General features: G+C 44.5%; 1 protein-coding gene across 2 annotated transcripts; it reads left to right on the top strand.

Annotated features, from left to right (window-relative positions):
• Positions 1–71502: 71502 nt before the first annotated feature.
• Positions 71503–132210, top strand: LAPTM5 (lysosomal protein transmembrane 5). Of its 2 annotated transcripts, none has more exons than XM_033953928.1 (8): positions 71503–71695; positions 109816–109909; positions 111691–111767; positions 116769–116897; positions 117645–117734; positions 119570–119662; positions 127321–127419; positions 130547–132210. In XM_033953928.1, the coding sequence occupies exons 1-8, from the start codon at positions 71606–71608 to the stop codon at positions 130619–130621; spliced, it is 747 nt and encodes a 248-aa protein (XP_033809819.1). In that variant the 5' UTR covers positions 71503–71605; the 3' UTR covers positions 130622–132210. The 2 variants fall into 2 exon arrangements, with proteins under 2 accessions (XP_033809819.1, XP_033809818.1); XM_033953927.1 differs by having other exon boundaries at positions 117609–117734.
• The last annotated feature ends 11969 nt before the right edge of the window (positions 132211–144179 follow it).

Genomic DNA, 144179 nt, shown 5'->3' with positions numbered 1-144179 from the left:
TCTAGTGCGGACGTCTATTGCGGACGTCTAGTGGGGACGTCTATTGCGGACGTCTATTGCGGACGTCTAGTGGGGACGTCTAGTGCGGACGTCTATTGCGGACGTCTAGTGGGGACGTCTATTGCGGACGTCTATTGCGGACGTCTAGTGGGGACGTCTAGTGCGGACGTCTATTGCGGACGTCTAGTGGGGACGTCTAGTGCGGACGTCTAGTGGGGACGTCTAGTGGGGACGTCTAGTGGGGACGTCTAGTGCGGGCGTCTAGTGGGGACGTCTATTGCGGACGTCTAGTGGGGACGTCTATTGCGGACGTCTAGTGGGGACGTCTAGTGCGGGCGTCTAGTGCGGACGTCTATTGCGGACGTCTAGTGCGGACGTCTACGTGGGGACGTCTAGTGCGGGCGTCTAGTGCGGACTCAAGCTGGAGGAGGATGCACAAGGTTCTCACGGAGAAATTCACAACCACTCCCTGCAGCTCATAACCCAAATTCCACTCAGCCTGAGAAGGGTTCCGGCACGCAAACTGTTCAACAGCAGCCGAATCAGACAGCGTGCAGGGTCAGGGGGGCTTTGTTACCCGGTCGCATGACTGCTGAAGGCAGCCAAAGCCAGAAAATGTGAACTTTAGGACTGAAGAAAAGGCGAGGGAAAACCTCACTCCTCCCTTGCAATAGGGACACCCTCCTTCTCCCCCCCCCCCCTCTACAGCTCTAACTATGTACCTCACTCCTGCTGGCCCTAGTGCCCTCCATCACACACAGATCTACTAATATACCCCGTTCCTTCCTCGCAGTGCCTTCTGGTACTCACAAACACCCCCCCCCCCTCCAGATGGCTTCACATGCAGAAAGAAAGTAGGGCGTCTCATTATTTCTCCAGTGCTGGTGCCAAGAAGCAGACAGAGATTCTGATGTACTAAGGAGCACTTTCTCAGAAGCAAAACCTCCCCCTTCCCCAGGAGTGCAGAATTTGGTTTGAGTTGGGTTTGAACTTGCCAGGGCTGGACAAATTTCTTTCAGTTTGGTCCCAGGTATAGACAGAGCGTCTATTGCCTTTTAACTGGATTCCAAGCCTGAAAACATGTTTCCAAGGGTCGGTCCTTGAGGGGGTCGGTCGGCACGGAGACGGAGAGGTATTAGAACTGGGTCAGATCCCCGACCCACCCCGAAGGACCATTCGCCCCCCTGGCCTCCCCGCACTACCTATGAAGCAGCCGCAGCAGGATCGCGACGTCAGCTATATTTGCGCTACTTAGGAGCTGCTTCCTGCGTCGCGGTCCCGCCCCCTCCTCTGACGTCAGAGGAAGCAGCGCCCAAGCAGCTGAGGGATTGCTGACGTCGCGATCCTGCTGCGGGCTGCTTCATAGGTGTGCTGGAAGGTCAGTGGGGCGAGCGGTCCTTCGGGCGTGGGGGGGGACTGAGCGGCAAGGCCGGGAACACCCCCTCAGGGCTGGTACCCGGGGCGGCCCGCCCCCCCGCCCCCCCCCTAGGTACGCCACTGTGTGTATATAACCCTTTTCCACTATTGTAAATACAGCAAGAGGAAGGACTTGTCCTCCATTAGCTCTGGGACACTGATTTACAGTGAGTGAGGTCATCATAATCAGCAATGCATGAACAGCTGCTTGGGGACACCCCCCCCCCTAAAAAGCGAACATAGAATACTGGCTCAGAGCAGAGGTGCCTATTTATTGAATCGATATGTTGGAGGCTGTGAATGTGTGTCTGTGGCACTGTATCGCAAACCGTGGCGAGATTCCAGGTGTGCTGCGAGAGGCATGTCATTTAGGTGAGTCAGCCAGTGCCTCTTCTCCTCGCAGGCGCCTCTCCTGCTCTCCGCACCTCCCTACCGGGTTAATAAGCTCAGGGGACCCAATCTGGAGAGCCTCCGCACGTGGTGTGTGACTTCACCGTGGGCTGACGTCTGCGCACGTGCGGAGACCTTGCAGCCGTGGCCCCGAGTTAAGTGTGCCGCGGCTCGGAAAAGTTTGCGAAACGCTGGTCTAGGGATAGAGGGGGTATATTGGAGGCGAATGGATATGTGTATAGGGAGGAATGGGCATGTTAGTGGTATGAGTGTGCATGTTAGGGGTAGGGTTATCAGACCCGCCCCCCCAAGTTCCACTCATCCCCGCCCTGTTGTGGCCCCAATCTCAAACGCCAGGTCTTGAAAAGACATCCGGATGCCTGGACAGTCTTCTAAAAAGAGGACATGTCTGGGTACATCCGGGCTTCTGGGTGAGGGGGGTTGGAGGGAGGAAGAGAGAAATAAGCACTAAAAGGATACAGAAGATGGGGGGGTGGGGCCGTGGGGAAGGGGTGGTGCTGTGGGTGGAGCGTGGGTAGGGCAGAGGCGGGGTTGCGTGTCCTCTTTTTTTTTTTTGTCTCTGCAAATATGGTGACCCTAAACAAACCCCTCCCTCCCCTCTCACGATTCCCCTCCTTTCACTTCACTCTACTCTTTCACTGCCCTTCATTTATGAGCCACCCCTACTTTCCTCCTCTCGAATCTGCTTCTGTTTTGCTCTACCCCTCACCCTTCCTCTCTCCTTTCCTTCCTACCCTGCCTCCTCAACCTCGCCCTTCTCTCCCCTTTCTCCAAAGCTCAGTCCCCTTGGGGGCTCCAACCAGTGTCTCCACAGTTTTCCCTTCTACCTGATAAGGAACCAGATGACTCCCACTGGCTCTTCTTGCAGCTCTGTCTTTTCTCTGCCTGTAGGATTTGGGTCTCCTACAGCTCTTTAGTGTTTGAAGCTGCTTTTCAGGTGGAGTGAAGCCCTACCCTTCTTTATGTTTGCACAATTGCAAACAGATGTGTACAGACAAATGGACCAACAGACTAATAAACCCTCTTGCTCAGTGTTACCATATTTTGTGCCTTTGGCCCTGCCCTGTTTTGCCACAGCCCCTCCCAGTTCAGCTTCCAGCCCCTCCCAGTTCAGCCTCCAGCCCCGCCTCCACAAACCTCCACTCTTCTTCCCCGAGAAGCTCCGGTTGCGTCTGGAGAGCATGGAGCATGCACGTGCATGCTCAGAGGCCCTCCAGATGCAGTCGGAGCTCAGTGGGGTTATCCAAAGCCCAAACTGCTGGGTTTTGGAAGGCCGTCCAGGCACCTGGACAGCCCCCTAAAAAAAGGCCCTGGCCGGATTTTCCAAGATGTCTGGTAACCCTACTCTTGCTGATGCAAAACATACCTAATAAATAACATCCCATATGGTACATCTACAAATCTCCCCCCTCCCCCCAATCTACTAATCCACAACTCCCTTCCAGACTCACCAATCACTTCTCTCTCTTCTGCAAGACACCATCTGCAAATCCCTTTTATTGTGGGGGAAGGGTTGGGAGAGGGGTGGAGCTACTGCTCATCCCCTCTTCTGCAAGCACGGAATCAGAGAACGTTCTGGTCATGGTTTCTGGAGAGGGGACCATCGGCCTGTCTGGGGGTTTGAAAGTTGCAGCTGTCGGGTGTCTAGGCTGGAAGAGGGCATGATTACCAAGGTCCAAGTTGTTTTCCCATAATACTGAAGCTTTGGGGTTAGACTTGGGTTCAAAGGAGTAGGGAGTCACAGCACTGAGGCTTCCATGGCAAAAGTGGTGTGACTACCAGCACTTTTTTTTTTTTTCCTTTCTTTAAATCTAACATGCTAAATTTCAGCTGGCTAAGTTTTGGAATGGTATTAATATGCTCACAGCCAAGTAAATTTAGACAGCTACCACAGCAGTGGAAACATGCAGGGACTCCGGGAGATATTTCTCTACCGGGCTGAGTGCAGGCGGGGGGATTAGCTGAGCCAGGGCATCCTGGAAGCTCCTTGCCGCTGTAGCTTGTGGATCCCCCGCTGCTGCATTCCGATGAGGATGGCTGCTGGAGGAAGAATCTCGGGCCTCACTTCTCTTCATGAAGTCTCTCGGTGCCCTCTTCCTTAGCTTGCGTGCACGTGGTGACATGTGCGCACAATGCAAGCCACACGGAAACCTCGAGCGCCGGATCCAATCAGTGGGTGCACAATTCATGAGGATCCAGTGTTTTCATCCTCCTCCTGCATCCCAGTTGTTTCTTTAGATGATTCAAGGCATCTTCAAGGTGATGAGTAGAAAAGTTGTAATGGAGAGCTGTAGAAAAATCCGACCGATGAGAACGGGCGGAAACTAAAGACTGGGGATTAGGGGGAAGCAGGGGGAAATGGGTAGGGCTCGGGCATGCCCAGTGGGGCCCGGGCACTGCACGTGCTCAGAGAGAGAGAGAGAAAAAAATCTCTCTGAGCTTTTGGAGAGCTTATCCGCAAATTGGGAGCTGTTGGGACAACACCCATAGGTGGCTGACTCATCCTGCTTGTCCTAGGAGAACAATCATTAGTCAGCTAAGTCATCTCAGTCTCCAACCTTTCCTCTAGGGCTACCATTTTTGGCTACAGATCTACATACAGTTTCCTGATGTAGCTAGAAAAATGCATCCAGGCAATGGGTTAAAATCTGTATTCCTTGGGTCCTTATTTAACTGCCAAGGTTCCTTTGAAAATTCACCCTTATGCCTTTCACCTCTAGGTCACCTTTTAAAATCTGGTTTAGATTGGTAGCGATTGAAATTTGTTACCATCTGGAAGTGATCAAGGGGTCCGTGGGACATGACTTTGTAGTCTTAGTTCAGAGCCCAGTGGACAGGTGGTCACATCACTCAAAATCACAATCAGTCTTTGGCTTTAATTTCCATCATGATTTGGCTGTCTCTGTAGAGAGGTCAGAGTTTACACAGGCATGCTGACTGAATTACCCTCTCTCCTCTGGATGTGGTCCATCCAGGACATGGTAGAGGAACACGAGCATAAGGACATAAGAATTGTCATACCGGGACAGACTGAAGGTCCATCAAGCCCAGTATCCAACAGTGGCCAGCCAGGTCTGGCAGAAACCCAAAGAGTAGCAACATTCCAGAGCTGAGATTGTGATGTCATAATGCCTCATTCCACCAATGCCTAAGAGCCAGCAGTGATGTCACAATGGCTTGATTGTCCTATACTTGGCTCACATAAGAGCTGCCTTACTGAGATAGGCTGAAGGTCCATCAAGCCCACCATCCTGTTTCCAACCCAGGTCCCAAGTACCTAACTAGATCCCAAGCAGTACAACAGATTTGATACTGCTTATCCTAGGAATAAGCAATGGATTTCCCCAAACCATCTCAATAATGGCCTATGGACTTCCCTTCTCTTTTAGGAAATTATTTAAACCTTTTAAAAACCCCGCTAAGCTAACTGATTTCACCACATTCTCCGGCAACAAATTCCAGAGTTTAATTGCACATTGTGTGAAGAAATATTTTCTCCTGTTTGTTTTAAATCTACTACTTAATAGCTTCATCGCATTCCCCCTAGTCCTAGTATTTTCTGAAAGATTGATCAAGTGATTCACATCTTCCCTTTCCACTCCACTCAGTATTTTATAGACCTCTATCATATCACCTCTGAGCTGTCTCTTCCAAGCTGAAGAGCCCTAATCACTTTAGCCTTTCCTCATAGGGAAGTCGTCCCATTCCTTTGATCATTTCTGTCGCCCTTCTATGTACCTTTTTTAATTCTGCTATATCTTTTTTGAGATACGGTGACCAGAGCAGCATGTAAGCTACATTATGTGTGTGGGTACATACATATGTGTCTGTACATGTGGATGTGAAAGCATGTATGCATTTGCATGTATGCATATATGTGTGCATGCATGGATGTATATTTATATGCATATATCCATGTGTTTGTGTGTCTATGTGCATATGTATCTGTGTGTGTATCCATGTGTATGCATTTGTGCATGTATGTGTGTTTCTGTATGTGAGAATGTGTGTACATGTGTGTATGTGCACATGCATGAACATGCGTAAGTGCACAAGTGTGAATGTGTAGATGTGTATGTGCATGTGCATACTTGTATATGTGTACGTATGTGTCTGTGTGTGTCCATGTATGTGTGGAGGTCTGTGTGTGCATATGTGTATGTGTGCATGTGTACATATTTATCTGTGCATGTGTGTGAATGCATTTGTGCATGTATGTGTGTGAGAATGTGTGTACATGTGTGTATGTGCACATGCATGTGTGCATGAACATACGTATGTGTAGATGTGTATGTACATACTTGTATGTGTGTCTGTGTGCATGTGCACACTTGTATACATGTATGTATCCGTGTGTGTCCATATATGTGTGGGAGTCTGTATGCACATGTGTTTATGTGCATGTGTACATATTTATCTGTGCATGTGTGTAAATGCATTTGTGCATGTATGTGTGTGAGAATGTGTGTACATGTGTGTATGTGCACATGCATGTGTGCATGAACATACGTATGTGTAGATGTGTATGTACATACTTGTATGTGTCTGTGTGTCTGTGTGCATGTGCACACTTGTATACATGTATGTATCCGTGTGTGTCCATATATGTGTGGGAGTCTGTATGCACATGTGTTTATGTGCATGTGTACATGTGTGCGCAAGTGTGTATGTGCACATGTATACCTGCATGAACTTGTGTGTGCATAAGTGTATGTCTGTGTACATGTGTGTGCATGTGTATACTTGTATACATATATGTATGTGTCTGTGTGTGTACACATTTGTGTGTGAGTACACGCATGTTCGTGCACTTTTTTACATGTACTCATTAAAAAGGAAGCCATATTAACTGTGTATTAAGCAGTATTTCAACACATTTGAAGCAGCTGGGAACAACCACGATAGCAAATGATAGTTTGTTCATTTATTTTAAAGATTTCTCTTGAAACCCTGCTCATTTAGACGATAATTCACATCCATCTGGATTTGTTATTCTGCAACATCTTTATCAAACAGAGCTTCTTTGCCTCCCACAACACAGAAGCTCACGTTGGTAGAATGTGTTTCGGAAATGATCTCACCTTCCATGATCACATAAGTACAATAGTAAGAACTTGTTTCTTTAAACTTCGTATCATTCGTTCACTTACCTCTATCCTAAATACCGATTCGATCAATACCCTTATTCACTCATTAGTTATCTCCAATTTAGATTACTGCAATTCATTACTAAATGGACTACCCCAAAAAGAACTACGCCGTTTGCAGATAATACAAAACACCGCTATTAAACTCATTTACAAAACAGGTAAATTCGAGCACGTTACTCCACTACTTAAAGAGGCTCATTGGCTCCCAGTCACACACCGTATAATTTATAAAATCCTACTACTCTCCTTCAAAATCAAACTTTCTCATCTGCCCCTATTTTTAGACAAATTGCTAATTCCTCAAAGTTCTCCCCGTATCTTACGATCTACGGACCAAAAACTCCTTTTCATCCCCTCCCTAAAAGAATGCTACTATACAAGAAAGACTAATTTCGCCATAACAGCACCTACGCTATGGAACTCTCTCCCTCAATTTCTTAGGGATGAAATTCATTTAACTAAATTCAAAACCAATCTTAAAACTTTTCTATTCCAAGATGCCTTCAATAAATCCTAATCTTTTCTAACCGCTTATATATTCACTCTAGTCTAAATTTCTCTTATATTCCAGCGCATAACTCTTTTACCAAGCACCCTTTACCCCTTATGTCCTATCCTTCCCCTCTATCTCATTTCCTCTTATATTATGTAACTTTTCCCTACCTTCCCTTTTTTCCCTCACAGTCACGTCCGTCTGTATATGTCTAATATGTTTTCACTAACTTTCCCAACACATCAATAACTAATTCTTATTCTCCTATTTTAAACAAATTGTTTTTAAATTGTTAACCGGTCAGATATTTGTTTTATGATCGGTATATCAAAAAACAATAAACTTGAAACTTGAAACTTGGAACTTCAACAGGCTTCTGGAGGGAAATCTTATAACAGGGTTCTGAGGTTCGGAAGTGGAGAACGAGCCTATTTTTACCTCAGCTCTTCCTCCCGAGCACCTGCCCTAAGTTGCTCACTCGTACCATCCTGTTTGCTTGGCGCATACTTTTAAGCAGGAAATCATAAATAAAAGTCCTTTTAAAGCATGAAAATGGTTCTTAAAATGACGTTGTTAACCCTCATCCGAACAAGTTTTGCATACAGAAGGGACCAGGTGCCGTCCTTGGCGACCCCGCATTCAGTACCTGCCGAAATTATCACACGTGCATGAGAAAGGTACTTCAGTCGTAATTTTCTTCACAATCTACTGAGGGGCAGATTCTCAAAACTAAAATCTGCTTTTAATGTGCTCGCTAAACCGGTTCCAGCCGGTTTAGATTGCACGTATTTTAGAGGAGGATTATCAAAATGGTTTACTGAGGTCTTGTCCAAGTTTCCTAGCAGTCTCAGATGGGAAGGGGTAAAATGCGGACCTCACGGACTGATGGACCTCGCGGATCTAAACCCGTACGGCTTTAAAAATCTCAGGTCCGTGTCGGTCTGGTGTCCGTGGCGCTTGTAGTTTCTGTCGCTGACAGACCTTGATGAGATTTTAGCACTGACGGATCCGTCTCAGCATAGGGAGGGAAAAGTGTTAGGATCCGTCAGCGCTAAAAATCTCTTCGAGGTCTGTCAGAGCCAGAGACTAGTGCTGGAGTTTGGAGACTTCTTTTCCATGACGCACGTCCAAAACCTATGTCCCCGCTCTCTTGGCTTCTGCTCTGCCGCTCCAGCACTAGTCTCTGGTTCTGACAGACCTTGATGAGATTTAACGCTGACGGATCCTAACACTTTTCCCTCCCTCTGCTGAGACGGATTCGTCAGTGCTCAAATCTCATCAAGGTCTGTCAGCGACAGAAACTACAAGCGCCACGGACACGGACCGACACGGACCTCAGATTTTTAAGACTGTACGGGTTTAGATCCGCGAGGTCCGTCAGGTCCGTGAGGTCCGCGTTTTACCCCTTCCAGTCTCAGATACTGCCATGCAAATGTAGTACAACGAGGTCATTAATATTAAAATGATCACTCTGAGCGATTCTCTATAATTGCCAAATGATTCTTTAACCTCCTTGTGCCACATTAGCAGCTAAAATTTGCCGACAGGTCTGAGCTGTTGTTGCCTTACTGTCAGCGCTGATTGGCTCAGGCACTGACAGCAAAGTAAGGTTTGGCAGCTCAGCCCCCCCCCTCTCAAATTAATAATAATAAACAAATTAAAGATTGGTGGGACAGATGTCTACTCCCTCCTGTTGCCCCGCACAATCACCCAACATTGCTAACCCACCCCCACCTCACAGCGGGAGAGATGCTCACTCCATCCCACTGCCAAGCAACACCCCCTGACACCCCCTGCCACCGACGTCAAGAGATCTTCCCACCCCTCACCCCTCCCGACAGCGGGAGAGATGCTCACTCCCTCCCACTGCCAAGCAAAGCACCCCCCGGACTTCCCCCCCATCAGCGGGAGAGACGTGATACTTCCTCCCACCACCACACAACCCCCATTGACACCCCCCGTGCTCCGACGCCCCCCTCCCCCTTACCTCCCCATCTTCTTTTTAAATTTTCTGCTACCTCTCAGTCCCTATCTTCCCATTTCCTTTCTCACTCTTTTCCTTCTATCTACTCCCCATTACCACATTTCTACCACTGTACTCACTGCTCTCTCACTCATCTTGTCATCCACCTTTTGACCTCATCCAAATGGCTCACCACTTTCAGAATCCTTCTCCCTCTCTCCACTGGTCAGGATATAGCTCCCTGTCTCTTTCTCTCCATCCCCTAGCATCTCCTTATCCCAGCTTTCTTTCCTCCTGCTCTTCAATGAGTTCATCTCTCCTCTATCCCCATGGTCCAACATTTTGCTCCCTCTCTTTTCTGTTTCTCTTCTTCCCTCTTCCCTTGATGCTGAACAATGAAATGAAGGGGGGGGGGGGTGGAAGAGAGATGCTGCATCTCTCTCTGCCTTCCATCCACAGGCCTAACATTTCTCTCTCCCTCCCTTCCATCCCTAGATCCAACTTCTCTCCCTTTCTCTTCCCAACTGCCCCCATCTCTCCCCCTGCCCGCCTGCCTCCCTCCCCGGGTCCACCATTTCTCCCTTCAAATATCTCTTTCTCTCTTCCTCCACATTACCCCATGTTCAGCTTCTCTTCCTTTCTCTTTCCAACTCCCTCCCTCCCTATGGTCCACCATTTCTCCCTTTCTCTTATCAACAGTTCTCCCTTCAAGTATCTCTTTCCTTCTTCCTCCACACCACCCCAGGTCCAACTTCTCTCCCTTCAGTCCATTGCCCACCATCTCTCTCTCTTTCTGTCCTCTGTTTCTGGCCCCATAATCTCTCCCCTATACCCAATCTAACACTTCTTTTAATACTCTTCCCTTTTGTACTAAAAAAAACAACTCCAGTTAGTCCAGGAGGCTTCCTTGAAAGGTGTAATAAGACTGAGGGCTCCTTTTACATAGGTGCGCTAGTATTTTTAGCGCACGCACCGGATTAGTGTGCGCTACCCAAAAAACTACCACCTGCTTCAAGAGGAGGCGGTAGTGGCTAGTGCATGGGGCATTTTAGCGCATGCTATTCCACACGTTAAGGCCCTAACGCACCTTCGTAAAAGGAGCCCCGAGACTGGGAAATTATTATACTTAACCAATTGTTCAATTTGTCTGCCCAAAATGCTAATGTTTTATCAAGAAATCTTTTACAACGGCAATGTTTTAGTGTCGTATAGGCAAAGAAATTGATTCTTCGAGCAGACTTTTTTAAATCCCATATAGTTCAAACCGTACGGTCTTCCAGAATATTGTGATGTATATTTTTTTCTTTAGATTTGTTCATCCTTTGTGTTAAGAATAAGCGATTCAAAATAAAACTAATTAATATACATTGTTTTCCATATGCTACTTCTGATTGGGCACTGCACACTCCTTTGGGACTCTATTTACCATTTATTTATTTCCCTGGACTCTCGTTTTTTCCTTCACTTATTGCGCATATGTATCTCATAGTATTCCTCGCAATCAATTGTACTAGACTTGTGTTTATACTTGTTATCCTTTTGTGCCTCCTTTTGGAAGCACCGTCAATGTTGGTACTGGTTATTAATATAAAATTCAATAAACTATATGAACTAAAAAAGAATTATAAATAAAACTTGAAACTTGAAACTTTCTATAGAGGTGTTGTGTTCTTGTAGTTTTTAATATATCTCAGAGGCTTTTTCATTACTACTTAACAGAAGATGTAGACACAATAAAAGGTGGGTTTTTAAAAATTCAAATAGTGATTATGGGGTTATTTAGAGACTAATACCACAACAGGAAGCAGGAATGTTAACTCAATCGCAATAATATACAAATGTTTCACACCCCTAAATACTACAATCTATCAGGAATCCCTACTAGTCACACAAAAGAAATTTTTTTTTTTTCGTTCTTATACATAATTTTAATATTTTAAATAATTTTTTTTACTTTTAATTATTGTAAACCGACCAGATACTTGTGATGGTTGGTATATCAAAATATTAATAAACCTGAAACTTGAAACTATGGTGGAGAAAAAGGCAAATATTTCTTCTTTTGTATTTAGGGCTGTGAAACATTTGTACAGCATATTATTGTTATTTGGAGACCCCCCAAAGAAATATAATTATACTTAAAATGTTTCTGCATCAACATTTATTCTAAGTGATAACTAGGCTGAAAATTGCTGAAATGCCATCCAGATTATTTGCTTTGGAACAAAATTAACCCAACATAAAAACACATTGGAGTCCCATACGAGTCCCGTCAGTCAGATTAGGGTTATAAATTGCCTAAATTTTATTTTTTTTTCCTAGGCAGAAATTCACGGAACGTGCGTCTTTGTGTGCCTGGCATATTTTGCTAAATCTGGCATATTTCTGTACTAAAAAATCTGCATTCAACACTTTGTATAAGGTCACCAGGCGTAACTAAGGAAACAGCATTCACATATGGTTTGTTCAAAAACATTTGCATAATTTCAACCACATGGTACACCTTGGAAGTTTTGTTTTCCAAACAGTGAAGCAAGATGACAGTTTCTATAAAGGGCATGCATTGCCACTTTGTTGGAGGGGGGGGGGGGGGGTTGGGATGCGGTACATTAAGGACCAGTTGTGCCAAATTCTGTGTGAAGAACACCAGAGGTGGTGGGAACAACTCCGCCCTTAACAATAGCAGGAAGAATGGTGCAAATGCCCCATAATGTTACCCACATAAACATGTATGTTTAATGGAAGGTTATTTTTACCTCCCTTTTATTCAATATGCAGTTTGCAAGACAATAGTCATGCCAGCATTGTACAGATGACACGTAATTTGGAATTTCAAACATTTTCACTTACATTTTGCCATCTGTTAGATCAAGTATTCTCAGCTCAGCCCTAAGGACACACCCAGCCAGTCAGATTTTCAGTATGCATACAATGAATATGCAAGAGATAGATTTGCATAAAGGAGTGGTAGTGCATGCAAATTTATCTCATGTATATTCAATGTGGATATCCTGAAAACCAGACTGGCTGGGTGTGTCCTGAGGAATGGGTCGGAAACTCTTGCTCTAGATCAGCCCACAATGAATATGCATGAGACCTACTGTATATGCATAGAATGGAGGCAAATAGATCTCATGCGTATATGTTGGAGGAAATCCTGAAAACCCGACTGTATCGTGGCCTTTGAGGGTTGAGATGGGACATCCCCTGCTCTAGAGCAGTGGTTCCCAACCCTGTCCTGGAGGACCACCGGGCCAATCGTGTTTTCAGGCTAGCCCTAATGAATATGCATGGGGCAGATTTGCTTGCCTGTCACTTCCATGATATGCAAATCTCTCTCATGCATATTCGTTAGGACTAGCTTGAAAACCCGATTGGCCAGGTGGCCCTCCAGGACAGGGTTGGGAACCACTGCTCTACATAATGGAAAGAGACATTTGTTGGGCAATGGCCAACAAAATCCATTGCACCAGACTCTAACCATCGGTAAACGAAAGCATCTCTGTAACGGTGTCTTGCCCACTTTTTGAAGCCGCGGCACACTAAACTCAGGGCCGCGTCTAGAGGGTGCGGACATTGACGCGATGATGTCACGTACATGTGTGATGTCATCATGCCGACGTCCTCGCAAGCGTGGAGGCCTTCCAGATGGGCCCTGAGCTTGCTATTACTACACCAGTGTGTAGTAAATCATGTTACACCTCTAATGATTGATTCACATTGGCTTCCAATTAGCCATCGAATCACATTCAAAATACTTCTTCTAGTTTTCAAAGCCCTAACTTATAAGGAACCACAGTTTATTACACGGATGCTCATTCCATACACTGCAGCTAGAACTCTTCGATCATCTTCCAATAATTTATTAACAGTTCCAGCTTTGAAAATAATCGGAACCAGAAGACAGGATATGTTTTCGGTCACAGCACCTCTTCTATGGAACTCCATTCCTCAATTTATTAGAAATGATAAAGATCTTGTCTCTTTTAAAAAATCCTTAAAAACTTATCTCTTCAAAGATGCTTTCAATCTATGATTTTCTTAACCAAAATTTCCTTTTAACTTGCTATTTTAAAATCCTATTTCCCTTATGTTATTTTCCTTTATATGTTCCTTAACTCTTGAAAAGAAATTGTAACTTCTCCCTTTTTTCCTTCCCTATTCGTGTATTGTCTTTTTTTTTTTTTAGTTTGTTATTTATTTGTTATTGTATTACTTGTTATATTTTAAATTTGTATTGTACATCGCTTAGGAAATTAAATAGGCGATTTATCAAGAATTAATAAAACTTGAAACTTGTGTGTGTGGGAGGAGGAGGGTTTGCAAAAGGAGGAGAGGCGCCGGCGCCAGCTGATTGCCTACTGGACGTGCCTCTCGCACGTGTCAGCAGTGCCTTGTATGCCAGTCACTTTGCAAACCTGTTCACGCGAATGCTGCTGGTTAAATATAGAGGCCACAATCCTTATTTATTAGCAGTTTAGAGGGGAAAATTCCAAGGAGAATCCCTAACCACAGCCTCTCCAAAGGAAATTACACAATGTGATACATGCCAATGAAGTCAACCAACCAAACAAGAAAAGGGAAGAAGAGTTACCTCAATATATGTGAACCAAGCAAAAAAGGCAGGCGAGATGTCATAAAACAACCAAAGGGTGCATTTATTAGCATAAAAAGTCCTAGTACGTTTACTTGATGGAGCCACAGAATTTAATTCCCAACTAGGATCCCATTTCGGCTATCTGGAATGGCTTTCTCTCTGCCAGGTTCTGCCTACTTCCTGTTTCCATGAAGGCAGGACCTGGCAGAGAGGAAGGCCCGACGCTGGCAGAGCAATGAATTCCGAATGATGCGGCTTCCGGAAGAAGTCGGACCATGATGCCTATGAAGCTGGATACACTAGGGTTCTAGAAAGGAAAGTGGGTGAGGGGGATAAAGAGGTCTACAAAATCCTGAGTGGTGTAGAACGGGTAAACAAAAATCAGTAGTTTATTCCTTTGAAAAGTAAGTCCTCTAAATTTTCTTCACACTTCTACCTCTAACCCTCTGGTGTAGTTCGTTCCTATTTCTCCTACTGTAAACCGCATCGAGCTCTTCGAACGTGGAGATGATGCGGTATACAAACCTAAGGATTAGATTAGATTAGATTATTAAGACTAGGGGACACACAATGGAGGTACATGGTAATACTTTTTACAGTAAATAGGAGGAGATAATTATTTTCACTTGACAAATAGTTAAGCTCTGGAACTCGTTGCCAAAGGATGTGGTTAGCTTATCTGGGTTTTAAAAAAAAAGGTTTGTACAAGTTCCTGGAGGAAATGTCCATAGTCAGCTGATGCTGAATCTTGCTACTCTTTTGGAGTCTGGAGTCCTGATACTTTTTGAGATTTTGCCAGGTACTTGTGACCTGGATTGGAAGAAGGATACTGGGCTAGATGGGGCCACCAGTCTGACCCTGTTTGGGGTCCTATCAGGTGCCGTTTCGGTACCTCATTATAGCTGCACAATTACACAGTGGCGTAGTAAAGAGGGTGGGGGCAGGGGGGGAGACTCGTCCCGGGCGCTGTCTTGGTGGGGGTGCCACTACCTCTCTTCCTGTCTGCCTCCCCACTCTTCCCCCGCCACACGCACGCATCTTCACTTCCCTCTAGCCCTTCGGCGGCGGAAGCAACTAACCTGCTTCTCGTGCCGGCCTCGACGCTACCCCTCTGATGTTACTTCCGGGTCCAGCGACTAGAAAATGACATCGGAGAGAGTGTGGGCAACAAGTAGGGATGGTGAAAAATTTGTCCCCGTTGTCATTCTCTACCATAAATTATTAGAAGGGCACTTGAAGCTGGTGTTTAGTTATACTAATGGACCGGGAGCCTGAAGCCTTGAGTTCAAATACTATTTCTCTTAATCACTGTGTGGCTGTCATCGTGGGTATGTTCTTCAACCACCGGTGCATGGACTGGTGCCGGTCCACCGAAATTTCCTGCCGGTCCACAGGGCCGGCATGTGCATCAGGCCCAAAACTGTGTTCTTCAACTGCCGGTCCGCGGTGCGATCGATGCGTTGTTAATAAGATTATATTGTGGGTATGTATGAAAAACGAATGGAAAATTAGTGTTAACATTAGGACTATGGGGGCAGGGTCTGGGGTGGAGATTGGGTAAAGATGGGCAGGGGCTGGCCCACGACTTAGCCCGATGCCGGTCCACAAAATAATTCTTTTATTTCTGCCGGTCCATAGGTGTAAAAAGGTTGAAGAACACTGCTTTAGAGCACAGAGAGATAAAAAGATTTATCTATCAAAGGGCGTCGAAACGACTGAGTGGAATTCTGGTCTTCTAGTTCCCGGTCCGTTATCGCAGCTACCGGTCTTAGGGCTACTTTTACAAAGACCGCGTTAGCGGCTTCAGCGAGCGCGGCTTTTAATCGTGCGCTAACCCCCGCCCTAGCCCCCAAACCACCGCCTGCTCAAGAGGAGGCGGTAGCGGCTAGTGCGGCCGGCGGTTCAGCGCGCGCTATTACGTGCATTAATCCGCTAATACGGCTTCGTAAAAGGAGCCCTTAATTTACTAGAACACTCAAAAATTCGATATCATATAATCTATTTAAATAGATAAGAACATAAGAAGTTGCCTCCGCTGAGGCAGACCAGAGGTCCATCTCACCCAGCGGTCCGCTCCTGCGGCGGCCCATCAGGCCCATTGCCTGAGCAGTGGTCCCAGACTATCCCTATAACCTACCGCTACTCTTATCTGTACCCCTCAATTCCTTTATCCTCTAGGAACCTATCCAAACCTTCTTTGAAGCCCTGTAGCGTGCTCCTGCCTATCACAGCCTCCGGAAGCGCGTTCCATGTGTCCACCACCCTCTGAGTGAAAAAGAACTTCCTGGCGTTTGTTCTAAACCTTCCCCCTTTCAATTTCTCCGAGTGCCCCCTTGTACTTGTGGTTCCCCATAATCTGAAAAATCTGTCCCTGTCTAGCTTTTCTATACACTTCAGGATCTTGAAGGTTTCTATCATGTCTCCTCTAAGTCTCCGCTTTTCCAGGGAGAACAGCCCCAGCTTTTTCAGTCTGTCAGTATATGAGAGGTTTTCCATACCCCTTATCAGTTTAGTTGCTCTTCTCTGGACTCCCTCAAGTACCGCCATGTCCTTCTTGAGGTACGGCGACCAGTACTGGACACAGTACTCCAGGTGCGGGCGCATCATAGCACGATACAGTGGCAGGATGACTTCCTTCGTCCTGGTCGTGATACCCTTCTTAATGATGCCCCATTTTCAAATTTGCACACTACAACATGTAGATTCTTTTGTAGAACTGCGTTTTCTGAGTTGTGCATGTAACATTTTTTTTTTTTTTTAAATAATTTTTATTAATATTTTGTGAATACATACAACATCACAACAGCAAGTAATAAGACAATAGCAGACCCAGAAAGGTCTTTCGTGTTAATCCTTCATGAAGTCCTAAAGGAGCCAAATCGCTCACCAAAGACACCCCCCACCCACCCACCCCCGGTTTCCCCCTGCATGCATGTAACTTTTAATTAGTGCTAATTAGTATCAATTATGAGGTGCTAATTCCCAATTTTCACCGTTAATTAGGCCAATTCATTAAGCTGTGCACAGAAATTGGCTCTGGGCACTGATCTGCGTGCACAACTTAAGACGCCATATACAGAAATTGGGGGACAGTGCACGCTAATGCTTGCTAGCGTGTGTTAAGCTTGCACTTAGCTTTAGTCAAAGGGCCCCAAAGTTTGGACCTGATGCAAAGGAAGCTTAAGTGACATGACCAAGATTCCAAGGAGCGGCAGCAGGATTTGACCCGGGCTTCTCTGGTTCTCAGATTAGGGTTACTAGACGTCCGGATTTCCCCGGACATTTCCTCCTTTTCAAGCACAAGTCTGGGGGGTCCGGACGGCTTTTCACTCTCTGGAAACTCAGATCCATTAAAGCTTATTTCGACACGTCGGCATTCAGAGCCCTGGTCCAATCCCTCGTACTAAGTCAACTTGACTACTGTAACATCGCCTACTTAGCTATTTCCCCCCAAAATACGCGACGTGTACCACTAATGCAAAATGCAGCGGTCAGATTAATCTTCGGACTAAAGAAATTCGATCATGTATCACCCTACTACCGGCAGTTACATTGGCTACCGATGGTAGCACGCATAAAGTTTAAATTCGCCTGCTTCTGCTTTAAAGCGCTAAACGGACTTGCCCCTAAATACATAATTGACCTTTTCTCCTTCTCTGCCAACAGACACAAGAGAAGCTCTCATCCTACTTCGTTTCCCCCCCAGTTAGAGGTTGTAAACTGAAAAAACACCATGAACACCTTCTTTCACAACAAGCAGCTTTGTGGGGTAAAGACTTAGATCAACTGCTTTCGCCCACGACTTATGAGGAATTCAGAAAACGTCTAAAAACTCAACTGTTCCTAAAGTATCTAGACAACTGACCCACTCATCTTCTTTCTCCTCCATAGTGTTTCCTCTGTCCTATTAATCTCTTTCTCCTCAACAACGCATTTCTGGTCCTATTAACAATAGTGATTTACAATAGTGATACAATAGTAATTTACAATAGTGATACAATAGTGATTTACAATAGTGACACCATGAACACCTTCTTTCACATCAAGCAGCATTGTGGGGTAAATTCCTAGATCAACTGCTTTCGCCCACTACTTATGAGGAATTCAGAAAACGTCTAAAAACTCAACTGTTCCTAACGTATCTAGACAACTGACCCACTCTTCTTCTTTCTCCTCCATAGTGATTCCTCTGTCCTATTAATCTCTTTCTCTTCAACAATGCATTTCCGGTCTTATTAACTCTCCTCTTCTCCCCTCTTAAATTCAATCAATTTGTACCTCGCTTAATCTATTGTAAACCGCATAGAACTTAACGGTATTGCGGTATATCAATTGTTATTATTATTATTTCGCAACCCGGCACTTTGCCCGGGTTTTGAAAAGCTTCCCGCCAGCGGCGACGTCGGGACGGCATCTGCACGGATGCAACGCGGCGATGTCACACGCCTGTGTGTGGCCATGATCACGTCGCACCGGCGTACGCGCAGATGGCGTCATGGCAAGCGAACAGGTTGAGAGGGGTGGGGCTGGGGGGGGCGTGGCCATGGGTCCAGATTTTCATTCCGGAAAATCTGGTAACCCTAGCCCAGACTGTTCTAATCACTAGTCTGCACCTCCTCTCGCTGCACTTCTCAACTGCTTTTAGGGCTCTAGGTAAATCGCAAGATTAACTAAGATAAAAAATATGTCCCATGGCGAACATATGCCAGGGTGAATAATATGCAGAATCCCTAGATATTACTACAACGTTCTCACTACAGAAATATAACTCAGCTACTCGGTGATTCGATTGATATTTCAAGGGCATAAACACTTCTAAAATACCCCTATTAATGTACAACAACGAATCTGAGCTGAATGCTCCTGACAGAGGAGCCCAGTGCTGGAATAAAACCTGTCAGTTAAATGCGCCTTTGAGTCCTCATACATTTCTGGACTTTCCAGCCGACTGATCGTGACGCATGCATTTCACTCACGTATGGTGGCAGCTCATTGTGCCCAGGGTGGAGGCCTTCCACTGTGCTCTCATTCTGTGGTCATTCATTTCTTCCTCCCCTTATTTCCCTCAGCTGCAAGAGACTGCAAATCTCCTTCAAAAAGGTCCGCAGGCCAATTTGAAGAAGCTGTGGAAGATCAGAATTTTTTTTTTTTCCAGATCTGGTGGATGAAATCCTTTCAAAGTGTGAGAAGGAGAGAGAGGGAGAGAGGAACAGGGAAGGACGAAAAAAAGAGAGAAGAAGGAGGAGAGAGGAGAGAGAAAAAGGGAGGGAGAGATAAAGAAGGGAGAAGGGAGAGAGAGAGAGAAAGAAAAAGGGAGGGAGAGAGGATAGAGAGAAAAAGAGAAGGTGAGAGAGAGATAGACCTTAGGAAATTGGAAGACTGGGTATCCAAGTGGCAGATGAAATTTAATGTGGAAAAATGCAAACTGATGCACATTGTGAAGAATAACCTGAATCACAGTTACCGGATGCTAGGGTCCACCTTGGGGATTAGCACCCAAGAAAAGGATCTGGGTATCATTGTAGACAATACAATCAAACCTTCCGCTTAATGTGCAGCGGCAGCCAAAAAAACAAATAGGATGCTAGGAATTATTAAAAAGGGAATGGTAACAAGACTAAGAATGTTATAATGCCCCTGGTGCGACCTCATCTGGAGTATTGCGTCCAATTCTGGTCTCCTTATCTCAAGAAAGATATAGTGGCGCTAGAAAAGGTTCAAAGAAGAGAGACCAAGATGAAGACTAAAAAGGTTAGGGCTCTTCAGCTTGGAAAAGAGAAGGCTGAGGGGAGATATGATTGAAGTCTACAAAATCCTGAGTGAAGTAGAACGGGTACAAGTGGATCGATTTTTCACTCCGTCAAAAATTAAAAAGACTATGGGACACTCAATGAAATTGCAGGGAAATACTTTTAAAGCCAATAGGAGGAATTTTTTTTCACTCAGAGAATAGTTAAAGCTGTGGAATGCATTGACAGAGGATGTGGTAAGAGCAGATAGTGTTGCTGGTTTTAAGAACGGTTTGGACAAGTTCCTGGAGGAAAAGTCCATACTATTTTATTGAGAAAGACATGGGGGAAGCCACTGCTTGCCCTGGATCGGTAGCATGGAATGTTGCTACTCTTTGGGTTATGGCCAGGTACTAGGGACCTGGATTGGCCACCGTGAGAACGGGCTACTGGGCTTGATGAACCATTGGTCTGACCCAGGAAGGCTATTCCTATGTTCTTATGTTGAGATAGCTCTCTTGCTGATAAAATTCAAAATAGATCTACAAAAATCTAGAGGCGAATGTGAACCTAGCCTGGAAATGGATCTCTTCTGCACTTTCTGAGATCTGGGGGGGGGGGGGGGGAATCTAATAGATTTACCCACAGGATCCCTGGGAGATTCATGGATTTGTCAAACTCAAACCAGGCTGAAATTTGCCTAGGTGGGGTTTTACTATGTGAAAAATGGCAAATCCTTATTCAACGAGTGAGTTTCACATTCCGTGCGCTAATATCTAATTTCTAATAGGTTCTATAAAGCATGAAATATCTGTGGCAGGTAATAACAGATCCAGCAAGCTGGCTAGTCTATATCTCTGTGATAGAAAATACAGCAATGAGTTCAGGGAGCCCCAGTAGAGTGGCATGCTTTATGCTTTATTCTAGAAGCATAAGAACATAAGCAATGCCTCTGCTGGGTCAGACCTGAGGTCCATCATGCCCAGCAGTCCGCTCACGCGGCGGCCCAACAGTCCAGGACCTGTGCAGTAATCCTCTATTTATACCCCTCTATCCCCTTTTCCAGCAGGAAATTGTCCAATCCTTTCTTGAACCCCAGTTCCATACTCTGCCCTATTATGCCCTCTGGAAGCGCATTTCAGGTGTCCACCACACGTTGGGTAAAGAAGACCTTCCTGGCATTCGTTTTGAATCTGTCCCCTTTCAACTTTTCCAAGTGTCCTCTTGTTCTTTTATTTTTAGAAAGTTTGAAGAATCTGTCCCTCTCTACTCTCTCTATGCCCTTCATGATCTTATAAGTCTCTATCATATCCCCTCTAAGTCTCCTCTTCTCCAGGGAAAAGAGACTCAGTTTCTCCAATCTTTCTCTCTTTCTCTCTGTCTCCCTTTCTCTCTTTCTGTCCCTCTCTACTCTCTCTATGCCCTTCATGATCTTATAAGTCTCTATCATATCCCCTCTAAGTCTCCTCTTCTCCAGGGAAAAGAGACCCAGTTTCTCCAATCTCTCAGCGTATGAGAGGTTTTCCATCCCTTTTATCAAGCGTGTCGCTCTCCTCTGAACCCTCTCGAGTAACGCCATATCCTTCCTAAGGTACGGAGACCAATATTGGACGCAGTATTCCAGATGCGGGCGCACCATCGCCCGATACAATGGCAGGATAACTTCTTTTGTCCTTGTTGTAATACCCTTCTTGATTATGCCTAGCATGCTATTTGCTTTCTTAGCGGCTGTTGCGCACTGTGCCGTCGGCTTCATTGTCATGTCCACCATTACCCCCAAGTCCCTTTCTTGGTTGCTCTCATTCAATAATATCCCTTCTTGGTTGCTCTCAGTCTTGATAATTTCATTGCAGGCAAGTATTTTATGAAACTGGGTTTTTGCCTATGACACCTTTTTTCAAATTTTATCTTACTCAATAGGAATGCTTTTAACATGCTTCATCTTTGCCAGGAAAAAAGCAGTGACTTTACAGAAAGCTTGCATTTACTTTATGTATCTATTCCTGCAAAATGAGTCATTGTGGAGGTTTAGGACTGGATTCGTTAAGTGGTGCAGAAAATTGGACAAGGGGAAAAACCAGGGCTCAGTGGTGCTCCATAAAAGGTAGTCTGAGCTAAGCGGTCTTTATGAAATAGTGCTTGGCGATGATAAAGGGGATAGAACTCCTCTCCTATGAGGAAAGACTAAAGAGGTTAAAAATCTTCATTTTGGAAAAGAGACATGCTGAGGAGAGATATGATTGAATTCGACAAAATCTTGAGTGGTGTACAACGAGTACAAGTGGATCGATTTTTAATTCCATCAAAAATGAGAAAGACGAGGGGACACTCAATGAAGCTAAAGAGAAATACTTTTAAAACCAAAAGGAGGAATTTTTTTTTCACTCAGAAAATAGTTAAGCTCTGGAACCAGGGGATGTGGTAAAAGTAGTTAGCATAACTGGGTTTAAAAAAGGTTTGGACAAATTCCTGTAGGAAAAGTCCACAGTCTGCTATTGAGATAGACGTGGTGGGGGAGGCCATTGCTTGTCCTGGAATCGGTGGCATGGAATGCTGCTACTATTTGGGTTTTTGCCAGACACTCGTAATCTGGACTGGCCTCTTTAGAAACAGGTTACTGGACTAAATGGACCATCGGTTTGTGGTAAAAGTAGTTAGCATAACTGGGTTTAAAAAAGGATTGGACAAATTCCTGTAGGAAAAGTCCACAGTCTGCTATTGAGATAGACATGGGGGAGGCCATTGCTTGTCCTGGAATCGGTGGCATGGAATGCTGCTACTATTTGGGTTTTTGCCAGACACTCGTAATCTGGACTGGCCACTTTAGAAACAGGTTACTGGGCTAAATGGACCATCGGTTTGACCCAGTATGGCTAATCGTATATTCTCATGCCCAACTTAACATAGAAACATAATGGCAGATAAAGGTCCAAAAGTACATCCAGTTTTCCCATCTGCAGTATCCATCACCTCCTCTCCCTCAGAGATTCCATATGCTTGTCCCACGCTTTCTTGAATTCAGACACATTATTTGTTCTCCGCCATTTCTAATGGGAGACTATTCCAACCATTTACTACCATTTCTGAAAAAAAAAAAAATGTCAATTTCCTTAGATTGCTCCTGAGCCTTTCACCTTTCATCCTTTGCCCTCTCATTCCAGAGCTTCCTTCCAAATGGAAGAGACTCATCTCGTGCGCAGAAACAGGAAGTTGCATCAGAGGGAGGTTTTGGGGCCGATGCAAGCAGTAGGCAGGAGTCGCTGTTCGCTGCGGGTGAAGATCTGACGATTTTAAAAGGTACAAGGGGATGGCGGTGGGTGGAGTGAAGAGACCAGATCGCCCGCAGGGGAGGGGAAAGAGAGAAGCCGGAAATCTTCAGGGGGCGGAGCTTGGGAATCCCTGCAAGCCATATCACAGTTGAGCCCAAAGTGGACGAGCCTGTGCCCCCCCCCTCGGTCCCACCCATGGCTAAACCCCCAGGATAGAGCCTTTGGAGATCAACCTTTTTTGAATGTTAACAGAATGCACGCTTCATTCCTTTTCACAGCAGAAACATGGCACAAGGGGCTGAAAGCTCCTTTGTCGTGGAAGCGCAATTTTTCAGAAGAGAGAGCGTCTGCTTTCAGCTGGATACAAGTACAACAGGTGATAGTAAAGTTAAGGATACGTTAGAAGTAAGAATTCTCTGACATTTTTCTTCTGAAGGCAACTGTCAAAATATTTACTTTTCTCACTGCAGGCTTATCAGGCATATAATAGATAATGGGGGAAAGGGAAAAGATAAAACGAAAGCTGGAAGGTTCTGTCTGGAAAGAGCGCAGTTAAAGCTGCTTTATTATATTTCTAGAAAGTGTTACATCCTATTTTCAGAATTACTATTTAAGAGGGAGAGATTTCAGTTTCTATAGCAACCATACACGATGTGTATAATTTCATAAAAAAATGTCATGACTTTTTGGGTATTAGCATTCACTAGCTCTGGACCACTATTTCTGGTTTAGCCTAGAAAATACCCCTCCCCCCTTTTTTTACCAAACCACAATAGCGGTTATTAGTGCAGGGAGCCGCGCAGAATGCTCTGCGCAGCTCCCGACGCATTCAGCGCAGCTCCCTGCCCTAATAACCGCTATCGTGGTTTAGTTAAAGGGGGGTATAGCTAATAGGAGTTAATTTTTCTGTGATAAAATAGGAAAGAAAGAAAAAAGAAATGGGCATGCTGGGTAAACGACGCCATCTTGGAAATCCAAGACATAGTATGGTTGATAGTTTTATAAGAACACACTCCAGTACTGTTTGAGGAGTGGATCGCTGTTAAAATAACAGATCACAGGAGAGAATTCAGTGCGAGAAAACACACATAAATTATGAAATTGGTCCGACAGAATCCTTGATGCAGCGATGATTGAACTGTGAAACACTGACCGTCATCAGGAGACCCCCCGAATGTAGACGTTATGAGTACTTAGAACCTAACGGATGTAGCGGTATATAAGAAATAAATTACATTACATTACATTACTGCGCTGAAGGGTAAGGCCCCTGTTTGCACACTGTTGAGTTTTGAAGTAGGTTTTTGCAGATAATAAAAGATAAGGTTTTTTTTTTTTTTTCAATATTTAAAACAATTTAACTGGCTATTAATGACTCCTCGAAGTTATATCAACTATTTGGGACTATTTTCAAGGGCACCTAACTGGTTATTGCTGTATAAAATAGGCCCCTACCAGGTGACCTTTACACAACGTCTCCGTGCCTTTGTCCTGCCTCTCATGGACTATTGCAACGCATTATTCAACGGACTGACAGCAAAAAATATTAAGCGTCTCCAGTGTGTATAAAACGCAGCAATCGGGCTACTGAAGAACCTTTGCGCTCTCGATTCAGTGTCCCAAGCACTAGCGTCAGCCTACTGGCTACCCTTAGCGAAACGCTGCCTCTTCAAAAGCTTAGTATAAGCGTGCGAGTCTTCACACAACATATCATCCAGACTCCCACCTTACGTCCCAAATAGACCTCTCTGCTCCCAGGAGAAAATACGTCTACAATTACCCCCCTGGTCAGAGCTTCCAACTAGAAAGTGCCAGATGAAGGTCATACTCTCACTTTTTACCAAAGTACTGGAATCAGCTTTCACCCAACATTAGATCCCTTGATGGACTTTTGAGCTTTAGAAAAGCAATAAAAACCTACCTCTTTGCCTGACTCCTCAGGACAAGCTAGCATTCAGAGGGTTACTCCCCAACCACTGGACTCTTAATCTCCGGACGTATCGAGGTGGAAGAAGATATTTTCCTTCTCCAGGGACCCTCAGCCACAAGAGGGCATCCGCTTAAACTCAGGGGCGGGAAATTTCATGGGGACACCAGAAAGTATTTCTTCACCGAAAGAGTGGTTGATCATTGGAACAAGCTTCCAATACAGGTAGTCGAGGCCAACAGCGTGCCAGATTTTAAGGGTAAATGGGATGCCCATGTGGGATCCTTAAGAGGGTGGAGTTAAGGATGGATCATTAGGAGAGGGATTTCCATGAGAGCAGACTCAGGGGGGTGGGTCTGTGAAGTGGGCAGACTTGATGGGCTATGGCCCTTATCTGCCGTCATTTTTCTATGTTTTTATGTTTCTATTTTCTAATAGATGTTCAGCTGACTCTCTCCCTATGCACACTTCAGGCTCCAAGTGTCTCTTAATCCAGAACAATTGAACTAGATGCATTTCACTATACCCACATTGACTTGGGTTTCAAGAAAGGACTAGATGTTTTCCTGAAGGAAAAGGGGATTGAAGAGTATAGATAGAGGATTACTATGCAGGTCCTGGACCTGATGGGCCTCCGCGTGAGCGGGCTGCTGGGCATGATGGACCTCTGGTCTGACCCAGCAGAGGCACGGCTTATGTTCTTATGACTAAGTCATCTGTGTCTTGTCGTTAATTGTTATGTGCCTTGTTTGCTAACTGTTATGTATGTTACCATGTAACCTCCCTGGGGAGGACAGGATATAGATTGAATTAAATAAATAAATTGACTCAGGGAGGGCCGGGGGGGGCTCATACTTTGTATGATATGATTGATGAGGATACTGGCACCATCTCCACGTTCACTCATTTCAAGGAGCGTTGGGACCTCTCTAATAACCAATTCTTTGCCTATTTGCAAGCCCGGCATTACTTCTCGAATCTCCAACAGCTGCATGGGCTGGAGAGGCAGTGGGGGTCCTTGGACGAATATCTCTTTCGTATCCCGGCTTCGGGGGGGGGGGGGAATTCTCTCTCAGTATAGTATAAGGTAACTAGCGCAGTCAAATCTTCGGGTTTCCTCTCTGGATTGCGGGATGCGTGGAACCGGGATCTTTCTGCCCACTACACGCCTGAGGCTTTTCAGGAGCTTTTTCACACATTGCATGTCTATGTGAAGCCTGCGGCTTGGCAGGAAACTTAGGGCGTATATTACTAAAGCGAGGAGAGCCCACGTGGGACTTTGGGGTGATGCGCTGTGTAGCAAATGTAAAGGGGACCCTGGCATGTTCCTACGCTCCTTCCTGGAATGTCCTAAACTCACCTTGTGGAATACTTCCTTTGCGCAGCTTCAATTGGTCTTGCAGAAAGATCTGGAATGGGATTATAAAACGCTGCTCTTAGGTGATCGGACGTTGCTGGAGGATCAGGGCCTCACAGCGCCCCAGAGGCATTTCATATGCACGACCTTATTGACCGTCAAAAGAACCATATTGCAGCACTGGATACAAGATGGGAACAGGGAATCCCCCCTAACCCACGGGACTCCCACGGGGACCCCCCTCTGGCCCACGGGACTCCCACGGGGATGGACGGCTTTGGAAACAGGGTTCGTCCATATAATATAATGGACACGTCAGCCTTAGTAAAAGAGGGGGTTTATAAGTTAATTACCTGAATAGAAAACAAGAAAAGGGTTCCACCAAAGAGATTCCACAAGGAAAACCGCAAAAGAAACTGTGGAATTGGTGATCCTGTCAGAAGTAATTGCTGCTTTTTATGGGGACGGGCGGGGATGGAGGTAATTCCTGGCGGGGACGGGTGGGGACGGAGAGGATCCTGGCGGGGACGGGTGGGGACGGAGAGGATCCTGGCGGGAACAAGCTGGGATGGTTGGGATTTCTGTCCCCGTGCCACTCTCTACTGGAGAGTTGGTTGGGTCAGGTGTCAGAGTTGGCTAGCTTCGAGCTCTGTTATTACAAATACTCTTTAAACCATGAGGTGCTAGCCTATAAGGCATTGTTGAAGGTGTTTCGACAGTTACCTCTAGTCACCCGTCATAGTGGGGGGAGGGGAGATTGAATGGGGTGTGCATCTGAGATGTGTCTGATAGTGTGGATGGATTGTGCTGTGTGGTGAACATGGAGCATCCCCTACTGGGGAGTTGTTTAGGATAGGATTCCTTTCTTTCTTTACAAAAAAATGAAAATACGAGGGTCGAATGGGTGAATCGGGATGACCTTTTTTGTCCAACCCCCTATATGGGGGTATCTAGGGCATTACTTATTTCTGCACCTTTCAGTACAGGGATCAAGCCCTCTTCTGCCTCTGTGCCATAGCTATTTACTGGCATTAGTTTGCCAGGTGGGGCTGGACTCCCACCTCTCATGCTTGGTTGTAATTGTATCAACTATGTCACCATTGGTGGTGAGTGTATACTTAACCTTTGTACTTGCCTCGGTTCTTTGTATTTGAGTTCTGGGTATTTGTGTTGTTCCTGTTCTCCTGGTGAACCCTTACTAATAAAAATGATTTCAAAAAACAAAAAAATAAATAAAGAGAGGGTTTGAGTTTGAGACCAGTGCCTTAGAATGATTTAGCATGCACTAAAATTTTTAAGATGCACAAACGAACCGAACGCATGCCAATGCATGTCCCGCCCTATCTTGTACGACTCTCCTCCTAGGTAGCTCTCCCTCAAACAGGTGACTCAGAAAACCAAATTTGTTTATCCAGCAAAAAAAAAAAAATAAGTAACCATGCTGACCTTGCTAATGTGCTGCATAATTCAACTGATCACACCATGAGTACTGCAATCCCTCTGGGCTTCAGACATGGAAAAATGACCACCATTTTCAAAAGAAATTGGCTTTCACTCCCCTCTCCCCCTAGTGGCCTGACAGTGCTTGCATCTGAGGAAAAAGATTGGAAGCTAAGACAGATGCTATCTTAATAGCTGTGGAGGGGCATTTTCTTTTTTTAAAAAAAATTCTTTATTGATTTTCAAATTTTGACAGTGCAATACAAAAATATTAAACATGAGCATTATACATAATGCACTTAAAATACACAAAATTAATCCATTACCAATCCTTTTCTGCCTCCCTTCCTCACATAACTATTACACTGCACATGCATATATTATTGCAATATTATAGATAAATACCTTTAGCAAACCCAAATACCTTCCCCTCCCCCCACCCCACCCCCCTGGATGTGTAAGGAATCTGTAAAAAGGGAACATGCCTGACATTCATTGCAATTCAACATATGCAGTCAATGGGCTCCACACCTTATTGAATATCATACTAGACCCCAAACACTCCGCATTCATTCTCTCGTATTTATACGTGGAACAAATATTTGCCCACCAAAATGTGTAATTCAGTCTGTCGTAACTCTTCCAGTTACGTGTAATCATCCGGATGGCTATTCCGGTCATAATCAAGAAGAGCCGGCTTTTATATCTGTCTAAAGAAGGCTTAATATGCAATATTGTACCACACATTATGTGAAGGGGCATTTTCAATATGATGTCTAAGTCCCAAGTTTGGACATTTTGTGAAGTATGTCCAAAAATCAGGTGGAGAAAATGGTCATTTTCAAAACTACAAAATGTCTGTCTAATCTTTTTGAAAATGAACTTTCTAAGCATGTTCGCCCTTAGTGCATCTATCTTTTTTGACCATTTTTGAAAAACAAAGCGCCCAAATGAAAAACACACCAAACAAGCCATTTGGCCATAGGAGGGGCCAGAATTTTTTTTAGTATACTGGCCACACAGACATGCCAGCAGAGCAGTGGAGCCCACTAGGGGGCATCACAGTGAATTTCACATAAGAAGTCCCAGGTACACACATCTCACCATATTTGCGTTACATTGTTTGGGGAGCCTTCCAAAACTCCCCCAAAACCTACTGGACCCATCTGTCTAGCACTCTAATAGCCCTTATGGCTGCAGGTGCCACTTATATGTCAGTACAGTAGCATTTTGGTGGGTTTTGATGGACTCACACTTTCCACCATAAGTGTACTAGTTAGAGTGGGAAATAGGCCTGGGCAGTGGCGTACCTAGGGTATGTGGCACCCGGGGCCCATCATTTTTTGACACACCCCCCCCCCCCCCTCATGTAAAAATTTTTTTTTTTTTTTTTTTGCAATAACCATGAAATGGAATAAATGGTCAGAATAGAAACAGGCAGTGAAAATTTTCTTTTTTTTTTTTTTTTTTCAAAGTATTTTTATTGAGAATGGCAAAAGGTCCAGACAAGCAACCATGGTCTGTACAGAAACTTATACATTATCAAAAAGAACACAGAATGAGAGTAACAGCAACAACAAGCATGAACAAGCCTCTCCCAAGAGAAAATTGCCAATGAGAGGCATAGCAATACACAACAAAAGGCCAAAACTTGGGGCAAGCAAACAAATCCCACCCCAGAACCCACAAGAATAATAAGCCGGACTAGACCCTCAGCCATATTTTATAATGAAAAAAACCCCCACAAGCAACAACACCCAGACCGCTCACCAGACACACCAATCCGCACAACAAGCACCCAAGAAACACCCAGCCACCACCCAGACAAAACTACCAGACACACCTACCCCACCAAGCCCAGACCCAACCCCCCCTCCCCAGAGAGTGCAAGCGCAAAGTGGACCGTGAAAAGGGCAGCTGCAGAAGTGGAAAGCCCCAGATAAGTAGGTTAGCTAAAGAAAGCCCACAGATAGAAGAAATCAGGATAACAGAAGTTCCAACAAATGCTCCCACAGAAAATTTTCTTTTATTGAACCTCATTTATGTAACCATTATTCCAAACATAACATAACATAAATTATGTCTGAATTGTCATGACATCAGAAGTACATATGGAGTAGTTGCAGGTGATGCTTGGGACAGTTCTGATTATGTTAGTTTGGTTTTATGTGTTTTTTTTAATAGAAGGGTTTTTATTTCTTTTTTTAAGGTTTTGTAGTTTGTGGTCGAGGTCAATAGGTTGTAGAGTTGGGGGTCAAGTGTTGCAGCTCGAATGGCTAGGAGGTTGTCGAACAGTTTTTTTCTTTTGACGTTTTTGGTTGGAGGGTGTGTGAATGGTGCGTGAGTTCTCCTATGTCTGTTTGAAGTGGATTGAATTATTTAGCTGAAGAAATTAGTTACCCCCCCCCCCCATTCCACACACATTAATTCTCTTCCATTTTTGTTCCCATTATAAAAAAACACTGATAAGTTCCCAGGAAAAAAATACATTAAAATAAGAAGTGAAAACAAAGGCCCCTACAGATGAGAACATAACATAAGAATAGCCTAACTGGGTCACACCAATGGTCCATCATGCCCAGTAGCCCATTCTCATGGTAGCCAATAGTGCTGCCTGATTCAGAGAAAAATATTTCATTCGATCCGATTCACCCTGTTGAATCGATTTTTCGATTAGATTCACTGTTAATGACACCGCTTTTTAAGTTTAAACAAAGTATAACAATAAATTTCACAACAACAATAAATTTCACAAAGTACTTTAAAAAAAAAAAATCACATTTTTCCATTAAAGCAGTTCTGGAGACATTTGCTTGAACAGTCTTTTTTCCCAGTCCATAAGCAAGCAATATGAAAAAGATTTCCTTAATTATCTACTCAAACATTTTTGCTATTTACTTTCATTGTACCTAGACTATTATTCAGTAGAAAAAATTTAGTTTGTTCAATCAAGCAGAACATTCACTCATAGAAGTCCAATGTCCACACAGGATTTGATTGAACAAACAAATTTTTTCTACTGAATAATAGTTTAGGTATACTGAATAGCAAAAATGTTAAAGCCACACAGAAAAGCAGTAAAAGTCAATAGGTTCTCCAAGTGGGAACAACTGAGTGCACCAATCCAGGGCAAGCAGACGCTTCCCCCATGTCTTAATAACAGACAATGGACTTTTCCTCCAGGAATTTGTCCAAACCTTTCTTAAAACCAGCTACGCTATCTACTTTTAACATAACTTCTGGCCACTTCATTTTTAAGCTTAGATCTTTCCTTCCAAACAGAGACCTTGCTAGATGTCAAATACAGCACAAGGTAACTTCACATGGACTTAACTGTGCAGGAAATGAATCTCCTCATACACCCACCATATAGTGCAAAAATGTGCAAAGGTCTGTTTTTTTTCTTTCGATCACTACATAGCCTAATGCCACACAAGCAGCGCTGTTACAAACATATTCTGAAGGTCAATGCTAAGGTTGACAAAGTTTCCTTCCTTGGACCAGAAGGAGATACTGACAAACCACTGGAAGAGATTCTAAAACAACTACCCAGAAATAACACCCAAAGACCCACTCAGTGTGTGAACCAGTTGAGTGGAGTGGACTAACTGGGGGTGGAAATGGGCCCAGAGTTTGCTCAGCAGAATTTCCCAGACTACCTCTTCCTCTCAACACACTGACATGCTACCACCACCACCAACACTAGGAACACCTCACCGAGTATGCCAGCAATGCTTATAAACTTTATAAAACACATTATTATATTTTCTTATAAAGCATATATTTTAACTGAACTCAGCCTTGCCATTCACAAAAATAGAAAAGTTCCCATTTCAAGCTGTCTCATGTACACTTTTCAAATCTAACATATTGTAATCACAAAACAGAAAATAAAATTATTTTTTCTACCTTTTGTTCTCTGATCAATATTCAAATCTTGTTGGTCCCAGGCTCTTGTTGTCTTGCTTGCCAGGGTCTCCTTTCTCCGTGCTAACCATCCGTCTGCCATCTCTGTTCTCCCCTTCCGTTTCCCTTCCCTCTCCCGGAGATCTGGCATCTTTCCTTTTTTTTGTCTCCATCCACAGATTCACCTTTTCTCAACTCCCCACCACCCCAGGATCCACCATCTCTCCCTTTCTGTTCCCAACTATCCTCCTATCCAGTATCTCTATCCCCCCTCCACACCATCCCCTGTTTCCAAGTTCTCTCCCTTTCTGTTCCTTCCCTCCCTAAATCCCATTATCCACCATCTCTCTCCCACTCCTCTGTTTTTAGACCCATTATTTCTAACCCCCAAAGTCTGGCATATGCACGTATCTTTGAACCCCCCCTTCCCTCTCTCCCTCTGTGTACTTTTACACCAGGACCCCCCTCCCCCGAAGGTCTGTCCCCCCTCCGAAGGGCTACACCCCACCCCTGAAGACCTGCACCCCCCGAAGGACTTTACCTCCCACCCGAAGGTCTGTCCCCCTCTGAAGGCCTAAACCCCACCCCTGAAGGCCTGCACCCTCCCCGAAGGATTGTACCCCCCACCCGAAGGTCTGTCCCTCCCTGAAGGCCTGCACCCATCCCGAAGGCCTGCACCCACCCCGAATGCCTGCACCCCCCCCGAAGGCCTGCACCCACCCCGAAGGCCTGCACCCCCGAAGGCCTGTCCCCCCCCTTGAAGGCCTGACCCCCCCTTGAAGGCCTGCCTGCTTGTCCCCCCTTGAAGGCCTATCCCCCCTTAAAGGTCTGCCTGTCCCACCCCCTTGTAGGCCTGTCCCCCCTTAAAGGTCTGCCTGTCCCACCCCCTTGTAGGCCTGTCCCCCCCTTGAAGGCCTGCCCCCCCCTTGAAGGCCTGCCTGCTTGTCCCCCCTTGAAGGCCTGTCCCCCCCCTTGAAGGTTGGCACCCCCCCAAAGGCCTGCACCCCCTTGTAGGCCTGTCCCCCCTTGAAGGCCTGCCTGCTTGTCCCCCCTTGAAGGCCTGTCCCCCCCCCCTTGAAGGTTGGCACCCCCCCAAAGGCCTGCACCCCCTTGAAGGCCTGCACCCCCTTGAAGGTCGGCACCCCCCCTGAAGGCATGCACCCCCCCTGAAGGCCTGTCCCCCCTTGAAGGCCTGGCCCCCCCCTTGTAGGCCTGCACCCCCTTGTAGGCCTGTCCCCCCCCCTTGTAGGCCTGTCCCCCCCTTGAAGGCCTGCCTGCCTATCCCCCCCTTGAAGGCCTGCACCCCCTTGAAGGTCTGCCCCCCCCCCCGAAGACCTGCCCCCCCCCTTGAAGGCCTGCCTGCCTGCCTGTCACCCCCCTCCCCCTTGAAAGTCTGCCTGCCCGCCCGCCCGCCCCACCCTGAAGGCCTGATGCCCCGACCCACCCCGAAGGACCATTCGCCCCCCTGGCCTCCCCGCACTACCTATGAAGCAGCCGCAGCAGGATCGCGACGTCAGCTATATTTGCGCTACTTAGGAGCTGCTTCCTGCGTCGCGGTCCCGCCCCCTCCTCTGACGTCAGAGGAGGGACGGGACCGCGGCGCAGGAAGCAGCGCCCAAGCAGCTGAGGGATTGCTGACGTCGCGATCCTGCTGCGGGCTGCTTCATAGGTGTGCTGGAAGGTCAGTGGGGCGAGCGGTCCTTCGGGCGTGGGGGGGGACTGAGCGGCAAGGCCGGGAACACCCCCTCAGGGCTGGTACCCGGGGCGGCCCGCCCCCCCCGCACCCCCCTAGGTACGCCACTGCACCGAACCAAACTGATAGAAGGAGAATGAGCTTCTTCAGGGATCTGACCCAGTTCTAATACCTCTCCGTCTCCGTGCCGACCGACCCCCTCAAGGACCGACCCTTGGAAACATGTTTTCAGGCTTGGAATCCAGTTAAAAGGCAATAGACGCTCTGTCTATACCTGGGACCAAACTGAAAGAAATTTGTCCAGCCCTGGCAAGTTCAAACCCAACTCAAACCAAATTCTGCACTCCTGGGGAAGGGGGAGGTTTTGCTTCTGAGAAAGTGCTCCTTAGTACATCAGAATCTCTGTCTGCTTCTTGGCACCAGCACTGGAGAAATAATGAGACGCCCTACTTTCTTTCTGCATGTGAAGCCATCTGGAGGGGGGGGGGGGTGTTTGTGAGTACCAGAAGGCACTGCGAGGAAGGAACGGGGTATATTAGTAGATCTGTGTGTGATGGAGGGCACTAGGGCCAGCAGGAGTGAGGTACATAGTTAGAGCTGTAGAGGGGGGGGGGGGAGAAGGAGGGTGTCCCTATTGCAAGGGAGGAGGGAGGTTTTCCCTCGCCTTTTCTTCAGTCCTAAAGTTCACATTTTCTGGCTTTGGCTGCCTTCAGCAGTCATGCGACCGGGTAACAAAGCCCCCCTGACCCTGCACGCTGTCTGATTCGGCTGCTGTTGAACAGTTTGCGTGCCGGAACCCTTCTCAGGCTGAGTGGAATTTGGGTTATGAGCTGCAGGGAGTGGTTGTGAATTTCTCCGTGAGAACCTTGTGCATCCTCCTCCAGCTTGAGTTCCGATCCTCCCCGAGGCTGACGTATTTCCTGTTGCCTCAGCTTTCAACAGCAATCTGACCTGGAGGAGGGGAGAACAAGGCCTGGGAATGCATTTATCTGAGTTTGGGGTTTAGGTTTCTGCCACTTGGTGCTGAATGTAAGACGCGCGCACGAGGACGCGCACGCGTAGACGTCCGCACGTAGACGCCCGCACTAGACGTCCCCACGTAGACGTCCGCACTAGACGTCCCCACGTAGACGTCCCCACGTAGACGTCCGCACTAGACGTCCGCACTAGACGTCCCCACGTAGACGTCCGCACTAGACGTCTAGTGCGGGCGTCTAGTGCGGACGTCTACGTGGGGACGTCTAGTGCGGACGTCTAGTGGGGACGTCTAGTGCGGGCGTCTACGTGGGGACGTCTAGTGGGGACGTCTAGTGGGGACGTCTACGTGGGGACGTCTAGTGCGGGCGTCTAGTGCGGACGTCTAGTGCGGACGTCTAGTGGGGACGTCTATTGCGGACGTCTAGTGGGGACGTCTAGTGCGGACGTCTAGTGGGGACGTCTAGTGCGGACGTCTAGTGGGGACGTCTAGTGGGGACGTCTAGTGCGGGCGTCTAGTGCGGGCGTCTAGTGGGGACGTCTAGTGGGGACGTCTATTGCGGACGTCTAGTGGGGACGTCTAGTGCGGGCGTCTAGTGGGGACGTCTAGTGCGGGCGTCTAGTGCGGACGTCTATTGCGGACGTCTAGTGCGGACGTCTACGTGGGGACGTCTAGTGCGGGCGTCTAGTGCGGACTCAAGCTGGAGGAGGATGCACAAGGTTCTCACGGAGAAATTCACAACCACTCCCTGCAGCTCATAACCCAAATTCCATTCAGCCTGAGAAGGGTTCCGGCACGCAAACTGTTCAACAGCAGCCGAATCAGACAGCGTGCAGGGTCAGGGGGGCTTTGTTACCCGGTCGCATGACTGCTGAAGGCAGCCAAAGCCAGAAAATGTGAACTTTAGGACTGAAGAAAAGGCGAGGGAAAACCTCACTCCTCCCTTGCAATAGGGACACCCTCCTTCTCCCCCCCCCCCCCCCCCCCCCTCTACAGCTCTAACTATGTACCTCACTCCTGCTGGCCCTAGTGCCCTCCATCACACACAGATCTACTAATATACCCCGTTCCTTCCTCGCAGTGCCTTCTGGTACTCACAAACACCCCCCCCCCCTCCAGATGGCTTCACATGCAGAAAGAAAGTAGGGCGTCTCATTATTTCTCCAGTGCTGGTGCCAAGAAGCAGACAGAGATTCTGATGTACTAAGGAGCACTTTCTCAGAAGCAAAACCTCCCCCTTCCCCAGGAGTGCAGAATTTGGTTTGAGTTGGGTTTGAACTTGCCAGGGCTGGACAAATTTCTTTCAGTTTGGTCCCAGGTATAGACAGAGCGTCTATTGCCTTTTAACTGGATTCCAAGCCTGAAAACATGTTTCCAAGGGTCGGTCCTTGAGGGGGTCGGTCGGCACGGAGACGGAGAGGTATTAGAACTGGGTCAGATCCCCGACCCACCCCGAAGGACCATTCGCCCCCCTGGCCTCCCCGCACTACCTATGAAGCAGCCGCAGCAGGATCGCGACGTCAGCTATATTTGCGCTACTTAGGAGCTGCTTCCTGCGTCGCGGTCCCGCCCCCTCCTCTGACGTCAGAGGAAGCAGCGCCCAAGCAGCTGAGGGATTGCTGACGTCGCGATCCTGCTGCGGGCTGCTTCATAGGTGTGCTGGAAGGTCAGTGGGGCGAGCGGTCCTTCGGGCGTGGGGGGGGACTGAGCGGCAAGGCCGGGAACACCCCCTCAGGGCTGGTACCCGGGGCGGCCCGCCCCCCCCCCCCCCCCCCCCCCCCCTAGGTACGCCACTGGGCCTGGGTCCTCTTCTTGGAGTCCATTGAACTGACCTATCAGGCTATTGCAGACACCTGCTTGCTGCTCTAATAGGACTGGCTATAACATCTAACAAAGGTGACTTTATGGATAGGTTATTTTACAAGTTTTATCATTCTGGAAATTCTTGGGTTGTCTGAGGTCAGGGAGATAGTTTGAAATGCTGGTTACAGCCAAAGAAATGTAATTCTTTCTAAACAGTTTGTTGGCATCATTGAAATTCCTACGGCAGTGGCCCGAGGGAACTCCAGTCAGTCAGATTTTCAGGATATCCACAATGAATATTCAGAAGATCTATTTGCATACCCTGACATCTCGGTATGCAGATTTATCTCATGCATATTCATTGTGGAATATCCTGAAAACCTGTCTGGCTGGGGTTCTCCAAGAACAGGTTTGGGAATCTTTGACCTAGGGCAGGGGTAGGCAATTCCGGTCCTCGAGAGCCGGAGCCAGGTCAGGTTTTCAGGATATCCACAATAAATAAGCATGAGATAGATTTGCATCGCACGGAGGCAGTGCATGCAAATCCATCTCATACATATTCATTGTGGATATCCTGAAAACTTGACCTGGCTCCGGCTCTCGAGGACCGGAATTGCCTACCCCTGACCTAGGGGGGTCACATATCAGCGTGTAGCCCATACAAATAGTGGTTTGCCTTCCTTTTAGTCTTCTGTAGTATTCCTCCCCCTATCCCCTAATATTTGTCTGAGGTTTATGTTGGTCTCGGGACTCAAGGATCTCCCGTACGAGGAACGGCTGGAAAAATTGCAGCTATACTCACTCGAGGAGCGCAGAGAGAGGGGAGACATGATCGAGACGTTCAAATATCTCACGGGCCGAGTCAAGACAGAGGAAGATATCTTCTTTTTCAGGGGTCCCACGGCAACAAGAGGTCATCCGTGGAAAATCAGAGGCGGGAAACTGCGAGGTGACACCAGGAAGTTCTTTTTTACTGAAAGGGTGGTTGATCGCTGGAATAGTCTTCCACTTCAGGTGATTGAGGTCAGCTGCATGCCTGATTTTAAGGCCAAATGGGATCGACACGTGGGATCTATTCACAAGGTAATGGTAGGGGAGGGTCATTAGGGTGGGCAGACTGGATGGGCCGTGGCCCTTATCTGCCGTCAATTTCTATGTTTCTATATTCATACTTGACGATCTTGATCCAGTGCAGTGGAAAAGTCCAATCACATATTTCTGAGGACAAACAGTACAGAAGGATGCAATTACATTAATATTAATTTCAAGATGTGCCTAGTAATCAAGTGGCAATGATGGATAATCTAATTACTTATGTGAGCTTCAATCAGCACTTATCTGCTCTAGCTTAAATTTTTTTGCAAGGGAAACTAGACTTTGGTTTAATGTCTTGCCAACAGTGTACGATATGAGGCCTTCACAGTTATAGTAGGGTGTTGGTTCGTACTGGCTTGGAGAAGGCAGGCAACTGGCGATGGATCCTAAATTCAGCATTTTTCAATTTCTATTATTAAGAAACCTGGAAGCTTCTCACAAAAAAAAAAAAAGATTTTAAAAAAGTACGGGCTTTTGGCCAATCAATCTACGTAGCCAGTCCTACCTAGGCAATAGAAGACCAGAACTAAGAAGCAGACCCCAGCCCCTCTGAATGGCAGCACGCAGACCTGCCACTGCCTCCAAGCTCGTTTCCTAACTGTGTTTGCGACACACATTTGTACAGTGAATCGTTTTGCATTCTAGGGAATCAGATTTATTAACCACTTTTATGATTCACCCAAGACAGCGGACAAATTGACTCATTTACCAGCCGGCGTTACTGTGCAAATGCGTATTACTGTACATTTGTGCATGACATTTAACACAACATAAGAACATAAGAACTGCCACTGTTGGGTCAGACCAGTCCCCATCGTGCCCAGCAGTCCGCTCCCGCGGCGGCCCTTAGGTCAAAGACCAGTGCCCTATTTGAGTCTAGCCTTACCTGCAGGAACTTATCTAACCCTTTCTTGAATCCCTGGAGGGTGCTTTCCCCTATAAGAGCCTCTGGAAGAACGTTCCAGAGTTCTACCACTCTTGGGTGAAGAAGAACTTCCTTACGTTTGTACGGAATCTATCCTCTTTTAACTTTAGCGAGTGCCCTCTCGTTCTCTTCACCTTGGAGAGGGTGAACAACCTGTCTTTTTCTACTAAGTCAATTCCCTTCAATATCTTGAATGTTTCTATCATGTCCCCTCTCAGTCTCCTCTTCTCAAGATGTTATATCTTACCAATGTAGACTATTGTAATTCTCTTTATTGTGGCTTGCTGAAGACTTCACTCAGAGCGCTTCAGGTGGCTCAAAATAGCTAGATTGCCCTATTATTCCCATGTTACACCTGTGCTGGCCGAACGTCACTGATTGCCGGTTGTTTGGAGAATACAATTTAAGCTTCTAACCTTGGTATTCAAATCAGTCCGGGATCTATTGCCCAAGGTGATTGCTTCTCTGCTGCAGACTTATATGCCTTCTCGTTCTTTGAGGTCACAAGACAGAGCTTTTTAGGCCGTTTCTACCTTTTGTTCTGTCTCCAAAGTTGCAAATCTGATCACGGATGTTCCAAGTAGCCGGACCTTTACTATGGAACTCGGTCCCAGATTCTATCTGTCCGACCTCTGATTTTTTGGGCATTTTGGAAAAGTTTGAAAACCTATTTTTTTCAGCTTGCCTTTTCAAATTTGGCTACTTTGTCATCTTGTAATTGCTTGGCTTTTAATTTTAAGGCACATGTGTAAGCTGTTTATTGTATGCTGTTATTTTAATAATCTGCTGTGTTCTGTTTTATTATGTACTAGTATTTAAGCCCGTTACATTAACGGGTGCTAGAATAGATGTGTCTGTCTGTCTGTCTTTCTTTCTTTCTGTCTCTCTCCTTGTCCGCTGTCTGTCTTTATTTTTCCCTCTCTCCTTGGCCGCTATCTGCCTGTCTGTCTTTTCTTCTGTCTCTCTCTCTCCTTAGCCGCTGCCTGTCTGTCTTTCTTTATTTCTGTCTCTCTCTTTGGCTGCTATCTGTCTGTCTTTTTTTCTGTCTCTCTCGCTCCTTGGCCGCTATCTATCTGCTGTCTTTCTCCTTGGCCGCTGTCTGTCTTTCTTTATTTTTGTCTCTCTCTCTCTCTCTCTCCTTGGTCGCTGTCTGTCTGCTGTCTCTCTCCTTGGCCTCTGTCTGTGTTTCTCATGCCCCTTCTCCCACCTGCCTGTCTTTCTGTGTGTGTGTCTTTATTTCTGTCTGTCTGTCTATCTATCTATCTCCGTGTTTCTATGTGGAAAATCAGGGGAGGGAAGCTGCACGGTGACACCAGAAAGTACTTTTTCACCGAGAGAGTGGTAGATCGCTGGAATAGTCTTCCACTTCAGGTGATTGAGGCCAGCAGCGTGCCTGATTTTAAGACAAAATGGGATTGTCACGTGGGTTCTCTTCACAGAGAAAGGTAGGGGGGGTCATTAAGGTGGGCAGACTGGATGGGCCGTGGCCCTTATCTGCCGTCTATTTCTATGTTTCTATGTGCCCCCTGCCTGTCTTTTTATCATGGTCCTTCACGTACCTTTTTTTTGTTTGTTTAGAGTGCAAAGGGCAACCGGCGCACAGAAACCGCCGCTGGCTCAACTGTAGGAAGTGTAGGAAAGCGCTGAAAACCGCCACCCGCGCCGCTACTACCATGTCTCTGCCTACTCGGCCACGGAGGTACGGATCACAGAGGTAGGAGTGTGCATGCACGCTTAGGGTTTTATCATTATTGATGTAATGTTTTGTTTGAATTATGTATGTATCGTTGTTATCCACATAGTTGATATTCGGGCTACAAGTGTTTTAAATAAATAAATATGCCATAATGTGTATTGATATTTAAATATTTTTACTTCTGTAAATAATGGGGTTCAAAAGTATAATAATGGGGTTCAAAAAGGGACTGGATGACTTCCTGGAAGCAAAGGGGATAGTAGGGTACAGAAAGAGGGTTACTTCACTGGACATTAGGCGAATAGGGTATGGAAGTTGTAGGTTAGGAGCACTTACAGGTCATGGACCTGGGGGGCCGCGGCGGGAGCGGACTGCCGGGCACGATGGACCCCCTGGTGTGACCCGGCAGGGGCAATGCTTATGTTCTTATGTTCTTATGTCTATATCCAGGCTGCCTTGGGTGAATTTCTTCAAAGTGGCTGGTTAAAGTTATTTGGATAACTTTTCCAGATAGCCTCGGCCAAATACGTCACTGACTACCATCCTCTGTATTATAAATCTATGCATAGACCTCGCATCCGCTTCTAGTTATCTTTTAATTTCCCCACTGAATTCATTAAAGTGTGATCATGCATATAAATTGAATTCTAGATCCTGGTGAAAAAAAAAAAAAAATCGCATTAAACAAATATGAGACAACAGTAAGTCTCTTGTTTCCTGCAGAGCGAGCAGTTGCTTTCTGGTGCTTTCTGATGCACAGACTTCCCCCTGCATTGTTTCTTAATACCAGCAGTTTCAGATGATGTATTTAAGAAAGAGCCGCTCACCCCCCCCCCCCCCCCCGCCCTCCCTCTGGGGATCTGTCAAAGAGATAATGAATAATCAGTGAGACAGCAAATGCTGAGTCAACTACAACCTCCCTGCTGACTCCCCTAATGAGCTTTACAGATCAGCTGTTGCCTCTCAGCCATTCAGAGGGCATCATTTACCCAAAGCCTACAGATCTGAACATAGTTCTTCCTTGCCTGGTGAACTGAGACAGCCGTATGTAAGGTCCGCTTTAGGGTTATGGTTTATCGAACAATCTTCTGCCAAATTTGGGAGGCTAATTCGTGGCATTGTACAAACCGATTAAAAAATATATATACAGTGTATATATATATATACAGTGGTGCCTCGCATAACGGACGCCTCGCACAGCGAACGCTGCGCACAACGAACTTCAGGTCTTGCTTCCCACAACGAACTTCGTTTCACACAATGAAGTCGCCCGAGCTGCATCCTTCCGCGCAGGCACCGCGCTTCACTGCCTTCTCTCCGCCTGGCTCCCTGTGCAGTGGCGGACCGTCGGCTCGCAGGGGCCCGGCGCCTACTGCTGATGCGTTGGGGGGGGGCGGAGCTACTCTCGCCGCTTCCCCGATGCTAGAAAAATAACAGCTTTGTTCTCTCTCACCATTGGCATTCTGTTTACATATTGAAAGAAACAGGAAAACAAAAGCTTATCCATTTAGATCATTTTGTAATACTGTAAGTATAAACTAGTATTATAGACAGAATGATCTGCCCAAGGAAATGGACAACATTTTCAACCATGCAGGCATTTAAAAAATGAACAGTTAAGTCCCAGTTTTTGCCGCTGAGACTCTGCCCTCTCTCACTGTAAAATTAGACTCTACTTAGTCTGTCTTTAAATTTAAAAAATGTGTGTTGTTTTAAAAAACAATTATGTTTTTAGATGTATCTAAATAAACATAATAACAACAAATTTATCTTTTTTTATGTCATCTTAGCATATTTTATGCTGCAGAACGAATTATTTTTTTTAACATGTATTGTTATGGGAAAACGCGTTTCACATAACGAACTTTTCGCATAACAAACTTGCTCCTGGAACCAATTAAGTTCATTGTGTGAGGCACCACTGTATATATATATATATATATATATATATATATATATATGAAAAGAACTACAATTAATCGATAGGAAAGAGATACGCAAACTAGATCTCAGTCATCAAAACCATTGATGACTTTTGTAAAATGACATGGGGACAAAGTTTGTCCCTGTTCCCGCAGACTCTGTCCCCTCCCCTTCCGCATCTCCGCGGACTCTGCCCTCATCTGCACAAGCCTCGGACACTAATGATTCTATATTTAAATCTTTTTATTAGAGTGCAAAACGGGACGATATTCTGTGCAACTGTTTTGTGAAATTCAAAGTGTTATATACCTTCACAGATGGCAATTCAAAGTGTGCCTGCTTGGTTGATTGGCGAAGCTGGCAAATTTGAGAGAGAGCTACTTTGCTCCTGCTCAAACTCCACGGGCTTCCAATGGAAGCTAGATCTGTCTTCAAGCTGTGCCTTTTGATTTTTCAAGTATTTCATGGATTTCAATTATTTCATGGATGCAATGTTATTAAATTATCCACGCTTCTGGCGCACTTTAGGATGGCCGGATGATTCATTTTCCCTCAATCAAAGGTGTTAAATTTAAATGGATGCTTTCTTTCACCTTTTCATATCAGGCAGCCCTGAAAAGGAATTCTTTAAGGCTAATTAAGGCTACCTTTTAGCTGTGTTAGGGTTTTTTGATTGCCGGCTGCTGCGGTATGAGCTCCGACGCCGCTCACCCTCGCTACGCCACTGGCCCCTATGGGCTCCTTTTACTAAGCTGCGATAGCGGTTTTAGCGCGCACTTAGCGCGTGCAGAATTGGCGCACATGCTAGACGCTCGGGTTTAGCGTGCGCTAAAATTCTGCACGCGCTAAAAACGCCATCGCCCTATGTCTTTTGTTGAACTTGACTTGCGGTTTCGAAAATACATCCTTTGCAAAGTTCCACTGTACTGCGGCAAAACAGATCCGAAATGTTCTCTAACATATATTACGTGAAATTTATTTTGTGCCAAAGTCTTTTCTAAGCATCTCAAAGGTCAAACCCAGCGTCTGTTATCGACTAATTTGCATAAGCTGCCGCATCTCAAAGTGTGCAAAAATAAGGTTATTATTTTTTTCTTAATCAATCAGACCTGCATTGTTTCTTGCTAATTAACCCCCATTAATACCCCAGTTGGGGAAATGACTATGGGTAATTTTAATCACAGACTCTGGTAAACAAACCCCTGAAAATGGAAATAAGAATCACGGCCTGTCAAGGCTCATTTCTGAGCAGAAGTTAAATGAACCCTCTGGGGAAATGCATCGCATCCATGGTAATGATACTAGTTAAAGAAAGTCTAGCAGCAGGAAATAGGGCAGACATTTTGCCTCACATCAAGAAAGAGCTCAAGGCCAGGTACAGAAAACTTTTGGGGATTTTTTCTCTGTTCTTTGTCTCCCTCTGCTGGCAGAATTTAGAAACCAAATTTACTTTCTGATGCAGTCTGACAAATGAATCATTTTTGATGACCAAAGCGCTCTTTCCCTGGCGAATATTTAACCCCCGCCCTCTCGGTAAATGTTGAAATAAACTGATAGATGGAAACATGTTCTATAGGGTGACAACTTCAAGGTCAAGGGGTCTTTAGATGTAGTTGAAGGAAGGAAGGTGCAAAAGAAATATAATAATTATACTATCAATAATAAATGGTAAACAATTATAATAATAACTAGTCTTATAGCCCGTTACATTAACGGGTGCTAGAATATATGTGTGTGTGTCTGTCTGTATTTTTTTCTCTCTCTCCTTAGCCGCTTTCTGTATTTCTGTCTGTCATTTTTTTTTTTTTTCTTGGCTGTCCACTACCACCCCTTGCCTGCTCCCCCTGTCCAGTTATATATTCTCCCTTCCTTTTACCTCCCCTGTGTCCTCCACCACCCCATCACTTCTCACCTTATCCAGCAGAAGCCCTTCTCCCTTTGTTTTACCTCCCCCTTGTCCATCATCACCTCCTTCCTGCCCCCCTGTCCAGCAGTAGGCCTGTCTTTATTTTTCTGCCCCCCTTCCCTATTCATCAGCACCTCTTCCCCTGTCCATCAACCCCTTTTCTGCCCTCCATTTCCGTGTGTTGCAGCATTTCCCTCCCACCCCACTTCCCTGTGCAGTAATTCCTCCCCCCCATACATTCCTTCTGAACTCCATGCCCTACTTATGTTAAAATGTTTTCCGGGTTTGGCTGCCGTGGCCTGCAGCCGCCGACAGCCGCCGCGGCCAGCAGTAGCCGCGGCCGACATCCGACTCAGGCCGCCGCGGCCGACATCCGAATCGGACCGCCGTGGCCGACATCCGACTCGGGCCGCCGCGCCGCAGGAGAAGCAGTGCCCAACTTAAAACCCGGAAGGGTTGGCTTTTGATGCGAGTTAATCTGTCCTGATCGTAACGACATAAGGAGCTTGGTCCAAGGAAGAATGCAGCTCTCTGGATGCAAAGTTGCAAGAAAAGTGTTACCTTAAAATGTTTTCCGGGTTTGGCTGCCGCGGTCGACATCCGCCTCGGGGGGGGGGGGAGGAAGAGAGAGAGCGGAGAGGCGGCGACCGCTGCGTCTTTCAACAGGGAGCAGGACAGACCGTAAGCCGCGCATGCGCACTTCCTATGTGTCACTACAGCTCACGGAAAACCGGCGCACACATAGGAAGTGCGCATGCGCGGCCTAGCATTTTATTATTGGAAAAATTAATGACATGCATTTGACAATAGATGTGGACGTGGTACAGCTACACTTACTGTCATTTTCAGAGATGGTGTTTCTTTTGACAACTCAATGCATTATTTGAGCAAATGAATCAGTACATTTTGCCTATCACGTTTGAACAGCAAGACTCCTGAGGCAGTCTGTTACAAATAAATAGGATTGAACATCAACTGGTCTCCTTTGTTCTTGTTTCTTGCTTGAAGACTCTGGAACAAGCCATGTCAGATTATCCCTATTGTTGTTGGAGCCTAAGGCAGTGTTCTATCAAGGCTGGAAAAAAAATTCTACACAACCTATTTTGCAACCATACCCGGATCATTCCTAAATTTGTTGGGCGAAGCTTGACTTCCCCAGTGATATCAGACAAATCTCAGTTTATGTTGTGTGCCCTGCTTAATAATAACAGTGCCCCGTTCAATCATGCAATCGCAAAATTCAATTCAATTTCATTCAATTCATTTTCAGTTTTATTCTTACGATCTTCAGAGTTGAGCGCAGTAATTTCTCATTAAGAACATAAGAACATAAGAAGTTGCCTCCACTGGGTCAGACCAGAGGTCCATCGCGCCCAGCGGTCTGCTCCCGCGGCGGCCCATCAGGTCTATGACCTGTGAAGTGGTTCCTGACGATTTCTATAACCTACCTCTACTTCTATCTGTACCCCTCAATCCCCTTCTCCTTTAGGAACCCATCTAAACCTTCCTTGAACCCCTGTAATGTGCTCTGGCCTATCACAACTTCCGGAAGCGCGTTCCATGTGTCAACCACCCTCTGGGTAAAAAAGAACTTCCTAGCATGTGTTCTAAACCTGTCCCCTCTCAGTTTCTCCAAGTGACCCCTTGTACTTGTGGTTCCCCACAGTCTGAAGAATCTGTCCCTGTCTACCTTCTCTATGCCCCTCAGGATTTTGAAGGTTTCTATCATGTCTCCTCTAAGTCTCCGTCTAAGTCACTGATCCTTTCTTTATTTTATATTCTTCATAATAACTTAGATAAATATTATTTTAATATTTTTTTACTTTTTATTTTTAAGTGTTTCAGTAAAAACGCCTATTTATCTGGCACTTATCTTTTAGTGAAGTTCTGTGGACTCGGGATCTGCCGACATGTTTCGCCTTTCCGGCTGTGTCAAGGCTGTCCGCTTACTATACTCTCCTCCACCATCAAGCCACTGGCCAACACTCATTTTGGTGCCTCAAATGTTAGACCTGCTTCTGGGTATAGGTTGACCTGCTGATTCCAAAAAATGGCACCAGGTTTCTCTTATCAGCTCTAGTTTTTCAGATGCAGAACATGTGCCATATACCACTCTTCACTCTGCTCGATCATTAAAAAATCAGGATATTTCAATGTAGTGTTTACTTTAAATTAATATCTTTTGAGCATGAAGGAACCACATTAAAAATTAAAAGAAAAGTGTACATGAAAATCTACTTATTTCATAGCAAAAGCACAAGTTTATGATATGACTGGAAAGTTTGTTCGACGCACAAGAAGCTCCTTTTGTAAGACTTCTGAGAGTGGGTTCTGCCAGGACAATCCCGCATAAGATTCCAACAGTGGTCTGCCATCATGTGTGCATCCCATCTTCCTTGGTATCTGGCTTCCATTGTTTTTATGTCTTGGTGAAATCTGTCACCTTGCTCTTCGCTTAAGTCACCAAGGTTCTCTGGAAAGCGATCTAAGTGACTGAGCAGATAATGGACTTTCACTCATGTTACAGCCAAGCCTGTTGAAACAAAAGAGCATATCCTCTACTCACTGTGTGTAGTTGTCTGCCTTCTTGTTGCCAAGAAAGTTTTTTACAACAAGAACAAATGAAGGCCAGGCACATGATTCGATTTCATTCATGGATGCTATGAAATGTGGGTCATTTATAAGTTGTCTGGATCATCGAAAATTCCTGCCTTCAGTTTTTCCATGGTAAGTCCAGGTAACATATGCACTATGTATTCCATGCACAAAACCGTCTTTATTCAAAGCCTTTACAAATTGTTTCATCAGGCCTAGCTTTATATGTATTGGTGGCAGTAGGATTCTATCTCGTGCTACCAAAGGTTCCTTCATTTCATTTTGTCCTCCAACCATCAAATATTCCCTCGGAGGCCAATTTTTTTTTCCCCAATGTTCTTATTTGGCTCTACTATCCCAAAGGCATAAAAAGCAAGGATACTTATCTAAGAAACTAGAGCTGATGTGGTCTAACCAATGCAATTTCTGAATCAGTGCCCCAAATAATTCCAGGAACAGATAGAAAAAAAAAAAAAAAAAAAAAAGCAAGGCACCAAAATTTTTTTTGTTTTATTGGCCTGTGTGGCTATGTTGTGGAATCATCCATATCGAACAAGTCATTGGGGAGAAGCCAGACTAGGAGTGTCTCAATCCCATCAAAACATGGTGAGAACAAGAAAAAAACAAATCCAGTACCAGATTTTTCATTGCCCAGGGACGACGAGGACCGTGCCATGCGTTTGAGTGCCTGGACATCTGGTAACAGGATCTTCCATTGAGCAACCCGGGCTGCATTCTGCAGGTCTACTGGAAAAACACCGATAAACTCAATGAAAATACACGATTGCTGAAAATAGAGACATTATGATTTACTATTACAAATCAGACCCGTCAAGCCTGGCTACTTAAAATGAATACGAACATAAGAATCGCCACTGCTGGGTCAGACCAGTGGTCCATCATGCCTAGCAGTCCGCTCATACGGCGGCCCTTAGGTCAAAGACCAGTGCCTTAAATGAGTCTAGCCTTACTTGCGTACGTTCTGGTTCAGCAGGAATTTGTCTAACTTTGTCTTGAATCCCTGGAAGGTGTTTCCCCCTCCGGAAGAGCATTCCAGTTTTCTACCACTCTCTGGGTGAAGAAAAACTTCCTTATGTTTGGAAGGAATCTATCCCCCTTCAACTTTAGAGAGTGCCCTCTCATTCTCTCTACCTTGGAGAGGGTGAACAACCCGTCTTTATCTACTAAGTCTATTCCCTTCATTATCTTGAATGTTTCGATCATGTCCCCTCTCAGTCTCTTCTTTTCAAGGGAGAAGAGGCCCAGTTTCTCTAATCTCTCACTGTACGGCAACTACATAAGAACATAAGAATTGCCGCTGCTGGACCAGTGCCCTAACTGAGTTTAGCCTGGTTCAGCAAGAACTTGTCTAACTTTGTCTTGAATCCCTGGAGGGTGTTTTCCCCTATAACAGCCTCCGGAAGAGCGTTCCAGTTTTCTACCACTCTCTGGCACATAAAACATCCGGATTCAGAAATAATGAACTGCGCCCAGTAGTTCAGAGATGATACATCACCAGAAAAAAGGAGAAGAAACTCGGGAAAAAAAAAAATACAAGAACAAGTGCCACATAACAGTCGGACTGAAGCAAGGGAAACAGTTGTAAAAGAAGCTGAAGTTGAAGGGATTATTCACCATCAACCCCAGACAACTTGTCGGCACATTTACGCACAAAGAACACTAGACCACCAGCTGACTCAAAAAAACAGGAACCGAAACAGATCCCAGAACACACAAGAGAAGAAAAACGACATCAAACACCACCTGCGCTGAAAATTAGTACGAAAAATGATCTGGTGCAATCACTGAGAAACCTGAACGAATACGGTTACCAGGTTTACGATCGTAAAATCTGGACCCAAAGCCCCGCCCCCCCCCAGACCTGCCCAGTTCCACCCATCCCCACCCGGTCCCGCCCCGCCCCCAACTTCTCGTGTTTGAAGCCGTGCCAGGAGGGCATCGGCGCACACGCAGATGGAGCGTGATGATGTCGCACGTGTGCGCACAAAGTGCCGGGTTTTGAAAAGCCGTCCGGACACTCCTCTAAAAAGAGGGCATGTCCGGTTAAATCCGGACATCTGGTAACCCTATGAATGCAGCCCCCAGCAACAACAGCAGGATTAATTGGGCACAGTAGCAACATTCCAGAGCTGAGACTGTGATGTCATAATGCCTCATTCCACCAAAGCCTAAGAGCCAACCTCAGCAGTGATGTCACAATGGCTTGATTGCCCTATTCTTGGCTCCTTTAGTTTGTCTGACCACGCAGAAGCAAGTGCTGGATTTTTCTCTCTGCACACTTTTCTCTGATGCTGCTGTTTGCCCGACCACGCTGACAAAAAGCGCTGAACTTTTTTTCTCGGCACGCCAAGATGATGTCATGTGGAGGGGGGGGGGGCAGAGTCAGCAAGATGAAAACTGCAAATAAATCGAAGTCGCGAGTGCCGAACCTGCAAATTTGGAGAGAGAAGTATAAAAATAATCAATTTCAGCTAGACAACTTATTTCTGTTTATTATAACACTTTTAAAGTAAGTGCTTGGAGAACGTATTTCACGATGCCTTTTAATGTACAGCTGGATAAATGTAGGACAACCCACGGGATCTTTAAGAGGGTGTTTTCAAAGTGACCTTCCACAAGTAAATGAGTGTTTACCAGCACCGAAGACTCTTTGAAATTCATCCTGCATCTTCTGTGTGAGGATCTGCATTGAGGTGGAGTTTGAGCTCATTCAGTGGGATCAGGCCCCATGGCCCAATGCTTCACCTTAAACTAAACTAAACCTTAAGTTTATATACCGCATCATCTCCACGGAAGTAGAGCTCGGCACGGTTTACAAGAACTTAAAAATGAGAAAGTGTAGGAAAAGGGTTACATAAGTTTATAAATCGAGTGGAAAAATAAGGGAAAAGAAATGACATGTTAGAGAAGAGCCAGGTTTTTAGTTGCTTGCGGAATAAATGGAGGGAGCGCAGGTTCCGCAGCGGGATGGTAAGGTCATTCCAGAGACCTGTGATTTTCCCAGTTTACCTGCGTGGAGAATACCCTGTAGGGAGGGGAAGGATAGTTTTAATTTATGGGCGGTCCTGGTGGAGTCAGGGCACGAGGAGTTGAAAGAAAGTGGGATTGCGCTGCCAGTCTGATATCCCATTAATCAAAGCCCCACAGCCAATCAGAACCCCCAACCCTGATCAAATCCCCCTAATCTTCCCCTACCCCAATAGCAACCTAAACAACAGGAGATTCCTAAGGCAATTCCCGCCAACAGAATCCCTCCAGAGCAACTCTACCCTCCAACAAGCACTTCCCCCTCCCCGGTCTTATACCCTGACCCTCCCTTTACCCCCAACCTCTCTGAGGATTTAACCAGTATTGGTATGGGGTAGGAGTGATGCTTGATGAGGGGACTAAATCAAGGGTCTTGTATGAACATAAGAATAGTCCTACTGGGTCAGACCAATGGTCCATAAAGCCCAGTACCCGTTCTCACGGTGGCCAATCCAGGTCCCTAGTAGCTGGCCAAAACACAAGGAGTAGCAACATTCCATTCAGAATCCTAAAGAACAGCAAGATTCCGGAATCCCAAAGAGTAACAAAGATTCTGGAACCCCACAGAGTACCAACATTCCATTCAGAATCCTAAAGAACAGCAAGATTCCGGATACCCAAAGAGTAAGAAAAGATTCCGGAATCTGAAGTAGTAGCAACATTCCATGTATGTATATGTGTGTGTGTGGCGGGAGGGACTAGATCATGGGGCTGCTCCGAATAAGCAGCCACAACTTGTTGTTGTCAGTTTCTTTTTGCACCAAGGCTCATCTTGCATGCCTTGGCAGATAAAATAATTATAATAATCATAACAGCTTATATACCGCAATACCGTGAAGTTCTATGCGGTTTACAAAGATTAAGCAAAGGTACAAATTGATTGACTTTAAGAGGGGAGGAAGAAAGAGGGTTAATAGGACAGGAAATCCATTTTTGAGGAGAGAGTGATCAATAGAACAAGTTAATCGCTATAGAGGGGAGAGAGAAGAGAGGATCAGTTGTCTAGATATCCCTGATGCACCTGCATTACCAATGCGTGTAATGCAGAGTCCATGCTGGGCAGATACCCAAAGTTACTACACAGTCTTAACTTTTGCAGTTAAGATGTAGTAAATGCAAAGGCTTACCTTACCACACTTGAGTAAGCATACTAGGACTAGGGGGCATGCATTGAAGCTACTAGGTAGTAGATTTAAAGCAATCCAGTGAAAATATTTCTTCACACAAGGTGTAGTTGAACTCTGGAATTCGTTGCCGGAGAATGTGGTAAAATCAGTTAGCTTAGCAGGGTTTAATAAAGGTTTAAATAATCTCCTAAAAGAGACATCCCATAGGCTATTATTGAGATGGCTTGGGGAAAATCCACTGCTTAATCCTAGGATAATCAGCATAAAATCAGTTTTACTACCTAAGATCTAGTTAGGTGTTTGGGACCTGGGTTGGCCATTGTTGGAAACAGGATTCTGGGCTTGATGGATCTTCGGTCTGTCTCAGTAGGGCAGTTCTTATGTTCTTATGTGAGCCGAGTATAGGATAATCAAGCCATTGTGACATCACTGATGAGTTTGTCTCAAGTTTCAAGTTTCTTAGTTTTTAATATCCCGATCATAAAACAAATATCTGACCGGTTAACAATAAAATTTAAAATAGAATAGAAAGAACTAGTTGATGGTGTATTAGAAAAGTTAGAGAAAACATATAAAACATGTACTGACAAACCTGACCGTGAGGAAGAATAGGGAGGAAGGGAAAAGTTACATAATATTAGAAGAAATGTGATAGAGGGAAGGGATAGAACATGAGGGATAAGGGTGCATGGTATAAAAGATATGCGCTGAAGTAAAGGTTAGTTTGGGAAAAAGATAGATAAGTAAACAAAGTATAGATTAAGATTTGTCGAAAGCATCTTGAAATAAGAAAGTTTTAAGATTAGTCTTAAATTTTTGTAAATGAATTTCATCCCGAAGAAATTGAGGGAGAGAATTCCATAATGTGGGGGCAGTTATAGCAAAATTAGTTTTCCTAGTATAGTAGGATTCTTTTAAAGAAGGAATGAAAAGGAGTTTTTGGTCAGTAGATCGTAAAGAACGGGGAGAACTTTGGGGTATTAATAATTTATCGAGAAATAAGGGCAAATGGGAGAGTTTGATTTTAAAAGAGAGCAGTCTCTTAGGCATTGGTGGAATGAGATATTATGACATCACAATAAGAGCTCTAGAATGTTGCTACTATTTAAGTCTCTGCCAGGTACTTGTGACCTGGGTTGACCACTGTTGGAAACAGGATGCTGGGCTTGATGGACCTTCGGTCTGACCCATTATGGCTATTCTTATGTGAGCCAAGTATAGGACAATCAAGCCATTGTGACATCACTGATGAGGTTGGCTCTTAGGCATTGATGGAATGAGGCATTATGACATCATAATCTCAGCTCTGGAATGTTGCTACTCTTTGGGTTTCTACCAGGTACTTAGGACCTGGGTTGGCCTCTGTTGGAAGCAGGGCTTGATGGACCTTCAGTCTGTCCCAGTATGGCAATTCTTATGTTCATACCTCTTAGGGTCAGGTTTCAGTGCTTTACTGGTGCAATGATGTTGTGGCTACAATGGTTTCCAGTGGATGAGATGTAGCACTTTATTCTCTCCGTATAGAAATATTCTGTCATTCTCTCTCTCTGAATGTCATTCCTTGTTCTCTTGACACAAACATTGCACGAATGAAACGCTGCCGACACTGATCAAAAGTGAACGTTAGGGAGATTTTTCCCCTCGGTTTTACCATTTCATGCTTAAAATTGCCTGTCAGTTTCCATCTTAAAGTGGGCCTCTTTCCTATTAATTTCTGCAATAGATGAAACCCGATTGGTTGAGAGCAACATTCGGTTTTTGAAAATACATTATTTTCATGATTTATCTTGCATTATGCATGGGTCGATAAGGATTACAATTTTTCAAAGAGCATTTAAATGCAAAAGTCTTTAGTATGAGCTGACAGGTAGATCTATCAGTAAGTCAGCCTCCAGCTGTTAAGAAGGTGAATTTTCTGTTTCCACGACGGTATCGCTATTGGTTATTGGTTCAATGGAATTATTTGCCTTTTTTTGAATTAAATCTTAATAATTCCTGGCAGTAATAAAATAAATTCCCCAACAGATGATTTTAGATTTCTTTTTTTTTCTACTTAGCCACAATTACATTTTTATGTGGCCAACTGAGCTCCACTTTCACAATGTCACTGGCGTTCAAAAGACAGAGCGACGGATTCTTTAAGTGGGGCCTGCTGTGTATCAATCAATCAGAATTGCAGCTTGATGGGTCCCTAGGCGCAGTGGTGTAGCAAGAGGAGTGAGGGGGGAGGCGGTCCTCCCCGTGCGTGGTCTTCCTCAGGTTGTGCACCCCTCCTTTCCATCCCCCGCTCCTCTCCTTGTCACGCCTGCGTGCCCCTTGACTTCTCCCATAGCTTTTTTACTTCCCCGGTGCGAGGTTGCTGCCCGCGTTGGCATCGGCGCTTTCTCTGATGTAACTTCCGAGATCCACGCCTAGGATGTGATGTCAAAAGGCAAGCAGACACCGATGTGGGCATGCTGCTCATGCCGGAGAAGTTAAAAAGTTACATGGAAAGGGAAGGGGGGTGCACGTGCAGCAGGGGGAGGGGGAGGGGCCTCTCACCCTTACTACATCACGGCCTAGGTGCCAGAAATGTAGGTCAGGGTTTCACAGGCCTACATTCCTGGTGCCTAGGGTCCAGTCAGAATCGCAGCCAGTGGTGCATAGTGACACCGAAGTCCATCATCTCCCCCTAATCACGCCCACTTTCGGGCTTTGGCATTACTATGCGCTGCTAGCTGCCAGGGACTTAGGCGTCGGTCCCGGAGGCCTTCAGCAGTGCCCTTTTTTTTTTTGTAATTACTTTTTAATTGGTTTTAAATGACATGGTCAATCAGCGCATCATTTAGCGCTATTTAAAACAATTAAGTTAGGGCGCTTATTGCCACATAACTTTCGGTATCCTGTCAAGAATCCGGGCCAGAGTGCTCATAAAGTATGGCAGGTATGGTAGTTCAAAGGGTTAACTACATTTTATTTATTGGGATTTCTTAACTGACATTTTGAAGAGATTCACCCAAGGCAGTATACAGTATTTTATGGAATATACTTTGTTTGACTACATTTCCCATGATGCCTTGTCACAGTTCCAAAGGGAGGCATCTCCACTGCTGGCAGAGGTGTGCGACCTTTCAATTTGGTGGCTTGTGTGAACTGAGCTAGTGATGAACTCCAGTTTTTAGTGGACAGGTATCTCTCCCCTCATTGAAATTCTCCACGTAGCCTGCTGTAACCTTTGAGGAGAACTGAGTGAGCATAGGGACTGAATTAGCCTCTAGACCTGAGGCACACTCTAAGAGGTGTTTTTACAGAGTTGCCATAAGCACTAACACATGTTTACTGCAGCAAAAAAAATGCATATTTTAGGGCGGACTGAGGGGTCCTGATGGTGTGGATAACACGAGGAAAGACCTAATGAAGCTTGAAGAATGGTCTGAAATTTGGCAGCTATAAGATCTAATTCTAAGAAATGCAAGGTCATGCATTTAGGCTTCAAAAGCCCGAGGAAACGGTACAGTTCAGGGGGTGAAGAACTTGTGGGCATGAAAGAGGAGTGGGACTTAGGTGATGATCTTAAGGTGGCCAAACAGGTTGAAAAGGCGACAGCGAAAGCTAGAAGGATACTTGGGTGCATAAGGAGAGGTATGGTCAGTAGGAAAAAGGAGGCATAGATGCCCCTGTATAAGACTCTGGTGAGACCCCATTTAGAATATTGTGTACAATTCTGGAGACCTCAACTTTTTTTTAATATCTTCAACAAGATATTAAAAAAAAAAAAAAAAAAAAAGATGGAGTTGGTCCAGAGGAAGGCTGCTAAAATGGTTGGTAGTCGTCATAAGACGTATGGTTTGTATACTTTGGAGGAAAGGTGGGAGAGGGGAGATATGATAGAGATGTTTAAATACCTACGTGACATTAATGCGCATGAGTCGAATCTCTTTCATTTGAAAGGAAGCTCTGAAATGAGAAGGCATAGGATGGAGTTAAGAGGTGACAGAAAGGATAGTAGATGCTTGAAATAGTCTCCTGGTAGAGGGGGTGGAGGCAAAGACTGTGTCTGAAATCAAGAAAGCGTGGAACAGACACATGGGATAGTGGACCCTATGGATGGGCAGACTGGATGGGCCATTTGGCGGATGATACCAAAATCTGCAATAGAGTAGACACGCCGGATGGTGTGAATAACATGAAGAAAGGTCTGAAATTTGGCAGCTAAAATTTAATGCTAAGAAATAGCAAGGTCATGCATCTGGGCTGCAAAAACTAGAGGGAACGGTACCGTTTAGGGGTGAACAACTTATGTGCACGACGGAAAGAGTGGGACTTGGGTGGGATTGTAGGTGATGATCTTAAGGTGGCCAAACAAGTTGAAAAGCTGATGGCGAAAGCTAGAAGGATGCTAGGTTGCCTAGGGAGAGATATGGCCAGTAGGAAAAAGGAGGTATTGATGCATCTGTATAAGACTTTGGTGAGACCTCATTTAGAATATTGTGTCCAATTCTGTTGGCCGCACCTTCAAAAAGATAGAAAAAGGATGGAGTCGGTCCAGAGGAAGGCTACTAAAATGGTACGTGGTCTTCATCATAAGGCGTATGGGGACAGACTTAAAGATCTCAATCTGTATACTTTGGAGAAAAGGCGGGAGAGGGGAGATATGAGAGAGACATTTAAATACCTACGTAATGTAAATGCGCACGAGTCGAGTCTCTTTCATTTGAAAGAAAACTGCAATGTGAGGGCATCGGACGAAGTTAAGAGGCTCGGAAGTAATCTGAGGAAATACTTTTTTACGGAAAGGATGGTAGATGCATGGAACAGTCTCCTGGAAGAGGTGGTGGAGACAGAGACTGTGTCTGGATTCAAGAGGGCCTGGCATAGGCACGTGGGATCTCTCGGAGAGAGAAAGCGATAATGGTTACTACAGATGGGCAAACTAGATGGGCCATTAGGCCTTTATCTGCCATCATGTTTCTATGTTTCTAAGGGTTTGAGAAAAAAATATACAGTATTTTAAAAAAATCTGGACTAGTAAAGAGACCCGGTGAATGTGCACTTAAAATGACAATGTTCCATGAGTGTCACCTCTGAAGGCCTAAGAAGCCTAAACGTTTCTTTTTTTATAAATTTGAGACAGTGCTTAAATTATATTGAATAAGCAACTATTTGAGATTTTCCATTTGGTTCTTTTGCCTATTCTGAAAATATTCACATCTGTGCCTGTAAGTTCTACTCTGGTTGAAACTTCTATATACTTCAGCTCAAATGTCTGAACTCAGAGGGAATGTATAGCGTGAGCAGGTTTGAAGTTTTTGACCACTGAAGACGGCCTACGATGAGGAAGAATATCTTTGGACCTGCAGAATACAAACGGCATCTACCGTATTTGCTGTTTAAATGTGATAGCTCTCTATACTCCATTATACATGTGGTCTACAAATAATGCTAAAGGACAGAAACGGGTTTCATAGAAGAACCAGCAGGGGGCGCATTTTACTTACAAATCGCCTGCTGCGTGCTCTTTCCCTTTATCCAGGACATCCATTATTAGATCATCCGCCTATATGAACTGCACCACCAGTTAAGAACACAATAGCATTTAACAGGATAAGTGCCATATCTACTCTCCTGTTGGCCCAGGCCAAACTTTCGTATCAGACCCTTTTCTTATGCCCATTTCTCTGATTCTCTTTTCCTCCCTCTCTTCCCACCACTTTCTACAGTAAAGGTCTCAATAGGGTTAAAAGAAGATTGGGAAAACCCGGACATGGCCTCTTTGTAGAGTAGGGTTACCAGATGTCCAGATTTATCCGGACACATCCTAATTTTAGAGGACTGTCCAGGCGTCCGGATGTCTTTTCAAAACCCGGCACTTTTGTCTGAGTTTTGAAAAGCTGTTGAGATTGGTGGCAAGTCTGGAGTGCATCTACAAATGCACAGATGCGACGCGGTGACATCACACAAATGTGCGTATACGTGCAAGATCATCACGTCATATCTGTGCATGCACTCCAGACTTGGCCTGAGGAAACGAGGTTTGCGTGGGGCTGGGGTTGGAGGGGGTGGGACGGGGCAGGGTCGCGTGTCCTCTTTTTCCAGATGCAAAATCTGGTAATCCTAGAAAGCAGAGAGAGATAGAGAGAATGAAGGAAAGAAGCAGCCACAGGAAAAGGGGGTTGGAAGGGGATAGAGAGAGAAGCACCCGTGGGGGAGGAGAGTTGGAGGAAGGGAGAGAGAGAGAGAGAATGAAGGAAAGAAGCACCCATAGGAAAAGGGGGTTGGAAGGGGAGAGAGAGAGAAGTGCCCGTGGGGGAGGAGGGTTGGAGGAAGGGAGAGAGAGAATTAAAGAAAGAAGCACCCATAGGAAAAGGGGGTTGGAAGGGGAGAGACAGAGAGAGAGAGAGAGAAAGAGAGAGAAGCACCCTGGGGGGAGGAGGATTGAAGGAAGGGAGAGAGAGTGAGAGAGAGAGAGAGAGAGAGAGAGAGAAAGAGAATGAAGGAAAGAAGCACCCATAGGAAAAGGGGGTTGGAAGGGGAGAGAGAGAGAGGTGCCCATGGGGGAGGAGGGTTGGAGGAAGAGAGAGAGAGAATTAAAGAAAGAAGCACCCATAGGAAAAGGGGGTTGGAAGGGGAGAGACAGAGAGAGAGAGAGAGAAGCACCCTTGGAGGAAGAGGGTTGGAGGAAGGGATAGAGAGTGAGAGAGAGAGAGAGAGAGAGAGAATGAAAGAAAGAAGCACCCACAGGAAAAGGGGGTTGGAAGAGGAGAGTAGAGAGAGAAAAGTACCCGTGGGGGAGGAGGGTTGGGGGAAGGGAGAGAGTGAATGAAAGAAAGAAGCACCCATAGGAAAAGGGGGGATGGAAGGGGAGCGAGAGAGAAGTACCCGTGGGGGAGGAGGGTTGGAGGAAGGGAGAGAGAAAATGAAAGAAAGAAGCACCCATAGGAAAAAGAGGTTGGAAGGGGAGAGAGAGAGAGAGAAGCATCCGTGGGGGTGGAGGGTTGGAGGAAGGGAGAGAGAGAGAGAATTAAAGAAAGAAACACCCACAGGAAAAGGGGGTTGGAAGGGGGAAGAGAGAGAGAAAAGTACCCATGGGGGGAGTAGGGTTGAAGGAAGGAGAGAGAAAGAATGAAAGAAAGAAGCACCCACAGGATTAGGGGGTTGAAAGGGAAGAGAGAGAGAAAGAAGCACCCATGGGGGGAGGAGGGTTGGGGGAAGGGAGAGAGAGAGAGAGAAACACTAAAAGGGTACAGAGTATAGGAAGGGGACCAAGAAAATGAATGGATTGTGGGAAGATGTGGGTGGCATGTGGGCGGGGTCATACTTCCTCTTTTTTTTTTTTTTGTCTTCACAAATATTGTAATCCTAGGTCTCAAATAACACAGTCTCTCATGTCATTTCAAATCATTTTCAAAATGTAACAAGAGGAAAAAAAATCTACTTTTTTCAAGGTTCTTCATAGCAAACACTGTTCTTTTCTAAAGTGTTCTAAGCAGAATAATACAAGCTAATAATGTAAAGAACACACAAAATGAAACACATCTTAAAACAAAACAACAACAAAAAACTGGAAACAATACCAAAAATAAATGAGAGCAAAAACTTTCCAATGCGCATCCCAAACCTCTCATCCTTGAGCGGCAAACCAGTCTGGTTCTTAGCATATCTCTAATGAATAATTAGAATTGAACACAATACTCCAGGTGGGGTCGCACCATGGAGCGATACAGAGGCATTATAACATTCATGGGGGCTCCTTTTACGAAGCCGCATTAGTGGTTTTAGCGCCGCAGCATTTTAGCGCGCGCTAAACCCGCGCTACACGGCTAGAACTAATGCCAACTCAATGCTGGCATTAGCATCTAGCGCGGCCGGCAGTTTAGCATGCGCTATTACGTGGGTTAAACTGCTAACGCGGGTTCGTAAAAAGAGCCCTTAGTCTTGTTAATCATCCCTTTTGTAATACAGTGGTACCTTGGTTTACGAGCATAATCCGTTCCAGGATCATGCTCGTAATCCAAAACGTTCGTTTATCAAAGCAAAGTTCCCCATAGGCCTTAATGCAAACTCAGAAGATTGGTTCCACAACCAAAGTTTGCAATGGTGGCCCAGGGGTGAGTAGCTGCCTGCGGGTGCTGCAGCGATTCCAAAGTGGTGCCTTCCTTCCCTCGGGGTCCCCGTGCGGCTGCCCTCCCGCTTCGGCCGATGCCTCTGCCGTCCGTCAGCGCCTCCCGGCTCCCATCCAAGCCGGCCGCCATCCTGAACGAGCATGCGCGCAGCTTCACCTCTCCTCTCCTCTCCTCTCCTAAGTCAGCCGCTGCTCCGACAACACACTCACCACGTACAAGCACACAGGACGTCCTTGTTCAGGATGGCGGCCGGCTTGGATGGGAGCCGGGAGGCGCTGACGGACGGCAGAGGCATCGGCCGAAGCGGGAAGGCAGCCGCACGGGGACCCCGAGGGAAAGAAGGCACCACTTTGGAATCGCTGCAGCACCCGCAGGCAGGTACTCACCCCTGGGCCACCATTGCTGAGTGCTCGTTTATCGGGGCAGTGCTTGGTTTACGAGACAAAAGTTTGCTGAGTGTTTTGCTCGTAAACCGAGGTACCACTGTAATTCCTAGCATCTTGTTTGCTTTTCTGGCCGCCGCCACACACTGTGAGCTGAAGGCTTCAGCGTATTGTCCACGATGACACCCAGATCTTTTTCTTGAGTGTCGACCCCCAAGGTGTTCCCTAGCATCCGGTAACTATGATTTGGATTATTCTTCCCAATCTGCATCACTTTGCATTTGTCTATATTAAGGGACTCCTTTTACGAAGGTGCACTAGCGTTTTTAGCGCACGCGCCGGATTAGTGCACGCTATAGTGCGCGCTAGCTGAAAATCTACCGCCTGCTCAAAAGGAGGCGGTAGCGGCTAGCGCACGCGGCAACGTAGCGCGCGCTATTCCGCCCGTTAAGGCCCTAGCGCACCTTCATAAAAGGAGCCCTAAATTTGGACGCCCAGTCTTCCAATTTCCTAAGGTCTTCCTGCAGTTTTTCACAGTCTGCATGCGTTTTAACAACTTTGAACTGTTTAGTGCCATCTGCAAATTTAATCACCTCCAGATCATTTACAAATAAGTTAAATAGCACCGGTCTCAATACAGATCCCTGTGGCACACCACTATTTACCCTCCTCCATTGAGAAAAATGGCCATTTAACCCTACCCTTTGTTTTCTGTCCAATAACCAATTATTAATCCACAATTGAACTTTGCCTCCTATACCATGACTCTTTAATTTTCTCAGGAGCCTGTCATGAGGAACTTTGTCAAAAACTTTCTAGAAATCTAGATACACTCCATCAACCGGCTCGCCTTTATCCACATGCTTATTCACACCTTCAAAGAAGTCAAGCAAATTGGTGAGGCAAGACCTCCTTTGGCTGAACCCATGCTGACCCCGTCTCATTAAATCATGTAGACGCCTACATCAAAGTGGTAGGCCTCTTCTGAGTTAGGCACCTACCAGCAAATTAATTTTTTATGACATTTTCAATTATTAGTGCCAATTAAAAAAATTGTTAAGTACCTAATCTAGGTATCTAACTGTAGGTGTCTTTTATAAAATCAAGGCCTTAGAGCAGGTGTGTCAAAGCCCCTCCTCGAGGGGCCGCAATCCAGTCGGGTTTTCAGGATTCCCCCAATGAATATGCATGAGATCTATTAGCGTACAATGAAAACAGATCTCATGCATATTCATTGGGGGAGTCCTGAAAACCCGACTGGATTGCGGCCCTCGAGGAGGGACTTTGACACCCCTGCCTTAGAGCATGCCAACAGGAAAATACAGAGCCTGTTTTTCATGCACTAAGTATGTGTTAGAGTTTAATACTCTCTATATAAAGGGCCTCTAATTTACTACACCACAAATAATAAAATACCTAACTGGTTTGCAACTAGAACATAAGCATTGAGATAGACCGAATGTCCATCAAACCCAGTACCTTGTTTCCAACAGTGGTCAATCCAGGTCACAAGTCCCTGGCAAGATCTCAAGATTTTAAGCTGCTTATTCTAGGAATAAAGCAGTGGATTGTCCCAAGTCCATCTTAATAATGACTAATGGACTTCTCTTTTTGGAAATTATCCAGCCCTCTTTTAAACCCGGCTAAGCTAACTGCTTTTACCATATTCTCTGGTAATGAATTCCAGAGTTTAATTGCATGTTGAGTGATGAAATGTTTTCTCTGTTTATTTTTATTTTATTTACTACTTTGTCGCTTCATTGCATGCCTCCAAGGCCTTGCATTTTGGGAAAAAGTAAACGAGCGATTCAGGTCTACTTGTTCCACTTCACGCAGTATTTTATTCTCCCCGCTGCTCTGTTTCACACAAATCATAGCTGCACCCTATTGCTCATTAATCCCAGAAAGACAGCCACCCTCAGTAGAGAGCTAGGGAAATCTGAGACCAAAAAAAGAGCTGCTTATTGCATAAGAGAAAACCATGTAAAAGTGTAAGGCTTAGATAAATTGCTTCTCATGACAGGGAATCTTCCCAGCTACCTCATTCTTGCCTAAGATGAGATTAATTTAATAAGCTGGCGAACATGAAGGCCTGATGATATTAAAACTGTGAAGAGCTTTGTGCAATCAAGAAGTAATATAATTTAAAGCCTGGGATCGGAAATTCGTACATAACTCTGCAATGATTGTCCCTGGGGCTGTATTAGGCAAGTCCTTCTAATGGAGAACTGTCCTTGAGGTGCTGCTAAATAAATTTGGATGTTGTAGGGCCTTCGCCGTGCTTGAAATCTATGATTCTATTGAAGGTGCGGTGACGGCGGAATTTGTCTGCAAGGCATGATTGATTTTTTTGACCCAATTCATCAATTGTTCCACAGGAAAAACAGAAGAGACCAAAGCGAAGAACGAGAACTGTGGAGTTGATGATCTTAACGCAAACGTTTTTTTGGAAATGATGCGGGTCAATGCAGTGGTGTAGCCCCTTCCCTGCTCTCGTCCCCAACGCATCCCCCCTCTCCTTCCCCAATCCCGCATGCCGCTCACCCCCTCTTCCCTTGCACCTCTAGTTGAAGTTGTTGCTTTCAGCGGTCATCAATGTGCTCCTCGCGACCCCGTCGGCTCTCCCTCCGAGGTCACTTCCTATGGGCGGCACCCAGAAGCAACGTCAGCGGGAGAGCAGATGGGTCGCGAAGAGCACTTTGACCCCCTGCGAATGACAACTTCAACTAGAGGTATGGGGGGTAGGGAAGGGGGGACGTGCGGGTGGAGGGGAGATTGGGAAGAGGTAGGGGGCAGAGAGGAGGAGGGGAGCAGATGCCCCCACCAACATGGCGCCCAGAGCAGGCCCCCTCCCCTCTTATTACACCACTGAGTCAATAGAACCTAACGTCTTCACAGTTCAAAAACGTTATACAGTCAGTAAATCTAGACAATAAACAGTAAAGGTATTGTGGCATGGTCCTGGCACGGTCCGTGTTTCGGTCAAAAAGACCTTCTTCTGGCGTCCAGTGTGATTCTGCGGAGTGGGCTGGGTCTTAAAACTTTTCTCTTTAAAGACGCTTATGAGATTTACAATTGATAATGGAAAAAACAACAATCAATATTAATTTTTTAAAAAAAAAGTAAAGATACTTGCTCCTGTCAACCCCACTTCCATGATGTTTTTCCCTGTACCTCTTCCTTTTTAAAAAAAAAAATATATATATATTGTATCCTGTTCCTTTCTCAGCTCGTTTTAATTTTTGTCTTAATACTTACTTTTAGTTTTGTTTGTCTATTCCCCTGATTTTTAACTAAATTTTTAACGTTGTAAAGTTGTAAACCGCTTTGGTTTATAAAAGCGGTATATCAAGACTTAGGGCTCCTTTTACTACGAGTGGTGGACACCTGGAATGCGCTTCCAGAGGGCGTAATAGGGCAGAGTACAGTACTGGGGTTTAAGAAAGGATTGGACAATTTCCTGCTGGAAAAGGGGATAGAGGGGTATAAATAGAGGATTACTGCACAGGTCCTGGACCTGTTGAGCCGCCGCGTGAGCGGACTGCTGGGCACGATGGACCTCAGGTCTGACCCAGCGGAGGCATTGCTTATGTTCTTATGTTCTTAATATTCTATTTGAGGGTTTGAGATGGTGATAAGTGATTTTGTATGAAACAAATGATTGCCATATCGCCATGATTGAAGCTTGTTTGCCCTGGATATGGCACAGATCACAGTATTACAAGACCGTATGCTCATAACATCTGATAAAATAAACCTTTGCCTTTTATTCACATCTGAGGTCCATCATGCCCAGCAGTCCTCTCATGCGGTGGCCCAACAGGTCCAGGACCTGTGCAGTAATCCTCTATCTATACCCTTCTATCCCCTTTTCCAGCAGGAAATTGTCCAATCCTTTCTTAAACCTCTGTACTGTACTCTGCCCTATTACGCCCTCTGGAAGCACATTCCAGGTGTCCACCACTCGTTGGGTAAAGAAGAACTTCCTAGCATTCGTTTTGAATCTGTCCCCTTTCAACTTTTCCGAGTGTCCTCTTGTTCTTTTATTTTTCAAAAGTTTGAAGAATCTGTCCCTCTCTACTCTCTCTGTGCCCTTCATGATCTTATAAGTCTCTATCATATCCCCTCTAAGTCTCCTAAGAGCCACAGTTTGCCCTGGATCGGTAGCATGAAATCTTGCTACAATTCGGTAGGGTTGCCAGTTGTCCAGAGAGTGATAGAAATCTGAAACGCTCTTCCGGAGGGAGGCTGTTTTAGGGGAAAGCACCCTTCAGGGATTCAGGACAAGGTTGGATAAGTTCCTACTGGAACAGAACATACGCAAGTAAGGCTAGACTCAAATAGGGCACTGGTCCGCGTGAGCGGACTGCTGGGCACGATGGACCACTGGTCTGACCCAGCAGCGGCAAATCTTATGCTCTTATGTTTTCAGAGGACTGTCCAGGCATCCGGACGGGTTTCCCCAAACCCGGCGGTTTGTCCGTTGAACTCGGGGCCACATCTGGAAGGCGCATTCATGTGCGCTTGTGTCTGATGTCATCGCGTCGCATCCACACAGGTGTAGATGCCCTCCAGACGCAGCCCCGAAGAGGTGAGGTTTGTGTGGGGCCAGGGCTGTGGGCGGAACAGGGCACATGGGCACAGGGCACATGTTGTCTCTATTTATTTATTTATTTTTTTTTAAATAAAATATCTGGTAACCCCACAATGTGAGATTCTATCAGGTACCGTGATCTGCACCGGCCACTGTTGGAAACCGACCCAGTTTGGCTATTCTTATGCTCTTACCTGACGTGAAGCCAGTAGGCAGAATATGTCGCCCCTATTGATTCACCCAATACAGCCTGTTAGAAACCAAGGAGGTTTAATTGGCGGGAGACTGCACCAATCAGAGCTTGTGTTTTGAGTGTGGCACGAGTGGCTCAGCCCACAGCATGGAGAGACAGCTTCAGCATCGTCAGGGCCAGTGTCGGTGGAACGGACGAACTGGACGACTAACTTGCTGGGACTTATTCATTTAGCATCATCTCACCTGCCCTGCTTCTGACGGCTTTGCTTCCCAAGACCCTCTCGATAACTTTAAAAAAAAAATGCCCTTCGGTGACCAACAGAGCAAACGTGGCCAATGAGATTGGGCCTACAGATGCGGCCGCGACGCCGAAGGAAACAGTTTCCGCACAGCGAACCGTGAAGGGAATTTCCACAGGGGAGTTTCTGAGGAAGTGTCAGGTGGTGATCAGTTACTATAAGACAGCGGATGACGCTGGAGAGCTTAGAAATATTGAAAATAGGCCGTGGCAATGATGCTGAGTCCTAATTACTTCAAACAACATTTCGATTCTCATAATGAGTCAAGATAACTCTCTCATATCATGTCCTCTATTCCTACTGTGCTTAGAGATATCCATTCCTATTGCTGGCAGCGACAAGGGAGTGTATTTTATTATTATTTTAGGGGGTTTTTTTTTTTGGGGGGGAGGGGTACGTTTCTTCTAAATGTGAAGGACGTGAACCTTGAATGTTGGAGGCATAATGGCTTAGGCCCCTCTCAACTGCTTACCAGACCAAATATTCCTCTTGCTACTAAACCAGAGCTTGGGGGTTTTCCATGCCTTTATGAAAAGAGAGAACTGCTTTGATTAACAGCTGTCCACCACTCCAGTGAATGGGGCTTTCCGAACCAGGCAAAATCTTACTGCGCTTCCCACCGGTCAAGGTTTTATTTATGATTCATTTTATCCGATGTAATGACAGTAATCCAATAATATCTAAGCATTTAACAGATGTGAAAGTTGGGGGGTGGGGGTATGGTGGGTCGGGGGAGGACATAAGAGTCCAGTCCTCCACGGGTGTTTGATGAAAATGTATCCCATGGTTGTTATTGCCGTTGTATTTACTGTTGCTTAATAAAATAGATTTGAACTAACAGATGTGAAAGACTAATTCAAGAAATATAGAAATACAGAAGTATGATACATAATATAAAGCGTGATTCTTTAAAAGTGCTTCTATATCTAGGCGCCGAGCTGGCACCCTAGGTGGCATCTATTCTATGAGGGTTCTTCAAAAAGCTTCTGCACTTGCAAATTTTCACAGGAAATGGATGGGGGGTGGGAGAAGTGATAAGAGGGCGTGCGGGAGAATGTCATGTGACTAGTCGGTGAGGTAAAAGGATGATTATGTGGACGTGATGCAATTTGCTTTTGAGATATTTCGTAAAATAATGTTTAAAAAAAAAAACAACTAATAAGGGTGTGGAACAACACGGGCCTGATGTTCGGCCAGAAATCAGTGTATTCACGAGCACTTGAAACTCAATGCCAGGCCATATCTGCGGCGAGCGCGATTCTTATGCGCGTATTCAGACATAACCGGAAGCCCGAGCACATACAAGGCGCTGTTCGTTTATGCTTAAAAATATGGGCTTTTCAAAAAATTGTTTGCAGCAAAATTTTTGGGGGAAAGATTCGCCGATGACGCCAAACTAAGCAATGTAGTGGGCAAAAGCACAACAGACAAAAACTCAATACCCGACAACATGATGCACGACCTACTCCTACTGGAGCGCTGGTCTAGGACCTGGCAACTCAGCTTCAATGCCAAAAAATGCAAAGTCATGCACCTGGGCAAACAAAATCCATGCACGACTTGCACCTTTAATGGCGAGATCCTAACGAGAACGGTAGCAGAACGAGACTTAGGGGTGATCGTCCGTGAGAACATGAAGACTGCCAATCAAGTGGAGCAAGCTTCATCCAAGGCTAGACAAATCATAGGTTGCATACGCAGGAGTTTCGTCAGCCGTAAGCCAGAAGTCATTATGCCATTGTATAGATCCATGGTGAGACCCCATCTGGAATACTGTGTACAATTCTGGAGGCCACATTACCACAAGGATGTGCTGAGACTGGAGTCGGTCCAGAGAATGGCCACCTGGATGGTCTCGGGACTCAAGGATCTCCCGTACGAGGAACGGCTAGATAAATTACAGCTATACTCGCTTGAGGAACACAGAGAGAGGGGAGACATTCAAGTACCTCATGGGCCGCATCAGGGAGGAGGAAGATATCTTCTTCTTCAAGGGTCCCACGGCAACAAGAGGGCATCCGTGGAAACTCAGGGGCGGGAAGCTGCACGGTGACACCAGGAAATTCTTTTTTACTGAAAGGGTGGTTGATCGCTGGAATAGTCTTCCACTTCAGGTGATTGAGGCCAGCAGCGTGCCTGATTTTAAGGCCAAATGGGATCGTCACGTGGGCTCTATTCACAGAGGAAGGTAGGGGAGGGACATTAGGGTGGGCAGATTAGATGGGCCATGGCCCTTATCTGCCATCTATTTCTATGTTTCTATATTTAAGCCCAGAGAAGCAGACATCAACGAGTGCTTTCGCCATCCGTTTTGCTCAGTCTCGCACACGTTTGTTTCTCACTATCGGCACTTAGAAGCTACACAGGCTTCCTTCCGCTTCCAAAAGAAGACAAAAACGGCAGTGTAATGGGAGAAATAGACAAGAAATGCTCTCCCCAAACCCCTCTATGCTGCTGCTGAGCCGCTGGAATTTCAAGACACAGCTAAAGGCATACTACTTTTTGGCTTTCAGTTCTTAATCTTCTTGGTAACCTTTCTCTAAAGTTCCATCTTTGGCTTGATCTCAACTAATGTGGGCGGAACTAAGGGCTAGATTCACTATGCCCACCGATCAACTTCCGACCCCTTTGCAACCCGATTTCCCTCTGACCCGATTCACTAACCTCTGTCCCGATCATCCTCCGATCCGCGCATGCAAATGAGGGGGAACGGCATTCAAATGTAGGCAGGCAGCGATTCACTAAAAAAAAAAAAAAAGAAAGAGGGACACCAACTGGGCTGACCGATCCAAAAATAAGTGACTGCTGTGGACCATTCGCTCAGGACCTTTCCGACTGCCCTGCCTTCTGCCGCCCTGTTCTCTGCCCTGCTTTTCTGCTCTCAGCCCCGATCTCCTGCCTGCCCTGATCTCTTGCTCTCGGCCCCGATCTCCTGCTTTCAGCCCCGATCTCCTGCTTTCACCCTGAATCTCTTCTGCCGCCCCGACTCTTCTGTCCTTCCCTGCAGTACAAGCCCGTGGTTTTAATCCGCGGGCTTAAAATGGGTTAAAACCACAGGCTTGCGAAGAAAAAAAAAGGAAGTTTCCTGCTCTACTGGGTACGGAGGGCAATCCGGGCGGTCAGTTGGGGACGTGATACCGATCGCTCTCATTTGCATGAGGGCGATGCGTGAATCAGCCCCCCGGATACGGATCGGATCAGATCCCTCACGGATCCGATCCGATCCGTGCCCTTAATGAATCTAGTCCTAACTTTCATTTTTTCCCTTCCCATATTATTCATTCCTTCCTTTTCCCCAACCTTTTCTTTTTTTTTTTTGTTTATTGTAACCTACTGACTCTATCCTTTCCTCATATTTCCTAGTTGGTTTGATTGTTTAACTGTATTTGATGTTCCCTACGCCAGTGTTTTTCAACCTTTCTACACCTTTGGACCGGCAGAAATCAAATAATTATTCTGTGGACCGGCATCGGTCCGTGGACCGGCGGTTGAAGAACACTGGGCTAAGTCGTGGGCCAGACCCCACCCATCTCTACCCAATCTCCACCCCAGACCCTGCTCCCATAATAGTACTAATTGCACGTCCCTTGCCTCATCTGGAAGCCTTCCCTCTTACGTTGCAGGATGCCCATAGGATCCACTGCCCGTGGCTTTGTGCACTGAATCAGTTATGAAGAGGGAGCTAGCTCGAAGATAATGCCGCATCGAACGCATCGTGGACCGACGGTTGAAGAACACTATTTTGGGCTGGCACGGTTGACTGAACACAAATACTCAAAATGAAGCTTCCCCTTTGGTGCGTCATAGGAAGTTGTTTGGCCACACACTATGTGACCTTAAGTGGAGGGTATTAGATGTAGTTACAGTAGGGTGGGAGGGAGGTAATGTTGAGAGAAGCCTCAATTTAAAGGAATTACGGTGGATGTTTATGTTAAAATCTATGGCTCCGGAGGGGTTAAATGAAACCTCAGACTGGTTAGCTCAGGTTGATATTTAACCTTTTCTTGGCATTTGGTTAATTTGATACCCCCCCTTTTTTCCATATTTTATGGGTAACTTTTAGTGAAGATGCTCAGCTGACTTTAGTTTGGCCGGATATGACGTCAGGGATGGAGTATATTTTAGCAGGTGGTTAGTACATGGATTTGTTTGACAAGAGGCAGGTCTTGTCAAACAAATCTGATCAATTTCTTTGACTGGGTGACTAGAGAAATGGATAGAAGGAATGCGCTAGATGCGGTGTATTTCGATTTTAGCAAAGCTTTTGACTGTGTTCCACACAGGCGTCAACTACATAAACTGAGTGATTTCAGTATGGGCACCAAAGTGACGGACCAGGTTAGAACTAGTTGAGTGGAAGGTGGCAGAGGCTAGTAGTCAGTGGAGACCACTCTAAGGAAAGGAAGGTTCCCAGTGGTGTGCCTCAAGGTTTGGTTCTTGGGCCTGTTCCTTATAACATTTTTGTGATATTGCTGAAGGGCTGCCAATTAGCGGATAATGTAAAAATCTGCAACAGAGTAGACCCTCTGATGGTGTGAATAACACGAAGGACCTAGCAAAACTTGAAGAATGCTCTGAAATTTGGCAGCTAAGACTTAATGCTAAGAAATGCAAAAATCCGAGGGAACGGTACAGTTTAGGGGATGAACTTTTGCACACGAAAGAGGAGCCAGACTTGGGGTGTGATAGTATGTGATGACCTTAAGGTGGCCACACAGGTTGAAAAGGTGATGGTGAAAGCTAGAGGGATGATAGGGTGCACAGGGAGAGGTATGGTCATTAGGAAAAAGGAGGTGTTGATGTCTCTCTGTATAAGACTCTGGTGAGACCTCATCTAAAATATTGAATACAATTCTAGAGACCACAACTTCAAAAAGATATTAAAAGGATGGAGTCGGTTCAGAGGAAGGCTACTAAAATGGTCGATGGTCTTCATCATAAGGCGTTTGGGGACGGACTTAAAGATCTCAATATGTATACTTTGGAAGAAAAGTCCAAAAATAAAAAAAACACAAATCTTACTTAAAAAATTAGCAAAAACAACTGTGAGTCAAAATATCAAATAGACCTATCAAAAACACATTCCAAGAGTATTGAATCTCAAACACCCAAACTCTCCTGGTGTTTTTTTACTGGGGTAGGGACATCATCACTGGTTCAAACTCTACTCCCACAGCTGCGTCAAAATATACAGCGAGACTTATTTTCAAAAAGGTACTCATCTTCATCCGACGGGAGCTCTGCCGTTTCACTCGCCACAGAACTTTAGGAAACTGTTTAAAAGACATCTGTTCGGTAAAATGAAATATAGGGTCTGAGTTTGGGTGAGAGAGAAGGAGTGATGACTCTTGAGTGCTGAGTGCTGGTCGCAGAGGTGTTCGATGGTCTGGTTTGTTTTATTTGGTTTATTGATTCTCTGTTATTGAGGCATCTTGCATGACGTTTGGAATTTTATATTTTGATGGATGTTTGGGTTTGGCCAGTTTTGGCCTTAAATGAAATTCGTCGTTGATGCGACACGTATGTCATATGTAATTTGATTTGATATGTAAGTATGCAATTTGTTATAGTGTGTCTCTGAAGTGTTTTGTATGATAAATGTAAACTTTTATTTTCTATGTTAATATGTAACTTGCCCTGGATAAGGGCAGGTGCTCTGGAACAACCTTACCTCCCCTCTTCGGAACTTGAGCTCTCTCCAAGTTTTCCACAAACATCTGAAAACCTGTCTTTTCTCAAAAAATGTAAGTCTCCCTCCAACTTAGGAATCAAGGAAACTCTTATATCTTGGCATCCCAAGTCCTGTAAATTTTCTTCACACTTCTACCTCTAACCCTCTGTTCTAGTTCCTTCCTATTTCTCCTACTGTAAACCGCGTCGAGCTCTACGAACGTGGACATGATGCGGTATACAAACCTAAGGATTAGATTAGATTAGATTAGGTGCGAAATAAACAGACCAACAAACGAGCCTTGTCAGGGGTAAAAGGACCAAATGAAGTCTCCTCTTGTTTCTACTGCAGCCTCCACAAAAAATGTGGACCAATGCATCAACCGGCTAACACATTTAACGCTCACAGATGCGTTCTTTGTGGGAAGTCTCGCTGTATATTTTGACGCAGCTGTGGGAGTAGAGTTTGAACCAGTGATGATGCCCATACCCCAGTAAAAACACCAGGAGAGTTTGGGTGTTTGAGGTTCAATACTCATGGAATGTGTTTTTGATAGGTCTACTTGATATCTTGACTCAGAGTTGTGCTTGTTACTTTGGAGGAAAGACAGGAGAGGGAAAATATGATAGAGACATTTAAATACATATGCAGCATAAATGCGCATGACGCGAGTCTTTTTCATTTGATAGGAAGCTCTGGAATGAGAGGGCATAGGATGAAGTTAAGAGGTGATAGGCTCAGGAGTAGTCTATGGAAACCTCCAATGAATGTGTCTGGTATCTGGCTACAGCCAGCACTGAATATTTGGGTGTAACTTTAATGTCATGGTCAAAGTTTTTAAAGCAGTGTCGACTGGGGAGTTTAAGAACTTGGGGGTTAGAAACATAGAAAGATGACGGCAAAAAAGGGCCACAGCCCATCAAGTCTGCCCACTCTATTGACCCACCCCATTGAGTCTGAGTGCTAGTGACCTAGTTCCTTAACTCGACCCTCGTAGGGATCCCACGTGGATGTCCCATTTATTCTTAAAATCGAGCACGCTGGTGGCCTTGATCACCTGCACCGGAAGTCTGTTCCAGTGATCTACCACCCTTTCCGTGAAGAAATACTTCCCGGTGTCACCACTAAATTTCCCTCCTCTGAGTTTGAGCGGGTGCCCCCTTGTGACCGAGGGTCCCTTGGTAAAGAATATATCGTTTTCCACCTCGACACGACCCGTGACGTACTTAAATGTCTCAATCATGTCACCCCTTTCCCTGCACTCCTGTAAGCCCTCCGGGAACAGGGAAATACTTACCGAAACCTGATTGTAATTCACCTAGAGCTGCGATTGAAAATGGTGTGATTTAAATTCGTCATATCCCATGAATAGAGAGGACAAAAAAAAAAAAATGGCGTGGAGCTGGGGGATATGTGTGTGTGTCAAACTTCCAGCATAATAATTTGGGCTAATAATCGTGCAACTATCTACCAAGTTAGTTTTGAATGACTGCCAAATGCCTCTTAAAACAATTACGCTGTCAAATTTGCAGATCACTAAAAAAACTTTACCTTTCAACTGTCTCAACAAACATTAGGCTTTTTCTATAAGTGAAGTTCAGTAAAAAGAAACTTAATCAGCTTTGAGCTTTGCAGTGAGAATGCAGATGGTCTGAATGACATAATGCCACCCTGGTTTGCTGTAATGATTTTATTTTATTTTTTTTTCTCCTTACATTTTTTTCTTCCTGTTTGGGGGGGGCTGAACTTCTTATCTGCCGTGAGTCATAAGACAGCTTGAGATGATTTGACATATTTCGCCACCAGGAAGGAAACCAAGTGCTAGGGTGAATCGCCCTCCCTTCTTTTTGCTGGTTAAGATCTCGCACATCTACGGTTTGAACTTGCATTGGGGGAAGCAACAGCCACCTGCGAGCATGGCCTCCCGTACACCCAAGGAGCATCTGAAATGCTGCTGCTGCTTCAGTCTCAGGAGATCGATGGCTGCGTTGGCCATGTACCATATGGTAAGCTTTTCATCTTCCAATTCAAGAAAACTATTCAGATGCAGCAAGCAACTTCATTTGGACGTGCCGGTTGCTTTGTTTTCCTGTGTCTGAGTTATTTATTTACTTATTGGTTCATTTTAGATTCCGTCCTCTCCAACGAGCTCAGAACGGGTTACAATTCGAATGCGGACACGTTACCCGTTTTTATATAAGAAATACATAGGTAGGCAATAGCTCCAGCCAAATGCAGAGTGACCCCCCTTAAAAGTCTAAAAACTTCTGTTGGCACGTGTGCTTACACATGCATATAACAATCATTCAGTTCTAGAAAAGCCATTGTTGCAGGAAAAAATAATCTTGTTTTCCAAGATTGCAAGAATAGTAAAATAAAGCAACATGGACATAACAAGGTCTTACACGTGCACATTCCAAGGCAGGAAGTATGGGAACTAGAGGTCTGCACGGGAACGGGGATTGCAGGAATCCCGCGGGAATCCACCCCTAACCCACAGGACTCCCACGGGGACCCCGCTCTAGCCAGCGGGACTCCCACGGGGATGGAAGGCTTTGGAAGCAGGGTTCATCCATATAATATAATGGACAGGTCAGCCTTAGTAAAAGAGGGGGTTTATAAGTGAATTACCTGAACAGAAAACCAAAAAAGGGTTCCACCAAAGACATTCCACAAGGAAAACAGCAGCACAAACACAAAAGAAACTGTGGAAGTGGTGATCCCGTCAGAAGTAATTGCTGCTTTTTATGGGGACGGGCGGGGATGGAGGTAATTCCTTGCGTGGATGGGTGGGGACGGAGAGGATCCTGACGGGGACGGGTGGGGATGGAGAGGATCCTGATGGGGACGGGTGGGGACGGAGAGAATCCTGGTGGGGACGGGTGGGGATGGAGAGAATCCTGATGGGGACGGGTGGGGACGGAGAGAATCCTGGCGGGGACGGGTGGGGATGGGTGGGATTTCTGTCCCCACGCAACTCTCTAATGGGAACGTACAGGGCACACGCAGGTGTCGGAGTTTACCTGACCGTGGTTGAAACTCCCAGCGTTCAGGCTGTGGAGTTTAGTCTAGAATGGTTGCCACATTAGCCCGCTCCCCTATAAGGAAAAGCCGCATCAGTTTTCTGCATCAAATTCCTGATTTTCTATCAAATGGAATATAGCAAAAAAAGAGGCAAAAGTGTAAAAAGAGAGAGTCAAATTGCATACAGGAAATAAGAATTTTTTTTAAAAAAAAGACATGCAAATGGATGCAAGAAAAAGGGTGAAAAATAATGTCCCGTTGGTAATTTCTAGAGTACTGATGTCGCATGCAAAATGTCTCATATTTTCTGGGTACACTTTTGTAACATTGGCACTCACCCCGTTTCTGTGGCACGCATAACCTTAATCATCACCACCAAATAACAACTCAGCAATTTAATTATGGATAAAACTAATTTGGCCGCAGCTATGTTATGTTATGTTATTTATTTCATATATACCGCTAAATCCGTTAAGTTCTAAGCGGTTTACAGAGAAAAATACATTAAATATACAATAAAGGATACAATAAAATAAGATGAATTAAATAAAGAATGGGTACTTTGAAATTCCCTTACTGTCCCGAAGGCTCACAATCTAACTAAAGTACCAAGGACAAACAAAATTAGCAAATAGTAGAAAAGAAAATAAAGATAGCGGAAATGAGATATAAAGCATCCTAACAAGAATACATAGAACTCTCAATATCATACTGTTGAAAAACAAAAATGTACATACCAAAATAATAAAGTAATAGAAAGAAACTAATTAAATAGAAAATAATTTTAAAAATTAATCAAATATAGAAATATAGGAAGGAAATAAACATTTGAAGTGAGGAGAAAAGAAAAGCTATATTATACAAACAATCGTATAACCTTATAACCATTTGAAATAACAATGCTACTTTGCACCTTCTTCCAGAGCGGTCTTTTGAACCAACACACCCTGCCCCCAAATCCATACTGTGCTCTACTCTCAAAATTAATCCAATTCTTGCCCCCCCCCATGAGACCTGCGGTGTCGCCCAGTCTCACTAATACCTATGGTGGTATCGCACACGAGTATTTCCCATCCATAAATTACTATAATAATACCGCTAACATCTTATTGACCGCCTGGAAGAACCCCATCTCTGCCCGTAGCTGTGACCCCCTACCCCCAAAACACATGCCCATTTATACAATAGTGCGTATTTTCACGCAGATATGAAAAGAGGGCATGATTGGGAGGGGGGGGGCTGGGGTGTTTCTTTAAAATGTGTGCAGTGTTATGGCATTTGGGGGATTCACGGCCAACTTTCGTGCAGGAATTTATATTTGGTTTCAGTTGGTGTAACCCCTCGCACCCAAACCGGAGCATGAATCCTGGCACTATAAGGGCCAACAACCCTGCAACGCCCGCTATAGAATACCATTCAGTACCACATTTTGAACACCAGTTATAGAATTAACCCATTAATGTGTGGTTTATGTGCGGATGCGGAAACAAATTACCACATTAAAGGAATCCGTCCTAGTTTGCCTGTTTCCATGTGTTAAACTGCATTTTCAGATATTTTTTTTCCCCTTCCCAGGGGTGCGGCATGGGCAGAGAGTGGATGTGGAAAGATTAGCCAACTAACACATGGCACAGTACACTTACTGGGCAGGAATTGGCTAACACGGAATTAGCGTGGGACCATTTGGTGCGGTGGTCTCAAACCTCGCGGCCCGCCAGGTACTATTTTGAGGCCCTCGGTATGTTTATCATAATCACAAAAGTAAAGTAAAACATTTTCTTGATCATATGTCTCTTTAGCTATCAATTGCAATATTATTATTAAGACTTAGCCAAAAGGAAAGATTTATAAACTATAAAGAGTTTTACCTCATGCAAAATTGTCATTTCTTTAATAAGACATTAACTATTTTTTCTGAGGCCCTCCAAGTACCGTCAAATCCCAAATGTGGCCCTGCAAAGGGTTTGAGTTGGAGACCAGTGGCCTATAGGAAGAGGAGATGCAAATGTTAAGAGCCTTAGCCAATAGGGAGAGGAGGAGATTGTGGATGGCCATCGTGTTATTATGTTTCTGTAATCATAAAGTTCTATGACATCACAATGCAGGTGTAAAGAGCCTTAGCCAATAGCAGTGGTCTCAAACTCGCGGCCCGCCAGGTACTATTTTGAGGCCCTCGGTATGTTTATCATAATCACAAAAGTAAAATAAAACAGTTTCTTCATCAAATGTCTCTTGAGCTATAAATTGCAATATTATTATTAAGACTTAGCCAAAAGGAAAGATTTATAAACTATAAAGAGTTTTACCTCATGCAAAGTTGTCATTTCTTTAATAAGACATTAACTATTTTTTTCTGAGGCCCTCAAGTACCGACAAATCCAAAATGTGGCCCTGCAAAGGGTTTGAGTTGGAGACCGCTGATTTAGTGCCTTCTAAATAGGAGCCGATAAATAATTCCTCGCTAGCTCTCAGCAGATGCTCGAAAGATGCTGCGCAAAATTTGCGGCTATGACGTGGTAAAATCCCGTGTCAGGCTGTGATAACTGCAAATTTTGGTGTATTTTAGGAAAAGGGCTACCTGTTTTTTTTAATAACTAGGGTTGAAATTAAAACAACGTCCTAATGGTAGCCCATGTTGATAACTTCCCCTTTGATTAGAGAAAAAAAAAGAAATATTTCTCACAATCAAAATTGCTGCTGTTTGTAATAAAAGTGAGCCAAGTATAGGACAATCACGCTATTGTGACATCACCACTGAGATTGTCTCAGGCTTTGGTGGAATGAAGCATTATGACATCGCAATATCAGCTCTGATTACCAGAGAATGAAACACTTCGCACTACTGGGGGGGGGGGGGAAGTTATCGACGTGGGCTAATGTTAAGATGTCAATTAAGTGTGTTGTTTTAGTAAGGGTTATATTTTATGCAAAGAAATTTATTTGCTAATAACTGGGGCCAGTGGTGTTTTGAAAGGAGGGTGGGGGGGAGGATGGGCTGCCCCAGGTGTGGATTGGTAGGGGCGTCGGCACCCGTTCTCCTCTCTGCCCCTTGCTCCTTTCCGACCCCACCACTTCCACGGTGTGCCCCCTTCCCTTGTACTTTAAAAATTTTCCCTGCGAGAGTAGCATCGCGAACTTGCTACCCGCATCGGTGTCGCCTCTCTCTGATGTCACGTCCGGGCCCGGCACCTAGGAAGTGATGTCAGAGGGATAGCCGACGCAATGTGGGCAGCACGCTTGTGAGATTGCTTGCGCCTGTAAAATTAAAAAGGCATGGGGGAAGAGAAGGGGGGATGGGCGCACAGCAGGGGAGGTTTAATAACGTCTTAATAGACCATATTGATAACTTCTCCCCTTTGATTAATAAAAAAGAAATGTAGTTTTGGTCCCTCTGAGCATGTAAGTGATGCATAGATAGTTATAGACTTGCCCTGAAGTTCACATTAACAAATCGAATAGCCAATGAGCTACAGCTATCAGCTACATTCGTAGAAACATAGAAAATGACGGCAGAAAAGGGCCACAGCCCATCAAGTCTGCCCACCCTAATGACCCGCCCTCATAACTTCACCCAGCTAGAGATCCCACATGTGTATCCCATTTTTTCTTAAAGTCTTTCAGTCAATACGCTTTGCTTATATTTACAGTACTCCCCCGAGATTCGTGGGGGTTCCATTCCAGGAACCCTCGTGAATCTCGAAAAACCGCGAATACGGTTTTTCATGGGGATTGTGGTAATTCAATCCTAGACACACCAAGTGCAGGTCTCTCTGCTCTACAATGTTCCCCCAGTGGTTCGCGGTCCCGGTCATTCACGGTATTTTCTGTCCGCAAACTGCCGACAAGGAGAGGGCAGCAGGAGAGCAGCCGGAGCGTCGCGAGTTCAGGAAATCACTCGCGGTATGCTTCGACCGCCTCTTCCTGCACGAAGTCGGGCCTTATCCAATCAGAAGCTGCATGTCAAAGCAGCTCCTGATTGGATAAGGCCCGACTTCGTGCAGGAAGAGGCATTTGGAGCGTACCGCGAGTGATTTCCTGCACTCGCGGCGCTCCGGCTGCTCTCTGCTTCCCTCTCCTTGTCGGCAGTTTGCGGACAGAAAATACCGTGAATGACCGGGACCGCGAACCACTGGGGGAACATTGTAGAGCAGAGAGACCTGCACTTGGTGTGTCTAGGATTGAATTACCACAATGTCCTGTATATCGAGACTGCCTATACCATTGCATCCCCAACCTATGATTCATCTTTCTCCTCCACTGCCAATTCCAGACTTTGTTCCTTTCATCTAGCTGCCCCCTATGCCTGGAATAAATTATCCGAGTTTGTCCTCCAAGCCCCTTCCCTTGTTTAAAAGCGGACTAAAAACCCACCTTTTTGATATAGCCTTCAATCCATAACCCTAATCCCCACTGCCCACCAACCCAGCCAGCTGATTAACCGTTCCCCTTAATTGTATCCATGACATCCTGTTTGTCTATCTTGCCTGTTTAGATTGTAAGCTCTTTCGAGCAGGGACTGTCTTCTTTGTGACTCTGTACAGCGCTGCGCGTGTCTGGTAGCGCTATGGAAATAATTCATAGTAGTAGTGTGAAGAGTTTCAGTCTTTGGGAAGCAGAGCTGAGATTGTGATGTCATAATGCCTCATTCCACCAATAAGAGCCAACCTTATCAGTGATGTTACAATGGCTTGATTGTCCTGTACTCCCCTCTGCTCTCCAACCCAGCCAGCAAATTAACCGTTCCCCTTAACTGTATCCATGACATCCTATTTGTCTTTGGGAAGCAGAGCTGAGCTTCTGATGTCATAATGCCTCATTCCACCAATAAGAGCCAGCCTCATCAGTGATGTCACAATGGCTTAATTGTCCTGTACTCCCCTCTGCCCTCCAACCCAGCCAGCAGATTAACCGTTCCCCTTAACTGTATCCATGACATCTTGTTTGTCTATCTTGGCTGTTCAGATTGTAAGCTCCTTCGAGCAGGGACTGTCTTCTTTGACTCTGTACAGTGATGTGTACGTCTGGCAGCACTATAGAAGTAGTAGTGGTAGTAGTTATAGCAACTGGTCTGTGGCTAGGCACCACTATTGATTGGCTGACCGTTTTTGAGATGCGGTGGAAAGCACCCAGAATTCTTCCAGCAGTAGAGAGTTGCAGGAATCAGGACAGGATGATGATTGAAGCAGAGAAGCGTGCTTCCTGCAGTGCATGAACCATTTCGGCATGAAACTCACTGATAGGTATTGTCTCAATGTGTACCGTTTGAAAGTGGGAAGCACCTGAAAAACACAGCTGGTACTAATAGCTATGGACAACAAGCAATAGAATCTTTTTTTTTTTTTCCAATGTACTGATTCCCACTCTGCTACTTTTCCCTCTGACTTGGCATGCATGCCCTATCTGCATTTTTATTTTGGCTCTGATTTTGCTTCATCCTTTAAATTCAGGCCTCAAATGGACAGAAAACGAGGATTATTAAGTACATAGACCAGACCATACTGCTGGTTGGCAGCACAGTGCCCATCAGGGTCTCTACTCTAGAGTCTTTGTTCGGGGGGCACTAGAAATCGAATTATTATGCTTTGGGTTTCGCTATGGCATGTACTGGGGTCTGTGATTTTCCCAGTTACAGTTAAGTACTTGAGGGCTCATCATTTTCAGCCTCTTCCTTCTCAATGGGGTCCTTTTACTAAGGCATGCTAATATAGCACATTATAATTGAAACTAGTATTTTAGCCCGTTACATTAAAGGGTGCTAGCTGTCTGTCTTTCTTTCCCCCCCCCACTTCCCTGTGCAGCAGCCACAGCAGCATTCCCTCCCCCTCCATGTCCCTGTGCAGCAGCATTTCCCCCCACCCTACTTCCCTGTACAGCAGCATTTCGATCCCCCCTCCCACTTCCCTGTGCAGCAATAGCGTTTCCCTTACCCCCCTTCCCTTCCCGCGGTCCCGACAAACCTGCTGATTCCAGCAGCGTGAGCAGCACTCTACACATGCTGCTTCGGGGCCTTCTACTGCCCTGATTTACTCTGGCACGTCCCTGATGACATCATCAGAGACACGGCAGAGCAAATCAGGGCAGTAGAAGGCCCCGAAGCAGCGTGTGTAGAGTGCTGCACACGCTGTTGGAACTGGCAGTTTTGGAGTCGGGACCGCGAAGAACGTAGCGGCTGGAGTGTTTTTTTGGCGCTTCCTTTCCTGCCCCACGAGGTGTCGCCGTGGCTCCTTTCGATCCCCGCCAGCGTCGGAAGCCTTCTCCGCCGCTGGTGCCGCTGGTGAGAGGAGCCGAATATTGGGGAGAGCAGGGAGTCCAGTCCTGTCGGCGAGTGTGGGTAGGTGCTGGGAAGAAGGCTGGAGACTCGCGCATGCGCACTCCTGCGGCCACAGACCTACGGATCATGGAAGCACGCAGTTAAGAATGCACATGCGCGGCTAGGGTTTTATTATATAGATTATAAAATCACAAAACCAACAAAAATTTAAATTTGAGAGTTATTTATTTAAAGTTCTTTAAGCTATGTATGGGTGATTGTAAGAACGGTGAAACTAAAGCAGATAGAATAGAATTGCTAATCTATGTGATGGATGTGCTTGTTTTTTTGATTGCAAATTAACTCAAAACGCGGCTCGATAGTCCACAAGCAAACACGCATTTCATCATCCACCATCTGCAGTCGTTCTTTTTTTTTTAAAAAAAAATTTAATTTCTCTCACAGCTGAAAATCCAAGTTCGCAAAGATAAGAAGATCCAAACGGTAACAAAGCCTTGATTGCTTTGTTGCTCGAAGTTAGGATAATTACTGCCTAAAAACTAAAGACAAAATTACTTCCCTTAGTTTTCGAGGACCAATCACATCAAAGAATGATGCTTGCCTGGGCGGTTGTATCCTTACGCACACAGGCGCTCATAACATTGACAGACTCTTGCGTCCGTGACGTACATGTCATCTGTTCATATGCTGAGGAGAGTGAGATCCTGCTTTCATCATTCTCACTTCACCGTTCTCGTTCAATCTACCATCCTCTCTAGACTGGATTACTGTAATTCCATCTACATAAGCCTAACTAAGAAAAACCTCCATAGACTTCAGCTAATTCAGAACGCCGCGGCCAAGCTTATTTTCGCAAAAGGCAAGTTCGATCACGTCTCCCTACTCCTCTCCAAGCTTCACTGGCTCCCAGTATACTCCAGAGTCCTCTATAAATGTGCCTGCTTAGTCTTCAAGATCCTACATGGCGTCCTCCCTCCCGTTATCCCACTCCTTTGGAACTCCTCAAACCCACACCCCACTAGACCCTCACAAAAACTGAAACTGTCTTTCCCCTCTATAAAAGGTATATCCCGCGCAGGAAAACTTGGAACATCCCTCCTCTTTAGAACCACAGAACTCTGGAACAACCTCACACCCCCGCTCAGAAATTCAAGCTCCTTCCAATCCTTCCGCAAACACTTGAAAACTTGGCTCTTCTCAAAAATCTAATTACTTCCCGTTCTCTAGCAACCGGTCCCTCTCTATCTTCTTAGTCCCTCTCCTTTATCCCTTCATTGTAGTTCCTTTCCTCTTAACTTCTGTAAACCGTGCCGAGCTCTGCGCTTGCGGAGATGGCGCGGTATACAAACCTAAGATTTAGTTTAGTTTAGTTTAGTTCTGGTGTATACTTATGAAGGGAATTTTTTTAAATAAATTAAAATTCTGGAATCACTCGGAATCTCTTCGGGACACACAATTTGAGAGACACTGCTCTAACCCATACACAGGGATAATTTTCCTTATAGCTGGTCCTTGTAATGCTATACCTCCGGTATCATTGTCACTTTCTGTAATACATCACGCCCGGGCAGTGGCGTTTTCAAAGCGCAATGATTGGTTTCAAGCAATATTCCAAAAGACACATGTTAGCAGTAGAAGAAATAAATGCTGTTGAATTTATCTAGCTGCGCGTCTTCCCCGGGGGAGTCTCTTTTTCTTATCACTTCCTGATGTTCCACTTATCTCCATGTGATTCTTATTATCTGCTCTGCTTTTCTGACAATTGCCTCAAAATAATCATGCCAGCCTGACATGGTGTGCAAACGAGATGACTGCGTTTCTCCGACTTGTCCTCCTCGTTAGTGGAAAAATCTGACAATTCAGATGAAAGAAAATGCTCGTAGGGAGAAGTGTTTTTTTTCCTAATGAAAATCCGTATATTTCATTGAGATTTGAAAGCAAAGATATTGATGGTGTCATATTCAAAGACAATCATGCCCTCGTCGGTGCCCAGCAATCCCTGGATACTATAAATCAGTGTCTCACAAACTCTCCGGAGCCAAGCTATTTTAAACTCAGGGCTGCGGCTGGAGGGCATCTGGAAATGCGTGGATGTCGATGTGATGATGTCATGCGCATGCATGATGTCATCACATTATGATCTCGCATGTGTGGAGGCCTTCCAGATGGAGGTCCTGAGCCATCAATAAGGGGAGGGGGGGAGTGCTAGAAGAGGAGAGGCACAGAGAGAAGGAGAGTTGCCGGCGAGGAAGAAAGGCACCAGCTAACTACCTACAGAATGTGCCTCTCGCTGTCCCATAGGCAGTCAGCCAGTGTCTCTCCTCCTTGCTGGCGTTTTGCGGCACACCGGGAATCTCGCCGCACACAGTTTGCGATTCACTGCTATAAATGGCATGCAAATTTCTGCAACTAAATTGGCTAACGACCCAATTAGGGCCAAGGGTCGGGTGCTAGCAATCAATTATTGGCATTAATTGGCAACAATTTGGATTTGCGCGCCGCATTGTGCTAGCGCTATTCTAGAATGGTCCGCACGCAAGTCTTATTGCATGCAACTCAGAAGGGGGTGTGGCCATGGGAACATGGGCGGGGCATGAACATTCATTGCAGATGTGCACCGTATTACCGAACACCAGGGATTTGCGCCTAAATTATGCGCCAGGGTTTACACCCGGTAAATCCTTGTGCCCAAAGTTTGGCGTCAAGAACTCTAGAAATGGCACCCGACTTGGAGCACTGTCCATAGAATAACGATGCACACATCTGGTAGCCCTACGCCTAACTTTTGTAGAATCTCTTCTGATATTGGCATCTAACTTTAGAATCAGGGTCTGAGTGCGCTCTAAGTCACGCGGTAACCACTTGCTTACTGCATTTTAGCAAAAAAGGGCAATAGCGTAATGGTTAGCGCAGTCAGCAGAGAGCCTAGGGAAGTGGGTTCGTCTTTGGACAAGTCAATTAACCCTCCAGTGCTTTTATGTAATATGCAAACCTCTTTACTTGTAACTAGAGAATGACACGGTGAAAAAATTGGTCCCCGTCCCCGCCCCGTCTCACCATCCTCTGCACCGCCCCGTCACCGTCATTCCCTTCACCGCCCCGTCACCGCCACTGCAACCCCATTCACCGCCCCGTCACCGTCACCGCTGCATACATAAAAGCCTCAAACGGGTACGATTTTATATACTTTTCCCCATTTCTAATATCTCCCCTATGTATCTGCCATTGCCCCCCCCCTGTGTCCATATACCATCCCCATGGCATGTCCCCTTTTTGTCTCTGTCCCTATGCCCCATGCACATAATTTCCCCTCTTTCTGTTACCTTCCTGTGTCCAGATTTCCCCTATCTTCCTCTTCCATACCAGTGTGTCTCTTCTTTTCAACCCCATCTAGCTTTTTTCCCTCTTTCTTCCCCCCCCTGCTTCTAGCATCTGGCTCACCTGCCTGTCCTTCCCTTTCTTTCCTGCTGTGGGTTTTTCTTTCCGTTTTCATCCCCTTGGCCCAGAATCCTTTTCCCTTTCACTCCCTCCTTACAGTCTGAGCCGGGAACACGGGTGATCGCACGGTCCTCGCAGCCCCCACCCGCCTGCCCAATCGATCCTAGTGTTTAGCCAGCTCTCTCCCTTCTCCTCACCTTAGTTTGCAGGCTTTCTTTTTCAGCGACCTGCACGCTTTCCCAAAGAGCCGCACACGCGCGGCTGCTCAGTGTTCAATCTTCTGCTCTGCTGCAACTTCCTGTTTCCGGTTGCGTCAGAGCAGAAGATCGAAACTGAGCAGCAGCGGCTCTTTGATAGCGTGCGGGTCGCCGAAAAAGAAAATCTACAAACTAAGGTGAGGAGAAGGGAGAGAGCTGGCTAAACACTAGAATCGATTGGGCAGGCGGGTGTGAGCTGCGGGGACCGCGCGATCCTTCATGCCTCACTGCGGGGACAAGACCCATTCACCGCCCCGCGGGCGGTGAATGGCCTTGTCCCCGTCGCCGCAGCGACTGCTAGTTTTCTTCCCCGTTTTCGGCGGTGACCCGCGGCTAAAATGCGGTGGCCGCGGGTAAACCGCCACCGTGTCATTCTCTACTTGTAACCAGAGAAAGGCAGTATATCAAACCCCTTCACCCTTCTTCTTCCCTTAAAAAAAAAAGCACCCTGAACCAACCCCAGTAGTACAAATTTACCCTTGCTCTGGAAAAGGCCAATGTTCCGGGGAAATCCTATAAATGGTATCAATCATAGGTGTTGGAATGGGGGAGGCCCCAGGGGCCATGGCCTCCCCAAAATGTGCCAGTCGGTTATGGCTCTACTCCCCCCACTTACCTCCTCCCGTCCACTGCAGTTTTAAATCTTCGGGCAGCCGCCACGCAACGTCAACGAGCAGGCCTGCCCCGGAGCCCTTTCATTCTGCAGCATCCCGCCTAAGCGGGAACAGGAAGTCACCGCAGAACGGAGACTTCTGGGGGCAGGCCTGCTCGTTGATGCTGTATGGCGGTTGCCCGAAGATTTAAAATTACAGCGACCAATGAAGGTAGGCGGGGGAGTCAGGAGCTGGAGAGAGAGGTTGTGGTACAGGATCCTTGCTGGGGCTAGGGCGAAGCTTTTGGGTCCCCCAAACAAAAAAAATAAACATTCCGCTGCCTATGGTGTCAATAAAAATCAACGCTCAATGTTATTCTATAAAAGGTGCCCTGGGATGAGCTCTATAGCAGAACGCAACTTTGAGTGTAATTAAAACAACTGAATATAATAGTAATTGCACCCCTTATAAGGCACAATTGTAATAGGAGAAAAGGACCTCAGAGACCTTTTTTAAACTACTGCATCAATTAATGGAGAAACAAGTCGTCTCCATCACTGGTCCAAAAACTCCTATTTATTTATGAATTTGTGAATTAAACTCAAAATTAAATGGCGCCGTTTTTGGAATACCGTCTGAAAGCCAAGCATTCCTGAAGAAGCCTCGTTGATCGGTGAAACCAAGGCCTCCGTTGGGCACAGAAACCTGGTTGCTGGCGATGCATTGGGGCCCTTGACGTTCCAGTCAAGATAAGTGCTTTCAAATTTAAGCTTGTTCACAAGGCGCCATTTAATTTTGAGTTTAATTTGCAAATTCATGAATAACTAGGAGTTTTTGGACCGCTGATTGAGACACGACGGACTAGTTGTTTCTCCATTAATTGGTGCAGTAGTTTAAAAAAAAGGTCTCTGAAGTCCTTTACTCCTATTATAAGGGGTGCAATTACTATACAGTGTTCCCCCGGTCGTTCGCGGTCCCGGTCATTCACGGTATTTTCTGACCGCGAACCGCCGACAAGGAGAGGGCAGCGGGAGAGGCAAGAGAGAGCAGCTGGAGCATCGTGAATGCAGGAAATCACTCGGGGTACGTTCCGACCGCCTCTTCCTGCACTAAGTCGGGCCTTATCCAATCAGGAGCTGCTTTGACACGCAGCTCCTGACTGGATAAGGCCCGACTTAGTGCAGGAAGAGGCGGTCGGAGCATACCCCGAGTGATTTCCTGCACTCACGACGCTCCGGCTACTCTCCTGCTGCTCTCTTTCAGGCTCCCCCGTGAAAAACCGTATTTGCGGTTTTTCGAGATTTGCAGAGGTTCCTGGAACGGAACCTCCGTGAATATCAGGGGAGCACGGTATATTCATGAATTCTGTAGTACCTGAACACCAAATTCAGTGCTCAGGTTTGGGCCTGAGGACTTATGCCAGATCCTGGCACGCATGTCGGGGGCAGATCCCTGCTATTCTGTACAACTGCACACAACTTTTGTGAATGCCCCGCCCCTGCCCCTCGCATTCCCACACCCTCTTTTGAGTGACCCACATTCCAATTTAGGCATCCTCTGTTACAGAAGAGCGTGCCGTCAGATAAGCACCCAAATCACAATTTAGCACCAACTAAATCACTGGAGGCCGCTAATTAATTATTTTGGGCCCCGATCCGGGTTGCGCGACCTGTCTAGAAAGTTCTAGCTAGGCCGCACCGCACATGCGCGAGTGCCTTCCCGCCCGACAGAGGCGCGCAGTCCCCAGTTTCTTAGTTTCCGCGGAGCTAAGAAGACGCATTTTTTTCAACGGCCGTTGAAAGATTTTTCCTTGCCTTCCCGCTCGCTCGTTTTGTTCTTGGAAGCTTTTCTTCCTTTTTTTTCTTTCTATGTTTCGTTTTTTTCCTTTAAAAAAAAAAAAAAAAAATTTTTCTTCTTTTTCTGGTTCGCCCCGGCGGGGCCTGTTGCCACAATCGTAGCCTCCACCTTCGATTTAGTGGAGGCCGTCTTTACCTTCATGCCCCCTCAGCCAGGATTTAAAAAGTGCCAACGGTGTGCGCGCCCCATCTCGTTGACCGACCCGCACAATTGGTGTCTCCAGTGCCTGGGTCCGGATTATAGGCCTTCCACCTGCACCCGTTGTGCTACTCTTAAAAAAGCGCACCTTGAAAAAATCGACAGATCCAGCAAAAACTTCTGTTCGGTGCCGCGATGGCTGGTCCCTCGGCATCCACACCGACGTCAGCGGCTTCTAAACCGGCACCCACTTCGTCGACGCCGCATGACATCGCTCCGGCGTCGCACCCTTCAGGTAAGCCGGCTAAGAAGCCTTCCTCCCTGGAGCGCCCTCCGGTCGCTGTGGCAGAGTCCAGTCCTTCCGACCTCGAGGCACCCCCGCAAACGCTCCGCCCCTATAGAGGTGAGTGCATCCTCCTCGGCCTCCTCATCCTCTGGGCGTTGAGCGGCACCGCAGATATTTTATAAAATATGTACTGCATATCACAACCCCACTATGCTCCGCGCCAGCTGTGCTCCAGGAACATCTCGGCATGGGCTGCACAAAAATAGATGTGCTCTTTCTATTTTAAGGAGGTTTTTCTCCAGGGAGGATGTGAATGTAACCGCATTGAGCCTTTATAGATGCCTGAACTCAGTTTTACCCCCAAAAAAGCACAAGATACATTTTTTGGTGGACAGGCTGGCTTAACTATTAGGCAAGGCTGAGCAATTGCCTAGGGTGGTAGCTTCTAGGGGCCAGCAAAGAACAGCTGTGTTTCAAGCAATCTATCTATATATCTATCTTTATTCATTTTCATTCTAAAAACAGTGCATACAAAAATTACATAACAAGTTACCTGAAAAAACAGCATTTATATCCATCAGTGAAATACATAAGAATAATTCCCCCCCCCCGATTTCAATATACAATATTCAACTCATAAATAAACCATTCCCTATACATTATCCTTCTCCCTCCCACCATCTTCCCTAGAAGTGTAAATTATAACCAAAAGTAAAGGGAAAAACCATTCAATTAGAATCTATAAAATTAGTCAATGGACCCCATGTCAGAAGGGGTATGCCTGTGTGTGTGGTGGGGGGGGGGGGGACAATATTTAGCCCATTTACCTAGGTAAATGACTTTTGGAAATACCACTTGTTGTGTATCTGTTGAATATTTAAAAGTATAATGAACAATTATGAATATATATAGGACTACTGTAGAATTATCATGACTATTGAGTTTAATTATCAAAATCTGGGGGAAGGAGGGGCAGAGTTACTAAGGACTTGAAAATGAATTGGGGGGGGGCAGGCTAAGTCACCCAATATTCTTACACTGGCTCTGTCTAGAGCAGGAGTGTTCAACTCGGCCCTTTCCAGGTCTGGTTTTCAGGACTTCCCCAATGAATATGCGTGATGTAGGCCATGCAAATAGATCTCATGCATATTCATTGGGGGAAATCCTGAAAATCTGACTGGATTGTGGCCCTTGAGGACCAAGGTTGGATGCCCCTGTACATTTTATGAACAAGTGAAAAGATGATGGTTAAAGCAATATAATACAATATTTGTTCATAGAAAGGGTGCAGTATTCTAAAATGTTTGTTAGATCAGAAAACTTTGACATCGGGATGGTCTGTTAAAATAAAAAAGGGGATATTATCTTGAAAAAGCCTCACGGCGAAACATGTCGATGTGACAAGCCCCTACCCGATATTTGATCCCATTGAGGAACCAACAGATACTTAAGATAAGTCAAATTTTACTGCAAAATATTTTTATTGCAAATATTTATGAGGGCACCATGCACTTTAAAAATTAAAAAGAAAAAGAAAAAGAAATATATAAAAATACAAATGATTTTGGGCGAATGAAGAAGCCGCAGTCATAGCCATTAAGAATATTTTGTATCGCCAAAAAATGTGGGCGTACAAACATGGCATGTCTGAAGCCCGTTAAAAATTTCTAAAAATTTCTACTATAGAGGTGATGAGACAGTGGACACATTAGTCGTTTAAGTATTGGATATAGAAAGGTGACTACTGTAGAAGAGGAGACTGCATTTTTTACTTATACGGTATTCTAAAATGAGACATAAAAAGAAAGGGGATTTTGGGTAAGTTAAGGCTTCACAGCTGTGGCTGAACATCCAAGCTTCCAAGTCTACGTATTTAGTTTTGATATCCCGCTCCTAGGGTCCAAGCCTTCTGGGCGGCTTACAATCTAACAAGCCAGTCAATAAAGGTTTGCATCAATCGTAAAAAATTAAATTACATTAAAAATTAAACAATTTATATTACTAATAATCAAGATAAACAAAATCTAGAATAAAATTGTAATAGTCTTTCCAGGATTCTCTCCACACCAAACGGCTGCTAAACTTTCCCATATGCATCCGAAAAAAGAAATGTTTTTAGTTCAGTTTTAAATTAAGTTCCCTAAGAGTCCGATTGTTAACGGTATACCATTCCAAAGTTGGGGGGCCTTTTTTTTTTTATTATTATTTAATATTTATTGAATTTTTCAATATAATCAAGCCTAAAACTTGTACAGAAAGGAAATTCAGCATGAAATTAATACAATTGAAAACGTATATAAAGAAATATCAAATATAAGCATAAATTTCTACTCAAGTCCTCAATAAGATCCAAGAGGGGTAATAGGCGAATCAAAATAATTATATTTAAACCAAGCAACAACTAGTTGAATGAGATTAAAGCACCCTTTCTTAAACTAAGCACTTTCTTTCTCCAGAGATGCAGTTGAGAGAAAGGTTGTCAGTTGAGATGGCTCAAAGAAAACATATTTATGAGAATGATAATTAACAACACATTTACATGGATGTCGCAAGTAAAAGGTCGCCCCCAGAGATATAACACCAGGTTTCCTTAACAAAAATTCTCGTCTCCTTCTCTGTGTGCCTGAGGACAGATTTTTCAATTTGAAAGAAACCACAAGAACAAGGGGTCACTCGATGAAATTGAAGGGGGACAGGTTTAGAACAAACGCAAGGAAATTCTTTTTCACACAGAGGGTGGTGGACACATGGAACACCCTTCCGGAAGCCGTGATAGGAAATAGCACAGTACAGGGTTTCAAGGAAGACCTGGATAAGTTCCTGGAGGACAAAGGGATTGAGGGGTACAGATAAGAGCAGTGGAAGGTTTAGAGATAAGTGTAGAGGTAGGTATAAAATTAGTCAGGGACCGCTGCTCAGGCAATATGCCTGATGGGCCGCCGCGTGAGCGGACCGCTGGGCGGGATGGACCTCTGGTCTGCCCCGGCGGTGGCGACTACTTATGTTCTTATGTGTATCCCTAGCCAAATCCGGGAACATCTGAATTTTACAACCTAAAAATTATTTTTGTTTATTTTTAAAGAAGAGTCTCAGCAACCAGTTTTTCTCATAATAATAATCTCAGACTGATAAATTTCCCTAGGGTTTCTATGATAGCCCCAAGGGAAATGTTGAAACGTTATATGACGGAAGTATTGGAACTTTCTGAAGAGTCGTTACCACCATTTACGCAGGTCTATTACCTTCCAAATAAAACTCAAGACCAACAACAACAACAGAAAATGGGACCTGATTTAATGAACATATCTAATATTTTGGAAATGTCTGATAGAGAATTGGTGACCCCCAGCCACTTTACTTTTGACAGTAGCTCTCGCACCAGTTGGGGGGCCTTTTACAGAAAAAGTTATAGATCCAATATGTTCATGAACTATTTCATGATATGATGGTACTGTAAGATGTTTTTAATTTTCTGATCTAAGCGATCTCGATGGCACACATAAATTCAGAGGACGTGCCATATAAGGAGGTTCATCCTTCAATATGACCTTGAAAATTAGTAGAAGGATTTTGTAAACAATGCAATGATTAATTGAAAGACAATGTGCTATATTCCAATATTGAGTAATAGGATCAAATTTACGTAGATTATATATAAGTCGAATTGCAGTGTTTTGCATATTTTGCAATCTCTGAATTTCTTTTTGCCTAATACCTGCGTAAAGAGCATTACAATAGTCTAATTGTTGGATGACTTTACAGCTGACACCTGGCTACCTTTACAAGTACAGACTGATCCAGATCATCATAGTATAACCCAGTAGTAGCACCCCTTACATTTAACTTCTGAAGTTACCCCAGCCTTAGATCTGGCATAACAGTAGTCACCTAAGCAAAGCAAGGGCGTGTATAATTTACAATATTCTGCAAGTTACGTATGTGTATAATTACCCATGCTCCACCCACATGTGCATCTCCCATGCACTTATGCATTATAGCACATACATTGTTTGGCCTATGTACTGTATGTAAGCAAAGGAGCCCCCTAATTACAGGGGCGTAATTATTGAGTTGACCCTTTAAATGTCACTTCCATGCCTAATACCATTTCATGTCAGTCTAAGTGGATTTATGGTGGTGTTGCTCTCTCCAAGGAGGGCCGAAGCTCATTCTGGGTCTTTTCAGAGTGAAAAGGGAACCAGCTAAATGCTACCCATTAAAGTCTGAACAGGTGTGGCAGGGCTCATACATTGTTTAGAAATATCTGCATATGACTCTCCAGGGGTCTCTGATGCTAGTCATTCAAACTACCTTATGACAATAGCAGTCAGACTTGAGGTCAAACACACATGACGGCAACCTTGGTTGAGTTTGTTGCAGCCGTTGCCCCTTGGGCCCAAAGAGCAGTAAGCAGATATATTCAACAGGTTTTAGGTTCTGTAAAGTTTCAGGAGCATAGTCTTATATTTCTGTGCACCAACAGCTAACACACCGTAGAGATAAGTTACAGTTTGAACTCTGTCTATTGTTCGAACTCTGTGTATTGGTAGAGGACACTCAAGACACAATAGTGCGTGAAGCATGGACACGGTCATCAGATTTCTAAGAGCCAACTACAGAAGGTAGTTTTAGAAGGCTTATGCAACATTTACATCTGCAAATAGTGACATTTATTTAGATACATATAGATCCGCACGCGGCATACAAGAGGGAGTATGGTGGTTGTTCTTGGGTGAGGTGGAAATGGATGCACATATTTCCAGTTGACATTTAATACATTTTTACTCTGCTCGCAATCTTGGAGTCTTCTTCGATTCTGACCTCTCACTGTTGATGCACATCCAACAAACTACGAAGGCTTGTCGCTTCTATCTCTACAACATCACCAAAATTTGCCCCTTCCTCTCTGAGCACACTACCCGGACCCTTGGCCACACTCTTGTAACCTTATGCTTTGATTACTGCAATCTACTAACTGATCTCCTACGGTGCCGCCTCTCCCCCCTGCAATCTGTGCAAATCTCTGCTGCACGACTCATCTTCTACCAACCTCGCTATGCTCATGTCATCCCTCTCCTTAAATAACTTCACTGGCTCTCGTTCCGCCTTCGCATACAGTTCAAGCTCCTATTGCTGACCTACCAGTGTGTTCATTCTGCTGCCCCTCAATATCTCTCCTCGCTTCTTTCTCCTTATACACCTCCCAGAGAACTCCGTTCCTCAGATAAGCCGCTCCTAGCTGTACCCTTCTCCTCCACTGCCAATTGCAGACTTAGTTCCTTTCATCTAGCTGCCCCCTATGCCTGGAATAAATTACCCGAGTTTGTCCATCGAGCCCCTTCCCTTGTTTAAAAGCAGACTGAAAACCCACCTTTTTGATATAGCCTTCAATAACATAACCCCAGTCCCCCCACTGCCCACCACCCCAGCCAGAAGAGTAACCATTCCCCCTAACTGTACCCACGGCATTCTGTTTGTCTGTTTAGATTGTCAGCTCCTTCGAGTATGGACTGTCTTCTTCGTGACTGCGTGCGTCTGATAGCGCTGTAGACTTGAGATTTGTGATTACGAACCTCTGTGGTGGATAAAACCACTTGAAAATTTACAAAGAGTTATATTTTTCCACTCAGCTTCTTAATTGCCTCATCTTAGAAGTCCAGTTTCGTAAAATGTGGCACTTTCTCATCTAAGTGCTGACACTTACTTGTTTAAAACCCTGAATATAGCCACTCCTATTTTTTGACCTTTCTTTCTAAAATATCTGTTCCTACTCTATATACTGCTATTTATATGTTTTATTTATTTATTCAATTTTCTATCCTATTCTCACAGGGGAGCTCAGAGTGGTTTACATGAATTTATTCAGGCATTTTTTTCCCTGTCTGTCAAATGTACCTGGAGCAATGGGGGGATTAAGTGACTTGCTCAGGGTCACAAGGAGCAGTGTGGGTTTGAACCCACAACCTCAGGGTGCTGAGGCTGTAGCTTTAACCACTGTGCCACACTCTCCCCCTGTGCATGTCCTGCTGTCCTTATACATATTTTACAAAAGGCAACTTGTTCAGTGAACCTTTCATATAATACTAGGGAAAATGTAGATATCCTGACCTGAAAGGGCCTTCTGCTTTGCTGGGGATGGAGATGTTACAGAGGCAGTGCTGACAGACAAGGATGGCCCAGGGGTATTTGATAACCTAAGTGAACCTTAAATTCTGTAGCCCCCTCCCCCCATCAGCTCAAGGCCCTACTGCTCTCTCTTCCAGCATTTTCCCTTGCCTATATCTTCTTTCTCTATGCAGCTTGTAATCCAATATCTCTCACTCACTTCCCAATCACTCTCCCTCCTTGCCCAGAAACTCCCTTTCCTCTCCCTGCTACCCCCCAGGTGGTCAGTATCTCCCCTTCTCTCCCTATCTCCCCACCCATGTAGCCAGCATCTGTTTTTCCTATTTCTACCTTAACCTTGGTCCAGCATCTTCCTTTCTTCCCTTCCCTCTTCTTGACTTCCTGCCACTGTCACCACCCCTGCTTTACAGCCTCTTGGGCTCGAAGCTTAAAGAGGGTTGAGTTCTGTGCAGAAGCTCTAAGCACAGGTCCACACTCAAACATTGTCGTGTCTTGGCCCCCTCTGATGAATACTCATTAGATCCATCTCTAATTCTGTACAATTCGGGTTTAAAGCAAAAAATGACTTTGAATCAGTGTCAAGAATCCAACAGGAGAAAACCAGTAAAAATATAAAATCATCAGTTTTTGCAAAATGCATGAAGCCTGATTCCCCAGATTAGCTGATTTCGGATTCAAATGCCGCTGATTATAGGAAAGCAAAATCATTTTTTTTACAACCATAAGCCCTGGCCTGTTGCCCATGCTGAGTTTTCTATAGCTACACACAGATACAAAGAGAATAATGAAGGCCAAGAGCTTTGCACACAATATAAACAAATGATCTTTGCTTCTGGTTAATTCCTGCTGTGCTTCGATAAGCATCCTTTACCTCCTTCCATCAGAATCGAAGCTCCACCCACCTATCTTTCTTCCTCTTTCCATCTTGCAATCAAGCTGCAGACACGAATGTAAAAAAAACCACATAGTTTTCCGCTCTACAATTTCTCAACATTTCACTTGGTAGTGGGTCGTCTATAAATAATTATATTATTTATACAGTGATATTCATGGTTTCAGTACACAATCTGCAATGTGAAAACTTTCTCAGATCTGCATTTTTTTTGTGAGCTTTCATAATACAAATCACGTGGTGACATTTGAAAGATATTGACTCTATCTTCGGTTGGCCATTTGTCAACACATGTCCAACATTCAAAGTTGAAGGGTGTGGGTTGTTGTTTTTTTTCTTAGAGATATGCATGTCTCTTCATAACAGGTTTTATGGACAAAGTATTTTGTTTATGTTAAAGCATTTCTAGTCTGCCTATCCGATATCTAAGTGGAGTAAAATGTTTATGTTTATTAGATTACTAGTCTTTAAGCCCGTTACATTAACGGGTGCTAGAAAGCAGCCCCCTTTCCCTTTCCCCCTCCAGTTCCTCCCTAACTATCTCTCCGTAGCCCCCCTTCTGTCTTCCCCCCTAAGCAAAATGATCTGTCTCCCAGCACACCCCTCCCCCCGAAGCAGCCCCCTTTCCCTCTACCCCTCCAATTCCTCCCTGACAGTGTCTCCGTGGTCCTCCTTCTGTCTCCCCTCCCAAGCAAAGCTGTCTGCCTCCCAACACACCCCTCCCCCCCAAAGCAGACCCCTTTCCCTCTACCCCTCCAATTCCTCCCTGACTGTCTCTCCGTGGCCCCCCATTTTGTCTCCCCCCCAAGCAAAGCTATCTACCTCCCAGCACACCCCTCCCCCAAAGCAGACCCCTTTCCCTCTGGCCCTCCAGTTCCTCCCTGACTGTGTCTCCGTGGCCCCCCCTTCTGTCTCCCCCCCAAGCAAAGCTGTCTGCCTCCAAGCACACCCCTCCCCCAAAGCAGGCCCCTTTCCCTCTCCCGCTCCAGTTCCTCCCTGTCTCTCTATGGTCCCCCTTCTGTCTCCCCCCCAAGCAAAGCTGTCTTCCTCCAAGCACAGCCCTTCCCCAAAGCAGGCCCTTTTCCCTCTCCAGCTCCTCCCTGTCTCTCCGTGGCCCCCCTTCTCTCTCCCCCCCAAGCAAAGCTGTCTGCCTCCAAGCACACCCTTACCCCAAAGCAGGCCCCTTTCCCTCTTCCTTCTTCCCAGTTCCTCCCTGTCTCTTCGTGGCTCACGCGATTTTCTCTTCTCACGGTCTGGCCAGCTCCCCTAGTCCCTTGCCGCCGCCGCCACCCCCCTTCCCTTCCCGCGGTCGACAAACCTCTTGCCTCCAGCAGCCGCCGCAGCACTGTAAACACGCTGCTTCGCGGCCTCTACTGCCCCGATTTGCTCTTCCGTGTCCCTGATGACGTCATCAGAGAAACGGAAGAGCAAATGAAGGCAGTAGAGGCCGCGAAGCAGCATGTTTACAGTGCTGCGGCGGCTGCTGGAGGCAAGAGTTTTGTCGACCGCGGGAAGGGAAGGGGGTGGCGGCGGCGGCAAAGGACTAAGGTAGCCGGCCAGACCGCGAGAAGGGTGGGCTGAGAGGAACCCGGGACCGTTGCAGAGGCTCGTTGCACAGTGTAAATACAGTTGCTCAGTGTGAGGCTTCCTTCGCTCTTCCGGGTCTGCATTATGACTCCTCAACGCGCCATCTAGCGCATGCGCAGTCGTGCGGCCACATCCCGACAGAAAAGGGATCAGGGAACACGTTTCGCTACTGCGCATGCGCGGGCTAGCATTTTATTATTTAAGATTGATATACCGGCTTTCTGTGGTACAACCAAAGCAGTTTCCATATTACATAAAGGTATACGGTACTTTCTGGGTTACATATTCAGTCGTTAGTGGTGAGCGAGCGTTTTGCTGAAGTGTTGCTGGTGTTTCTTCTGGATATTCAATGCTGAACTATGTCTGAGCTTCAGCATTGAATATGTGGTTTATGCAGTGCCGGCTAACACATAGCTGATTAAGTCGATATTGGTTGCTGAAAAAAACGATAGGACTATGTTTTATATGGTCCCATTTATGTGGTTATTATGGCCAGTTTTTTTTCTAACTGCATTGTGATTAATCTTTTTTTTTTTTTTTTTTTTTTTACTTTATTTATTTATAATTTTCACAAATTGTTTAACAACAATCTAAAGAAATTAACAATTGAAAAAGAAAATAATTATATTAAATTATATATAATAATTCCACATATATGACTAATCAGAGTCCGCATATTGAAGAGAGAGTCCATCACCTCCAAGGGAAGTTGGATCTAAAAGAAAAGAAAAACTCATACAAATTTACAGAGTGCGGTTGGATTTAATCATCTGCCTGGATAGAGGACTGTATGGAAGGATCTGGAGCTCTGGACTCCATCTTACCCTCTAAAAAGAAATTTAATTGATCAGGATCATAAAATATATATCTAACATTCTGGTAGGTAAGACAGCATTTGCAGGGAAAACATAACTGAAAGGTTGCTCCCATGTTCAAAATTGACTGTCGATAAGCCAGGAATTTCTTCCGTCTGGCTTGCGTCAATTTTGATACGTCAGGAAATATTGAAACTTTGGAGCCGTGAAATTCCACATTCTCAGTCCAATAGAATAAACGGAGAACTGCCTCTTTATCCTGAAGAAAAACAAAGGTCACCAGTAAAGTTGCTCTAACAATTATTTCTTCTTGAATTGATGTTTCCAGCATACCAGTGAGATCCAAGTCTCCTGATACAATCCCTTTGCTTTTCTCTTCTTTGGGAATGTTCAAATAGTATAATTTTTGGAGCGGTGGCATATTATTTTCAGGAAATTTCAACACTGATTGTAAGAAGGAATTAAATAAGTCTCTTGGAGTTTGAAATTTGGATACCGGAAAGTTCAACAGTCTAAGATTTAAATTTCTATTTGCATTTTCCAAATTTTCCATTTTTCTAACCAGCAAAGACTTTTCCTTCAAATGTAAATTCATAGAAGCCTTTATTTCTGACACTGATTTTTCCAAATTGTCCGTTCTATTGGACTGCTTTTGGAGTTTCTCTTCCAAAGTTTTAACTTGTAAATTAGTGTTCTGTGTTGAAGAAAAAAGTTGAGAGCATACCTTATGTATTGATTCAAGTCCACTCCAGATTGCTTCCATATCGATGACTTCAGGTCTTACCAGAGGAGGGGGGAAAGATATTCCAGGGATTACCCCATTAGCTCGCTGCTCCTCTGTCCCTGCTTCCTCACCAGCAACTGCTCCTCCGTTCTCCATTGTCGACTGCAAGAGAGTCGGCAAGCCGTGGAACACTTCCGGGGTCAGGGGTGAGTTCAGCAGCGTCAACGGAGAGCTCGTCTCCGGCGCCTCCTGCGCTGCCGACGGTGTCCCCGACATCCTCCCGGGCCGCGGAGGAGCTCCAGGACCCATAGGGCTAAGCAAAATTTCGCTCTCCAAGACCGAGGTCTGCCCCCCTCGGTCAGCGGATATGCCCGATCCAGCCGGTGTGGCATACGCTGTAATTGCCACCTGTCTCGCCGTTGAAGTACCAGATGAGGCTGGAAGAACGCCTCTCTGCTTGCCTCTGCGCTTAGGCATAATTGAGGTAGGAAAATTTTAAATGAGATAAAATTCACCAAGCCAAGCAGGAGCAGCTTTCAAGGGTGACTCACTCCGTCGCCATCTTGGATCTCTCCAGTTTCTCCTGCATTGTGATTAATCTTGCTTTACCAGAAATCATGCATGACATCATCGCATCTCATCCGCGCATGCATAGAGGCCCTCCAGACGCGGCCCCAAGCTTAACGCTCTTCAAAACCCGGAGAAAATACTGGCTCATTAATAATAATCATCCTTTCTTCATATATCAGAACAGCCTGCAAGTTCAGAACGGTTTACAATAACAGCAAACCACTATAACATTGGGAATATACATTCTCAAAAAACATAAAAAATGTTTAACATCATTAGTTATACAAAATATTTTTTAAACAAATATGTGTTCACCTGACACCTGATATTCAGCACTTAGGCCCCCTTTTATCAAGCTGCGTAAGGTTTTTAAAATAAATTTCAGACCACTGTGGTAAAAGGTACGATGCTCTTAGAATTCCTATGAGCGTTGGAGCTTTTACCGAAGCAGTCTGCGATAAAAAAACACTTATGCAGCTTCATAAAAGGGGCCTTAACCGGTTCAAGTAACTGCTTAAATAAGACATTACATTACATTAAGGATTTCTATTCCGCCATTACCTTGCAGTTCAAGGCGGATCACAAAAGAATTATCAAGGATGTATTACAACAAGAACTTACTAGAGAAAAAAAAAAAGTTTGGACATTTTCAAAGAGAGTAAGAAATGTGTATGGTTATTTGTTTGGGTAGTTGGCTTTAGAGAGAGGTGGTGATTGAAACTTGTGGTATTATTTCTTTTTCAGAGTTTTCTTGAAGAGTATGGTCTTTATTTCTTTTCTAAAAGTCTTGTAGTCAGTAGATTGGCGATTTGGTTGTCTAGTTTGGCTGCTTGAGTGGCCAGGAGGCCATCATATAGTTTTTTCCGTTTGACCTCCTTAATTGGGGGGTATGAGAAAGGGGTGTGAGTTTTCCTATGTCTGGTTGAGGTGTTGTGGATGAGGCGGTTATTCAGGTAGTTTGGACTGTCTCCGTATAAAGTCTTAAATAGTAGACAGTAGAATTTAAATTGTATTCTTGCTGGTATTGGAAGCCAATGTGATTTGAGATATGCTTCTGTAATGTGGTCATGTTTCTTCAATGAGTAGATGAGTCTTAGTGCTGTGTTTTGGATAGTTTGTAGATGTTTTGTTATAGTTGCAGGGCAAGGGAGATAGAGGATGTTACAGTAGTCAAGTAGGCCTAGTATTAGGGACTGAACTATGAGCTGGAATTGAGTTTTTTCGAAGAATTTCCGAATTTGTCTTAAGTTTCTCATCACAGAGAATGATTTTTGTATTGTTTTATTGATTTGCGGTTGCATGGTGCAGCATCTGTCGATTGTTATTCCTAGTACTTTTAAGGTGGCTTGAATGGGGTAGTTGATTGCGTTGATTTCAATGTTGGTTGTGTTTGGTATTTTGTTGTTTTCTAGGAGGATGAATTTAGTTTTATCTGGGTTCAATTTCAGTTTGTGATCTTTCATCCAGGTTGCTATTGATTTTAGTGTTTGGTGTATTGTGTTTGTCATGGAGAGTTTTGGTTGATCGAAGGATATGAGAATGGTAATGTCATCTGCATAGCTGTAGGAGGTTATGCCTTGTTTGTCCAGGTGTGAGCTGAGGGAGGCTGTATAGAGGTTGAATAGAGTCGGTGATAGAGGGGATCCTTGGGGAACTCCGCAGGGATTTGACCAAGGTTCAGATTTTTCTTTGTCTGATTTTACTCTATAGGTTCTTGATTTAAGGAATCCTTCAAACCATGAGTATACTTTATCTGTGATACCTATTGTATCTAGGATTTGTAGTAGTATGTTATGGTCCACCAAGTCGAATGCAGCGGTCAGGTCTAGTTGTATGAGCATCATTTTTTTTCCTGAGCTGAGGTGTTGTCTGGCTGTGTCCAGGAGAGATCCTAGTAGTGTTTCTGTGCTGAAGTTGTTTCTGAATCCGGATTGCGTGGGATGGAGTATGTTTTGGTTTTCTAGGTAATTGGAGAGGAATTTGGCAACTAGTCCTTCTATTATTTTGACATAGAGTGGAATAGAGGCAATGGGCCTGTAGTTGGCTGTTTGGTCTATCGGTCCTTTGGGGTCTTTGAGGATCGGGGTGATGATGATTTCGCTGAGGTTGGTTGGGTAGTGGCCATTTATGAGTGAGATTTTTATCCAGTTCAGAAGAAGAGCGCGGAATTTTGTGCTGGATGTTTTTAGGAGATATGGTGGACAGTTGTTGAGGTCACAGGATGCATGGCTGTATTTTTTGTAGTATTTGTTGAATTCGGGCCATTGAATGTTGGGGAATTGAGACCATATTCTGTCTGCTGCAGTAGAATCTCTATCTGTGGGGAGAATTGTGAATTCGTTAGGATGGGTAGAGGAGTCATTGAGGGTAGCTCTTGCATTAGTAATTTTATTTTGGAAGTGTTCTGCTAATAGCGTGGCTGAGGGGGTAATAGTATTGTTAGTGGTCAGGTAGGGTTTGGTGTCAGTTAGGGTTTTTAGAATTTGGAATAGTTTTTTGGTGTCTTGGGTTTCAGTGCCTTTTAGGTTGGTGTAGTGTGCTTTTCTCTTGTCCTTTAATTGTGAATTGTATTGTTTGTTGATTTTTTTCCAGGCAGATTTTATATGATCCTTTCTAGTTGTCTACATTGCCTTTTGAGTTGTAGCAGTTCGGAGTCGAACCATTTATCTGATCTTCTGCTGGTTCTGGTTTTGGTTTGCAGTGGGGCTAGGTCATCAAGGGTGTTGGAGCATAATCTTTCCCATTGTAAGATGAAGTCCTCGGGGTTGTTTTCTAGAATAGTTTCATCTATTTTAGACCAGAATATGGAGGGTTCGATGTGTTTGCGTGAGGAGTATGTTACTTTTTTGAGTTTTGTTATAGTTTTTTTTATTTTTGGTCCAGTTGATGTTGAAAGAGTAAGTGTAGTGGTCTGACCAGATGGATCTGGACCATGTTCCATTAGATGTATGAATTTCTGAAAAGGATGGTTGGTGGGTCATGAAGGCTGCGATGTCAAGTTGGTGGCCTTTTTCATGAGTTGTTTGTGGATTTAGCATTTGGAAGGATAAGGCTTTGAGAAATGAGAGAAAGTTGTCTACTTCTTTGGATGATTGATCTTCTAGGTGTAGATTTAGGTCTCCTAGGAGTAGGTTGTAGGTTGCTATTAGTGAGTTTTGGTATATGAAGTCTTCCACTTCGGTTCTTGCTAAAGACCAGTTTCCCGGTGCTATGTAGCAGAGCATGCAGTTTAGTGTGTCTTTTAGTGTGGTGATTGAGAGTTGGCAAGCTAAGGGGTCCATGTATGGGTTAGATGCTTTTTCAATTATATTAAGGATTAGGTCTTGTTTGATTAAGATTGCTAAGCCTCCACCTCTTTTTTTTTTTTCTCTGCAGACCACTGTAATTTTGTAACCTTGTGGACAGACTTCAGTTATTCTAGGGTCTGTGTCAGAGGTTAGCCAGGTTTCTGTGAGGAAAAGACAGACCACATAAAAATCATTCCTATCTTTATGTTTGGATTGGATTGATTTTCTCAATTTACCACTATCAACATATGTATTACACAGTGTACAAAAAAGATACACAAATACAATACATCCTCATACATCATAGTACAATTACTTTACCATAATGCGGCAATAACAGATAAAGTCATCAAACCCATTAATGATCCATAGACAACATCGTTAGTACCATAGTATTGATGAAACAATACAGTTTTCAGCACCTTCCTACAAGATGAATAAGTTATGTCATCAAAAAATTTGTCAAAAACAGAATTATACAGAGTTGGACCAATATACGAAAATAATTGATTTCTCGTTGAAGAGAATTTGGCTTGACCGAGACCAAGCAACAAAAATAACTCCTTTTGCATAAAGATCTTAGCTGACAATATCTAGTTAAATTATATGACAGATACACGAGAGATTTGGCATGCCAATCTTTAAACACCATGCACAACAATTTGAACCTAATATGTATTTGATAAGTACTGATACAATTTGAACTAATGGTAATACTTATTTGAACTAAATATGTTGGTCCACAGGCAACTAGTATAGTTTGTATAATACTGGAGTAATGTAGAAACATGAAGGCAGATAAAGGCCAAGTGGCCCAATCTGCCGAACCACAGTATTCATCATCTGCTCCTCTCCCTAACAGATCCCACATGCCTGTCCCACGCTTTCTTGAACTTTGACACAGTCTTTGTCTCCACCACCTCTACCAGAAACTATTTCATGCATCTACCATAATGTGATCTGTTCTTCTAGTCCCTGCCAAAAGTCTAGAAGCGGTGTTTTGAACCAACTGCAGACGATGTACGATAGATTTGCTTAAGCCAAGAAAAAGACTGTTACAATAATTTAGCTTAGATGTTATAAAAGCATGAATTAACTTGGCAAGATTTTCCATTTCCAAGGTAGTTTTAGTTGATGCAACATACACAGTTGTTAAAAACTCGACTTTACGACATGATTAACTTGAGAATTAAGGCTTAGATTAGAGTCACAGTATATATACCCAAGATAGTCACATCTAATGTAATCTAATTTCCATCTTATATACCGGATCATTCCAGCAAGAACTCGGGCCAGTTAGCAAAGTTTAAAAGAATATAATATTAAACATAATGAAGGTAATAGAAAAATTTTCAATAAATTAGATCAGTCCTCAGTTAAGAATCTCTGAAAGAGATAAGTTTTCAGATTTTTCCTAAAAATTGATAGAGATAAGGACGTTCTGATAATCGAGGGAAGATCGTTCCAACTTTTACCAAGGAATAGGCTAAGGATTGTGAGAATTTACCTAGGGTTTTAATCCCTTTAACAGAAGGGAAAAGCAATTTAAATTTATGTGTATTCCTGGTAGTGTGAAACCAAAGAGAGTTAAATGATATAGGTAATAAAGGTGAAAAAATTCTATGTAAAATTATAAAAATTACATTGGCACATTTAAATTGAATTTGCCAGTAAATAGGAAGCCAATGAAGTAACCTCGACAATGGAGCGGCATGATCATATTTATGGCTTCCAAAAATTAATTTGGCCGCAGTGTTCTGAATAAGTTGTAGCCTCTTCAGATTAAATTTGGTTAATCCGATATACAGGGAATTTACATAATCCAGATGTGCCAAAATAATCGCTTGAACCAAAACCGCAAAATGATTTTGTTGGAAAATCCTCGAACTCTCCTCAACATCTGTAAACTAAAATAGCACTTTTTAGATAAATTGTTAATTGGATTATTTAAAGATAAAGAAGAATCTAAAATAAAACCAAGGATTCTAGAAGAAAATTCAATTGTTAAGGAGTCTCCTGATTTCAATGGTATAACCTGAGGTAGATTGTGTAGTAAGGGACCAAACTATAGCAGTCTGGTTTTAGAAGCATTCAATTTCATACGGACTAAGGAAGCCCATTCCTGAAGTCTAGAGACAGAAGAGTTAATATCCAAGTCAAATTTGAAAGCAAGGAATCAATTTCCAGTAATATAAAAATGTCGTCAGTGTATGTAAAGATAGATTCTAAAGGAGATAGAGTCAGTAGAAAGTTGTAACCTTGTGTCTTGAATTTCTAGAAAAGCTCTGAGGTTTTTTTGACCATGAGAGATCTATATAAGAACATAAGCTGTGCCTCTGCTGGGTTAGACCAGAGGTCCATCATGCCCAGCAGTCCGCTCACACGGTGGCCCATCAGGTCCAGGATCTGTATAATAGCCCTCTATCTATACCCTTCTATCCCCTTTTCCTTCAGAAAATTGTCCAATTACTTCTTGAACTCCAATACCCTACTCTGCCCTATCACGCCCTCTGGAAGCGCGTTCCAGGTGTCCACTCCCTCCTGCTGGCACCCCCGAACCCATGACTCCTGTTCAAGCCAGGCTGGGGCCAAAAGAATAGCCAGAATGGACTCTCTCTCCTATATGACTGGGCTTGAGACTCCGTTCTGTGAATTCAAAGAACAGACATGAGAAAAAGCCGTGTAATAACCAAATACATGGTTATTAATACTTTTCATGTTTGGGGAGAGCCAATACATACAATTTTATGTGCTCTCCAAAGGGAGAAATCAAAGTCAAACTGATTTATACCATGTGTGACATCATTTGTAATAATTACCATACTTTAGAATACAATGGCACAGCTGATCCCATGACTTCCTTCCCAGGAATTTAAATCCTAAATTTAATGTTAAGTCCAATTTTTAAACCCAGCAGGTGGCAGTTTTAGTATTTTATTTTTTCTGTCCTTTTAGCCTTTACATAACCTTCCTTAAATGTGATGTGCATTTTAATCCTAAATAACTTCTGTATGGACTTTCCCAATTAGAATATCCATGCTAAGTACCAAATTGTGTTCATGCAGCCAATTACTTGACTGACTTAGTTTGCCATTTAGATCCCTAATGCTGTTTCCTGACCATCATCGACCCCCCCCCCCCAATAATTGGATGTGATCCACAAAGAGATGAAAATTGATCCCTCAAGTATCGAGTAGCTTTGCCAGAAGTACATGGTACAAATTAAAGAGAATTGGGGATAACATAGATCCTTGAGGAACTCTGGATTTTAGTACACCCTTCGAAAATAATTGATTTTTCCAATTTACAAAACAGGATTGATTAGAATAATAATAATAATAACAACTTTATTCTTCTATACCACCACAGTCGAATGACTTCTAGGCGGTTCACATCGAGGAATGCTGGACAATCTGCGAATTACAGAATGCAGGAAGTGAGGGTACAACTTATTAACAAGAAATAGTTAAAAGGAAAATATGAATCTTAAGTATGTAATATAGATCTCTTGTATGCAACCCAAGGAATAAAGCTGGACAATCTGCAAATTTTAGAACAGACCTGGACAATAAGGCAAATTACAGAATAAAACTGGACAGACACAAACCATTTGAGAACTGTTGATCCAACACCATCTTCCTTTGATCTAGATAACAAAGTGAGAAACGGTATCAAAAGTGGTGGTTAAGTCCATGTTTTACTAGAATTTCATCTGCTATCAAAAAACAAAGATTCACTATTATGGTTACTTCTGTAACTAGATGTGGTCCACTATAGCTAGTGGTTCTCAGCCCAACCAGCCAAGTTGGGGCAGTTTCCATCGAAGGCTATACACTTGGGGCCTGATTCTCCAAAGTGTGTCCCGATTTTAGGCAGCTGTAGGCGTCCTACAGCTGTCTAATCGGCCAATCGGGATGCACGTTTTTTAAAAAAATGCTCCCCAGGCAGGCCGCTTATATTGAAGGCACCTCCGGGAGCCTAGGGAGACCTGCAAGATGCCTAAGCTCGCCTAAGGGCCTTAGGCGAACCTAGGCGGCCCTTACGCGTCTCCCTAGTAGAGGAAGAGACGCTTAAAATGTAGGCCAGCAAAATGCAAATTGTAAGTAGACGCGGCCGCTATACTTATGGCAGCAAGGGATCTCCCTGCTGCTATAAGTATAGCGGCCGCGGTCGCGGCCGCCTATCCCATTGCCGACAGGAGGATGCCCAGTCCTTCTACCGGAACCCCCCTACCCCCCAAACTGGTAATCACGGGCAGGAGGATGCCCAGTCCTCCTGCCGGAAACCCCCTGGAACCCTCCTCCTCCCCAAACTGGTAATTGCGGGCAGGAGGATGCCCAATCCTCCTGCCGGAAAGCCTGACGACCCCCCTCCCCCCAAAAAACTAACCTCCCTCCCCCAACTAACCTTTACATGTTGGTCGGCTGGACGGGTCTTGCTGCCGTCCAGCCGACGGGCCTGCCTCGTGGAAATGAGACGGGCCCGCCCCTTCCCTGCCCATCCCCGCTAAATCTAAGGCCTGATTGGCCCAGGCTCTAGAAGCCTGGACCAATCAGGCCTTAGGCATAGCGGGACCGCCCATCCCCACTAATCCTAAGACCTGATTGGCCCAGGCTTCTAGTTTCCATCGAAGGCTATACACTTAGTCCAGTGATGTTCCACTTTTTCCACTCCGTATTTGTCTGACGGAACAAAAAAAAGTGGAACATCACCGGACTAAAGTATATAGCTCTCGATGGAGACTGCCCCAGCTTTGTTGGCTGGGCTGAGAACTTTTCAGCGGCCCCTTGTAAGTGCTGAATATTGCACTTTACTTGCTGTGCTTGTGCCGGTTCTGTGGTCAGGAAAACGCTGATCACCACCGGCCAAATATCGGGCCCTACACTCTTAAATATTAAACTTCATTTAATAGTGAAGATAATTTCTCAAAAGTCATTTATCCAGATAAATGACAATTCATCCAGCTACATGGGTTATTTGAAAATGAACCACTCAGTGAAAACACGGAAGATGGTATTTGGGATTCTTTAGGAACAATCCGCAAATACATCATAAATCCCACCAAAGGGTATTCAAAGGAGATCGTGGAGGAAAATGGTCTCAGAAGTCTACTTGGATATGGATATTATAATCCGAGGATATCTTAATCCAATGCCAAGTTAATAAAGGTTTAAGACTTCCATCACTGAGCAGATTATCGGTACCTCCACCTCCACCTCCACCTCCCTGTTTGCGTAAATCAAACTGTACTGAATCGTACATTAATTTTTGGGTTTTCTTACAAACAGCAAAATCTCACTTATCTTTAAAGTGTGCAGAGTACTGATAAGCCCGACGGGGATCCGTTTCGCCACTGGACGCGGCTTTTTCAAGGGTTCTCAGGACACTTTATTCTAGTCTCCCGCTTCACTTAGGGCTGCAAAAAACAGGGAGGTGGAGGTAATCTGGCCAGTGATGGAAGTCTTAAACCTTTAATAACTTGGCATTGGATTAAGATATCCTCGGATTACAATATCCGTATCCAAGTAGGTTTCAGAGACCATTTTCCTTCACGATCTCCTTTGACTACCCTTTGGTGGGATTTATTGTTTATTTGAAAATGACCCACCCTCCCAGTGGGTAAAACCATATACAGATGGTTCTCTCGGTGGTCTGGCAGTGGAGGTCTGTGGATTTGGTTTGAACAGCAGGTGCTTTGTGCCATCCCACAGAAGCTGACAGCCCTAGGCAATCGCCTAGCTGTACTTTTGGTTGAGCCAGCCCTGCGTATGTCATATAAAGTTAGGCTTTCTTCCATTTGCTATATTCTTAATGTAATAAAGAGACAATATCATATCGGTGCTTCAGGCATGAAGTTTACTGAGCTGAGACGCATTGATTTGCAGCTGTTGAAACCCTGCCTATAAACAGGATGTTAGCATTCATGTGGCTTTTGTACTGTTTTGGAAACAATTCTTTCTAAATAACTCGCTGGCCTTTTCTGTTTAATCCTGGAGAAGGCGTTAACGGCTCAGGTTTTTTTGAAAGGTTATGCACGCATGCACACATCATGCTAATCTGAATTCTGCACCTTTCTCGGCTTATAGACGAAACCACGCGAGACAATCGGGGGGAGGAGGGAGTGAAGGCACGCATGCAGTGGGGGAAAAGTAGAAAGGAGCGAGGGGGGCAGAGAGGAGGATGGGAGCTGGCGCCCCCCCCAAGACGATGCCAAAGGAGAGCCGCCCCCCTGCCCCCCTTAATACGGCACTCAGTGTGATGATAACTTTGCTTTTAAAAGAAATATTCTTCCCCGAGTTCACACCGCAGCTATCTGTGCTGTACTCGCGTGTTACCTGTACAATGTCTGCGTGAGAAAGGGGTGTCCAGTCAAAAGTACGTGAGACATTCGCGTGCAGACAAACCCGCCCAGACAATCGCACGCAGGACGTCAGTGCGCTGGATTTCTACAGTAGTTTGAAGCACTCCGAGGAGTTACAAAATTAATCAGGGACCACTGTTCAGGCACTAGGCCTGATGGGCCACCGTGGGAGCGGACCGCTGAGCAAGATGGACCTCTGGTCTGACTCAGTGGGGGCAACTTCTTATGTTCTTATTTCTCTTAGTTCAAATGGCGGCCTCTCAGACTTCTAGCGGTAGTGTCATGGTTTTACCTCTAGGGGTCAGGCTGGCAAATAAGGGCATTGTCACAGGACAGTTATAAAATTTCTTGCCCGCTATGTATGTAAAGTGACATGAATACAATTAGATTTTAAAGATTATAAAGATTCATAGACCTCAGTGGTGTAGCTGTGTGAAAATCAAGTTTCAATATACGTGTATATTATACACCAAGAATTGTCATCAGTCCCAAAAAATTTTCAAAAGTGCTTAAAGTGCAATCTTTATAAATAATTTTAATAAATAGAGGCACTCATCTTAACGTGCAAGAAAACACGATTTGGGGGTATATACTCTGACATAGAGCTATGTTTCGCTAGATGGCTGTATCAAGGATTCCCCCTATAAATAGATAAATAAAAATCAATATCTCATATACATCTATAATTAAATTAGAAAATCCAGAAAATTCTTACAACCAATCTTTTTTTTTTTAAATCTTTATTCATTTTTAAACTTATAATAAGTGTGATAACATATCCATACAAATAACCATAAATATATCACTTAATAATCAACAATGATACATATAATATTCTCTTATCTCCCCCCTCCCCACCCTTATCTATCATATAATCAATACTTATACAACATGTAACAATAAAAATACCCTCCCTCCCACCCCATAATTGAACTTGTAAATTTAAGGGAAACAAGATTTTTCTAATCATTACAATACTTTGTTAATGGCTCCCAAATATCTTGAAATTTCCTGAAACAACCCTGTTGTATTGGCAATAAGTTTCTCCATTTTATAAATATGACATATGGAGTTCCACCAAAAATTATAATTTAATCTATTCCAATTTTTCCAATTATATGTAATTTGTTGAATGGCAACCCCAGTCATTATAAGTAATAATTTGTTATTATTTGTAGATATCTGACATTTTGCTCTCAACCAATCTTTAAAACTAATCTTTAAGTCAGCCGGAGCGATGTCTCCCGCGTTTCAAAGTTCACGCAGGAAGACTTGGCCGCGGCGTCCTATTCCTTATACACTTTCAAAATAACGTGATGAAGTAAGCATCTCTACGTGGCCAAGGTCTCTTTTTGAACAAATGTGATTGCTTACTGACCTTAGTAAAGACTTTATTAGCCTAATTATTAATGCATACAATTAGTCCATATGCAAACGTGACTTGAACTGAGAAGTTCCTGGGTCAGGGAACAGATTTCCCTTTATGAACATACTTTTGGGAAATACATACGTACCTGCATAAATGGGACATTTTCAAAGTCGGTGCACAGAAAGAAGCTTGCATGTGGCATCTATTGCGTGCGCTGTCAAAAATGACCCTGCCCCCCTCCCCCCAGAAGTTTGTTGGATAGTGAAGATAGATGCTTATTCCTAAATAAGCATCTATCTTCACTATCCAACAAACTTCTGCCGTCATTGTTAGGTAATTTTTCTTCTGTAACCCGTATATACTGATATTCTCCACTGTATCCTGTTATCACTTGATTCTCTGCTATGTAATTCTTTTGGAAAAATCCAGATATCTTATAATTGAATCCTCTACCAGACCATGTAAAGTACATGAATCACTGTTATGTAATTCTCTAGGTAATCATTGTTACGTAACTCTCTCGGTAATGTCCAGATCTCTTCTAATTTGTAATCCGCCTAGAACTGCAAGGCACAGGCGGAATAGAAATCATAATGGTACCCGACGTAAGAAACTTTACGACAGCCTTCTAGCAACTCAGGCAGCGAAAATTGACCCCACCATCACCAAACTGATGATCAAAACAACAGACATCAAAGTGTTTCGGAAAGAAATCAAAACATTTCTTTTCAAAAAAACACGTCCTTACTTAATATTCCCCTCCCCAATCGCACATGCACTCTTCCCAGCAAATATCACACTAGTCATCCCCTTGAACCTCATTTACCAAAAATATCTAAACTCCTAAATAAGCATCTCCCATAGGTATCCACTTAACCTTCTCCTAAATAAGCATCTCCCTTAGGTATCCACTTAACCTTCTCCTAAATAAGCATCTCCCATAGGTATCCATTTAACCTTCTCCTAAATAAGCATCTCCCTTAGGTATCCACTTAACCTTCTCCTAAATAAGCATCTCCCTTAGGTATCCATTTAACCTTCTCCTAAATAAGCATCTCCCTTAGGTATCCACTTAACCTTCTCCTAAATAAGCATCTCCCTTAGGTATCCACTTAACCTTCTCCTAAATAAGCATCTCCCATAGGTATCCATTTAACCTTCTCCTAAATAAGCATCTCCCTTAGGTATCCATTTAACCTTCTCCTAAATAAGCATCTCCCTTAGGTATCCACTTAACCTTCTCCTAAATAAGCATCTCCCTTAGGTATCCACTTAACCTTCTCCTAAATAAGCATCTCCCTTAGGTATCCACTTAACCTTCTCCTAAATAAGCATCTCCCATAGGTATCCATTTAACCTTCTCCTAAATAAGCATCTCCCTTAGGTATCCACTTAACCTTCTCCTAAATAAGCATCTCCCATAGGTATCCATTTAACCTTCTCCTAAATAAGCATCTCCCTTAGGTATCCACTTAACCTTCTCCTAAATAAGCATCTCCCTTAGGTATCCATTTAACCTTCTCCTAAATAAGCATCTCCCTTAGGTATCCACTTAACCTTCTCCTAAATAAGCATCTCCCTTAGGTATCCACTTAACCTTCTCCTAAATAAGCATCTCCCATAGGTATCCACTTAACTGATTCCTTCAAAGTTAGGTATCTTTCTTCAGTTGCCTATATTGTTTTCCCCACTGAACCTTGTAACTACTTGAACCCTGTCAAGCTATTCTATCGATAAATCCAGATATCTTATACTTGTATTTCTATACCACAACATGTAATTTACTTAAATCGTTGTAATGTAATTCTCTCGGTAATGTCCTGATCTCTTTTAACTGTAATCCGCTTAGAACCGCAAGGCACAGGCGGAATAGAAATCACAAATGTAATGTACAGTGGTGCCTCGCATAACGAACGCCTCGCACAGCGAACGCTGCGCACAACGAACTTCATGTCTTGCTTCCCACAACGAACTTCGTTTCACACAACGAAGTCGCCCGAGCTGCATCCTTCCGCGCAGGCACTGCGCTTAACTGCCCTCTCTCCGCCTGGCTCCCTGTGCAGTGGCGGACCGTCGGCTCGCAGGGGCCCGGCGCCTACTGCTGATGCGTTGGGGGGGGGGGCGGAGCTACTCTCGCCGCTTCCCCGATGCTAGAAAAAAAAAAAAAATGAACAGTTAAGTCCCAGTTTTTGCCGCTGAGACTCTGCCCTCTCTCACTGTAAAATTAGACTCTACTTAGTCTGTCTTTAAATTTAAAAAATGTGTGTTGTTTTAAAAAACAATTATGTTTTTAGATGTATCTAAATAAAAATAATAACAAAAAATTTATCTTTTTTTATGTCATCTTAGCATATTTTATGCTGAAGAACGAATTATTTTTTTTAACATGTATTGTTATGGGAAAACGCGTTTCACATAACGAACTTTTCGCATAACAAACTTGCTCCTGGAACCAATTAAGTTCGTTGTGTGAGGCACCACTGTAATGTAATGTAATAATCAGATTGCTTCTTTTTCCTGTCTCTCCTCAGTCGATGAGCGTCCTGTTCTTGATCGAGCATGCTTTGGAAGTTGCCAATGGGAAGAGAGAATGCAAAGTTAGCAGCAATCTTTACTACAAAATCGGTGAGTCTGTGGACGGCGCGGCCGTTGCTGGCTGGCAAAAAAGGCTTTCAATATCGACCCCCCCCCCCTCTCCCAGTGTTTTGCCAAGGTTAACTGCTAACTGATTTCAGACATCAAGGGGTCCTTTTTCTAAGGCGCGCTAACCGATTAGCACACCTTAGTAAAAGAGGGAACAAGTCATGTATCTTACTCATAGAACCTGCAACTATTTCTAATGCTTCTTCCACAGCGGATCCCATATTTAACGTGTTGTCTTGTAAATTTATTATATACAGTGGAACCTTGGTTTACGAGCATAATTCGTTCCAGAAGCATGCTCGTAAACCAAATTGCCCGTACATCAAAGTGAGTTTCCCCATAGGAAGTAAGGGAAACTCGTTTGATTCGTTCTCCCCCTCCGAGGCTACTGGCGCTGCTCCACCTCACCACTCCCCCCCCCCCCCCGAGGCCACCTGTACTGCTCCACCACCACCACCCCCGAGAACCGGCATCACTCCCCCCCCACCCACGAACGCCCCCCCTGCGCAAACTGGCATCCCTCGCCTGCCCAAACAGAAGCCCTTACCCCATCTGGCACTGGCATGCAGCACCATCCCGCAGGACGTGCCGGTGCCGGCGAACGAAGATCCTGCCTCCTGCCTGGGTTGGGCCTAGAGCATCTGCGCATGCTCAAGGCCTTCTGGCTCTCGCTCTCTCCGAGACTGCCTGTTTTTTTTATGTCATCGTGTGAAGATACCTAGATTGTCTTTCAGACTTGGGTGTAAAAGAGAGCCAACACAGTGTAGGAAAAGAAGTGTCTGTTAAATGCTGGAAATACCTTGATGCCAGCAATGGTAGATGAATCTGTTGCAGTAACAGTAAGATGCTTGAGCAATTGGGCACATGAAGGAAGGATGTTGCGGATGATAGGAGTCTGATCAGCAGACAAGACTTTTTGCCACATCATAGGCAGACAGGACACAAATGAAGTCATTTAACAGCAGCTCATTAAAATCTAAAAGCAGCTTCTGCAGTTTTTTGTAATCACTGAATTCAGTTGTCAGTTGACGTCTAAGATGTCTAAGTTTTTACATATTGATACTAGCATTTTATAGATGCTGTTCCATCTGGTTGGGAACAGCCTGTTTAAGGCTCTGTCCCTGTCCTTGCCCCATCCCTGTGGGCCCTGTGGTTAACCGTCAGTGCCTGTCCCTGTGCCATTCTCTAGAAGGGAGAGCATTCCACAATGCTGGAGCCTTACAGAAAAAAAACACTGTGTCTGGTACATAATAATTGCCCGAGAGCAGGACCGAGAAAGGTCTAGCGGATGATCATTAAGTAAACAAAATAAATGGGAGGGCACTAGGGGCTGGTAAATGCTGCCAGATAATGTGAAACTCCTTCACCTAGAGCAGGGGTGTCAAGGTCGAAGGCAGCAATCCAGTCGGGTTTTCGGGATTCCCCCAATGAATATGCATGAGATTTATTAGCATACAATGAAAGCAGTGCGTGCAAATAGATCTCATGCATATTCATTGGGGAAATCCCGAAAGCTCGACTGGATTGCGGCCCTCAAGGAGGGACTTTGACACCCCTGACCTAGAGCCTTAAAAGCGAGACATTGAGAGGAAGCCAATGCAGATGGAATAGCAGAGGTGTTGAATGGAAAGATGACACCTGGAGCTTGTTTGTTGATCTTTATTTCCAAAGAGTGCCACTTGACCAGCCGTGGCTAATTTTGTCGCATGAATTGGTCTGACAATTTTAGCCCTAATACTGTAGTTTTCTGGTCTTTTGTGCAGCGGGTATTGCCTCTGGTTTCCTGCTTATCATCTTGCTGTTTCTGATCAGTGCCACCCTGCTCTATGGCGTCCTGAAGGTATGTATGGATTTTTGAGATGTGCCGCTCTCCTAGGACAGGGAAATATCTTCTGAGCCTGCAGAGCTGCCAAGATACCCAGGTCCAGGAGGGAGAGGTTTTGGCCAGCCCTGGCTTTGAACTGACCTCCCAAAGCAGTCTGGTATTTGTAATCTCTGATTCTACCCAGTGAAATTAATGCTGTAGGTCTCATAATGAATGAGGATGGGGGTGATCAGAAATTTAGGACTAGCCTAAAAGCTCTCTGGAGAACTTGGCAGATCTAGACCTGACTTTAACTGCCTTGAGCTACAGATTAAAAAAGGCATGAGCTAAATTCAAAATCATTTCCCCCCTTCCCTTCCTTGCAGTATAAACTGAATGGGTCTCTTGAATTAATTTACAAACAGCTTAAGTAATCAAATGTCTCCAAATTTATATAGTATAATCAAATGTAAGAATTTGTCTCACATTCATGCCGTACTTCATTCATCCAGAATTACAACTTGTCTTACTGGTCGTCAGCGGGCCACCAGGCACTCAAACTTCTTTCATAGTGCTGGGCTTTACGCTCCCACTCGTCATCGGATCCAGCTTTATAAATACTTTAAATACTTTCAATGGTTATAATTGAATTTACTTTAATGTTTATCTTGAATAAATATGTACTAAAGGTACTGAGCTGTGCAAAAGACGCTTTTCCAACGGGGGGTAGAATCACCAACATGTTTCGCCCGTGTAATTCAAAGGGCTTCCTCAAGGCTACCACTCCCTACCTACTTACACCATTCGAACCGACCTTGGCGTCTAAATTTATACGAGCACCTACAGCATGTAAAAATATTTGATTTTTGTAATGTAATGTAATTTTTTTCTTATATACCGCTACATCCGTTAGGTTCTAAGCGGTTTACAGAAAATGTACATTAAGATTAGAAATAAGAAAGGTACTTGGAAAATTCCCTTACTGTCCCGAAGGCTCACAATCTAACTAAAGTACCTGGAGGGTAATAGAGAAGTGAAAAGTAGAGTTAGAGGAAAAATAAAAATAAAATAAACATTTTAACAAGACAGCATTGATCTAAATACTTTGGAAGGTAGAAGAGAGGAGGGAAAGGAATAGAAGCAGAAGGGGGAGCCGTTGAACAGTAGAATTCTGGAGAAATTTAAATGATAGAAATAGAACAAAACAAAGACAAAAGGCAAAACAATAGATAAGATTAAAGATAAATCATAAGCTGGAAAGAAAAATAAAATAAAACTTTGTCTTCAATCCACGGTTTCAGCGTCAGTGATGAAGTGGAGCAAGTAAGTTTAGGAGGAGCGATTGACGTTTCCAGAAAGGGCTTCTTCAGGGAAGAGACTTGGCCGACAGTCCCAGGATGTCTATGTCTCCTCCCCTGAGATGTTCTCCCATCCATGCATTCCCTCCCAGACACACTGCCCGTGCCCCAGCCGCTCCAAGGAGGCTGCCCCAGATGAGGCCCACGGTGAATGCAGGATTCTCTCCTCTGCGGGAAAGCCGCCCGGAGCCGACAGTCGATCTTCTTAGCGGATTGCATGGGGGGAAGAGTTCACACTCTTGGTAGGATCGGGTCTGTGTGCTCTCGGTGGTTGTACATATTTTGCTAACATAGGAGCCAATTTTCAGTTTCAGGTGGATAGTTTCCTTGGGAAGGTGAGAGATTCCCACAGGAAATTGAGGCAGCATAAAATCTGTTTTATTACTTGGGACCCGGGTTGGAAACGAGATTCTGGGCTTGACGGTCCTCCGGTCTGTCCCTATATGGCAATTCTTATGTTCTTTTGAGGCGGGAACGTCTTTTGATCAAAATCTGAATTTTGACAGGAAAGCTCACCCTCACAAATGATCTTAGCTGCCAAAATTTCAAATTTCCTGCCAATATTAAAATTTTAACAACAGACTTTCCCGCCTCAAATTCCCTACCGAAATTCCCTGCTTTCCCGAGGGAACCACCCATCTCAAACCCCACTATAATGAGAGCCCACTGCAATAAGGCAAACTGTACACATCACAGCATACCTTGAAGAATAACACAGCACGATGGCTGAATGATTAAGTTCCAACGGCAAAAATAGTCGTAATGTGAAAATTGTCAAACTATGGGGGAGGGGGATGAAATTTTTCCCCCGCCCCCCTCAGTTTCAAGTTTATTTAGGGCTCCTTTTACTAAGGTGCGTTAGCGGTTTTAGCGCGTGCTACAATGGCGCGCACGCTAGACGCTAACGCCTCCCTAGAGCTTGCGTTAGTATCTCTCGTTTAGCGCGGGGTTTGCGCGCGCTAAAAACGCCAGCGCACCTTAGTAAAAGGAGCCCTTGGTCTTGATATACCGCTTTAATTACCAAAGCGGTTTACTTTGTGCAAAATTTAAAATATAAGTAAAAGCGGGGGAAATGAAAGCACGAACGACAAGGTATTAGTGACGAGACCTGCTACAGAAGGGAAATGGGCGGGATAAGAGCATAAGAAGTTGCCTCCGCTGGGTCAGACCACAGGTCCATCGCGCCCAGCAGTCCGCTCCCGCGGCGGCCCATCAGGTCCATGACCTGTAAGGTGACCGGCGACTAAGCCCTTTTAATCCCCTTAGCCTTCTCTGTAAGCCCTTTCATAACTTATCTCTACCTCTATCTGTATCCCTCAACCCCCGTGTCCTTCAGGATACATTATATAAAAATGAAAAGAAAGGGGAATGTCTGATATGTGGCCTTTGTCTGAGTCTCGTGTGCATTTATTTAGATTTTTATCCCGTCCTCCCAGTAGCTCAGAACGGTTTACAAGTAAACATTCACAACGGAGTGAATTGGACATACAAGAATATACAGTAGATTTAAATACTTGGACATACGAGACTGTACAGCAGTGTAAATATAGGGACTATACAGCAAATTAAGAACAGTAGTTTAAATATAAGTAGTTTAGTTTAGATACAAGTTATTTGAGTATAGGCTGAGAGTGGACTATACAGAAATTTTTGGCAGAAGATTAGAACGGAGAAAGAAGGGTAGAGGTGGGGTTTAAGGGGTTGGGTGTAGACTGAGGGTTACCTTTAGTCGAAGAGGAGGGTCTTTACCATTTTCCGGAATGTCATTAGTGAGTTCTGTAGTCTGAGTTGAGGGGGGAGTTGGTTCCAGAGTTGGGGAATGAAGTGGCTGTAGGAGCGTTTGCGGGCGGTTTCTGAGAGGAGGGACCTTCCGGGGGGAATGCATAGGCGTATCTCCGTTTCTGAGCGGAGGGTGCGGGTGGGGATGTAGATGGGTAGCTTGGATTTTATGGTAGGAGGGGGGGGGGGGTGGCATAAATTCTTTTGTGTGTATAAATCTCGAGATAGGTTTTGAGGCTGGATTTGAAGTTGTTGGTGTTTCAGGGCTAAAGGGAGGGCATTCCATAAAGTGGCTGCAACTCCTGAACGGGATAGTCTTGCGTGTTGCATCGTCAAACAATTGTAGAACAGAAGGGACTGCTAAAAGATGTTGTTGCGAGGAACAAATGGTTGCAAATGTTACACTTAAAATTTTGGCATCCACTTGAAGCCTAGTCAATGTTTAAACCAGGGAACTCCGGTCCTCGAGAGCCATAATCCAGTCGGGTTTTCAGGATTTTCCTCAATGAATATGCATTGAAAGCAGTGCTTGCAAATTGATCTCCTGCATGTTCATTGGGGAAATCCTGAAAACCCCGACTGGAATGCGGCTCTCGAGGACTGGAGTTCCCTATCCCTGGTCTATGGACATGTTAGAGCAGGGGTAGGGAACTCCGGTCCTCGAGAGCCGTATTCCAGTCCGGTTTTCAGGATTTCCCCCAATGAATATGCATCGAAAGCAGTGCTTGCAAATAGATCTCCTGCATGTTCATTGGGGAAATCCTGAAAACCCGACTGGAATGCGGCTCTCGAGGACCGGAGTTCCCTACCCCTGGTTTAAAACTTCAAGGCATTTTGGAAAGTAAACAACATAGGAGCTCCTTTTACGAAGGTGCACTCGCGGTTTTAGCGCGCGCTAGACGCTAACGCCTCCACCGAGCTGGCATTAGTATTTTCCATGTAGCGCGGGGTTAGCAGGCGTGGCATTATAGCACGCCGCTAAAAACGCTAGCACACCTTGGTAAATAGTGTGTTTGGGCAAGTAAGTCATAAAATATAACATTTCAATCAGTTGGGAGAAGGTTGAATCGTACAGGCCTCTGGATTTCTTTATTTTTTGATATACCGTCTATCAAAACAAGTGTCTAAACCAGGGGTCCCCAAAGTCCCTCCTTGAGGGCCGAATTCACAATGCGGGGAACCACAAGTACGAGAGGGCACTCGGAGAAATTAAAAGGGGGCAGGTTTAGAACAAACGCTAGGAAGTTCTTTTTTCACCCAGAGGGTGGTGGACATGTGGAACGTGCTTCCGGAGGCCGTGATAGGCCAGAGCACGTTACAGGGCTTCAAAGCAGGTTTGGATAGGTTCCTAGAGGATAAGGGGATTGAGGGGTACAGATAGGAGTTGAGCTAGGTTATAGGAATAGTCAGGGACCACTGCACAGGTGATAGGCCTGAGGGGCCGCCGCGGGAGCGGACCGCTGGGTGGGATGGACCTCTGGTCTGACCCAGCGGAGGCAAATTCTTATGTTTTTATGGGTTTTCAGGATTTCCCCCATGAATATGCATGAGATCAGGGGAAATCCTGAAAACCCGACTTTGGGGACCCCTGGTCTAAACGGTGTACAATATAAAAAGATTGTAGAAAGCAATTAAAATAGGTAAATAAAAGCAATATTTTATCAAATATTAAAAATACTAGACGGATTCATGTTGACGTACATGGAACAAAAGGGAAGTTGGGGAGAGAAAGCTGGTTTAAAATACGTTGAAGTAAAATTAATAAAAAAAAAAAAAAGAAGGTAAATGGGGAGTAGCAAAACATTAGGATGGAGATCGCTTGGTTGACTTGGAATATGTATTGCTTGGAAGATGCACTTGGAATGTGAGTTGCTTTTTTTTTCTGAATTTTGTTTCCTAGAACCGTGAGCATCTTTTCATCCCATTCATGGCTCTTCAGATCATGGATATTTGCCTCAGTACGCTGACTCTCTGCAGTTACTACATGCACATCCCCATCTTCGTAAAGGTCACATCGGTGAAACACTTGGTAGGTAGTCATCTCAAGTCCCCTTACCTGAAACGGTAAAAATGAACTGTATACGAAACTTCTAGGCGAATGCCCAAATGTTGATGAACGTTCAGTTAAATTTTGCCCGAAAAATCAGCTTGATAACAGATTTTTCGGGCAACATTTAACTCATGTTGGCAAACTAACAAGCTTCACTACCCTTGAAGAAGCCCGTTGGTGCGAAACAGACTGGGCCTTGATGATAGTTTGCATAAAGCCAGATGAAATATTATTTTGGTTTTGAACCGATGGTTGCCAGTTTTTGATTGCTCATTCAAATGAGAGAGAAACAGATATTCAATCACAAAATTGATTTAATCATACATAGAATATTCAAATAGAATCACATTTAAATTGAATCACAACAAGATCTGAATTGTATAAAAATTTCACAGAGGTTTTGACCAATGATGATACCCAACCCCAAATTGGTTTCAATCTATTGATTGTATTCCTGAGGTACTTTGAGGTCTTTTTTCCTCTGTTTCATGAAAGATTTTGCATTATAGATATTTAGAGTGTTCTACATCACATGTCAATCATATGAAGTGTCCAGCCATTTCCAAGATCAATATGTCTACCAGAATTGCAGCATCAGGATGGATGCAAACTGTAGTCATGAATGTGACCTGTTATATATGTTGCTTAGAAATCAGATACCGGCTCAACTTATTTTCATTTACTCTACAGACCAGACGCTCATGGAGCCCGTTTCTTGCTCTACAGGTTCTGGATTTCTGCCTCATCCTGTTAACCCTCTGCAGTTCCTACATGGAGATCCCATCATATTTGAATTTCCAGTCTATGAACCATATGGTAGGTAATGGTCAACCCATTGGCAGATGCGGCACTTCCACTGGTCACGTCTTCATATGCCCAAACCATGCTCGATGAAATTTCATTTTTAATTCAATACAGTTTAAAAAGTGGTTTTCTGAGAATTTAACATTTTTCATAAAATGCCTGGGTTATGAAGAATGCCTACAATAACATTTTCACTGGTCTATATAGTGAGTCTTTTGGAATTTGTGTGCAAAGAGATTAAAGCACAAAATTGCATGGAAAAATCTGCAAAGAACATGCTCAGTCTTTGTCCCAGTGTATTCCATTTAAAACAACAGTCTCAAACACGCGGCCCACGGGCCGCATGTGGCTCTCCAAATTTTATTTGCGGCCCGCGGTCTGGACTGGATTATTATCTTCCTTTTGGAGCAGCAGCATGTCTGGCTGGCTCATTCCATTCAAAGCCGCGGGTTGGCGGCTCCTTGCGCTATCCATGGAAGAGTCGGCCAGACACGCTGCTGCTCCAGTGGCGTACCAAGGGGGGACGGTCCACTGTTCTCCCTAGAGTGCGGCTCATCTAGAGCAGTGGTGCCCAACCTGCTTCCCTTCCCTTCTCAGGCCGGCACCGTGTTATTTGATCTCCCTGCTTCTCTTCAGGACCGACCAACTCTCGCCGCCCGACGTCAATTCTGACGTCGAGAGGACGTTCTGGCTAGCCAATCGTTGCCTGGCTGCCCGGAACGTCCTTTCCGACGTTAGAATTGATGTCGGGCGGCGAGAGTTGGTTGGCCCCATGGAGAAGAGAAAGAGAGAGATCTCGGCCTGTTCCCAATGGCAGCAGCGGCAGCAGCCTAAACACCGGCGGCGGTGGCATGGGGGAGGGCAGGAAGGAAGGAAGGAAGAAAGAAAGAAAGAAAGGGGGGATAGGGAGCCAGAAACAAAGCAAAAAAGGGACATAGAGAAAGAAAGAAAAAGTTGGGGGAGGGAATGAGGTCTGGAGGAGAGGAAGCATACAGGAGGCTGAAAGAAGAGAAGAAATATTGGATGCACAGTCAGAGACTGATGAAATTACCAAACAAAGATAGGAAAATGATTTTATTTTCAATTTAGTGATTAAAATGTGCCAGTTTTGAGAAAGAAACAAAAACTTTAAATGTGAGGGCTGCAGAAAAAATAGAGTACTTGGAGGGCCGCAGAAAAAATAGTTAATGTCTTAAAGAAATGACAATTTTGCATGAGGTAAAACTCTTTATAGTTTATATATCTTTCCTTTTAACTGTTAAAGGAAAGTTTTATAAACTATAAAGAGTTTAACCTCATTAAAAATTGTCATTTCTTTAATAAGACATAAACTATTTTTTCTGCGGCCCTCCAAGTACCTACAAATCCAAAATGTGGCCCCGCAAAGGGTTTCAGTTTGAGACCACTGGCTTAAAAGATGATTCCTTTATGGCTGCAATGTCTCCCCAGACAAGAACACAATTTAAGTTTGAATATAAGAGCATGTATGTCAGTGTCCCAGTGACCTTTAGAAAATTAAATCTCTGACTCTGAGTACCTACCAACCTAGGAGTGACCTTTTCGAAACAATTGTGGGTGCTAAACTCAAAAGTGAATGTTGCCCGTTCAGAGTAATAGAGTTTGATCAATATTGGGTGCGCTCAAGTACCCACAGAGCTGGCACTGATGCCTACCACTACCAGCTTAGTGGCATGAAATAGATTTTGCTACAGAGACCTAGAACAGGAGGGAGCAATGGCAAGTCCCAAGAGAACAGAAAAGCAGCCATAATGCAACTACTTATTTTTATTTTCTTAAGTTCCACAGGGGGATAAGAACGACCAATATATGCTCGTTTTTCTTCACAGAATTATTTTCCGAACGAGAAAATCCCAGCTAGCGACTCTACCAAGATCCTGGTCTTTCTCACCTTTCTGATCCTGGTGGTCCTTGCCTTCAAGGTAATTGATTGAAACGGGCACTAGAGGTCCTCACATATGGTCTCCAATCCAAGAGGGATTTTTGAAAATGGTCTGCCGTGTATTTGCTACTACTACAACTACTATTAATTATTTCTAAAGAGCTGAAAGGCGTATTTTAACATACAATAGACAATCCCTGCTCAGAAGAGCTTACAATCTAATTTAGACAGGACATGTTGGGGTTGCAGAGATTATGGTAGGGGAAATGATACAGTGGGTGGATGTATTGCATATGATTACCCATATTCCCACTCATTCTATGCCTTGCACACCCAAATTGATGCTTAGCACACAAAGTTGTGCAACCCTGTTATAGGAAAAGGTAAGTTATACATATACAGAGAAATTCTAATAGTGGTATAGTAAGGGGGGAAGGAGCAGATCTACTCAGGCGCCATCTCGGTGGAGGTGCCAGCACCTCTCCCCCTCTCCATCCTCCTGCTCCTTCCTACTCCTCCCCCGCTGCTCATGCGCCTTCAATTCCCTGCCTCCTTACCTCTAGCTCTTTATCGGTGAGGAGCAGCTCCAACCTGCTGCTTGGGTCGGCCTCGGCGCTCCCCTCTGACGTTACTTCTGGGTCCCGCACCTACGAAGTGATGTCAGGGGAAGAGCAGACGCTGGCAGGGGCAGCAAGTTAGAGATACTGCTCGCTCCAGGGAGCTAAACAGGTACAGGGGAAAGGAAGGGGAGTGTGTACGGCAGGGGGGAGTGGCGGAGTAGAGGACGGAGGGGGGGTGCCACCTCCCCAGGGGCCCTAAACTTAGATGCCTGGGCCAATTGGTGTCTTAGGCCCTTCCCCATGCATCCCAGGGTGCATGCGTCGGTAGAGAATACTGGGTCACCGCACCCAACTTGGGCGCCAGCATTTTCACTAGATTTCAGCAGGCATAAATCTAGTGCTTAAAATCTGGGTGCAGAAATCAGCACTAAGTGCGATTCTGTAACGGCCACATGCCCTTTGTAGAATCATGCTCAGCGCCGATCTTTTCTGGCACCGATTTTTCAGTGTGATTTATAGAATCCAGCCTTATTCATAAGTGGCACAGCACATAAATTCAGGGGGGCGGAGCAAAGAAGGGGTGCGGGCGGTGCTTCCACATACACATGTAGTTTAGATAATACAGTGCTCTCCTGAGATTTGCAGGAGTTCCGTTCCAGAAACCTCCACGAATCTCGAAAAACCGCGAATACAGTTTTTCATGAGGGAGCCTCAAGAGGGCAGCGGGAGAGGGCAGCAGGAGAGCAGCTGGAGCGCCGTGAGTGCAGGAAATCACTCGCAGTTCGTTCTGACCACCTCTTCCTGCATGAAGTCGGACTTTATCCAATCAGGAGCTGCGTGTCAAAGCAGCTCCTGATTGGATAAGGCCCGACTTCGTGCAAGAAGAGGCGGTCGGAGCGAACCGCGAGTGATTTCCTGCACTTGCGGCGCTCCGGCTGCGCTCTCCTGCCTCTCCCACTGCCCTCTCCTTGTTGGCGGTTCGTGGTCCGAAAATACCGCGAATGACTGGGACCGCCAACCGCGAACAACCGGGGGAACACTGTATTCTAAATTGCACATGCTCTAAATTACATATAATTGTGGGGACCCACAATTATGCCAGGTCTATGGCTGGTATAACTGCGGGAGCCTAGATTTTAAGCACCCATCGAGGTCATGACCCCTAAAACAGATTTTGTAGCCTTGTTTTGTGATCCGACACACATGTGGGCACCTGCTTTCCTTCGCAGAATAAGCTTCAAACGGGCAGCTTCTCGGCAACTAAAAAGAGGAGCTTCTTTATAGAATGACCTTGAAAGGCTAAGGGGGTCTTTTACTAAGGCATGTTAGCATTTAACGCATGCAAATATTTAGCGCATGCAAAATTGGTGAGCGCGCCTTAGGGCTCCTTTTACTAAGGTACACTAGCGTTTTTAGCGCACGCACAAGATTAGCGCACGCTAGCTGAAAAATTACCGCCGGCTAGGGCGTGCGGCACTTTAGCGCGCGCTAAAACCGCTAGCCCATCTTTGTAAAAGGAGCCCTTAGTAAAAGACCCCCCTAAATCCAAAAATGCCATAGTGATAGGGGCTAGAAACATCTGGACCAGCGAAACCTACCCTTAACAGCTATAACGTCTGCCCTTAGCCCAGAGTGTAGATATTTTAAATGAATTTCAGTCTGGGGTCATCTAGTCTGTTCTCCTGAGGCGATCCTTAATATCTGATTTCTCTGCCGTTGCCGATTGTCTACATTATACAAAAAAAATGAAGGCTGTGGGCCAGTCAGATAAGAGCCCAGGCTTCATGTATAATCCAGGCTTCATGTATAATGAAATTGTTCTTCAGCTCTCATTGTTTCTAGGCAAAATATGACACAATAGCTAAAACAGAGAAGAGCTGATAAAACTTACCAGGAAATCACTATCATTACTGTTATTATTTAATATCTTTTTTTTCCCTAAATTGCCCTAAGATAACCCATAACAAACGATTGCATTCAGAGAAACTCGTTTTCCTAAGCAGCATATTAATGCATTTGGTATTCTTGGAAAGCTCGCTTGCATCCCTGGGCATGGAATGCCAGCCCAAGAACCCCTTGGACCTGGAATTAAAAACACAGCAAACGAGCAGAGCCAGCTGGAAATGGCCCAGCGATTTGCAGGCTATCAAACCAAAAAAGCAAAAATCAGCCAGCGAGAGAAATGAAGGATTTGGGATCACTGTTCTCAGTAAAGACCAGGTTGATATTTAAATGTATTTATGTGGACAATGTTGTCTATGCAAATGTTTTTTTTTTTATTAAAAAGAAAACCCCTCCTATACATTCTTTATATTGCAGAAGTCACATAACCCCCCAGGTGCCCCAATTGCCATAGATTGTGAGCCCACCAGGACAGATACAGAAACTAATCTAATCTTTGATTTTTTTTTTTTTTATACCGATTCATCCCAGCAGGAGGGCTCGACTTGGTTAACAAAATATTAATAAAATTACACAGGAGATTAGAACAGAAACTACATCTTTTAGGCCAGAATTTTATCTTTTATGACTGATTATTTGAAAAAGAAGGACCATTAGTAAATTTCTGAAATAAATATGTCTTCAGTACTTTACAAAAAGTGGGTAGATGAGAGAGAACTCTAATTATAGAAGGAAGGTCATTCCAAACTTTGACGAATCAAAAAGAAAATGATCGACAAAAATCGGCCATCGTTTTTATTCCTTTAACAGGGGGAAAGCCAAGTTTATATTTCTGACAGCTCCTAGAATTAGAGATTTCTTGTGAATTAAATGAGACAGGAGCCAAAGGAGAAAAAAAATACCAGATAGGATTTTGAAAATGACAGTTGCACATTTAAATTGGATCCTCCAGTAAACAGGAAGCCAGCCTACTGTAGTAGATGCTGCCTCTGCACCCTGTGAGTTTAATCTCATCCTGCTCCTTATGACTCCGGGCAAGTCACTTACTGGGGAGTTCTATAAACAGTGCCTAAATTTCCTACCTCAGCTATGGAACCGACTACCCACACAGACCAGGTTGCTAGACTTAGAGAATGACACGGTGGCGGTTTACCCGCGGCCACCGCATTTTAGCCGCGGGTCACCCGCCGAAAACGGGGAAGAAAACTAGCAGTCGCTGCGGCGACGGGGACAAGGCCATTCACCGCCCGCGGGGCGGTGAATGGTCTTGTCTCCGCAGTGAGGTATCAAGGATCGCGCGGTCCCCGCAGCCACCGCCCGCCCGCCCGTAGCATTTAGCCAGCTCCCTCCCTCCACCTCACCTTAAATTTCGAGTTTTCCGGCTTCCTTTTTTCCGAGCCGCACGTGTTCAAAAATCCGTGCACGCGCGGCTGCGCGAGTCAATCAATCTTCTCCTCTGATGCAACCGGAAACAGGAAGTTGCAGGAGAGGAGAAGTTTGATTGACTCGCGCAGCCGCGCGTGCACGGATTTTTGAACACGTGCGGCTCGGAAAAAAGGAAGCCGGAAAACTCGGAACGAATATAAGGTGAGGTGGAGGGAGGGTGGGGGCTGCTGCGGGGACGGTGACAGGGCGGTGAATGGGATGGCAGTGGCGGTGACGGGGCGGTGAAAGGGATGGCAGTGACGGTGACGGGGCGGTAAATGGAATGGCGGTGACGGGGCGGTGCAGAGGATGGTGGGCCGGGGATGGGGCGGTGACGGGGACAGATTTTTTCCCCGTGTCATTCTCTAGCTAGACTCACTAATGACCATCCGCAGAGCAGTAAAGACTTTCCTCTTCCGCCAATCGGGCCATTAAAAACTGCCTCCTCAATATATTTTATTTTTTTTATTTATTTTTTTATTTATTCAATTTTCTATACCGTTCTCCCAGGGGAGCTCAGAACGGTTTACATGCATTTATTCAGGTACTCAAGCAGTTTTCCCTCTCTGTCCCGGCGGGCTCACAATCTATCTAACGTACCTGGGGCAATGAGGGGATTGAGTGACTTGCCCAGGGTCACAAGAAGCAGCATGGGTTTGAACCCACAACCTCATGGTGCTGAGGTCGGAGCTTTAACCCCTGCGCCACACTCTCCCCCAACTTCTCCTAATATTCTTTTCTATGACCAGTCTGGTCTCTAGAATAAGCTCTGTTATTGTCTACTGTAACCTATGTGTTGTCACGACTAGTCTGTCTTCAAACGATTGTGAATGTCTACTTGTAACCCGTTCAGAGCTTCTGGGAGAACGGGATAGAAATCAAAATAAATAAATAAGAGAAAGAAAAAGAGAAAGCGAGAGAGAAGAAAAGTATTCAAGCTATGCTTATAAACCCCTAACCGCCCGATCCCCTCCAAAGCGGAACAAAGACTCAGCGTTCCCGCAGGGAGATCCCTCCGAATGAGTACAGCCATTTCCTACCTCAGCTATGGAACCGACTACCCACACAGATCAGGTCGCTAGACTCACTAATGACCTTCCGCAGAGCAGTAAAGACCTTCCTCTTCCACCAATCGGGCCATTAAAAACTGCCTCCTCAATATACTTCTCCTAGTACTCTTCGCTATGATCAGTCTGGTCTCTAGAATTAGCTCTGTTATTGTCTACTGTAACCTATGTGTTGTCACGACTAGTCTGTCTTCAAACAATTGTGAATGTCTACTTGTAACCCGTTCTGAGCTTCTAGGAGAACGGGATAGAAATCAAAATAAATAAATAAATAAACTTTTATTTTTTAATTGGCTTTAATCAGCACGGTAATTGGCCACGTCGGTGTTCAGCCAATCAAGAAAACCAAACCAAAATATCGAAGTTTATTATAATAATTCTCCATTAATACTCCAAATGGTGGTGCGGACCCAATGAGATCCATGTTTTGGCTGTGAATGCCTTCTTCATGGGTCTGAATACCGATTAGCACTCAACTTAATTATGCTTTAAAGCATATAATGGTGTGTGATTAGGAGAAAAGCCAAAATGGAATGAGACAAGGAAAACTCCTCTTGCATGCGTGCTTAGCTTCAGCGTTTCAAGCTTTCATTGATCCGAGCGCGCTCTTAATTTCATGCTTCACTTTGGTTTTGGATTTACAGTTACAGACCCCTGATGAAGGCAGTCAAATAGCCGAAACATGGACCGTGTAGGGTCCCAGGTTTTTACTCATCTACAGTAGTCCTCCTGTTTGTCATACCATTTGTCAGCTGAAATTGGAATCCTATAATCAAGGTGACATTTTTAATGTACACAAAATTGTATTATGCCAACAAAACCTTATATTTCTTACCAGTGATGGTTGCAATTGCTTTTAATCATTTTAAATTTTTTGCTCATCAATAGATTTGGTTGTAACTAATACATCGACTCCACTTTCTGCCCTATTAGTGGTTAGCGTTGTTCTATGATTATTTCAGCTCGGGGCTTTGGTGCCCGGAGTTGGGGGGTGGCAGCGGCGTTTCCTCTCCCAGGGGACCCTCGGGGTGCCCGGGGAAGTGTGTGGGGTTGGGACTTCGCCCCCCCCCGCCTCCCCCAAGATGGTAGCCAGTGTCAAGGTCTGTTGTGGAGAAGCATTGAATGACGAGAGACCCGGTTTCCGTCTCCCTGGGCGGGCGCGGCTGGTGCCTTCACAGAATGTAGTCATGCTCAGGCTCCTCTCTGTCCTCATTTTGTGTTTCACGAAATTTGTCAAATGATCTAACGAAACCTGTTCGACCCTCCACAGACCCCGACGCCTACTGCATCTATTAACCATGTATTCTCCCTGGAAATGCCCAGGGCAACTTTTGTTATAAACCGCCTAGAACTGAGAGGTATTGGCGGGATAGAAGACACTAAAGTAATTACTACCTGCACCATGTGGGGTATTAATGGAGAATTATTATAATAAACTTTCCACAGTTTTGTGTTTTGTTTTTGTTCTACCTAGTTTCCTGTGGAATTTGTTGGTGATTTTCTCGCTGCTGACCCATGTTTACATATATATCATTATTCCAAACATTTTATGCATGAAATAGGAATAACTGCTTTGTAGACTTGCTCATCACGTTTATAAAGTTATAGGTCCAAAAAGGGATGTTCCGGGGTGGTGCCATTTGTGCATCTAAGAGGTGCCACTTAACATAAATAGTAATTATAAGGATTCACCTAGTTTTAGGCAGCAAAGAACACACATGAATAAATTTTGATCATTTAGATCCATATGTGGACATGTGGCATGCAAATGGCCATTTTCCAGTTATGCAGTATTCGTAAATAATAATAATAATAATAACAGCTTATATACCGCAATACCGTGAAGTTCTATGTGGTTTACAAAGATTAAGCAAAGGTACAAATTGATTGACTTTAAGAGGGGAGGAAGAAAGAGGGTTAATAGGACAGGAAATCCATTTTTGAGGAGAGAGTGATCAATAGAACAAGTTAATCGCTCTAGAGGGGAGAGAGAAGAGAGGATCAGTTGTCTAGATACTTTAGGAACAGGTGTGTTTTCAGACGTTTCCTAAATTCCTCATAAGTAGTGGGTGAAAGCAATTGTTCTAGGTCTTTACCCCATGATGCTGCTTGGTGCGAGAGAAGATGTTCATGGTGTTTTTTCAGTTTACAACCTCTCACTGGGGGGGAAACGAAGTTGGAATGTGAGCTTCTCTTGTGTCTGTTGGCTGAGAAGACGAAAAGGTCAGTTATATATTTAGAGGCAAGTCCGTGTAGTGCTTTGAAGCAGAAGCAGGCAAATTTAAACTTAAATTTAAATAGATGCCAAGATGCAATGGTGCATACTTTATAGGTGGGTGGAGTTTGGACAGAACTTGGGCGGGGCACGTCGATTTGCATGCCACCTTTTCCATACCTGTTCTCGCTCCTCCCCTTTTGCCGTCTGTTGTGAGCAAGGCGACCTTCTCCACGAGGTATTAAGTGGGTAACCTTCCCCAACCTCTTGTTTCATTACCTATCCCTTTTTGATTTGTTTATGAATTGTATTTAATCTTCTTTTTTTTCTCCTCCCTTTTTCAAACGTATTATTTTATTAAAGTTAGTACTAATTGTCTTGTTTTTTTTATATTTTTTAACCTAATTTTTAACTAAATGTAAATCGAATTGGTTGATTGTTCAATGTTATCCTATGGCTTTTCGTGTCGAGAAGTGAGTGGTAATATTTTACATAAACTTGAAACTTCTTTTGTTTCTTCAAATTTCAGGTTCACATGCTCCAGTGCGTCTGGAGATGCTTCAGGTACATCAAAGCCAGCAAGAAAGCCAAGGTGAAGGTTGCCCCCGACATTTGTGCTGCTGAAAAGGTGAGAAGTTAAGGGGAATATAAATTGTATACATTTATTACATTACATTACATTACAGATTTCTATTCCGCCATTACCTTTCGGTTCAAAGCGGATTACAAAAAGAGTTATGGAAGAAGGGTTACAACGTTAGATCAGAGAAGGTTTCCAAGAGAGGGAAAAGTAGGATCTGGGGTTAGGGAGGGGATGGTAAGAGGGGGATTAAGCTTTATCATGGTATTAAGCTTTATTAAGGGATTTCTTGAAGAGTATAGTTTTTATTTCCTTTCTGAACATCTTGTAGTCTGGGGTTGTTGTCAACAGGTTGGAGACTTGGTTGTCTATCTTCGCTGCCTGAGTGGCCAGTAGTCCATTGTATAGTTTTTTCCGTTTTACTTCTTTGATTGGGGGGTAAGTGAATGGGGTGTGTGTTTTTCTATGCCTGGTAGAGGTAGTTTGGATGAGGCGGTCGTTTAGGTAGGTTGGGCAGTCTCCATTTATAGTTCCAATTATCATTTCTGTATTATGATTAGGTGATGCAGTACTGTGAGAGAGAATTTTGCTTTCACTGGAAGCAAGACCAGGGCTTACCACATGGAAGAGTATGAGGAGGGGGGTCCGCCCTGTGTACCATCATGGTGGGGGCTCAGACACCCATCCTCCTGTCCGCACCCCCTGCTTTCTTTCCACACCTGCTGCTTGTGTTTGCCCCTTTCCTTCCCTCGCACCTCTTTAATTTTCCCGGCACCAGGAGCATCACAAACGTGCTGCCCGCATCGGTGTCGGCTCTCTCCGACATCACTTCCGAGGGTGAGCAGACACGACGTGGGCAGCAAGTTTGTGATGCTCCTTGTGCCGGGAAAATTAAAGAGGTACGAGGAAAGGGAAGGGGGCGCGCAAGTGCGGAAGAGGGGTCGGGAAGGAGCAGGGGGTGAGAGGAGGGCGGGGCTTCACCGCCCCAGGTGCTCTTCGCTACGCCGCCAGGGCAAGGCATATGGTGTTCTCCCTGCGAATGAAAAGTGGGAAAGGGGATACTCCTGAGTTTCGGGGGGGTGTGTGTCTCTTTGTGTTTTATGGCTGACACTGGCTCCCTCAAACGTTCCCCCTCGACCCTGAAGAAAAGTTTCGGGAGAGGTGGTATAAAAGAAGAGTGATAGTCCACTATCAATGCAAAAAATGTAAGGTCATGCACCTCGGAAGCGGAAATCCATGCAAAGCTTTACACCTTGAGTGAAGAAACTTTAACCAGGACTACAGCAGAACGAGACTTAGGAGTGATCATCAGTGCAGACATGAAATCTGCCACTCAAGTGGAGAAAGCTTCATCTAAGGCACGGCAGATGATAGGTTGTATCAAGAGAAGCTTCGTCAACAGGAAGCCTGAAGTCATAATGCCATTGTACAGAGCCATGGTCAGACCTCATCTAGAATACTGTGTGCAATTCTGGAGACCACATTACCGTAAAGATGTGCTCAGAATGGAATCAGTTCAGCGGATGGCCACCAGGATGGTCTCAGGGCTCGGGGGTTTCTCTTACGAGGAAAGACTGAACAAATTGCGGCTCTACACTCTCGAAGAACGTAGGAAGAGGGGAGACATGATTGAGACATTTAAGTACATCACGGTACGCGTCTAGGTGGAAGATGACATCTTTCTTCTCAAAGGACCCTCGACCACAAGAGGGCATCTGCTCAAACTCAGGGGGGGAGAAGTTTCGTGGAGACGCCAGGAAGTACTTCTTCACAGAAAGAGTGATTGAGCAGTGGAACAAGCTTCCAGTGCAGGTGATCAAGGCCAGCAGCATCCCGGACTTTAAGAATAAATGGGATACCTATGTGGGATCCCTACGGGGGTCAAGTCCAGGAATAGGGTCACTAGGGTATAGACTTGAAGGAGCGGGTCAGTAAAGTGGCTGTATAATTAAAGGGGTCAGTTGACTCAAAGGGGTGGGTCAAGTATGTGGGCAGACTTGATGGGCTATAGCCCTTATCTGCCGTCATCTTTCTATGTTTCTATGTTTCTACTATAAAGCGTAGTGGCACTCCAGTATTTTATATATAAAAAATGAGAGTATTAGATGAATTATAGAATCAATTAATAAAAATCAATAAAAGTTAGACTGATGAAGATGATAGCAACCAATAGCGTATGGTGCCCGGCTGCATTCTGAAGGTCCATAGAAAAATATAAAAATATCTATCTGCAGCTCGATTGAAAAATATATTTGAGCTTCAGTGCTATGATCATGTAGCAGACATTGGTGTGTGTGTGGCAATTGAATTGGGTTATTAAAAACAGCATATAGATTGAGTATCTGTGAAATCAAAACGTCATCATCTCTACCTCTCGCTGTCGGAGATGCGTTGGTTCCTAGCACGCTGGTGTCTTCCAAGAACAAGAAATTATGTTGGGCTATGAGACAATGACAGCGTGGAGCCCATCAATTATGGAGCCCTGACTGGTTTCCTCAATCCCCCCTTCCCCGTGAAGGACAGCAGGGGATGTGCAAACAAGTCACCCTTAAACTTGAGTCTGTCCAGACTTGCTGGGGAAATCGGTTGGATTTCCTTCTCAATGATCATATGAAGATGATATGACGCCCTTCTCTGTCTCCCCCACGCTCTCTCGCCTGCTCTCGTCCCTTCTCTTTCCCTCAGCTCTGTCTCATCGCAGTTGTTTAAATCGTAAGCCCTCTGGGGAAAGGAAAACCTCCTACTGTACCCATACTTGCCTTGAGCTGGGGAAAATAGTGTGAGTTAAATCCTGAATCTTCTCTCTCTTGTCTTCATGCTGTCCCATAACACTGCACTATGCCTCTCTGTCACTGCTTTGGCCTCCAATCCACCATATTTGAATAGGGTTACGCATGGATTTACCCGACTATGTCCTCTTTTTAGAGGACTGTCCAGGTGTCCGGACATTTTTTTAACCTGTAAGCAGTTTGAATCCACACATGCTCAGAGGCCCTCCCAGACACAGCCGCGAGTTTAAGAGGAAGTTTGTGTGGGGGCGGGGCTGGGGTAGAAAGGGGCGGAGCCAGAACAGGGCATTGCTGGGAATGGGGCCACATTTTTACTGCATGAAATCTGGTAACCTTATATTTGAGGAGACTGTGGAATGACCCTTATAACTGTTTCCTCTTTGCAGATCCTGCCGCCGTCTTATGAGGAAGCCTTGACGTTGCCCTCCAAAGAACCTCCCCCTCCCTATGCAGCTGCTTAAGTTTTACATGTCCGCCTCCTCTTCTCACCAGCTGCGTCCTGAAAGCATTGCATGTACTGAGAGAACTGCCACCTGGGCTGATCCAGGGTGCCAAAGATCCATCCTTTTCCACCCACCAGCTTTGAGTTCTGCATTTCTAATGTTTGTTTGTTTTGTGTGTGTGTGTGTGGTTTGAATGCCAACGTGCATGGTTGAGAAATTACTGAGAGGTCCTCGGCTGCTGTATTGCTCTGACAGGAGCACTTTTGTGACATGTGGTATAGCAAGGTTCCATTACTCCAGAGGTACCTGCTATTCAGTTAGCAATTTTTTCACTGTGAAGTTCATACTTGTGGAAGATGCTGGGTGAACAGCGCTTGAAACCAATGAGCTATGTTTCTTCATAGAAAATGTCCAACATAGGTAGCTGCAGGGCATTCCCTCTCCATTCTCCCCTCCCCCCCCCCATACAAACATTCTGCCCCACCAAAGAGTGTACGCAATGCAATGTTCACACACAGGGTAAAGAATGGGACTTGATATACCTCTTTTTCTGTGTGGTTTGCACAATCAAAGCGATTTATGTGGAGCGATGAAGTGTTAAGTGACTTGTCCGGAGTCAGAAGAAGCTACAGTGGGGACTGAACTCACAACCTCGGGTGCTGAGGCATCTGCCTTAACCACCGGGCCACTTCTCCACTCAGGAAAGGTGGGTTATTACGTTTGATAAACCACACATAAAGCTCAATAAGCCACAAGCTTTCCTTGCGCACACGGTACAGCATAAGAAGCCATAACAAACACAAGCAGACAAAAAAACACATTTTGGACCCGATTGGGTTGGACACAGGGAAAAATTGGCTCCCAACGGTACTCTATAAAGGGCACTCCGAGCTGAGTTCCCTTTATAGCAGGGGTGTCAAATGTCGGTCCTCATTGGGGAAATCCTGAAAATCTGACTGGATTGCGGCCCTCGAGGAATGACATTTGACACCCCTGCTTTATAGAATAGCGCATAGCGCCAATTCCTGTGCCCTCATGTGGGTGCCAGGACTTACGCCAGCAGAAGCCACGTGTAATTCCAGGCACCCAATCTGGGCGCACCTCTGTGGTGTCCTGTAACACTGCGGCTGAATTTCTGGAGCACCCGCCCGACTCGCCCATGACCCTTCCACGGCCATGCTCCCTCTTGGTTTGCATGCCATAGGAATGGAGGGGGGGGGGCACAGTTTTATAAAATAACCTGTAGCAAGATATGTACACAAATCTAAAAATTACATGCCCCCCTCACAGTGACACAGTATCCAGCCGATTTCAGCACGATTTAACCAGCCAGAAATGGTGCCGACCTGTTAATAGCACCTAGCCAGCTAAATAAATATACGAGCATTCAGTGTGAGATAACTGGTTATCTCTGCTGAATATTCCCAGTTAATGGCTTGAATTTAATCGGTTACATCACGCGATAGTAGCCAGATCAGGCTATAACTGAACCAGTTAGCACTGAGATTCGACTTAGCCGATTAAGTTTAAGCTGGCTAAAAAAAAAAAAATCCCTGGATATGCCAGTCACTGGAAACAGCCCAGCATTGATATTCTCCCTGGAAAAGCGGAGACTTAGAGGAGACACGATAGAAACCTTCAAAATCATGAAGGGCATGGAGAAGGTAGACAGGGACAAATTCTTCAGGCTGTGGGGAGCCACAAGTACAAGGGGGCACTCGGAGAAATTGAAAAAGGACAGGTTTAGAACAAATGCTAGGAAGTTCTTTTTCACTCAGAGGGTGGTGGACACATGGAACGCGCTCCCGGAGGCTGTGATAGGCCAGAGCACGCTACAGGGGTTCAAGGAGGGTCTAGATAGGTTCCTGAAAGAAAAGGGGATTGAGGGGTACAGATAGAAGTGGAGGTAGGTTACAGGAATAGTCAGAAACCACTTCACAGGTCATGGACCTGATGGGCCGCCGCGGGAGCGGACTGCTGGGCACGATGGACCTCTGGTCTGTCCCAGTGGAGGCAACTTCTTATGTTGGCACCAACCTGCATCCCATGGTCTGAATATCAGTTGGTATAGAATTTAGGTAATAACATTATAGGATAGTACCTAAGGCCAAGATTCTATAAACGGTGCCCGAAGTCAGGTGCCTAGATTGGCACGCCTCGCCGATCTAGGCGCTTCACTTAATTTTTTAAATTAGCTTAATCGGCACTGTTAATGATCAATAATGAGCAAATAATTGGCAAAAATTGAAATGAATTGGGTGCTAAGCGCCCTAACCCGTTATGCGCCTACGACTTTCAGGTAGGATCTTGAACGAGTTTTGCATCTAGGCGTCTAAACTGGACATAGGCGCCGGCGTTTAGGCCAAGAAAACCCTGGCCTAAATAGGGGGGGGTGCCCCTAAGTCCAATTTGGATACCGCTAGGCACGATTCTATAAATGGCGCCTATCTGAAGATCGACAATGTTTTAGGTACCATTTATCGAATCGGGGCTTAAGAGCAGTTATGTGTGCAACTGCAAATGATGGTCAATTAATTAACTTAAATAATCACCGATGATGTCATACATTTTGAAAATTGAATTCACGTTCTATTAAATACAATCATTCCTCCAAATATTTTATGTAATAAAACCTTATCCCCACCCCCCCCCAACCCACCTCCTGACCTTCCCTCCATCCCTCCCATTCCCCCCTCCCACCCAGGATGGAAAGTGACAAGGACAACCAGGTATAGGATACAACGAATACAATAAAAGATTCAATGCAATTCATTATGAATCAAACTTTGTGCTCTAGGTGAGTTTTTGAATATAAGGGTCCCAAATTTTCATGTAAAGACAAGTTCGTCTAGGAGATCGACGAACCTCCCAAACTTCAAATAAAAGTACATGATGTAATTGGTTCCTCCAATGCCAAAACCTAGGAGGTTCTGTCTGCAACCAATATTGCATAATACATTTATGACCCACCATACAAGCTTTATAAAATAAAAGGCATCTTCCTTGACCATACACCCCACAGGCAGCTGCCTTACCAAATAGCACCCCCTGTGGAGATCCCACCACAGGACTATCCCATAATGAACCCAAATAAAATAGAATGGCAGACTAGAAAGACTTAATAAAAGGACATTACCAAAAAGCATGAGATAATGTATAATAAAAATGTTAAAATGTAAATAATCATCGATTATTGATTATTACTGTCAAGTCACAACTAATTAGGTAATTACTTACACATAACTTACATTATTCTATAACTTGAGCACTCAGTTTTGCATGCTAAGTATGAAAATATGTGTATAAGGTGATAGGATGAGGTGATATGTGGAAATAGGACACACTATGCAAATAGCAAGCGTCGTTTCACGCATGCTCTTTCCCTATAATGGAATCGGCATCATTGCGCATGTGGAAACTAGTATGCATGCTGAACTTGAGAACATAGGGGCTGATTCTTGAACCACGCATCCCGATTTTAGGCGGCGGCAGGCTTCCTGCTGCCGTCCAGCAGCCAATCAGGATGCACTTTTTTTTTTTTTTTTTAGAAAAAATGCTGCCGAGGAAGGATGTCTGCAGGAACGCTTAAGCACACCCAAGGTGGGGCGTGGGCATGATTTTGCACGTAATATAACCCTTATCGGTAGCAATCGTCATCGATTCCACATTTAATATTGTACATACTGTATTTAATTCTTAACTAATTCTTCTTTTGTTGTTTTTTTTAAATATAAACTCCCACAGTGTCCATATATTGATGCTTCATACAACTTATAATTCTTATGTTGTAGTCACGCTGACTGTTAAAATGGACTAGCGCGGCAAGACAACTCCTGAACTAATAAGCAAGCATGAAACGAGTCTATATCTTAATAGCACCTCTTCCCTGAAGAAAGGCATTGAAACGTGTGCCATGCCGGAAGAGGGGCCGCTGCAAAGATAAGTCCATTTTAATGTCAGCACGACTACAGCATAAGAGTTATAAGTTGTATGACACATCAATATACGGACATTGTGGGAGTTTATATTTAAAAAAAAACAAAACTGATGAAAAACAAAAGAAAAATTTGTTGTTTTTTTTCAAATTCTTTATTCATTTTTCATCTTACATCAAGTACACAATATTACATCATTTAAAGCTTTTACACATCACTTGAATTTCTTTCTGTTGTTATCATAAATACATAAATTTATTCCCTCCCCACCCACCCTTCCCAGAAAAATTAGTTAAGAATTAAATATGTACAATATTACATGTGGAATCGATGGCAATTGCTACCGAAAAGGGTTATATTACCCCGTTGGAATTCTGAAGATTCCTGAAGAATAAAGTTGCCATTTTAGGTGTGCATTAGGAAATTGACCATGATATAATTGACTACAGTGCCTTTATTATTAGTAAGGTCTACATTTAGAAACACAGAAACAGACGGCAGATAAGGGCCACGGCCCATCTAGTCTGCCCACCCCAATAACCCTCCCCTACCTTTCTCTGTGAAGAGATCCCACGTGACGATCCCATTTTGTCTTAAAATCAGGCACGCTGCTGGCCTCAATTACCTGTAGTGGAAGACTATTCCAGCGATCAACCACCCTTTTGGTGAAGAAGTATTTCCTGGTGTCACCGTGCAGTTTCCCACCCCTGATTTTCCACGGATGCCCTCTTGTTGCCGTGGGACCTTTGAAAAAGAAGATATCCTCTTCCACCTTGATACAGCCCGTGAGATATTTGAACGTCTTGATCATGTCTCCCCTCTCTCTGCGGTCCTCGAGTGAGTATAGCTGCAATTTATCCAGCCATTCCTCATACGGAAGATCCTTGAGTCCCGAGACCATCCAAGTGGCCATTCGCTGGACCAACTCAAGTCTCAGCACATCTTTGCGGTAATGCGGCCTCCAGAATTGTACACAGAATTCCAGTTGGGGTCTCACCATGGATCTATACAATAGCATAATGACTTCAGGCTTACAGCTGACGAAACTCCTACGTATACAACCTATGATTTGTCTAGCCTTAGATGAAGCTTTCTCCACTTGCTTGGCAGTCTTCATGTCCTCACTGATGATCACTCCTAAGTCTCTTTCTGCTACAGTCCTCGCTAGGATCTCACCATTAAGGGTGTAAGTCTTGCATGGATTTTGGCTGCCAAGGTGCATGACTTTACATTTTTTGGCATTGAAACTAAGTTGACAGGTCCTGGACCAGCGCTCCAGTAGGAGTAGGTCATGCACCATACTGTCGGGCATTGAGTTTTCATCAGGCACTGTGCTTTTGTCTGTTGTGTTCTTGCCTACTACATTGCATAGTTTGGCATCATCGGCGAATAGCGTTATTTTACCTCGAAGCCCCTCAGACAAGTCCCTTATGAAGATGTTGAACAGGATCGGGCCCAAGACCGAGCCCTGCGGCACTCCATTGATCACCTCTGTCGTTTCAGGTTCACCCCCACCCTCTGAAGCCTACCTCCAAGCCAGTCCCCAACCCATGCTGTCAATGTGTCTCCCAATCCTATAGAACTCATCTTGCTCAATAACCTGCGGTGTGGTATGCTATCGAATGCTTTGCTGAAGTCCAAGTATGTCCAGGTACTCCCCGACATCCAGCTCAGTCAAAGAAGCTGATTAGGTTGGATTGGCAGGACCTCCCCTTTGTAAATCCATGTTGACGGGGATCTCGTAGATTCTCCTCGTTCATGATCGTATCCAATTGGCGTTTGATTAGGGTTTCCATTAGCTTGCTCACTATTGATGTGAGACTCACCGGTCTGTAGTTCGCAGCCTCCGACCTGCATCCTTTTTGGTGGAGTGGAATGACGTTAGCCATTTTCCGGTCCAACAGGACTCTAACTGTACTAAGGGAGAGATTGATGAGCGCGGATAGCGGTTCCGCCAAGACGTCACTTAACTCCCTGAGTACCCTGGGGTGTAGGTTGTCTGGCCCCATCGCTTTGTTAACCTTGAGACTAGACAGCTCACAGTAGACAGTGCTGGGCGTAAACTCGAAATTACGAAACGGGTCTACCGAGCTATCCCTTGTCTGCAGCTGAGGGCCGGATCCCGGCGCCTCGCGGGTGAAGACTGAGCAGAAGTATTCATTTAAAAGTTTAGCTTTTTCGGAGTCCGATTCTGCATAGTTCCCGTCTGGTTTCTTAAGGCGTACTATCCCGCCTGTGTTTCTGTTTCTGTCACTAATATACCTGAAGAAGGATTTATCGCTCTTCTTGATGTTCTTCGCTAGATTCTCCTCCATTCGGAATTTGGCTTCTCTGACTGCTGTTTTGACGGCTCTTGACTTGGCCAGATCGTCTTCTCTAGAGTCCTGCTTCCCTGAGTGCAGACCCGATTTTGAATAGAACGCCGCTGCGTGATTGACACACGATCGGCAGCCACCGATACCAGCGACCTAAACAGAATCAAGCCCACAGCGTGCTCTCTTTCTGCATAATGCATCTTCTTTCCACTTAGCGCTATTTCCAGAGTGTGCACCGTTATCACGAAATGACATAATGGCCAACCAAAAATGAAAACAATTTTAAATTCCCTTAAACACACAGTACCCAATAAAATTTCTCCGGCTTCCCATCCCTAGTATAAGTCTTATCTTTAAATTAAATAAAGGCTGTTAGAGATTAATGATCAGAATCTGTGAAAAGCTGATTTAGTTTCAAATATATGTTTTGTTGTGTTGCTTCCGAGGTGTGAATTTGTAGATCTGAATTTCATTTTGAATAAAGAGCTTGGTGTTTTCTGTTTCTTTTTCTTCTTCTTACCAAGATAAGCTTTCAAGGTTTGAAGTCTCTTGCTTCAAAGTGATCCCTGATATCACTGGCATAAAAGTGATGGGATGACTTCCCTTTGAGGAAAAGCTAAATTGATTAGGGCTCTTCAGCTTGGAGAAGAGATGACTCAGGGGAGATATGATAGAAGTCAATAAAATACTGAGTAGAATGGAAAGGATAGATGTGAATCGCTGGTTTACTCTTTCCAAAAATAATAGGACTAGGTTGTCATGCGATAAAACTGCTAAGTAGTAGATTTAAAACAAACTGGAGAAAAGATTTCTTCACACAACGTGTAATTAAACTCTTTGAATTTGTTGCTGGAGAATGTGGTGAAATCAGTTAGCTTAGCGGGGTTTTAAAAAAAAAATGATTTGGACAATTTTCTAAAAGAGAAGTCCATAGGCCGTTGTTAAGATGGCTTGGGGAAGTCCACTGCTTATTCTTAGGATGGATAGCATAAAATCTGTTTACCACTTGGGATCTAGCTGGGTATTTTGGACTTGTAAGCCAAGAATAGGACAATCTAGCCATTGTGACATCACTGATGAGGTTGGCTCTTAGGCATTGTTGGAATGTGCCATTATGACATCACAATCTCAGCTCTGGAATGTTGCTGCTCTAAGGGTTTCTGCCAGGTACTTGGGACCTGGGTTGGCCACTTTTGAAAACAGGATACTGGACTTTAGGGACCTTTGGCAACTCTTATGTTCTTATTACTCTCTGTTCTCAGCCTGAACACATTGCTAACTGAGCAGTATTTAGTGGGAAGGATCCCTAATTCAATATCTTATGGGGTCACAGAACCTTATGTCCCACACAAGTACTGCAGATACTAGTGGATGTGCAAGTGCCTGCAAGTCTACAAAATTCTATAATATGATTCTAATAAAGGATTTTTAATGTATGTTTTAATCTAAATCCTGCGACAACAATTAGGCATTTTATCCCCTGAATTCTTTGCTTCACAAGCACAATGTGCTATGTCGTGGGAATCTGGAGAATTTTTTTAACAAGTACAGTAGCCTGTATTTGAGGCGAAAATGTCCCGAGTGACTTGACTGCAAAACAAGTTCCCTGAGATTAAATCGGACTTTAATGATCTCTAGAATCCATCTGCTTGACTTTCAGTTTAACCAGTCTTAACAACCATGCCAACTGGGTAACATTCAGGTTTATAATTAGGATTGCCATCGTGGGCTGTTCCATATTGTTATTCAACTTCTTTTTTTTTTTTTTCTCAGTTTACTTATTGATTTTACCTGGTTGGTGGTTTCAAACCTGCCGGTTAACAATTATTTTAAGAAAAGGGATGAAAGGTCAACATTTTAAGAAAGGTCAACATTTTAACAGATTTAGAAGTGGGAGAGCACTAAAATTGACAGAGTTAAATGATGCGATGAAGGTGGATTTCATTAAATGAGATCGCCATCCTACAGCGGAGTGGGCATACTGGACCATGCTTGTTGCTACTGCCTGGTCCAGGGCTAGGGGAATGCCTCTGTATCACACCATTGTGTGTCCTCGTCTTGAGTATTGCGGACAGTTTTGCTTACCGTATCTCAAAAAAAGATATAGCGGAATTAGAAAAGGTTAAAAGAAAAGCGTCCAAAATGATAAAAGGGATGGAACTCCTCTCATATGAGGAAAGACTAAAAAGGTCGCTTTTCAGCTTGGAAAAGAGATGGATAAGAGGGGATATGATTGCGGTCTACAAAATCCTGGGTGGTGGTGAACGCGTAGAAGTGAATTATTATTATTTTTTTTTTAATTAAAATTTTCATACAGTGCAATATGTGGAAATCAACAAGAAAATTATAGAAAATAATTATTAAAATTCAAAAAACATCCTATATAATAAAAGCTTACCGGCGCATGCGCTGTTAAAACAGCGTGATCCCTGCCGCTGTGGTGTGTGATCCGTGGCCGTGTTCTATTTTAGAACCCGGTGGCAGGGAACATTCTGGCCACTCCCCTCCTCCCGCCCTCACTCACCAACCGGAAGCGCAGGCAAGCTCTCTCCCTGCCCGCGTCCTCAGCAGGGAACACACCTCCTGCCCTCGCTCACCGCTGCCGCCGCTGATGATCCTCCTCTTCAGAGTAGCCTGCGATCGTGGCCGGCTTTAAAGAACCTCGCAGGCTGCTCTCCAACCTCAATAGCATGGGATCTCGTCAGAGGGAACGTGCTACCGAGTTGGAGAGCGGCCTGCAAGGTTCGCTAAAGGTGGCCACCACGATCGCAGGCTGCTTTGAAGAGGAGCAGGCCAGAAGACGCCGAGATGGAGGAAGGGTAAGAAGGGGATCAATACAGGGGACCAGGGGGAGAGGGAAAGGGGGCTGCTTTGGGGGGAGGGGTGTGCTGGGGGTAGACAGAAGGGGCCATGGAGAGATAGGGAGAGGGAAAGGGGGCTGCTTTGGGGGGGAGGTGTGCTGGGGACAGACAGCTTTGCTCTGGGGGGGGGGGAAGACAGAAGAGGGCCATGGAGAGACAGGGAGAGGGAAAGGGGGCTTCTTTGGAGGGAGGTGTGTGCTGGGGGCAGACAGCTTTGCTCGGGGGGGGGGGGGAAGAGAGAAGGACACAGACAGCGGCCAAGGAGAGAGAGATAAAGAAACACAGACAGACAGACACATCTATTTTAGCACCCGTTAATGTAACGGGCTTAAAGACTAGTTTATAAAAAACTCAAGTCAAGCCCACTTTGTGAGGAGCAGGGGAGTTAAGAAATTTTCAAAAGAAGAAAATAAAATTTGAAAGAAATTTTTCATTTTCTGCAGATGGCTAATTATTTTCAATTCCCATTTATTTAAAGGTATAAGAAATGATTCTAATTGAGTTGCATCCAAAAAAACATATGAGCTAGTTTCCCAGGAAACTAGGCATTTGCAGGGATACTTCAAAAATAAAGTATCTCCACCTGCTAGGACCAGTGAATACATTTTTTACTCCATTAAAAATTACAATGACTCAATGAAGTTACAGGGAAATACTTTTAAAACCAAGAGAAGAAATTATTATTTTTTCACTCAGAGATTAGTTAAGCTCTGAAGTGCGTTTACTGATGAGGTCAGCATGGAGGCCTTGGAAGCATAACCTCAGTGCACTGGCAGGCCTGAAAATTTAGCAATGTTGAATAGATGAAAGGGCTCCATGGGCTGTTTCAGGCCCATGGACCATAGTTTGCCCATCTCTGCCTTACAGGCTAGGCCAGAAGTCCTGAGTTGTGTTTCAACTTTCTATCCTTGGCTCCATGATCTGCCTTGGTTCAACGCATTGTTGGACGTGTTGACTAGAATGTAAGCTTCTGGGCCACAGCCAGCAGTGAGTGGTCTTTGTAGACTGGCGGAGGGGGGGGAGAGGGAGGAGCTGTTATTTTACAATTACATTTCTATCATGAGAATTTCACAGACCTCGAAAATGTCTAGGCAACTGTCTGCCTAGTTTGCCCTAATGATTGAACCAGTCCCGATGATTGCATAGTGTCTTATGAAGTTCAGAACAGTAATTGGGCTCCAGTTATCACCTATCCATAGCTGAACTCCAGCTTACCTTATTTTCCATTTCCATGTCTTTTACCTCAAGTTTCAAGTTTTACTAAAATTTGATGTACACACAATATCAAATATTTCAATGCGTATTACAAATTTTAAAAGGGACAAACAATAAGACAGTTTATTACAAAATAAAATCTATATATACAAATTTATGACTGATACAAAAGAAAGAGGAGAAACATTTATGGGTAACACATCAGGAGGGGGCGACAATTGAAGATAAAAAAGAAGGATTTGAGTCCTGTGAATAATACTGATTGAGACTGGATATAAGTGCAAACAAGTTATCTTATCTACGTCTCAAATGCATCTTTATGCAGAAAACTTTTCAAAAGACCTTTGAACTTTTCTAATGAGGGTTCAGTACGCAGATAATTACGTCTAAAAATGCACCTGTTCCTAAAGTATCTAGGACAACTGACCCACTCATCTTCTTTCTCCTCCATAGTGATTCCTCTGTCCTATTAATCACTTTCTCCTCAACAACGCATTTCGGGTCCTATTAACTCTCTTTCTTCTCCCCTCTTAAGTTCAATCAATTTGTACCTCGCTTAATCTTTTGTAAACCGCATAGAACTTAATGGTATTGGGGTATATAAACTGTTATTATTATTATTATTTGGAAGATTATTCCAGAGCTGAGGAGCTATAACCCCCAAAAATAGTAGATCTCCTAGTACCTATTATTTTTAAAGATGCTGTTCTATTCATCAAGTTGTCCTAAGTGGGGTGAATGGTATCAGAAGGCGGTCCAGAAATATTGGTGTATTAGATTGTCGGATTTTAAAGATTAACAGCGCAATTTTGCAAGTAATTCTATATAGAGTTCTGCCATAGAGAGGCTCAATGAGAAATGAATTGACCTTATAACCATGAAAGCTGCAGTCACATTGCATCCGAAGTCAACATGGACTCCTTGCCACCCTCTGGCAACTGGATACCCCACAGGTCAGCCCTGCAGAAATATGCTCCTTTGGCCACAAGAAGGATTTGCTACTGGATTATATCTGGGCCATTCCTGGTGCTTCCTCATTTCATGCAGAGAAATGTGTAGGAGCATTTTCAATAGGACGCCTAAGTCTGGGTTTGGACGTTTTGGGAAAGATGTCCAGAAATTCAGTAGAGAAAGAGTAGGAAGATGTTGCATAGAGCATTTTGGACCCCAGTTCATTTGCAAAAATTAGACAGTTCTAAGTCGAATAGATGCTGGCATTGTCACCTTGAAGCTGGGACGTTAGATCATTTACTGTTCTATTGTCCATTGAAACATAGTTTTTGGGAATCCATTTGGAGTCAAGTTAATAATTTATTGGAAAATCCGGAGGCTTTATCGTATGATACGGTATTATTTGGCACATCAATGAGAGCGAAGAGCCAAATATCGTCTCATAATGATAAATTACTACTTATCATGACAGGGGTTGCCATACAGCACATTACAAAAAATTGGAAAAATTGGGATCGGCTAAGTTACAATTTTTGGTGGAATTATTTATGCCATATCTTTAGAATGGAACGTGTTATAGTTATTCAACAGGGGCATTTTAAGAAATTTAAGGATGTTTGGGAACCATTAACTAATTATTGTAAAGAATGAATATCACTTATTCCCTTTGAATATACACGTCCAGGATGGGGGGGGGATGATTTTTGTTTTCTCTTTTTTTTTTTTTTTAAATCTTTATTGATTTTTAATCTAAAACAGTGTCATACAAATGAACAAACAGTAGGTATTACATACATTACACTAATAAATGTACAGGTAACATATATATCATTCAAGATTTTCAGTTATCCTACATATAATAATAACATAATATAAGATAATATATAGTATAAATAAAGAATAAAGTTGCCCAAATGTCCCCATCAATATTTATTCCCCTCCCTCCAACCCCCCACCCCCCATGGATGTGTAAAGGTAAATGAACAAAAGATAAGATAAACATACATTATTATAATTTTACAAATTTAGTCAATGGGCAAATATACCACTAAATCCCCTACACTCTGCATTAATTCTTTCATATCTGTATATGGTGCACACGTTCACCCATCCAAAAGTATAACTTATTCTGTCATGGTTCTTCCAGTTACTCGTTATCTATTGAATGGCTAGACCTGTCATGATCATAAATAGACGACTCTTATATTTATCTAGAGTGGGTTTCACATGTAATATCGTTCCACAAATTATAGCCTCATATGATAGTGGAACGTTTGAATCCAAAACTAAATTTATTTGTCCCCAAATTGACTTCCAAAATATAAATATAAACAGACAAAAATATAGCAGATGATCCAAAGTCCCTATATCAATATGACAATGCCAGCATCTATTAGACTTAGAACTATCTATTTTATTTAATCGAACCGGGGTCCAAAAAATCCTATGCAACAAAAATAACCATGTTTGCCTCATAGATGCTGACGCTGTACATTTCAATCTCCAAGTCCAAATATAATTGAAGTTAATTGTTTGAGTATTTGGGGGGTGGGATATTTGATTTGAATTAGTTTCTGTTAGAATATTAAGTGATCTTAAAGTATAAAATGTTTTTATCTTATTTTGCACTTATTGAAAGATTTTAAAATGAATAAAGAATTAAAAAAAGAAAAGAAATTTTAATTTTCAAAACTGCAAAATGTCTCTCTTTTTTATTTTTTTGAAAATAACTTATCTAGACATTTTGGCCCTTAGTATGTCTATCTTTTTTGGCCATTCTCGAATATAAAGATGTCCACATGAAAAACGTACAAAAGCAAGATATTTGGATGTCCAAGCAGGCAGCATTCTTAGCAAACTGTTCAAAGACAGCTGAGCGCAGCAGAGGGGCATTCTTAAGAGGTACTGTACTGAATGTCACATGAAAAGTCCAAGGTACACATGTCACTATAACCTGCTTATATTGTATGGTTATCCCTCCAAAACCCACCCAAAACTAACTGTACCCACATGTACACCACAACAATAGCCCTTATGCCTGAAGATGTCATCTTTGTGTAGGTACAGTAGGTTTTGGAGGGCTCACCATACAATATACAGTAAACAAGTTATAGCAGGGGTGCCCACACTTTTTGGGCTTGCGAGCTACTTTTAAAATGACCAAGTGAAAATGATCTATCAACAATAAAATGTTAAAAAAACACAACGCACACTGTATGCATAGAATTGTTAATTATCATTCCTATTCTGGGGTTTTTTCAGAGATCAAAGCAGATGACTCTATGCACTGTCACCTCAG

This window comes from Geotrypetes seraphini, chromosome 8, assembly GCF_902459505.1.
Source record: "Geotrypetes seraphini chromosome 8, aGeoSer1.1, whole genome shotgun sequence".
NCBI classification, from domain to species: Eukaryota; Metazoa; Chordata; class Amphibia; order Gymnophiona; family Dermophiidae; genus Geotrypetes; species Geotrypetes seraphini.
This window is presented reverse-complemented; position numbering and strand designations above follow the sequence as displayed.

What these genes read in the sequence shown, in the direction of transcription:
- LAPTM5 (XM_033953927.1), top strand. Translation starts at nt 71,606, where the DNA reads ATGGCCTCCCGTACACCCAAGGAGCATCTGAAATGCTGCTGCTGCTTC. An exon ending in TCCAGTCTATGAACCATATG is followed by an intron (nt 117,735 to 119,569) that starts GTAGGTAATGGT and finishes TTTTCTTCACAG; the next exon opens with AATTATTTTCCGAACGAGAA. An exon ending in ACATTTGTGCTGCTGAAAAG is followed by an intron (nt 127,420 to 130,546) that starts GTGAGAAGTTAA and finishes TCCTCTTTGCAG; the next exon opens with ATCCTGCCGCCGTCTTATGA.